General features: G+C 47.1%; 4 protein-coding genes across 9 annotated transcripts; 1 reads left to right on the top strand and 3 right to left on the bottom strand.

Moving 5' to 3' along the window:
* Positions 1-23,514: 23,514 nt before the first annotated feature.
* On the top strand, positions 23,515-73,241 carry LOC137167737 (rap1 GTPase-activating protein 1-like). 4 transcript variants are annotated; one of them, XM_067570016.1, is made up of 24 exons: positions 23,515-23,642; positions 31,219-31,312; positions 31,798-31,833; positions 39,134-39,181; positions 40,647-40,685; positions 40,790-40,981; positions 43,449-43,552; positions 44,528-44,606; positions 45,130-45,183; positions 45,278-45,361; positions 46,197-46,297; positions 47,248-47,377; positions 47,607-47,762; positions 50,037-50,108; positions 50,298-50,384; positions 52,053-52,187; positions 55,129-55,278; positions 60,639-60,742; positions 62,543-62,656; positions 63,022-63,148; positions 66,534-66,636; positions 70,358-70,443; positions 70,611-70,680; positions 72,500-73,241. In XM_067570016.1, exons 3-23 carry the CDS (start codon positions 31,816-31,818, stop codon positions 70,632-70,634), a joined length of 2,007 nt encoding a protein of 668 aa, XP_067426117.1. In that variant the 5' UTR covers positions 23,515-23,642; positions 31,219-31,312; positions 31,798-31,815; the 3' UTR covers positions 70,635-70,680; positions 72,500-73,241. The 4 variants fall into 4 exon arrangements, with proteins under 4 accessions (XP_067426117.1, XP_067426116.1, XP_067426119.1 ...); XM_067570015.1 differs by having other exon boundaries at positions 62,540-62,656; XM_067570018.1 differs by lacking the exon at positions 55,129-55,278 and having other exon boundaries at positions 62,540-62,656.
* A 677-nt stretch (positions 73,242-73,918) lies between these two features.
* On the bottom strand, positions 73,919-88,717 carry GSTK1 (glutathione S-transferase kappa 1). 3 transcript variants are annotated; one of them, XM_067570011.1, is made up of 8 exons: positions 88,258-88,706; positions 86,399-86,480; positions 85,382-85,510; positions 83,593-83,693; positions 83,108-83,143; positions 78,032-78,148; positions 77,398-77,491; positions 73,919-74,955 (listed from the first exon to the last, which is right to left on the bottom strand). In XM_067570011.1, the coding sequence occupies exons 1-8, from the start codon at positions 88,348-88,350 to the stop codon at positions 74,906-74,908; spliced, it is 702 nt and encodes a 233-aa protein (XP_067426112.1). In that variant the 5' UTR covers positions 88,351-88,706; the 3' UTR covers positions 73,919-74,905. The 3 variants fall into 3 exon arrangements, with proteins under 3 accessions (XP_067426112.1, XP_067426114.1, XP_067426113.1); XM_067570013.1 differs by lacking the exon at positions 88,258-88,706 and adding an exon at positions 87,318-87,758; XM_067570012.1 differs by lacking the exon at positions 73,919-74,955 and adding an exon at positions 74,962-76,945 and having other exon boundaries at positions 88,258-88,717.
* A 3,918-nt stretch (positions 88,718-92,635) lies between these two features.
* LOC137167743 (taste receptor type 2 member 7-like) lies at positions 92,636-93,719 on the bottom strand. The gene is given in 2 exon segments (XM_067570029.1): positions 92,636-93,617; positions 93,619-93,719. Coding segments are annotated over 2 exon segments (1,083 nt in total).
* Positions 93,720-109,600: 15,881 nt separating this feature from the next.
* Positions 109,601-110,539, bottom strand: LOC137167751 (olfactory receptor 2A12-like). The gene has a single exon (XM_067570035.1). It carries the CDS (start codon positions 110,537-110,539, stop codon positions 109,601-109,603), a length of 939 nt encoding a protein of 312 aa, XP_067426136.1.
* Positions 110,540-114,942: the final 4,403 nt, after the last annotated feature.

The raw sequence follows: 114,942 nt of genomic DNA, 5'->3' as shown, positions 1-114,942 counted from the left end.
ATCCCTTTCCTTCCCCTCTCTGGCCTGAGGAAGAGACACCACCAAAAGCTCTCCCTTCTCTTCCCCTGACTCCTTTCACACTCCCAGGGGAGCTCTTTATAGAAAATGCTGGTGAGCAGTAAATGTGGGAGGGTATCAAACCAGAGCCAGACCTTGCTAAACTAGCCTGGCCTCCTTTTCAAGAACTGAATCGAAGTTTCACTTCTGCATGGCCATCTACTTTCTCCTTTTGCTCTCCTCTCTTCTCTGCTCCTTCTCGCTCATCTTTTCTCCTCCCGTTTCTTTCCCTTGCTGCTCTGTCCTGGCTGAGCAGGAAGCTAGCTGGGGGAAAGGGCGGGGTGTGGAGTGTGGGTGTGCGTGTCTGCGTTTCTGGCCCACCTCCCTCTCCTTTCTCAGTGAGGGTTTATTCTCTCTTCCTGCCCTGCAGAAAGCACCCGATCCCTACCCAGGCCCAGCCCAGAAGCACATGACCCATACATAAAACTTTTATGAGCTCTATGAAAATGTAAGTTATGCGCTCTTCCTAGCCGGATTGGCTGCTGGGTCTCATATACTAGTTTATTCCCTCTTGGACTTTAAGAACAAAAGAGGAGAAGCAGACAATCAGGTTATTAAGTCCCAGAGGGCTGGAGTGGAGTTCCTGCTATTATGACATATCTGGCCATCAGGAGTACTGATAGTGGGAGGGCTTGCATTAAAATCCCCAAATCTACTGATCATCTGAACCCTTAGCGTGTGGGTAAAAATCACCGCAAGCTCTCAAACATGGAGTTTCCACATGAATGACTGCCAGAAACTGGCTGCTTCCAGGGTCTGTCAGTACTAGGAAGCTGTCCTATTGCTGACAATGATTGTTAACAATAATTTGCCTGTTGGACTTCCTTCAACTGGAGTTGAAAAAACCTTTTGGCTGGTAGATGGGGCCAAATCACTTTCAGCTCTTTTAGTCTTTGTGGACTGAGGCCTAATTATCCTCTGACGTACCCCTCTAGGAGCACTCCATTGAAGTAAATGGATTTACATCCATTGACAAAGCCCTGGCTGGGGTGATTTACTTGGGGCTGCATTAGTAGGAGCATTGCCAGCAGATTGCGGGAAGTGATTATTCCCCTCTTTTCAGCATTGGTGAGGCCGCATTTGGAGTATTGTGTCCAGTTTTGGGCCCCCCACTACAACAAGGATGTGGACAAGTTGGAGAGAGTCCAGCGGAGGGCAGCAAAAATGATGAGGGGGCTGGAGCACAAGACATATGAGGGGAGGCTGAGAGAACTAGGCTTGTTTAGTCTGCAGAAGAGAAGATTGTGAGAGGATTTGATAGCAGCCTTTAACTACCTGAAAGGGGGTTCCAGGGAGGATGGAGCTAGGCTGTTCTCAGCGGTAATAGATGACAGAACAAGGAGCAACGGTCTCAAGTTGCAGGGGGGGAGGTCTAGGTTGGATGTTAGGAAAAAGTTTGTCACTAGGAGGGTGGTGAAGCACTGGAATGGGTTATCTAGGGAGGTGGTGGAATCTCCATCTTTAGAGGTTTTTAAACTGCGGCTTGACAAAACCCTCGCTAGGATTATTTAGCTGAGGTTAGTCCTGCTTTGAACAGGGGGTTGGACTAGACGACCTCCTGAGGTCCCTTCCAACCCTACTCATCTATGATTGTATTATCAATGTAAAGAGGAGACAAGCGGGCTGTAGTGTCTAGCACACTTTTTGCAAGGCTTCCATCCACAATAGGAAAATGACGCTTTACGGACGACTCTTGCCAGCAAAGGGTTCCTCACCTCGCGCTGGAAACAATTCAACTGCTGGTTAAGATGGCACAAAACTGTTTCCATTGCTGTTACAGAACGCGTGATTGGATCTTGGTGGCACATGGCGTCGAGGGCTTGTTTACAACACAGAAATGATGCATTATTGACAATGGTTGTCAAGGACAGGTGCAGTGTTGAACACAGTTTAGCTGCAAGTATAGGCAAGGGTAAACGAAGTTGAACATTGTTTCGGAAACCATGTCAGCATAGGGGAATGTGCGCACTGTAAACAAGGCTTGGAGATGAAACTCTGTCTGTCTCCCCTGCTGCCTACGCTAGAGAAGTGAATCATTGCTAGTGGCCATTGCACCCACACTAGCTGTACCAGTTTGGGTGATGGACCATGGGAATTTTGCCCCTCATCTGCACAAATGCTCTTCTACAGCGTTGCAGTAATGCTGCTTGCTGGGTGCATATTCCCCCATTTCCTGGCACAACTCCCAGAAGTAGTGGATTCTAGGAGATTTTGAAAAGTCTTCTGGCATTCCCAGGAAGTTGGGAATTATGGGAGAAGAGGCCAGACTCCCATCCTTCCCTGTGAAACACCCCAAAGTCCTATAACTCCCGCGCTGCCAGTGATGGGAGGTTCATGGATATGTACATTGGGCAGCCAGGCAAATGCATGATATCAGGATTTCCAAAAACTCTGGACTTTTCAATAGTAGATGTGGTTGAACTGAACAACAGTGACATTAATGGTGTGTCCCTTCCCACTGTGATCCTGGGTGGCCCTGCATACTCACTAGTGTCACGCCCACGGCTCGTGAAGCCTTATCTTGACTATTCAAATCTGGAGAGAGAAAGATTCAGCTACACAGAGAAGGTCCAGGATAGTGTTTTATGGAGACTGAAGGTGAGATGGAAATGGCTGTGGTCCTGAGGGGACCGTTCAGCAGTTAAGGCTGCCATTATCATATCTACTTTCTGTACTGTGTGTTTTGATGTGCAAAGTACACAGACACTTATGTAAAAAACACTCTTTGTTATATACTGTAACACACTTGCAGGCTGGCTGTAGACACCATAAAAACCCTTTGGGCAACGGCAATGTTATTATCATAGGGTTGCTAAAAGCTCTTAGAAAGTGGTGGGTGTGAGAGCAACTCCTCGTTCCTGACAAATGTAACAAACAATTAAGTTCCTTTATGGAACCAGACAGCTGAAATAATAGGGACCTTCACCCAGAACAAGCCACATGCAAAGCTGGAGTAGAAGCTGAACTATACAGCCCAGCGGTGTTCCTCTGTGACCTGATAAACTCAGGGGCAGGGGATCGATTGATATGGAGTGCTGTGGCAATGTGTGTGAGAGAAAAGCAGAAAAAGAGAAACACCAGAGAAGCTGAGAGAGAAGCAGCAGAAAGCCAAAGATACAGCCAGAACAAGCACTTGGAATGTGGTCCTGAGCAAAAGCCTAGAGAGAGAGATTGGGCTAAGTACTGGTTAAAGTGGGGCGTGGTGCTGTGAGTAAATACACTGGTTCCTGCTACGTGCAGGGAAACAGCACTTTGTAAAGAAATTGGATTTCATCGAAGAAATATCTGAATCCAATTTTAATTTCTCCTCCTAATTGAAACAACCCCACTAGACCCCACATTTTGGCTAACCATTTGGGCCAAAAAGAATTAACAGTGGGATAAATATTTCTTCTTCCCTTTTTCTGGCAGTGAAGGTGAATGCCTGGGGAAAGATTTGGAGAGATCAGGAAGGCTAATGTGATGAATTATCTAGATTATTGAGGGCATGGTATTGGATACGAAGAGCTGACGCAAGCGCCAGTTGCTGTGTTAATGCTGTTGTTAACTATTTTTTAAAATAGTCATTATGCTGCTCCACTGGAATTCTCTTTAATTCCTTGTCCTTCTGCTGGTGTTGTTCCTGTCTTTCTAACAGGGTTTAATGCTTCTCCAAGGTGAACCTCATCCTACGTGTAATCCACTGGCCAGTGTGTGCTATATGTCGTGCTCTGAGCCCAATCCACAGGGGAAGTGAAGCTGTTACAGCTCTCCGTTTGAGAACCTGACTCTTTAATGCAAACTATTCCGCTTGCTATAAAGCTATACGTTATTTTTAGCTCTGGAGATCTCCAGTTCAGTCCTCAGTGTGTTGGTCAAGATGGTGACCCTCACCTGTGCTCCTCAAGGGGGTGTTTGCCTTCAGTTCCTATTCATGTCCATGTGCAGTTTCACGAGAAGGTCCTCACAATGATTAGGCCTGCCATGATCAAGGAACCAGCCTGCCTGGTCCTACTGGAAGGCCCGCCACCCGGGATAGACACTGTACGGAAACAGCAGAGTTATAACCAGAGCAATGGCCCATATGTTCCTGATATACCAAAACATGAGATAAAAGTAATGCTTTTGTTCATCCTTTAACTCCAGTCATTCTTTAGAGGCTAGCTCCTTCCAGAGCTGAAAATGGGGTGGACATACAATAGGCACCAATTAAAAAAGTAAGAGGTGGTGAGGGAATGTATTCAATAGCAGAACAGGCAGGCAATGAAAAAGCAGGAGGGTGGCATGCATGCGGTAGTCATCGCAAATGGGGTAGCAGGGAGTTACTTCTTAGAAGCAAACAGGACCTTAGAAAACATCTCTCAGTTAGGAATCTCAGCAAATGAAAGAAGGAAGCTGTCAGAGAGTTAGAAAGCTGGCTATGTTACCGTTAGTTGTTGGAGAAGAGGCTTTATTAGAGTTTTGGATAAGTGGAGGAAAATTTGCCCTGCCCAAAAATGTAATAGCAAGGTTGGCAGACTTGCTTTATTGAAGACTCCTGGATACTGCTATTGAAGATCAGGGCAAAATAAAGGCTAGAATTAATAGATATCTCTGCTAGATTGCTGTTTTTATCTCACTAGTCATGGCCTGTGTTACTTGCACATCAGTTTAATCTCTATCTGCTATATAGCATATTAATAGAATTACATAAATAGCTGGACTGAATCTGCTTAGGACTGACTTTCATGCATCCATGAGGAAGACAGATTGCAACGCAATTGTAAATACACAAGCTGAGCACGTTTCTGTAGCTGCTGGTGGATGGCACATGGACTCAGAGATACAAAGTAGTGCAGATATTTTGACCATAATAGCCAACACCTAATTTCTTGCAATAAAATGCTCCTATTCTTAACCTCTTTACATGATGATTTTGATGTGACGTTTGGCACGTTTCCCCGTTTGTCTGCCATTGAGTGTTTCTCCACAGGGCATGGCTCAGCCAGCTGCTGGGCACTGCGCTGGTCACGTCACCATGACTGGGAACAGCGGAGCACACAGCCAGACTGGGAAGTCCATGGAGATTCCAAGACCTGGGGAATTGAAAGGGGACAGGATAGGTGGGCAAGAAAAGACCTTGCAGGTGTTTAGTGCAGGGGCCATGGAGGGAGGGGCTGTTATGTGCCGGGGGAGACATGGACACTTCTACCCGATGTGAAGCTGTATCTACTCTTTCATTGACACTGGTGGCAGCGTGAAATCTGGAAATCTCCACCTCATCGCATACGCCTTCCCCCCACCAGCCTGTAAAATCAGTCTCCATTGATGCGTTTATAATAAAAAGCTACATTCTGCTTTCGAGGGCCTATCATCCCTCTGCGTAGGAAGTCTGCCCATTTTATGATGAACTGTAATAGTTCCTCAGGACTCTCTTCTGACCCAGACAGAAGTGCTGGGCGAGCAGCACAGCCCGAAAGTGCTTTGAGGCGTGGCCCTGGGGAAAGAAAACATGTTAAAGAGGATTCCTCCTCGTCCTGATACATTGGCTGGGCTGCATTATACACTGCTCAGCCTTCCTGCGATCTCCCTGGGCAACCTGGGGATGTAACCCTGACGACATACTAGGCATCTCCTGGGTGGCTCCTTGGCCCCTAGTTCTCCCAGTTGGAGGTGGGGAGGTGTTTTCTTTCCCCGGCCGGTGGCTCCCCAGGGCCACACCTCAAAGCACTTTAGGGCTGTGCTTCTCGCCCAGCACTTCTGTCTGGGTGTGAAGAGAGTCCTGAGGAGCTATTTAAGTTCATCAGAAAAGGGGCGGACTTCCTGCGCAGAGCTGGACTGCTTGTCCTTGGCCTTGCTGGATTGTACTTTAAGGACTTTACTGTTCTCACAGCGTGGCTTCTACCAAGCATGGCCCATTGCTCAGCCACCAAGTCACTAACCAGGACACTGCTAGTTACAATACTCAGGTGGGTCTGGATCTACTCCTCTTCTCAGGGGCCAGATGTCAGCTGGCCAGCGGGCAGCCTGTTCACAAGAAGGTCTTGACTGAGCCGTGCTGATAATGGCGGTCAAGAGCATGACTAAGAAGAAGTTGGGGTGGAAGTGCTGTTCTGGCAGAAGAAACTGCTCGTTGTGGCCGGAGATTGCAGCTGAATTCCATGGTGTGTGCAGAGCTAGTTGTACAGACACATGGCGTCCAGCCAGGCAGGTCCGTGTGCAGCGGAGTACAGAAATAAGAGCCGGCAGACCACCTCAGTAATGAGAGGCGCAGGGTGGAGCAGCATTTGCCCCGAGTGCTGTGCTATTGGCAATCTTTGTCCACATGGAAACTGACCCATCACAGAATAACATGGGGTCTAGCCTTGGTGGAACCAACTCTAATAGGTACACATGGAAACGGTAGAGACCCTTCAGTGTGTGGTCACCAAGTGTGGTAGAGGCCTAGCACTTTTCTCCAGTGTAGACAAGACTATCGCTTCTTTCTCTCTTGCTCATGGTGTCTCTGTCCGTCTGTCTGTCTTTAGGTTATTCTGTCGGTCTTTGGGTAGCAAACCACCTCTCCTCTATTTTCTCTCTCCCTCTCATTGTCCCCTGCCTCCTGCACAGGCTGCTATTAATTAACCTGGTCTTTGCAGCCAGCTCCCTTATCAAACCAGTCTGGAGGAGCTTGCTGTGCTCCCTAGGGCAGTGCTGCTGGGCTGTGTCATAGCTTAGATTCCACGACACCATTAGCCCCTATATAATTAGAAGGGTTAATGTCACCGGTGGCATGTAGAAAGAAATTCCAGAGAGCCAGAGCAACCAGGCTGGCCCTAGACCAAATGGCGCTTCAGACAAGATGCGTCTTTGGTGCCCCCCCCCCCCCCATTTGTGAAACTTTTTAATCCCTTCTTTTTAGTGCATTTGTAGCCCATTTCATGACTTTGATGCACGATTTCCATGCATGATTTATCCCTATCGTATAAGACGATAAATTTGCACGCTAGGATCTATAAATCTATATTTATTCATGCCATATATAAGCAAATAAAAAATTGGTTTCCTCTAAGCTTAGAGAAACTTTTTAATTTGAAGAATAACTGAAATGTACTAACATGAAGAAATTGAACTGGGCCCCAGCACTGGGTGGACCAGTATTAAACAGTGTTACAGAAGGTGACAGGCTGGGAATGTTAACTCTAGTCCTTTAGTTCAAAAGTCATCAAACATTCTGCGTTAAGCATGGCAAAAGACGTAACAGTATTTCTTTTATATTGTTGCTTAGATAGGGGTTCTCTAGATATCTCTGTGTATCCTTTCATGTCCTTTATTAGTCACCACTTACACTTTTCAAGTCGTAAAACACAAGTACCTTTTCACAATTACACAATAAAGCAAGGTTCACAATATCGCAGCTGGGCTCTCACTTCACTTCAGTTCATTCTTATATCTCACTGACTGACTGGCAACACCCTGCCCCTCATATACCCGCAGGGGCATGGCTGGCAACGTTCTAGGAGGTTCAAGGAAAATGTAGTTCTCAGAAAGTCTGGAAGATTCCATGAGACTCTACAAAGGCCCAGAACATTCTAAGAGGTCAGTGAAAAATGAATCCACATACGGCAGACTTGGCACATTTTACTTCAAACATTCTCTTTTCCCTGTTGTCGTTAACAAAAACAGCACCCCGATCCCGGCACCCCCCGAGCCCTACACGTCAGGCGGTCGCCTGGGTTGCCTGCTCCTAAATCTGGCCCTGAGAGCAACCACCATGCATGTCCAGAGGGCCTGGCTCCCTTCTTTCTGCTCTGTGGAAACCCTGGGCATTCTCTGCCCTGGGAACACAGTGCCCTTGGACCTGCTGCTCTCCACGCCTTTTCTCCTTCTGTCTGGCTGAGTCACCGGGAGGGAAGGTGACTTTGCATTTCCTTATCAGTTTATAATGCAGAGGATGGTTGTGCTTTGTGCATGTAAATCATGGGACAGCAGATGAGGAAGCAGACGTGGTACTGCCCCTCTAGGCTGCCCTGTGTGAATGGGGAGGGGCAGACTCCCAACTAAATTATGCTCCTCCTCAGCCCTTTAGAGAAATGTGTAGTTATGGGAACTTCAGTTGTGCTTGAGCTGCAGCCTGTCAGAGGCTGAATATTCACTTTTCTCCTGGGAGCTAGCAACCTCATCCCTGTCCTCTGACTCACCCCAGGTCCTGTCAGATATGTACACACACCAGAAAAACCTCTCAGCTCCCTGGTGCTGCCTGGCCCCTTTTTGGCAGGGCCAAAATCAGGCTATGGAGACAGAGCTATCCTCTGTGTTCCTGCTGTATCAGGGCTGAAGCACATTGGGAGGGGCTGTAGTGTTGCTCTGCACTGCTGCTGGTGGCGCCTCCCCTGTTTTGGGGGAAGGCAGAGAGTGCTTGGAGGGATGGAAGCACTGCATTACGAACAGAATTCCTGAAGCCTGCACATGCAGAGTTGCAACTTGCGTTTGAGGTGAGGAGTTGCTCCAGGGCTGCAAGTCTTCAAAGGAACTAATTAACCAAGACAAAAGGTTTCCAGGAATCCTCAATATTACCCACCCCAAGCATTCCAAATTCACCAGGCAGGCCCCCAAGATCATGAGAATGGCCCCCCAAATGTGAGATTGGACAAACATAATGAGTGCTGGGTTCTTTTTCTTTGCATTCTGATTTCCTAGCTTTTGGGTGCATTCAGGTCACATTTTCAAACTTTTCTCAACAACAAAGAAATCTAGACATTTTTTTCTTTTAATGAAAGCTGAGATTCTCCTGTAACTCCTGGACTCCGGGAACAGGGCTCTAAGGAAAAAAACAAACACAAAATATCACAAGGCTTGTGATACAATCCTGAGAGCTGGCAACATCCTGTTGGTGCTCGTAATGACCAGTCAGGGCCCAGTAGTGCCAGGAGGGGAAGGTGATATGCAGAGATATGGCTTTTAATGTACAGCCAGACATGAGCACATTGGAGAGGGACGTCCCCTCAAGGAAAAGTCCAGTAGAACTGAACATGGATGAAACCAACGCGATGCAACACACATTACTCTAAAATCCAACAGGATTTAAAAGAGAATGAGATCTTTTCATAGATCCTTAGATCCATAGCATCCATAAGATTTCTAGGGCACGAACAATCATTTTTAAGTTCTATAGGACTGTTCAGAAAAATCTATAAGAAGAGTCCCATTTTCTGTTAAATTCTACAGGACTTTTCCCTGAAACACTTGTTCCAGAATCCCAAAGATGAGAAGGAACTGCTGGGAAAATAACCCTTTGAGCAGGTATCCAGGATTCCAAGCTAATGACACGTTGGCAATCCAGACAAACTCTCTTGGTTTGACTTTTTATTATGTTTTAGCTGTCTGTGGTATTCTTCCCCCAGTAATCACAATAGCATCTAGGCCAGGGGCCAGCAACCTTCAGCAAGGGCCGTGCAAAATCTTCTGCCCTCCACCCCTCTTCCAGTGCCAGAGCAGCGGCGGGGTTTGTGTGTGTGTGTGTGTGTGTGTGTATTTGTGTCTCTGCAGGCCCATTCCCAGCGACAGTGGCAGCGACGGGAGGTGGGGTCTGCGGCACAGTTCCCAGCAGCAGAGGCAACGGCGGGGGAGAGGGGCCGTTCCTGGCAGGCGGGGATGGTCTGCGGCCTTGTTCCTGCAGGGGCCGCGCTGCTCCCGGCCAGGGGCGCTGCTCGGCCCATGGAGAAGGGGCAGGGCCACGTCGGCGGGGAAGGGGGCGCACGGTGCTGCTTGGGGCTGGGAACGGGGCGACTCTGGCCCGGGTGCCACTCAAAGTCGGCGCATGTGCCACCGTTGGCACCTGTGTGGCAGGTTGCCGGCCCCTGATCCAGGTCCCAGTTGAAAAGAGCATGTGCTACAACGGATTCTCAGCCAGCTTTTCTGACCAGAACAATGCTGTGCTTCTGAGGGCTGGTCTACACCACACAGTGTAGTCACAGGCAGTTTATGTCAGAGTCTACACTACAGCTTTCCTTCCACCAATGTAAGTGCCTTACTATACCGACATCATAACTCCACCTGCTTACGAGAGGAGACTCAAAGAGCTTGGCTTGTTTAGCCTAACCAAACGAAGGCTGAGGGGAGATGTGATTGCTGTCTATAAACACATCAGAGGGATAAATACCAGGGCGGGAGAGGAGTTATTTAAGTTCAGCACCAATGGGGACACAAGAACTCATGGATATAAACTGCCCAGCAGGAAGTTTAGACTTGAAATTAGATGCAGGTTTCTAACCACTGGAGGAGTGAAGTTCTAGAATAGCCTTCCAAGGGGAGCAGTGGGGGCAAAAAGCCTCGCTGGCTTCAAAACTGAGCTTGATAAATGTATGGAGGGCATGGTCTGATGGGACAGCCTATTTGGCAATTGACTGATCTTTGACTACTGGGGTAGATATGTCAATGGCCTGTGGAGGGATGTTAGATGGGTGGGTTCTGAGATATTACAGAGAATTCTTTCTTGGGTGAGTCTTGTCCACATGCTCAGGGTTTAACTGATCGCCATATTTGGGATCAGGAAGGAATTTTCCCCAGGGCAGATTGGCAAAGGCTCTGCGGTTTTTCACCTTCCTTTGTAGCATGGGGCACGGCTCACTTGCTGATGGATTCTCTGTACCTTAAAGTCTTTAAACCATTATTTGAGGACTTTAATAAGTCAGTCATAGGTCAGGGATTGCTTACAGCAGTGGGTGGGTGAGGTGCTGTGGCCTGCGTTGTGCAGGAGGTCAGACTAGATAATCATATTGGTCCCTTCTGACCTTAAAGTCTCTGAGCCTAGGAGTCCATGAGAGGCATACGGCTTATGTCCTTGTAGTTAGGGTGACTCTGTGTCCCTTACATGGGCTGTTGGCAGGAGCCATGAAATTGACAAGAAATTTGGGCAGCTAGAGCCCAGCTGCCCCACTCTCCCCTAGACGGCCTGGCCGGGAGCTGGGGAAAATGGTCCCTGCTCACAGCCAGGAGCTGGGGCAAAAAGCAAGGGCGGATTTGGACCCCGCTTCCCACTTCCCATTCCATGCCAGAAGCCATGAAATTGACAAGGCTGCCTGGCTCCCATGGGGAGTGGGCGGGGTGGGGGGGACGGAGGGCGAGAAGCTGGGGCAGCTGGACCATGCTTCTGGCTGAGAGTGGAGTCCTGAGGAGCCTGGGTGGCTGGAACACCGCTCCTGGCTGGGAGTGCAGGCAGGGATTTCCCTACACACACCCCCTCCCCAGAATTTCCCCAATACCCCGCCCGCAATGGGCAACCAGTTATATGCAGTGTTCCAAATGTAGCTGTTGGTTGGAAACCTGAACTGAAATTAAAACATCCATACATACTTAAAATACTTGTACCTGAAAAAGCATTGTAGGTTTCAAGAGTACGAACAGAGACCAGCTTCCTCACACTGCTGTTGTTTTTATGGCGTTGTCGGCGCATTCATTTCGGTGATGTTCGCAACCCAATCATTTCAAATGATGATTTGTAAGCAAGCTCCAGATGAGCTCTCCCCCGGGGTGGGAGAGGTTCCAGGAGGACCAGACTGTATTTACATGGACACATCTCCTCTGCCTAGGCATCCAGCAGAAAGAGCTGCATTGCCAAGTGATCCATTGGGGTTGGTGTAGGGTTACAAATCACTTTAGTATTGAATGTGAGGGTAAAACAATGTTGTTATCTACGTACAGTTCTGTATGAGGAAAGGGATCATTACAGTTCTGTATGAGGAAAGGGCAGCAGAACTGAATTTAGCCTGTCCTGATTTTCCAGCTGGGGAGTGGGGGGGGAGAGTCACCCTTAGTGCTTAAACTGAGCCCTGGCATGTCTAGGCTGGACAGTTCATAGCCCCGGCACCTCTGGGCTTACCACATTAGTTATGAAAGTAAACACTTGCTTGTGCCCCAGCTCCTCTTTCATTCTCAATTAAGCACTGGTCACCACTCCATGAACTGCACTCACTGAGCAGGGGGTTGGATGCTAGATCCCAGTGGAGAGAAACAGAGAGGGTGGGGGCAGATGTTTTGCTTGGTGATGTGGGCTCTGCCTAAGAGGTACAGGCACTATTTGACCTGCCCCTGTCCCACAGAGAGTCTTGTTTAAAGTGACCGCTAGAGCGGAGATCACTGATAATCAGAGCTCAGTGCTTAGACCTGCTGTGGGACAGGGTTTTGTTTCCCTGGAAGTGACTGCCCAGCCTGCACTAGCACAGAGAGCTGGGTGGAACCTCAAGAGTAGGGGTTCTTGAACTTTTTTTGCTGGGATGCCCTTTGAAAATATTTCAGGTTGTGACAACCCCCCCGCAGAAGTGATGACCCCCCCCCCCATGCCATGCCAGAATCATGTTTGCTTTTTTTGCAACAGCGTTACACTGTTGACTCATATTTAGCTTGTGATCCGCTATGACCCCCAGATCCCTTTCTGCAGCACTACTTCCTAGGCAGTCATTTCCCATTGTGTATGTGTGCGACTGATTGTTCCTTCCTAAGTGCAGCACTTTGCATTTGTCCTTATTGAATTGCATCCTATTTACTTCAGACCATTTCTCCAGTTTGTCCAGATCATTTTGAATTTTAATCCTATCCTCCAAAGCACTTACAACCCCTCCCAGATTGGTATCATCTGCAAACTTAATAAGTGTGCTCACTATGCCATTATCCAAATCATTGATGAAGATATTGAACAGGACTGGACCCAGAACTGATCCCTGCAGAACCCCACCTGTTATGCCCTTCCAGCACGACTGTGAACCATTGATAACCACTCTCTGGGAACGGTTTTCCAGCCGGTTTTGCACCCACCTTATAGTACAGGTTGTATTTCCCTAGTTTGTTTAAGAGAAGGCCATGTGGGGCAGTATAAAAAGCCTTACTAAAATCAAGATACACCACATCTATCACCTTCCCTCTATCCACTAGGCTGGTTACCCTGCCAAAGAAAGCTATCAGCTTGGTCTGACATGATTTGTTCTTGACAAATCCATGCTGACTGTTACTTATTACCTTATTATCTTCTAGATGTTTGCAAATGGATTGCTTAATTATTTGCTCCATTATCTTTCCGGGTACAGAAGTTAAGCTGACTGGTCTGTAATTCCCTGGGTTATCCTTATTCCTCTTTTCATAGATTAGCACTATATCTGCCCTTTTCCAGTCTTCTGGAATCTCTCCCGTCTTCCAAGACTTTTCAACGATAATCGCTAATGGCTCAGATACCTCCTCAGTCAGCTCATGTGGTATGTCTACATGAGGAGTACTGAAGTGGAGCAGCTGCAGCAGCTCAGCCACTTACTACAGCGATGGAAGGGGTTTGTCCATTGCTGTGGTAAATCCAAGAGGCCATAGGTGGGTCAGTGGAGAGTTTTTCCGTCAGCCGATCTGTATCTACGGGGAGGTTAGGTCAGTATAGCTATTTGGTACAGGGCATGAAATTTTTCACGGCTGAGCCAGGAGTGCCAGAACCTCCGGAGAAGTGGGGCTTACAGTTTGGAGGGGCAACGCAGTCCTCGGCCCCCCAAATGATGCCCCAGTTAAAAAGTGGGGGGTCCTGGCCCTGGTGCCCCTATTCTGGCACCTCTACTCTGAACAACGTGGTTAGGTTGACCTGGGTTTTAGGTACATGCAGTGTTGTTGTAGCAGTGTTGGTCCTCGGATGTCAGATAGACACGGTGGATGAGGTGAATATGTTTATTGGATCAGCTCCTGTTGGTGGGAGAGACGTGCTTTGGAGCGTACGCAGCGCTCTTCGTCAGGTCTGTGCAGAAGAACGCTGCGGAAGATGGAAGGCTTGTCTCTCTCGCCAACGGAAGCTGGTCCGGTAAAAGACATCGCCTCACCCAGCTGGTCTCTTTAAATGTTAGGTGCAGACGAGGCTTGAATAGGGTGACACTAGGCGGCACGGGCTGCCTTACCACCTTGTGAGCCCGAGAGAACCACCAGGGCTGTCTGTCTCCTGCAGCCCCAAAAGAGAATAGCTTCTGCATTCGTTACAGGAGTGTCCTCTTGTCTCTTCTCTGTTAGAGACAACAGACATCTCCTCTTACAGCTATACGAATCCCAAACTGTTTTACAAAATCTGGGTACAAGGGTCATCACCAACCTTTAAAATGCTGCAACCTCTGGGGTGGAACACCACAGCTATCAACAATTTACAGTAACTGTAAATAACAGTTTAAGACAGGGATTAAAAATGGATATTGCATGCAGGCGGTGGTGGAATTTAGGAATATCATTATCTGAGCTGGTATTTGGCCTAGATCTCTTTAGCTTGTGGGATCACACACCCTCCCTGTCCTGAGGTGCTATGGGCCACAATATATCAGCTGGAAATTGAAACTCCATATTTGGCAATGCTGGAAGTGAGAGAAACTGCTCAGCTGAGCTCTGATCCCGCATGAGAAATGTTACTGTGCACCTTGCACTTAAGCAAACTCCAAACAGGTTTGCAAAGTTTATTAATACCTCAAACAATTGAAATATAAACACTCACCCCCTCCTCCCCTGAGATGCTACATCAATGACTCCACTGCATATTGCTGGGCCTTCCTGGAGTCTTATCAGTAGCTGACAGGCTGATTTACCAGCTGGGTGCGCTGATTAATTAATTTGTTAATGATTGAACTATGGTTTGAAATTGTCGAGCACTGTGCTATTAGTGGTAGTGATCATTTATGGAGTGCTGTACACTTCACAAATATAGTGCAGGGTGAGGTGTATTCCTTGCCCTAGAGAGTTCACCGTCTACTTTTCAAAGCTAAAAAAGCTGCATTTTTTACTGTGGGGTAACTGACACATATCAGCTCTCCTGAGTAAAAGCTCAGTAAAGACCAGACACTCTCGTTTTACTGCGAGGTAAACTAGACAAGGTCAATCCAAACAGGGATACAGTGCTGCTGACCTTGGTGAGTTTACCTGGCGGTAAAACGGAAGTGCTTGGTCTTCACTTTGTTTTGATTTCAGGATAGTTACCTGAGGTAAAAAACACCCCTTCTGTCAGCAGCGAAGAGAAGGCCTGAGGCAGGTGAGACAAAGCAAGGAGCAGCCAGCAATTCAAGTCAGAGGGGGGCGTGGAGTGATTACTGATGAGGACAACAAGGTAGGAAAGATTCTTGGAAGAAGCACATTTTAAACACGACTGGATCCACTTGAAAAGTGAGTCAGTAAAAATGGCACCTTCTGGCCTCTTAGACCATCTCCATTCAGAATCAGAGTTGCTGGGTTTAGTGAGAACAGTAAGTTTTCCCTGCTTCTTACTCCTGGTTGTGTGCAGAGCCCGCACCGCTCAGAGAGAAGGAGCTGAAGCCTATTCCTTCCTGTGCATCATCACCCAAACTGATTTCTATGTTTCAAATGTGCAAATAAGACTCCAGAGGAGTCACTGGGGGCAGAGTTTGTCTTTATTATTGATCATGGGAAGAACCTAGCTTGAATCTCAGTTCCTTGGGGCAGTTTGCAGGGTTGGCACTTAGAAAGATGTTTTACCTACCTCCCTGTAAAGTGAACACCTTTGATGTGGTGTAATTGAGACCCAATAAACTGGGCGTCTCAGAATGCTCATTTTTACAATCACTTTCCAAAGCAGAACTGCACTTTTTTTAACACTGGCATTGTCTGACTTTGAGTGCTGTTAAATTTCAGCCTGAATATTCTCTCAATACTCTCTTTGTTCTATGGTTTGTAAAGCTCTTCACAGTGAAAGGTGATGTAGAAACAGATTAGGTGATATTTGTAGAAATAAGGAAATAGCTCTATCTCACTGGCTATTGTTTCCTCTCTGTGTTCATTACTCAGCTGACTGGGGGTTGGGCAGGACCACAATAACAGATATTTACTACTTCTACAGTTTCCCTCACCGTGGCAGGTGATACAGTTCCACACTTTTCTGGCCCTGACACACATTAAGTAGGAAGTAAACAGCTTGCTCTTCCTTAAGCCATTTGAGTTCGTTTTAGTTGCAGTTAAGAAATTATTGGATGTTCCCTAACCCAACCACATGGGTCATCATAGCATTGCTGATCCTCCCTATTTCCTTATTCATAGCAGTCTAGATATTGCTGGAGGCTCCCTATTCCAGCCATACAGTCACTTCCAGTCTAGGAACCCTTGGATATTCCCTATCCCATCCACAGAGTTCATTGCAATCTAGCAATTAGCTGTCCCAGCAGCCCAGTTCACTGCAGTCTAGTAACTGCTGAATGCTCCCTAGCCCAGCTGTTCTTTTCAGTCTAGTAAAAGCAGATGCTCCCTGTCATGGGTGTGTAAGTTTAGCGGAACAGGAGCTGCTCATGTGCCCTATGCTATTAAAAATAACATTTATAACTGAGCCTAGCTCTAGCAGTGGAAATACGTGCTTATTATTTATATTTTGGTGGAGCCCAGAGGTGCCAATCAGGATTGGGCCCCATAGTGCTAGGTGCTGTACAAACTCAAATAAGAGACAACCCTTTCCTTCAGTAGTTTACAGTCTAAATGGAGAAGACAAAGCCTCGGAGAAAAGGATTCAGCATATAAGCAGAACATACAACACACAAAAACCTTCCCAACTAACAGGTTTCATAGGAACTCAGCATCAGTGGATGGTTCGTGGTCTCTTTCTCGTGGTCCTTGGACTGGTGGACAGTCACGTAGTACTTAGTAAGATGCATTCTGTCTTGTCTGTATTGCAGTAAATAGTGGCAGCTGCCATATGTAGTGCCCTAATTACTGGATGCTCTGTATCCCTGAGATAGTCCTATTAGTATGCCGTGCAGTTGTAGCTGTGTCGGTTCCAGGATATTAGAGAGACAAATGGGGTGAGGTAATATCTTTTACTGGACCAAGTTCTGCTGGTGAGAGAGCTTGTCTCATCAACTGAAGTTGGTCCAATAAAAGATATTACTTCACCCATCTCGTCTCTCTAACAGCCTTATTAGTGCAGTAATTGATGGATGATCCCTATCTTTGCCTTTTGCCTCACTGCAATTGGCAGACAGTCCCTGACAGTATCTTGATGTGTAGTAAGTAAATGATAGACACTCTCTAGCTGATCTGTCCTATTGTAGCAATGGGTGGATATTTCCTAGCTGATAGAGTAATTGTGCATACTCTTTTGTGTGCTACTGTGGCTGGTCCATGCCTGATGCCCACCGGTCATGCATTTAACAGGATACCCCTCACTAGACGCTAGTGTTCCATGCCTGCAGTCTGATAAGCGGCAGTAGTAAGGCAAGTGCAGGGAGGAAAGATAGTGTGTGGTTGAGCACTAGCCTGGGGCACAGGAGATCTGGGTTGAATTTCCCGTGTGTCGTCAGGCAGTCCATGTATGTAAATGGGGATAATCATACCACCTCAGGTGACCAGCTGTCTTGATTTGATAGGGACGGTTCTGATATTTGGGGCTTTTTCTTAGATAGGAGCTATTATTCCATCCCGATTTTTCACACTTGCTGTCTGGTCACCCTCACCACCTCCTATGTCTTGTTTATTTAGAGAATAAGCTCTTCAGAGCGGGGACTGTCTCTTCTTTTGTGCCTCCCACGATGGGGCCCTGATCTCAGTCGGGAGCTGCGAGGCCCGACTGTAATAATAAATGCGTAAAATAATAATAATAGTAGTAAAAAACAGCAGACGTGTTTGGCTCACGCAGTCATGCGGCAGTGCAGGTGCGGTGACACACACTGAGAAATGCACACCTTGAACACGATGCCGTGTGTTGGACATCAGCCGAGCTTTGTGCCGGAGTTTGCATACACTGGCCTTTTATTTTCTCGGTCGTCCTGCTGCTTCTCGTGGTGCAGTCATTTGTGGATGATCCCTTCCTCTGTGTCCCACTCCCCCTCCCTCCAGCCAGCTCCTCTACTGCAGTGGATCGTGCTGTCCACACTAATAAGCCGCTGCTTCCTGGCTTAAAGGGCCAGCCTCACCTCTCTGGCTGCCCAAAGAGCCAGGGCGAGGAGAGTTCTGCCAGGGGAGGGGGGTGGTGGTGGTGACATCCCTCTCTGAGACCCAAGCGTGTCTCCAGGTGCTCCTGCCTCCACTGAGGGGCTGTCACCACAGACTCCCCAAGTCCCGGGGTTCCTTTTAGTCTCCCCCAGTGCTTTCCGAGTGAAACAACCTTCCTGACGCTCTGGCATCCCAGGATAGAGGGGGATTTGCTGGGGAAGTTTGTAGGGAGTCACTAGAGCCAGTTCCAATGTGTATGGATATGGAGACATTAATGGGGTTTTTTTTATGCCGAATCCACTCTCTGCCTGAAGCTCCCCCCTCCCAGAAGGAACTTCTCCTGATTCTCTCCTCCTTGCCGAAAATGGACCCAGCTCGTTTTCCTTTCTCACCATGAGCCCTTCTTGAAATCCCCCACCCCCAGTCTGCCTCCCACGCTGCCCAGCAGGCACTCCCACGTCCCTCTGTCTGCCCACAGACTTCTTGCCTGCTTGGAAATGGTCAGGCCGTTAGGACTTGAACTGGGCTCCCCACAGTCTGGGCGAGGGCCCGAACCGTCAGGCTCTTCCGAGAAGGGTGCTGGCGTGCCCTCATTTTCCACACAAATGTTTGAAAGGTCTCAACTTTTTCACAGGATGAGAAAACAGTTTCCCACCCAGCTCTACTGTCTCTGCCCAACTCGTAGGGTGACCCTGAGCGGGTTGATTAACCTCTCTGTGCCAGTTTTCCCATCTGTAGAATGGGGATAATGACAGTCACCAAGCTGTTTAAAATTTTTGAGATCTTCATCTGAAAGGTGCTAAGTGAGCATAACATATTATAACCTATACAGCACCAAGTGTGTGCTAGAGTCTGTATAGACAGATATGAAAACAAGGGTCCTGTCCTAATGAGTTCATAATCCAAACAGATGATACAAAGACTTAAAATAGATTTTATTACACAGGTTATGATTAATACAAGATATCAAATCATTCCCAGAGTGTATGCAGTATGGGCCTCATTTTCAGACTTGGGTGCGTAAAGTTAGGCCCCTACATCTGTATTTAGGCACATGATGGAGTTCAGCAGAGGAGCTACGGTCACGTATGTGGGTCCTGAGATGAGGCCAAAACCCGATTTCTGACCTGCAGCCCAGTCTGCAAGTACAACAAGTGAAGACAATTGCAGACGAATGCGTGCTGCTTTTAGTTTCACACCTCGCACAATTCTTGATTGCAGGAACCTGCGAGCTCTCAACATCTCCCAGCCGCTATCTGATTTTGTTATGGGCTAAGAGATCCCAGGTTTTGAGGTCATCACTGCAAGTTTGGAGGTTAACCATGAGAGTGTCTTTGTAAGGTTTTCTTGATCTGTCCTTAAAACAAGTTCCAGTCTGCAATTCTCCATAAAAGACAGACAGTGACTTATTCTACTCTCAGACATGCAGACCACACGACCATCCCATCTCAGCTGTGCTCTCACTATAAAAGCTTCGATGCCTGTGATGCTGTAGCACTCACGGAGCGAGGTGTTTGGAACCAAATCTTGTCATTTATTTCCCCATTTCCACTGGAGACATCAAAGGTGGAATTGGTCCAAGCACGTGGTGTTGATAAAGAGCACCCGCCTCAAAGGAGTAGAGAAGTGTGGTGATGATGATGGCGCGGTAAACATCAGTTTTTGTTTGCTGTCTGGCACCATGTTCATAAGTATGCTGAAGTTTTCCAAAGGCATCGCCGGCTGCATCAGAGCACTTCATAATGTCATTGTCAATCACTGTGTCTAGTGAAACGACACTGCCTAGGCAGCAACATTTGTCAAAACCCTCGAGTGGCACATCGTGCTGGACACAACTGGAGTAGTTGCAGTACTTTCTAGCCGAGGCTGGACCATGGCGCCTTCTAAATATCAATATTATGTAGCTACATGCTGATTTAGGCACCTAAAATCAGTACTTAGGGGCCTAGCACTAGTATTTAGTTACCGAAACACAGAGGGAGGTGATTAAGCATCCAAATCTGAAAATCATGTGTAGATTCAAATTCCAAATACATTTACATTCCCAATAACATATTTGAAAATTTAGCTCCTGTTTAATTAACTTCCTTGTCCAGATTACAATGGCTGGTGACATCCAAGTAGCACACAGGAAGTGCAGAACCAAGCCAGGGCCGAAGAGGAGAAAGTAATCTGCACCCAATGGGACACTGGAGCACACATTACTGCTTTTTTTGGAGCAAGGAGGAAACCAGGGACTAGATCGTGGCTCAGAGTCACAACTTGGTCCCTACTATGCTCCTGGGGCACCGCCACAATTATACATTTCCCCTTACTCAGTGTATGTGGCAAAGCCACAATTTAGCCCCAAGAATGCATCGAGAGTTGATGTCTCCCCTCTCCAAGAGTACAGGCAGCCCAGAATGCTCCAAGACAAATGAGCTGTGTCAGCAACAAGAGCATCTCACCTCAATAGCCATGAGGACCAGGTTGGGATCATATACCGTGGGATCATCATATGCATATAGTGGGTATGTTCTCTGTTTCTGAACACCCATACAGGATGCCAAACCTAGTGAAGGGATGGTTCTTGAGTAACTGCATCCCTGGCTTAGCGACACCTCTGACCTGGGTGAATCTGGAGCCACCCTTGAACACCTGTGCTTGCCTGAAAAAACCCTTACAGAGGACTCACCCCAAAATCATACCCAAACTTCACCCATCTGGAGCACAGGAGGCCCAGAACACGCAGAGCACATGGCCATGACCAAATCCAATCTTTAAAACCCCCTGGAAGCCCAGCTCCAACTTGTACCCTGAGCTGGGCGCTCAAACGGTGGCATGCATACTCACAAGCTTTTGAACAAATTGACATTAATGAGACAGAAGGGTCTGCTTGTCATAGTCTTCTTTCCGACTCTAACTTTGTTTTACATAGTCCATAAAGTGCACCTCTCCTCTAAAAGTGTCTCTCTATCGATGGCACCTCAGGGCTCCATGTTTATCATCTCTCAGCGATACTGGCACATGTGTGCTGAGTTTACAAGTTTGGAGATGCTATTTTTTCAATGTCAGTGCCACTGACTTATACTTGCCTAGGAAATATGCAGGAGATACCAAGCGGGGAGGGGCTGCAAGCACTTTGGGGGACAGGATTAGAATTCAAAATGTCCTTGACCAATTGGAAAATTGGTCTTAATCCAACAAGATGAAATTCAAAAAAGATAAATGGAAAGTACTTCACTTAGGAAACTAGAATCAAATGCACCACTATAAAATGGGAATAACTGACAAGGATCTGGGGGTTATAGTGCATCGTAAATTGAATATGAGTCAACAACATGATGCAGCAGTGAAAAAAGCTAATATCAGCGTGGAGCGTATTAACAGGAGTGTTGTGTGTAAGACACGGAGGGTAATTGTCTTGCTCTACTTGGCACTGGTGAGGCCTCAGATGGAGTACTGTGTCCAGTTCTGGGCACCACACTTTAGGAAAGCTGTGGACAAATTGGAGAGAGTCCGGAGGAAAACAATAGTAATGATAAAAGGTTTAGAAAACCTGACCTATGGGGAAAGGTTAAAATTACTGGCCCCATTTAGTCCTGAGAAAGGAAGAATGAGTGGGGATCTGATAACAGGCTTCAAATGTGCTAAGGGCTGTTATAAAAAGGACAGTGACCAATTGTTCTTCATGTCCACTGAAGGTAGGGCAGAAGTAATAGGCTTAATCTGTAGCAAGGGAGATTTACGTTAAAGATTAGGAAAATTTTCTAACTATAAAGGTCATTAAGCTCTGGAACGGGTTTCCAAGAGAGGTTGTGAAATATCCATCGTTGGAAGTTTTTAAGAACAGGTTGGACAAAGACCTGTCAGGGAAGGTCTAAGTTTACTTGGTCCCGCCTCTGTGCAGAGGCTGGACTTGACAATACCTTCAGGTCCCTTCCAGTCCTATATTTCTATGATTCTGGGCTTTGAGAATCAAGTTGGGCTCTCTGCTTCTTGCATATAATCAACACCAGGAATAACTGTTTTGCAGACTAACTGCTGCCTTCATTAGGTCTCTGAGAGCCTACATCTGAGCCGCAGATGTTCTGTGTCCTCCACTACAATGAGTGGTATCCCACCCAGCATAAACACGGAGTCAGCCCATCCCAGCTGAACACCCGATTTTCACTGCCTCGTTAATGTTCTTCAAAATGGCCTTTTTGAGCTGCATTTTCTCATGCTTTTATCATAGCCCAAAAGACAATTTGCACAAAAAGCTCAAATAAAATCACTTGATTTGGAATGTGAGAAATATGATATACGTTTTCCCACATCTTACCTCCTCTCTGATCTGCCTTCATCCATCTCAGCCCCCTGCTGCCGCCTTCCAGATTTGTGTCACTCACACCCCCAGTCTGTCATTTTCAGTGGGGTGGGTGGCGGGTGGTGGAGGGGGGCCGTGGTTTGTAAGGCGAGGGGTTTTGTTAACTGTCTGTATCCTGATCAACCCCTATTGGGTGAGCTTGAGCTCCTAGGTCCAGATCCTCAGCGGTATTTAGGTGCCTAACTCCCATGGGAATCAGTGGAAATTAGGCACCTAAATATCTTTGAGGGTCTGGGTCTTTGTGCCTTTCTAGACCAAGTTAAGTTACTCATTCTGTCTTTGATCAGACCCTGGTTGTGCCTCAAGGAGCCCCCACCCCTGCTTACACAGATACTGGAGAAGAGGTATAGGGCTTCAGCTCCCCCCAAATTATTCTCTTCTGGCTCATGTTGTTGGACCAAGCCACACCTTTTAATCAGAGCATAGTAACAAAGGACTATTTTAGGCTTCCCCTAGAAACGGAGGCACCTTCTGATCTATAGAGTGGGGTGTGAGATGAGATCTTGGCCAATCCAGATGACTTCAACAGGGGAAGGGTCAGGAGGGCTGGTTGGCTCATGGGAAGGGAATACCAAGCCTTTCCCCTCCATGGCAGAGTTACGATCCGGCCCTATGTTGCGGAGTGGGGGGGAATGGCTGGTTTAGAGGGGGGCGGTGAAATCAATGGGCACAGAGCTTTTCACCTATAGGGCACAAGTCCCATGGCAGCATTAACGGTAAGTAGTTAGTCTCTCTGTTCATTGGTCACCACGTGAAATGAGCCGGGTATTCAGTCAGTCTGGGTGACCAAATTCCCTGCAATCGACCCACATCAGACGGCGATTGAGTGGGCCACAGAGACAAGACCCCCCCACATGAAGTCCTCTTTCTCTTCTAACGGTCACCTCTGTCGTGGTGTTGGCAGGGGCAGCGTGGGAGGCTCGCGCTGCCCACGCTGTACCTACCTTGTGAAGGTCAGCTCCCCCCTAGGGTTGCCAGCTTTGGCTGGACGTATCCCTGGAGTTTCATCGCATGACATATCTTTAATCAAAGATGAACCTTTAATTCTTGGAGCGTCCCGGGCAATCCTGGAGGGTTGGCAACCCCGCAGGCTGCTGCCCTGCTGGGATGCACGCTCCCTGTCTGAGAGCAGAGCAGAAGGAGAATCTCTTCGGTTTGGAGTGTGCGGGTGCTGCTCTGCTCCGTCTGGCTGCAGGTGGGGGGCAGCGGAAGAGAAAGGGAGGGCCAGGCAGAGAGAGCGAGAGGAAGAGGACACTGCAACCTACTTGAATAATTGATAGTGCAGGGAGGGGGGAGGCGTATGCGGGAGCAGCTGGGCTCCCTGTGTCTCCATCCGCTCACCAGCCGGGGATGAGAGAGCCCATCTCAGGTAGGGGAGCTCAGCTGCTTTGCAATCTCTTCTTTCCTGCAATGCCAATTAGCCGTGTTTTGTGAGCCGGAGGGGAGGGCAGGGCAGGGGCTGACACTGCTACCCCCTCCCGCCGGCCCTGTGCAGGGAAGGGAGTTTCAGATCCATGCGGGGAGCTGGCTCTGGGTTATTTCATAAAGAAATTGTGCTGTAATGCAGTGCGCAGGGGAGAGGCAGGGATGGAGGGTGGGGGGAGGCCAGAGGCACAGAACGGGGGTGGGGGGGCAGGCTACATGGAGAGTGGGTGAGGCAGAGACATGGGCGGGGGAAGGGGCTTCAAGTGGGTTGTTTGAGGGATCTCACCCATATCCTGCCAACCTCCTGGCATCAGATCTTGAGCCCAGATGGCCCGTGGGAGGTGCCATCTGTGTGCACCTGGCACCGGACCTGGGGGCTGTGGGCGTCGGTGTGCGTGCCTGCGTTCGCGCGGACATGCTTGGGTGCACCGGTGGGTGCAGATGTGCTCTGATGTCTTACTGTGGGGAGGGGGCTGCACCTGGGAACCTGTCTGATGATTTATTAATGCTGCACAGTGTGAATAAGTACAGAGGGAGACGGTGTCTGTGCGGATTAATTGACAGTCTAAGGGGTTGCTGTGTTTGTGTGGCTGCCTGTGCCTGGGTGTTGCTGTGCAGGCATTTCCTTCTGCGAGCTAATGCCTCCTGTCAGATGCTCTTACAGGGACTGGATGAATAGACAGATGGAGCTGAGCTCCGTAAATTCACACCGTTCCAGTTCAAACCTAACCCTACCCAGGATGAATGACCTACCACACTGACCACTGCATCCTGAGACCTGCACGTGGACGCTGTTGAATGCAGGCACCCCTGCGGTCTGGTGGCATTGCTGTGTTTGGTGTGTTCCCACGGGCAGTCCTTGGCTGGAGTGCAAGTTGAGGGCAGCAGTTGTCGAGAGGGGCTGTGGATTAGCAGTGTGCTGAGGGGCAGCCAGTGCCAGCAAGGGAGTTGTGACTCGCCTGCCTGTTGAAGTGATGCTTGTTGGAGGAGGGAGGCTGTTTGTAACTAATCGGTGAGCTGAGGCCCTGGGGACGCTGAGCTGTGGAGGGAGCTGGTTTGCAGTTGTATATTGCAGTTGTATATTGTGTACTTGGGTCCTGTGGAGTTGTGATGTGGTGGAATGAAAGCCAGGCCTAACATACCTGGAGAACTAGTAACAATGGGGCTGTAATTCCCACTACCCTGAGAGACTTCTCCTCAGAGTACCAGACCCGTCTCCTTCACCGGTCCACATTTCATTTTCCCGGATGTTCCCTCTTTGTCCTAGTTTAGCTAATCTCCCCTTTCCCTTCCCCCACAATTCCCATCTTGTGAACACACAGTCCCTCTAATTCCCCAGCAATGCAGATGGAGCATGTTCTCCCCAGGAGCTGAAATTGGAGGGGGTGTTTGAATGTACAGGGGGCGGGGCAGTTGGAAAACAACTCGATAGGCAACACTGCTAACTAGTTGACCACTGAGGAGGGGAGAAGGGGGAGTTCAGATGCACACCTCCCCCCCCGCCCCATGTGTGTAGGGAAATCCAGAGACAGCGAGCGTAGCCGCAATCTGTTCTTGGTCCTAAAGCTTCCAGCCATCCTGTGCAGCTCCTCATTGTAGCAGGTGGTGCCTCAGGCTCGGCTCTGGTGCGCTGGGAAGGCACACTAGCTAGCTTTCACCCCTTGGTTTGTCCCCTCTTCTCCGTACGTTCCCAGCATTACGAAATGGAAGTTGCTTATGGGGGGACCGTGCTGGCCCTGGCCGAAGATGCACAGCCAGGGCACTCGCGGTTCCATTGGCCTTTCATCAACAGAACTTCCTGGAGGCACTAGAACAACATTCCCGCACTGATGCCCCCAACAGGGAGCGTTATACTACTCTCCCTCCTTTGCTGTCTTTCTGTTCCATCTGTATCTTGTATTTCTTGTTGTCTACAGCTGTGGTTTCCAGCCTGTGGTCCGTGGAGCCCTGGTGGTCCGTAGACGATGTCTAAGGGATCTGCGAAAGGTTGTCGCTACCACAGAACAGTGGCTTTCAACCTGTGGTCCACAGGTCTCTGGGAGTCTGCAGCCTATGCTGAAGATTTCCAAAGGGGTCTGCACCTCCATGCAAAATTTTGTAGGGGTCCACAAATAACAAAAGGTTGAAAACCCCTGATCTGTAGTACATGCAGACATACTCAGTCTGTCTCTCCTACCTTCTGGTTTTCTCTGCCCCTTTCTACCTCTCTGCTCCTTTCTTTTCTTCCCTGCTCCTCTTTCTGTCTCCATTTGTCTCCCTTTTCGTTCTCTCTCTCTGTCTGTCTGTCTCTCTTCTCACTCGTTGCCTTCTCTCTTTCTCTTTCTCCTCCAGTGATTAAAGTAGTTCAAGATCAGACAGGGAGCTCACCAGCTGGAGTGGCTGCTGTTGCAGATCTCGATGTTATGTGGTGATAGAGCATTACATCATCTTATGGCGAGGGGAAGAGATGGGGGGCAGAGAGGAAATGTATTTGAAAGGGCTCCAACTACCCAAGCAGCAGGGCCACAGATAGGTAAACACAGCTGTGTGTGTATGTCTGCAGTGGGGAGGCTAGCACCCCCTAGCCCAATCTCTGCCAGGCTGGAGAATCCGTATCGACGTGAAGGAAAGAAATGTGGAAAGGCCTTGGGGATTCGGTCCCCTCAAAGGTGTGAAATGCCCCAGGCAATAGCGCGCACATTGCAACAGCAAGACATTTCACAAGAGAGATTTCATGCCAAGTCTCTGCATTATGTGTTATTTACTGTCCGGGGGCGGGGGGGAGCTCGAAGGGGTTGGTATCGCCTTCCCCTTCCTGTGTAGGCAATGGAGGCGGTAGGGGATTGCTCCCCTCTCCCTGTAGGGTGTGGGAAGCTGGCTGGGGGACAGATCTGACTTTAAGGGGGGAAAGTAAATAGCAGATTCGTCTTCTTCCCCGGTCAGGTTCTGTTGCTACTTCACCCACTGGCAGAAAATAATGGAACCCCTGAAACTCCTCAGCCAATCATCAGCCCCCCTCACCCCCCCAACTCCCACCTGAGATTCCTCGGCCTGGTGCTGGGAGAGCCACGTCCCCATGGCGTGGAGAAGGCACTGTACCCCCGCCTGACGCTAACTTCTGCTCTCTCCCTGCCTCCTGTTTCTCCACCTCCCAGCGTCTCTTTGCCACTCTCTGCCGCTCTCTTGCTCACAGGGCGTCCCGCAGTGTCTCCCCGGGAGCTTCCTGCCCTTGTACGGCTCATGCCCGGCCCTGGCTGTGAGCAGCTCTTTTCCTTCTCTCAATTGAAGTGTGTCTCGGGAAAGAGAAACAGGTGGGGGTTGGGGCTTGAGGGGGGGCAGAGGAGGCAGCCCGTGCTCGCCGGAGCCGGGGAGCTGAGTCTGTGCCCTGCTGCACGCTGAGACGGGAGGAGAGGAAGCTCGTGAGCAGGCGAGCGAGGAGTAGAGAATGTTTTCTCGGAAGCGCAGTTTCACCTTCGGCGCCTGTGGAGGGTATGTACCTGTACCGGCCCGTGGCTCCCCCTCACGGGCCTTGCACGACGCAGCCTCGTCCTGCTGCAACCTGGGGCCAAGCTGTGGGAATGGGTTAAAACGGGAGGGAAACCTCCAGGGTAGTTCACATGTACACCTCCGCTCCATAACTCCAGCCTCATCTCCATCCTGCTGATCCTGGGACAATTTCCACTCCTTTCTCCAGGAGGGAGAGGACTTTCCCCGGCCTGTGTGGAGCGTGAGCTGGGCTGGGGGACTGGCGGATTGTTTCCTTTAGGATGAGCTCTCCTCCAAAGGCTGAGACTTCAGTTTCTTCCCTTCCCACCCCGCTCCCTCAGAAGGAGATGCATTTCTCCAGTCCTGATGATTCTGGAGAGGGCGATGGGTGTTTGAGGACAGGTGCGTTTTCCTCAGGACTTCTCCTTCCAGAGCAGAACGGTGTAACTCCTGGTGTGCTTGAAAATCAGCCCAGGGGAGCACCTAGGTGTGGACCAAATGACAGGGCTTGGAATGAGAGTTTAGCCTGTGGCCAGGTGACCCGACAGGCCTTCTCTCTCTCTCTTCCTGAGCCACAAGGAGGAGAGGCATTTAGAGGAAATCCTCGGCAAAGAAGGAGGACTAACATGGCCACCAGCTAGAGAGTTAGCCTTACCGGTGGCAGCTGCTCACTCTCACGGTCTCTGCCTCTGTCTTGCTCTCTCTCTCTTTGGAGTTCAGGGATCGGTCTGTGACGCAGTGTGGGGAATGCAAAGCTGCAGCTCCTACCTGCTCCGGTGGTGTGATTAGGACAGGGTCACAAGTACAACGAGTTGAATTGTCCGCACCAAACCCCCAAAGGGCAGGAGTGGCAGAAGTGGGCTCTGGAGAAACCCAGGACTGCAATAGGAGGGGCTGCTGCATGTCAAGACAAATGATTCTCAGCAAACGTTTCATCTGATCACTGGAGACCTATTTTCTGCAGACAGATTCTGACTCCGAAGAATTGGGTGATTCTTCTAAACATTTCAGGGATACGTTCTGTGAGCATACCTCCGCCCAAGGGTCACTTCCCATCTACAGCCCTAGCTATTCCATTCAGTTATCTGTACTTTGCTATTCGTGGTCATGTGATTCGTCCTTACGTCACATGGCATTGTTCTGCTCCTGGGTTGGACTGCTAACCCCATGAAGAGCTTTCAAGATAGCCACACGCACCCTTCACCCATGAGAATAGTTTCATGAGGATTTGGATACTTTCCCTTCCAGAGAGCAAGAAATCATGGCTAGGAATGTGTGGCCTCTGTCAAAGTGAATGTGCAGGTTTTATTTTCAGGATGGAGAAGCACTGGCAGAATATATGTGGAGATGGATAGCTGAGAGGCCTGTAAAGCATCTTCCATAGCATTTCAGGGCTGAGTGTGCAGGTTAGGATTGCCTAGCTACTTTTTGATTTAAAAGATAAACAGTGGATAGTGAGAATAATTCCCGGGCTGGGTTCCCTGTGGAGACCCCAGACTGTTTTTCTGTTTAAAGGTAATACAACTGTATGGTTAAGATACTCTTCTGCATAAAGAAATACTTTTAAAAAGTGGCATGAGCTTAAACAGTTCTCAGTAAGTTTTGGTATCGCATTAAATTTCCTCCCCTGACCCTCTGCTAGTCCCTTGTGGCTATTTCAGGTCAATGAAGTTCAAAATTTCTCTTTTCTCTTTCCCAGCCCCGTTTCCATTGTGGCTTTGATTGGCCTGTCTGTGACACTTTGTCCTTCCTTGACAGAAGAATGTGGACAAACACATATGCAGAGAAATGGGCCTTCCCTGTGGACCTGCTTTAAATTTGTTTAAAAAGTTTAAGAGCCATTTTTGTCATTTTCTGATTTATTTTTTAATTCTCCCTGCCCATCCACAATGTGTTTGTTACAGTTAGAGTGTTACCAACCCTGGCGGCAAATTTATAGTGAGGTAGGTAATTTTGCAGCAGGAGCTCTCACTAGAGGGTCCAGCCAAGACTGGGGCCACATTGTGCTAGGCATCGTCCATTCACACAGTAAGAGAGAGTCCCTGGCCCCGAGAGCTTGCAGCTGAGTGCAAAGCAGGGTGGTGAGTTTGTGATGTGGGAGCCGGAACTGGGACTCAGCCAGATTTATCTCATGGAGGGTTTAGATGGGAACAACTTTTAATCCCTGTTGAGCAGGGAAGTGTTCACATTGGTATCTGCAGGTGAAAGGCTCTATAGCACGTTACAAAGGACTGAAGCGTTCAGTCCCGCAAAAGCACTCACGTTGCACCTTTGAGAATGAGGCTTCTTTCTCGAAAGATGAGTTTATTAAATGAAATTCTGAGCTCCTTTGGAGTCATCTGCTCTCTGGACACACCGTGTAAATCTCCCACACTCTGCTGCCAGTCTCAGACCCACTCTGTTTGCCTGGACCTCTTCTTAAAGGAGCAGCTCCCATTAACGAAGTACAAATAACAAAAATTCAACCTCCCCCCCTGCCCTCGAATATTAACACAACATCCAAATTAAGTAATAAATACAGCGTTTTACATCTTGACACGCCAACAATTATTCCAGGCTCTGAGACTAACTTTTACACTGTTTTACTCCATATGGGGCATTAACAGGGTTTCAACCTTCAGGTGCACAACACAGATCTCCTCTACTTCAGCTGTAGGAGTAACTGACGGGGGACACATGCTGTTATCCTCCACATGGATCAGCCCACACAGTCAGACACCAAACACACACTGCCAGTGGGTCACACCGGTATTCGTGAGACACCAGTGGAACATGGGGCATCAGGATTCTTGGCCCTTAGAGCTGATTGTGGGCTGGTGGTTACAGAGAAATGTAACAACAAACACCACCCCGGTTTGGGTCGTCTGTGGGGTCTGAGCGGATGTTAAAGCATGAGCCATGTAGAGATCTCAGCTTGCAAGCAGCTGGAGAGTCCTAAACCTCGATGTGTGGTTTCACTGCTAGAGGGGGACACAGAGCCATAGTGTGTTAGCGTGAGTTATAGCAGGACTTACTTCTGCATGTCCCTTGTACGACAGAGTGGACAAGACCTGTCTGTGTTACATAGAGCTCCCGGCTCTGCCCGTAAATGGCCCTGTGCAGCCTCTGTCACCTGTGAAATAACAGTTCTCCTCCCCACCAGCTTTGGCCTTTCACAGGGGTTGTGAAGGGCACAGAAATACTAACAGCCTCCAGTAAGAGTGCTGGGGCCAAACCTTCGAGCTGCTGTCAGCTGGGTTTGCAGTGCGAAGCGTTGTTACGGTTGCCGTTTGCGTTTTCTCCCCCCAGATTGCATGGAGGCTGCAGCTGTTCACGTCATCACAAGACGGCCTGTAGCAGGGGCCAAAATCATGACACATTTGTGATATTTGGCCATGCTGCAGTCAGACGCCCCTCCTCTGCCATGCCCACCTCCTTAGCAGGGATACTTCTGACCCCTGCCTTTCTTCTGCAGGGTGGACAAGTTCTTTGCTTGCCCTGGCTCGGGCATATTCCCAGCCCTGGTCTGGCAGCAAGGCTGTAGCAAGTGGGTCTGTCTTTAGGTTCTGATTTCAGTGTCTCTAGGGGCTTTTAGCCCTTCAGATACTGAGCAGTCGTGAGGTGGCTGATTCCTGGGAATCTGACAGGTTGTAATAGTTCAGAGGCTGGTCCTCATGCCCCAACCCCCCGGTTGGAAGTCCTCCTCTGGTTCCCAGCGTTTGTTCCGTCTAGGAGCTGCCTCTCCTGTCGCTGCAATCCAGCCATTGGATCAGGGGCGTGGCGCAGGGAGGTGGTTTGGCCGAGCAGATACATCCACAGAGCTCGGGAAGGGCATGGTCAGGGAGCTGGTGCAGGTGAGCAGAGAGAGGGGACCAGTGGCAGGGAGTGGGGGTTGGGCACATCTGAGCGGGTTGCCACAGGTCAGTGAGCCGTGAGGAGTTCAGATGTCCTGCTGGGTGGCGAAGGAGGGATCAGCAGCTGTGTAGAGGGAGGCCAGGGCACTTTTTGGGAGGGACTGCATATGGGTATCGGCATCCTGAGTGCTACAAGGGTTAACGGGGATTGTCTCCCTTCAGGAGATCTGATGAGGTGGAGCACTGCATCACTGACATCCTAGACTCTCCCGCCCAGGAGCCCCAGACCGCACTTCCCCCTGCTGCTCACAATAAGGTAAGGAGCCGCATCCTCTCTGTCCAGAGCATCCGGGGACAGGGGAGAGAGGCAGGCAATGTGCACTAGAACAGCAGGCGTGTGTGTACTGCGGCACAGACGTGTGTTTCTCAGTGGGGTGCCCTGAAAACTGGTCCATCTTAACCAGTTTAACTTCCCATCTCTTGACAGAACAGAGCACGTTATGGCCCATTTGATGCAACTAATGGTCCATCTAGTCCAGAATCCTGGCTCGTCCGGTACCACATCAGGCTGCTATTCTGCCTTTAACTGTTCACGGTGAAAACAATGCACCTGGCCAGTTGTTCTGTACTGTGCCATCCATGTAGGGAGAGAGATTCCTTCCTGACTTCAGCAGATGAATAATTTCTGCCTTGAAGCATGAGGACCCTGGTGATCTTTGTCAGAGCTGGTGTTACTGCAGATGACATTTTCACTGGGAGAAATGTCAGCTCTCTTTCTGTGTCACCCTTTTCTCTTCACAGACTGTGGACTTGTTTGAAATGATTGAAAAAATGCAGGTGAGGAGCAGTTATTCCATCACAGTTTGGAATCCTGAATTTCTGGTAACCGGTCATTGTCAGATCCTGTTCCAGTCCTGTCCCTGTACCTCCATTGCTGCTTCACTTGTGCCCTTCAATCCTGACCAGCATGCTCTTCTCTCCCAGCCTTGGCCTCCATGCTCCCAACCCCCTCTGGCTCCCTGGTAGTGGGGCTTCACTGGCACCTCCCTCAGATTCAGGGGCTCAAACAGAATGAGGGGGGCACCCAAGGTCAATTAAGTGCAAAGACGTGTCCTTTAGAGAACATTAAAGGTGCAGAGTTCAGCCATCCAAGTCAGCAAATGCCAAAGTTAATGTGAAAGCGTAACTCTGCTCCTTTTGTGTTTTTAAGGCTGGTCATTGTCCTTCATTGGGATAGTCTCTCAGGGTAGCTGTGGTAGAAGGTTGTCTCTTGGGAAACGGCTTTACTTGATGGCAGTGAATAGTAATGACTGCTGCAGCACTAGCACCGATTTAGCTCGGGCCACATAGTTGACTGGTGCGTAACCAGTTGTTAATTACCGTGGGCCAGATCTTAAACGGAGGTAAGTCGGCATAGCTCTGTAGACTTTGCTGTCGCGCAGAAATAGGTTGTTCCGTGGCATGAGTGTGTCGTTAAAACAATGACATCCAGTTGTTCTCTATCCTTATGTAGCAATGTAATTACTGTGTGTTTCACATCTGAGCTGTCTCCAGAGTACCTGAATGTAGTGCTGATGCTATTTGCTCTGAGTATTCCAAGTACTCTCTTTAAAACATTGCTAAACTGCTTCTGAAAGGCTAGACTGATGCCAGGCCCACATGGCCATGCTCCCAGAGTCCAGCCCGCCAGCCCCCTGCACAGCTGTATAAGACTTGCCTGGATCCCAATGCTGGTGGCACAGGGCGAGCAGGGGTTGCACTTCCAGTACACTCCCTGCAAGTACGAGGAGCGGAAGGGACTGGGTGGCTCTGCTCCTACTATATATTATTATTATTTATTTGTGTTACAGCCTGGCAGCCCCAGTTGTAAACCACGGCCCCACTGTTCTGGGCGCTGTACAAACACAGACAAAAAAGATAGACCCTGCCCCAAAGAGCTTACAGTCTGAGTGCCTAGGCAGCAGAGCTGGCTTGGCCATAAAGGAGAAGATGTTGTACCCTGAAAACCAGCGTAATAAATAACTCCCTGCTGCAACAGAAGAGGGGAATTCAGGGAAGAATTGTGCTTCTCCTGCAACTGTCTGCCACCCCATACTCAGGGCTGTAACTAAAGATACATGCTGGCCCTTGGTGAGTGAGAAGTTGTGTGCAGTAGCTATATCTATACACCTCTGAGCTGTAAGGGGCAGATTCTACCACCTTTGTGCGTAATGAGTTGTATCTTACTCTGGGAGCAGTGTTACTGGGATTATTCGCAGAGTAAGGAATGAACTCAGTGTGAGTAAAAACGGCGAAATCTGACCTTCAGCTATCAGCACTGGAATGGAAAAGTACAAGTTAAATTGGAAACGAATTGTTCCATAAACTGACGTAATGTCTGTGGTGTTTCCAGGTGCAAAGTACTGAGCTGTATTAAGTAATAATAGTGTATTATTGATAGTGGCCGGGATCCAGAGAGGGACATAGACATTGTAACGCCAAGGGCTTGTCTACACTGAGCAGCACTGCAGCAGTGCAGCTGTAGCGCGTGGTGAAGACACTGCCTATGGTGATGGGAGAGCTTCTTCCGTCAGTGTAAGCACTCCACCTCCCCGAGAGGCGGTGGGAGAAGTCCTCCCATCAGCACAGAGCTGTCTATCGTGGGAGTTCAGCTGGCATAACTACGTGGTGCAGGGGTGTGGTTTGTCCACACCTTTTAGCACGGTGGTTCTACTAAGATAAGTTTGTGGTGTAGACCTGGGCTAAGCATCACAGTGTCTAACTCAGGCACTGGGGCCTGGTCTCCACTACAGAGTTTTGTCGACACGAGTTATGCCGGCGTACAGCCACTGCTGTAGTTACACCGCCGTTGCATGTCCTCGCCATGCTCCATGGGTCAGGGGAGTGCATTCAGACGAGCAGCTCTTGCACTGACGCGGGGCGCAGTGCACTGTGGGTAGCTACCCCCTGTGTAACGGCGCACAGGGGGCTTTGGGAAGGGTTTGCACTGCCTCGCGGGACAGGCACAGTGTCACGTGATGAAGGTTTCTGAATCCCCTCGTTCCGTGGGCAGCCTACTAGACTGACAGCCGCTTTTCAGCTGCCCTGTCAGCTGCCTGGCTCTGCACAGCACATCAGGAGTCTTTTCCCCTTTCCTGCCCTCCTGCCCCCCAGCACCAGCCCGCCCTGCCTGCCCGCCCTGGGAGAGCAGGATTGATTCCCGCGCAGTTCTCCCACAGCCTCATGTCCCCGCAGACCCAGGAGAAGAGCGATGAGCTGTCGGCCAGGCAGGAGCGGAGCCGGCATGCTCAGCTGGGCAGTAGCTGTGTGAGCTCTCCAGGCTGAGCAATCTCAGAACTTCCTGGGCTTTGGAAGGGGAAGAGCTGCATGTCGATGGCGCTGGAGTGCAGGGCCGCGCAGCGCAGCAGGTTCAAAACAGTGGGTGTGGTGGGCATTGTGGGGCAGCTCCTGGAGGCCAGTTATGGCCCACAGCATCTACACTGGTGCTTTGTCGTTCTAACTTTGCTGCAAAAAGCTCTGCACCTCTCATTGAGGTGGCTTTATTTTTTTGCCAGATCAGGGGAGTTTTGTGGATGCGGGGGAAGAGGAGGCGGAAAGCATTGCAGTACGCACACCAAAACGGACTTAGAAAATCTACCGTAGAAAATCATAGGACCAGCACTGATCCACAAAGCCTGAGCTGGGCCCCTGTACAGTGCATGGAAAGATGGGCGCCTCCGAATGCGCTCCACAAATGCCGGCATGCGAGGTGGGGAGCTGCCTAAACTAGCCAATGGGAGATGCCAATGAGAAGGGTGTGTCCTAAGCCCCACCCCTTTCATGGAGATAGGACCGCCTCCCTGCAGTCTGGATTTAGGTAGGAGGAGCCTAGCTTGATTGGCAGTGCACAACTGGGCCTGACTTGTGGGCTGGAGATGGAGGTGACTGCCACCCACCTTGTAACTTTTATCCCAGTGGTCAGAGCACTTGCCTCGGATGTGGGAGGCAGGTTCAATTCCCCCGTCAGCCAGAGGCTGGAGCGACGATTTGGAAATGGCACAGCACACTTCTGCAGAGGATTTTCTGCTAGCTACGGAAGGACAGGCTGTGGGGGAGTTGCAGGGCATATGCAGCTCTGTGTTGGAAGGCGGTGCAGAGCTCTTTCCGTGGCTCAAGCACATATGGTAAAGGGTGGAACTCCCCTCCGACCTGCCTCCTGATCTCTGCAGGCGGGGAGCGGCCCAGCACGTTGGTGGCTGTCTAAGGTGCTGCCCTTCCTCTGAAGGGGACGTCATCCACTCTTCTTAGACTTATGTGCCAGAGATTGTGTTTAACAACACAGAGACCTGGAGAGAATTTGCTGGCATATATAGTCACCTGGTTTTGCAGCTAAGTTAGTTTCTTTGTTGCATGTCATGAAGACTGCTGTGCATGAATCTGTAGCTAAATCAGCACTGCCCTTAACTGCCTCAGCCCCTGAATTGCACTCAGGAAGGGTATGCTGCTGCTTAGAGATGGTCAAAAAAATTTGGAAAAAAAGCTTTTTTTATAGAAAAATTACCTTTTTTAATTAAAATTTCTTGCAAACATTGTTTTCAAATTTTTTTGGAACATTTTCACTATTCTTTTTGTGATCTTTTGTTTATATTTTCAATTGACTATTTTTCACTTTGGTTTTTTTTCTTTTTTCTTTTCCTTTTTCCCCATTTGTTTTTTGAATATTGAGGTTTTCAAAACCATCCAAGAGATTCAGGGAGCACAAGTGAGGGACATAAGTACTATTTAAAATCCCACAGTGAATTTGTGTTAAAAATTAACAGGGAAAGAAAGCAAAACAAGAGAAGAAAAACTGGAAAAAAAACCAAAACAAAAAAAAAAAAAACCATAAGGAAAAAAAGAAAAATATTGGTGAAAAAACTGAAAAAAGAGGGAAAATGTGTTAATTTCAAACCCTTCAAAACAAAACTAATTTCAGCATTTTAATTTGTTTTCCAATTTTAAAAAACGTTTCAAGCAGCTCTGGTGTTGGTTGAAAAGGAAATTCATGGCTCTGATGGGTTGTTATTACACTATGCAGCACAGAGAAAAGGAAACTAGCAATAAAAAGTGTAAAGACCAGATTTTTTCTAGATGTAAATGGGTGCAGCTCCATGGAAATCAATGGAGCCACGTCCACGTACACCAGCACGTAACTTGAGCCCAGGTTTATCAAGATAAATTGGACTGGTTGGACGATTACATTAGTAGCAGTAAACAGGAATGAAAAATAATGATAAATTGTACCGAAGACTATACGAAATAGTATAGTACATGATCTTATATGAAAAATAGGATGTGATCGTGTACATAAAGCTTGTAATGTAATACGTGTGCAGGGGGGAAGACTCAGGGTGCATGTCCAACCTCAGCGTTAGCATTTCCTGATCGCTGAGTGCTTATACAGTCCTAATGTCATCTCACTGTCATTTCCTGGATGGAAATTAACTCGGCCACATCCATTCAATGTGCTCAGTTTACAGGTAGAATGATGTTTTTGTTTTAACGGAAAAGTCCCTCTGGGATCTGAGAACGAAAGTAGGCTTTTTTCATCTCAAACATCATCACTGGCAATAAAAGTTCTGCCAGCAAACCCTGCGTGACTCCACTGTCGTCAAAGCGTTTGCACAGGTGGCACCTGGTAGTCGATTCCATGGCTAATGCACAGATAGGAATAGAGTTATGCTGCGGATGCAGGGCTAACAGGAGTAAAAAGCAAATGCATCTTATTTCAGTCACTAAAATGAGCCGAGCCTTCCCTTCAAGAGCCTACATAATCCTGCCCTCCCTTCCCATCTGCCTTTGTCTCTGACGGTGTCACCTTCACCCCACTGCCAATTATGCCAACAACAGCATCCCATTTGTCTGCTTCTCCCACCACAATCTCCTTCCACACTGCTCCTTGTACATGAGCACACTCCTTGAGCTCGTCCGCAAAGTCAGCACCTTCTCTGTGGTCAAATCCTTCCTGAAGACCCATTTCTTTGATGTCTAGAAGAAATTAGCCAGCTAATAAGGGCTAGAGAGAAGGAAATCAGGGCTGCCCCAGAAACATCTGTGTTATCAAGTTGCGCCGTTATCACCTTCAGCACTTTGGTGCACCCTTTCCTTTGTCCTGTTTGCCTTTTTAAATGGTGAGCATGTGGGGGCAGGGTCTATGCCTTTCTATATGTCTTTACAGCACCAGAGCACCGTGGGTCCTACAAGAAATGATGTATATGTGTCTCTAGCTGACTCTTCGTATGCACAAGGGAGAGTTTTGGGAGGTGAGGGGTGGGAGGCATGGGGAGTGCTCATTGGGTAGGAATCCATTGCACTGTGCCCTGGGGTGGCAGGGCCACACCCAACCCAGAGAGGCAGCAGCATGCAGCCCATTTCGTCCTGGGAGCAGCAACAGCAGTCCTCTTCTCGCCTTTCCCCAACCCCTGAGAGAGAGGCAGGGGAGGCCAAGGGGGTTCCCAGTACTTCCCCCAGCTGCAGGGTGTATTGGCTTGGATGGATGGACTGAGACCGCTGTCTTGGGACCCCAGAGCAATGGGTGTTGATGAGAACACCCCCTTGTAGTGCCTGGTGCATTCCAGTGCACCTCTCTCAGAGCTATTGTTCCAGGCTCTCTGCAGACTCAGGCAGCCATGCCTACACCAGTTATACATAGGTCATGTTTTCTGGCTTTTCTTCCAAGCCATGAGAGCTAGAGACTTTTTTTGTTACAAATTAAAGCTGAGGTTCTGAGGCAGTTGCATGATCCAGGAGCTTGACCCCCAGGTATGCACCTATAGTACCTCTTCCTTCTTCCGGCCCTGCCTGGAGGCTGTGCAAAGAGCACCCTGCGCCAGTGGGGGCCAAAGAGAGCAGGATCTGCAGGAGCTAAAGGGGGGCTGCTATGTAGCAACTCAGCGCGTTAATGTGGGGGCAGCGATTGGGCAGGCAGCCGCAGAGATGCTGCTCCAGCATTGGCCCGGGAAAGAGCAGACTGGCCTCTTGCCATGAGGCATGAACTGGCAAATGTCCCATTGCCTCCTGGTCGATCCAGGTCGGGTTTTAAGGAACATTTAATGTGAAAGATGCTGGAGAAATGTCATTCATTAGCATTGCTGTCACGGATGCCTCCCTGGCACTACACGTGGCCATTCAATGCTACAGCAGCTTCCCCCTTTCCCCAACTCCCCGGGTTCTGTTTTATCGCACTCCTGAGAATTGTGTGAGCTTGATTTGATCTGATGCAGCTTCTTTATACAGCCAGCGAGGGGGAAACAGAGGTAGTTGGAGATACACCTCCATGTTGGGATGGTCTATTTCTGGCTCCCTGTGTGTGTGTGTCTGTGTGTGTGTGTGTGTGTGAGAGAGAGATTTAACTAACAGTTGTGTCCGTTATCTGTAGGACATGGATTCAATCCATGACCTGGGTGGGAGCAGGATGGACTGTCCATTTCTTGAGGAAAAGACAGTTCTTGTCCCAGTGGGTGGGCAAGGTTCCCTGGCCTGCGAGGTCAGACTGGATGATCACAATGGCCTTTTCTGGCCTTAAAGTCTCTGAGTGTCTGAGCCTCGAAATGCAAAGCAAATTTTGGCTGCTTCTCTCAGCCGAGAGAATCAGCATTTGGGGGCCCTTTCTTCACTGCTCTAAACTCGGAGGCCGTCTCTGCCTCAGAGAGGTGCCAGCCTGGCAGAGTCCTGTGGGAAAGAGGGAAGTAGGAAAGGAATGAAAGTTTTGAACTCCATTCTTTGGCTTTCTTTTCCCCCCGGCCCATTTGTCTGAAGTGGGAAGAAAGGCAGGTGGAGGGGTTTGGAGAGTTATAGGAGAGAGGAGCATGTCTCTATCTCTGACCAGCCGTGCTGTATTCTGTGGGATGGAAGATGGAGCCTTGTTAGTCTTTACCCCACATTTCTGGCCTTTTGGCAGGGAAGTGTCAACTTTTTCTCCCTCATATCATCCTTCCCTCCGCCTGCTCTCTTCCCTGTGACCTCCCCCCACAACGTCTCCTAAAGCAGTAGATTAGAGAGGGGGCCATGAAGGATCTTCTCAAATATGCAACCTGGGGGCCTGGGGTGTGAGGCAGTGGGGCAGGAAACGGATATGCTGCTATGTGGGGTTTCACTATCTCTGTCTCTGTGTTTCCAGGGGAGTCGTCTGGATGAGCAAAGATGTTCCCTCCCAGCTCCGCTCAAGGTCAGGTTAGGTCCTTGGTGCCTTATGTTTGATTGGGAATGGCAAACAAAGTGTTTCTCCTTGCAGCTTGCCCTGCTCTCTGGCTCCCTCAGCCTTCCCGAGGGGTGAGGAATCTAACATTTGTAGCTCAAGTGTTTGTGTTTTTATCAAGGTGCTGCGGATGCCCCACAATAGGGTAAAACAATACGATGGACGTACAATAAGCATTACTCTCTCAAAACCCGAGCAGATTCAGTCAGTCACTTTAGTGTTATTCCTAATGGCAGAGCTGTGGTCAGACATTTCCTTCTTGTTATTTTCGTTTGAGTTTTAATACCATTTATACTAGAAACGTGTGCAGAATCACATTCCCTTTAAGAAGCACCGTGAGTCCAGCACCTGTGGGGGCCTGGGATGGATGCCAGCTGGGCAGCCGAAAACCTGACCAGCTCCTCCTAAGAAGTCCTTGACTCTCACATAATTGGCTAGCAAAGAACCGGGTCCCATATTTTCAAATTCTCAGGTCTCTCCCTCTCTCTCTCTGCTCTGGTGCTGGAACCTAGTGAGCTAACAGGGACGCAAGGCCAGCGGGAAGTGTGCAGGATGGAGGGGTGTGTCAGCGCCAAGTGTGGTTACAGGGAGGGGGCGAGAAGGACGTGAAAGTGGCTCGACATAGGGCCCTCCCCCCATCCCCTTATAGGGCCTCAGCAGCCCCTGCAGTTGTGCATCGTCACCCTCCCTGTCAGCAAACCGAGCACACTGCACCGGGGCCCTGTCTGATGGCGTCGGAGGAAAGGCGGGAGAAAGCACAGTGTGCCTAGCACTGCGGGAACAGGCTTCTGGCAGGCACCTGCTGCACAGAGTCCCCGTGGTGTCAGCCTCATCCCTCGTCTGGTAGCAATGCTCTTCAGAGAACAGGAGCTGAGCTGCCCTGTCTGGGAGCTGGGTCACCTCTTCAGTCAGGGTGAAGGCGAGTAGAAAAGTCCTTCCTCACGGAGCCTCAGCTTTGACCAGCTCCCGGCTGGTTGAAGAGACACCTCTCCTGCTTCCAGCACGCAGGAGTGACACCACTTTCCTCTACCCTGTGTAAACACTGTCCTCCCCCCCAGGTGTCCCTGCGTGCTGTCCCCTTCTGCAGCGACATGGCACCGCCCCAACCCTCTTCTCAGAATGGGACAAGGGGCGAAGTCTGTCAGGCCATATGTGGCTGAATTTGCCACAATCCGGCTCACAGTTTGGTCACTCTGACCGGGCCCTACACAGCCGGGGCTAGGGAAGTGGAACCTGGCCCCCGGAGTTTATTTGCTGGAGTTGTTGTGTGTTAGACGGCTGCGTGCTGCGAAACGCACCCTAACCGAGGTACTCTGAGGAAGTCGGGGTGCATAGGGAGGCATGGGGGTGGAGGACACGCAGCCTGGCTCACCACGTGAAGATGGTGCTACAAAAGCTCTCCCACGTCTCTGCTAATGGTCCCTTGTGATTTCAGAGAGAAGAGGAGTATATCCCGTACCCCAGCATCCATGAGGTGAGTCCCAGCTGGCTGAGCACCGCTGCGTCTCTTCCTCCCCCTCAGGAACGTTGGTGGCCTCACAAAGTGCACAAATGTAATGCCTCTGTCTCTCTGGACAGGTGTTACGGAAAGGGTGGCCGTACCCCCTCATCATCCTACCCCAGTTCGGGGGCTACTGGATTGAAGGAACCTGCCACAGCCTCCCCAGCTTGACCCCAGGGCTGCCTGACCTGCCTTCCCCTTGCAGTGGTAAGGTGAAGCTGGAGTGTGACCCCACGGCCAAGCTGTACCGCAAGCACTTCTTAGGGAAGGTAAGGGCGACACCCAGGGCCTCCCATCCCATTCCGTAGCTGAACTGTATCCCAACGGCCACCTGAGGGATTTCGGGGTGACCCCACCTCCTCCCTTCATCCAGATCCCACGCCTCCCTAGTGCCACAAATAACGAAATAAGATGCATCCCACGACACTCAGCAATTAGCTACTTAGAGTCACAGGTGTGTCAGGGGTGCCCCTTTGTGTCTTGTGTTGTCCTGTGTGCTAGCAGAGAGAGAGGTCTCAGATCTGATGAGTATAAAGGGGATCCTTTGCTGAGACTTCCGGACACAGACAGACCTTGGGAGATGGAAGGGAAACAACTGCAATGAATCCTGGTGGCCGCCGTCCTCCGACACTCAACTTGACATGGGGGTTGAATGCAGGCCCGTCAGCACAGAATGCAAACTGCAGCAGTTGAGCTAAAGGATGAACTCTGGTAGCTGTGAGTACGTCACAGGCCGTTACAGTGAGTGAGCGAGAGCGATAATCACATGCACTAAGCCAATGCAGTACACACCTTGGAGGCCAAGTAGTCCTTGACCTCGCCATTTCCTGTTGAGAAGACATGGAAGCAGAGCCCAGCCTCCAGGTAAGGTTCAAAGGGTGGGCATTCGCTGTCCCACAGGCTCTTCTGGGGCCCTGGGTGGTCACCAGCCTGGATCTTGGGATCTCGCGCACCAAGCCACAACCAGTTGCCAACAAAACCACGATCTGTTCTGAGACCAGATGTCTAAACCAAGGCCTGGCAGGCCCAGTGTTGGCTCATCTTATTTCAACAGATCACCCATTGCAGTACAAGCCCACAGGCAGGGAAAAGGTGTTCTGTGAGCAGCTGTGGTGTGCGTCTGGTCTCCACTGCCGAAGAGGCCTCGTTGAGGGAGAAGTCAAATTAATCTGGTGTGTGAGAGCAGAGACGAGGCCAGCGTGAGAATGATGGTAATATACAGACCCCTCACCAGTTCTTGTCTGAACTAAAGGAGCGCTTGTTCTGAATCTGGCTCTGGAGACTGAAATTCGTTATCCTGGGTTTCTTTCAAAGTGCTGGGTTTGCCACCCTTAACCCCAGATCTGTCAGAGTAACCAGGACATTTTCCTGAGCCATCCGCACAGCCAGATACATGCCGGATCAGATCTTTGGCCAGCTGTCGACTACGCTGCTGTCTGGATTAGACCCTCACTCCCTCTGAGCAGCAGTTTTCTCCTCTTCTCAGGTGGGATGACTGGTCTGGTCTGGTACAGCAGAGATGCACAGACCCAATGAGTTTGCAGAATGTGCTAGTGGAGAGTACTGCATAACTGTAGCAACCCTCTGCAGTGCAGTACTTCTGAGCCCCTGTGCACCAAGCACTCCCTCCTTCTGCTCCGCCCAGGAGCTCTGCCTGGGTCACTGCTGAAACATGCCTTAGCGAACTGGGGTTCAGGAAACCTTCACTTGCTGCAAACGATCTGGCAGGCTACTGCCTTCCTGGAGCTGGTTACGGAGTAGACAGTAGTAAGCCATGTCCATCAGCACGTGATCACCCCCAGGGTCCGAGGCTCTTCCCAAGGAGGCTGCGATCCAGGAGATAGGTTCAGTTTGGTGGAAGGAGATCTCTCCCGCTGAAGTCAACAGAAGCTTCATCCACTGTGCCAGGGCTGAGCTTGGTCCATCATCTGGAGACGGCACCGGTACAATAGTAAAATACGTCCTATAGCTATGAAGAGAGAGCAAATGCCAGAGTGGGTATTATTTGTTCTACTGGCAGCTTTGACACCATCTGTGTGTAGATGGAGGCTGTGGAACAGCAGGGGACAAGCACGTGAAAATGCCTTCACTTGGGAAAGTGGCAGAAACTGTGCAAGGAAGGAGACTTTGGTCCTGTGGCTGGAATTGATGCTGCTCTTAACTGGCATGAGTATGGGACTGAGATGCATTAAACATGCAGAGAGAGGATAGGACCTGCACTGCCAGCAGCAAGCGTAAGGAGATGCTTACCTCCTTCACAACAAAGCCCTGCTCCCCAGCCGGATGCCGGGAGCACACTGTACTGCAAGCGCTTCCTGCACTGTGAGTGATTCTCGTATAAGCACCGGCTAACTGCATGTGACCATAACTCCTGTAGTGGATAGCACCAGCAGCACTGAGAGCTTGTAGCTCACTCACAGAGGAACTACTCCTTCAACTCAAAGTGATAGAAGCCTCTGCTTTTGAGGCTGTGCAGTTCTGTCCTCAGAGGGGACCTGGGGAGGTGGAGGCTGTGCTCCAGGAAGGTAAAGGGAGGGCTGTTGCATGTCCTGAATAGCTCTGTCCTGTTCTCAGCCCAGCCAGGGCAGTGTGTGAGCATGAGATGGTGAGGATGGTGGGAAAGGAACCCAATGGTGAAGGGGTGTTTTCTCAGGGGCTGTGGGAGATTGGCAACATCCTAGGTATTGTCTGGTGGGTATGCTGGGGTAATGAGCTTCTCTGACTTCCTGTTTTTAGGAGCATCAGAATTTTTACTCCAATGACACAACCTTGGGCTACCTGATCCTCTCTGTGAAGTATGAGCAGATCGAAAGGCAGGACAACCTGCGCCTGCTGCTGAGGTAAGAGCACCCAGCATGGACGCACACGTACCGTGCTCTGCCTCCCGTTTTACTGTGCCACAGATGTGGCTGTGGATTTTGTGACCTAAATGTTGTTGGCCCAGGGATGGTTGCAGGAAATCCTCTGACTGGGGAACCCCTTTTCCTTCTGGCTCACTTTTGAACGTTCATCTTTCTTTACTCCGAGCTGTTGCCCTGAGGAAGCTGAGGCCCGCAGGGCAACGAGGGGTAGGGAAGGGGTGAGGAAGAAGAGAATCTCTGGTGTTTCTGTCCCATTGTAGATGGGGAAGCCGAGTGAAAGGATAAGCAGAAACCTCATATAAAAAGAGGGAAATCTAAACGCCTCTGAGCTGTACCAGGGAATATTTCCATTGAGCACAGACACACACATGGGAAAGTGCTGGTGGCTGGTTGGAAGATACCCTGGTTCTATGCAGCACCCCTTCATAGTGGGGTGCTGGCATGCTAGCCAAAGCCAGAGGGAAGGGCGTGGTGATGTCTGACCTGTGGGGATGACCTCACGGATGGAGTATGAAGCTTTGTGTATGAAAGTGATGGGTTTGAAATCCATTCTTGCCCCAAAATATTCCCTGTTGTGTTGATGAAGCAGCACCTGGATTTCCTTAGCAATAGGCTTAAATGTCATTAGAGACCTTTTCTTGCTTTAAGGAGTGATGGCGATCCAGGCAACAGCCTAAGCACCTCTGTTTTCTCTCTGCTCAATTAATACCAAGCAGTGGGCTAGCAGGAGTCCTAAGCGGCCTCCATCTTTCAGTGACATTAGCACCAGGTACATAGACTCCAGCTTAGCACATGTACAAACCTTTTGGGAGATAATTAACCCTTTAGTTTCCAGGCCAGAATATTGTGCAAAGCACAGCTCCATTCCCTCCATCAGAAGAGACGTGGAGGTATGGCTGGAGCCAGAGAAGTTGTTTGCATTTCCCTGTGCTCTCTGTTTTTGGTGTGTGGCAGGACTCGAACTGGCACCAGACATGACCTGATCCCCATTTCCTGCCTGAATGAGTTCCCCAATGCGGTCCAGATGGCAAAGGTGAGATGGACTGAGTACATTTACTCTCACACGCTCACGGTATCTGCAAGCAGAGGCGTGAGTGCAGCATGTGCAGACAAATCTGAGCAGGCTTTGATCTGACTAGACCGGATAACGATAGCAGTGAAGCAACAGGCTGTCCAAGCCCACCTGGGACCCTGGCTACATATTTGAGCGGCTAACCTGTGCTGCTACCAATGCTACCACAACTTCACTGCCCTTCACTGAGCTAGTCCGATTGCAGCTAGCTCCGGTGTGTCTCCCCCGCTTCAGCTTCCTTTCTCACGTCTCTCTCTTCTCTTTTCCATTCTTCTTCTCCAGTCTTTTGGCCCTTTCTCACCTGCCTTTTCTCCTCACTTTGCCTTAGATTTTCTTACCCAGGGACTCCTGCCAGATGACCATAAAGCAATGCTCCCCTCGCCCTCCTGCCGGCAGCCAGCTAGGGCGCAGGAAGGGGAACCACCTCTCCCAGCAGTGGCCATGTTGATAATCCCCACACTCCTTTCTCTCTCTGTCTTGGCAGCTGCTGTGTGAAGACGTGAATGTTGACCGATTCTTCCCTGTCCTCTACCCCAAGGTATGGCTACCGTAGCTTCCCACCCGCTTGTCACGCTGATGACAGGGGCTGCTGGTGGGATGTGACTGAGACTTTATGCTTTCCATCTTCTCAGGCTTCACAGCTCATTGTTGCGTTTGATGAACACGTCATAAGCAATAACTTCAAATTTGGGGTCATCTACCAGAAAGCTGGGCAGGTGAGAACTCTCTGCACCCCACAACCAAGTACACATGAGGTCACATTTCTCAACCCCAGTCCTATAGGAGGCACCTTAAACCAACCTGGGGCCAGGGTTTTATTTTCATTCCCTGTCACTCTGAGTCTTGGGGGCTTTTCGCCCCTCATACCCCTGTCAGTGTGGCCCAACCTCCTGCCCTTTTCTGGATCCAAGGGATCATTCCCTGCAATTTCAGCCCTTGAGACTACAGTTTCTCTTTGCTGTTGATGAGCCCCAGTCCTGCCCTAGTGAGAACAGCCCCTAGTGATGCCAGGCACTGGTACTATCCGTCATCCTCTGTCCTATCTATCATCTCCTCCCCTTGCTTTAACACCAGTGCACCCCGACTGGGAGGCTGGGCCCCCTGCAGGCATGGGCGTTCTCTGTGATATTGGTTCTGGGGACCCGTTGGTGCTGTCAGTGCACCAGGACCCTTGAGATCTTCTTCCTTCTGGACCCAAGGAAGCATTTCCATCTCCTGCTCTCTGCGTCCTAGAGACTTCTCTCCCCGCACACTGTCCGCAGGGAGAGAACCCTCTGCTGGCCCCAGGGTGACATTCGCATTCTCCATATTCTCAGTGCTGGAGGACAGGCCCTGTTTTATCTGCAGGAAAAGGAGACAGTTTTCTACTGTGTGCAGGGAGATGGGGCTCTGCACCCCGCTGAGGTGGGAGGATGTAGACTCCATGTGTGAGAGGAGAAGGGAGCCTGCCCCATGTCAGTTTTCCTCTTTTCTTCCTCTCCAGATCTCGGGGAAGGTGGGGAGTGTGGGGAACAATCCCCTCTGCTTATCATCTCTCCTCTCCCCTTCCAGACCACAGAGGAAGAAGTCTTTGGAAACATTGAGGAGAGTCTGGGCTTCCTGGAGTTCCTGGATTTCCTTGGAGACAGGATCCAGCTGCAGAATTTCCATGGGTGAGTAGCAGACAGCCTGGGAATGACCGGTCAGTACAGCGTGGGGGCTGCAGCCAGACACAAGTAAGGTAGGCAGCACAGACTCGGGGAGCCCAAAGCAGAACCAGGTGTCTTCAGCTCCAAAAGTCACAAAGCAGGTCCACATCCTCCTTGTGGCTCTGGCTGTTAAATCCCCGCTGCAGACGCGACATTGTGGGTTGGGTTTTCGGAAGAACTCGGCTCCCATTTCGGCTATGCACAGCTCTAGCTGTGCCGGCTGAGGAGCAGTCCTGGAGCGACTTGGCCTGTCTTTCCCTCCGGGATCCTGCTCCAGTCCCATTCCCTGCTGGTGCTGTGCATTCCCAGGTCTCTGCCTCCCGCCTGGTTGGCCAGCTCTGGCTCTCTCCCATAGGCAGTGCTTGGGGTGGGTCTGATTACTGGGGGCTGTGCTGAAGGGTTGGGGATTTCTCATGGGAGCTTCTCGGGGCTCTTTCCTGGGATGTGTTTCTCCCAAAGTGAAGCTGTTGTGTGACTGACGGCAGCTGGGACTGGCCCATGAGGATCAACAGAGAATGACATTGACCATGTCCACACTGTCAATTCCCTGTGCTTTGAGGTGCCGGTGGGCTTTGGTAAGCCTTGGTCCTTGCCATCTGCTCCCGTGTGGCTTCCGTGATCTCCACATTTCACAGCTGGAGAAGGTGTTTCCCATGAGAGTGGCAGGGATGATGGCTCCTCCAAAGATGCCTGGTTTGGCGGAACAGACTCCCCCCTTGTTCTCGGTGGGCAGGGGATGGTGCCTCTTGGAATTATGTGCAGCTATAGTCCAGCTATTGCATTGGTTTTTGGGGTGCATGGCGCCCTTCAGCCATTGAGCTCTTAAACCTGTCTTTGATGAGCACCTTGACATACAAGCTAGTGTTACTGGTACCTACTTCCTTCCCCCCACCACGTGGGACCAATGCATGCAGGTTCCGAGGAGGCTTGGATGTCACAAGGGGTCAAACTGGCACTGAATCGGTCTATACCAGTTTCCGGGGCAAGGAGATCATGTTCCATGTGTCCACGAAGCTGCCCTTCACAGAGGGAGATGCCCAACAGGTACCGTAAGGGGAGGCACTGAGTGATTCAGCAGGATGGGGCTAGGGACAAGGTGGGCGTTGGCGCAGGCAGTGATTAGGGAGGGGGGGAGTGTTAGTGGCTGTGGATGGGTTTCCAGCCGGGGGTGTGACGTTAGGGTGCTATCTGGGGGTGTGGGTTGGAAGGGTCAGTGGCGGGGGAAGGAATCTCCCCTCTTCCTGGTTTCTCTCATTTCACTTGCTCCCTCCAGCTGCAGCGGAAGCGTCACATTGGGAACGACATTGTGGCCATCGTCTTCCAGGACGAAAACACGCCTTTTGTCCCCGACATGATAGCCTCTAATTTCCTGCATGCCTACGTGGTGGTGCAGCTCACTCGTGGTGCCATTGGGGAGACCCTCTACAAGGTAAATACTGCCCGCCGGCCCGGGTGTGGTCGGGGGTCCCCTGGGGGTAGTTCGTTCCAAACTCCTGTGATTTGCTTTGAGTGCAGACCCTTCCTCCAGCCTGTGGGGAGGCAGGAATTCACCCAGAAATCATTCTAACTGCTTTATCGGTAACAGTCACCATCAGCAGCATCACACCGTCCCAGGACCCCACCTCAGCTCCTGAGTCAGCAATCCGGGGCCTCCTTCGCTTGGACTCTGACTGATTCTTACACGCTGTGTAGTGGCCACATTCTCAGGCCGCTTCCTGCCCCTGCCCTGCAGGTCGAGCTCAGACTTGGCCTGCACAGGCCCTGCACAAGCAGCAGCAACCGTCGCATGTGCAGCAGTACGGTTCCTTCTCCAGTCTTCTGAATTTGGTGCTGTGCGACTGTTGCCCGGCCCCGGTGCTCAGTGCTCAGTGCTGCTGCCCACCGTTCAAGAAGGAGGTTGATGAATTGGAGCGGTCTCAGAGAAGAGCCTCGAGAATGGTCAAAGGATAGGAGAACCTGCCTGATAGTGATAGACTGAGCTCCTCCAGTCTAAACAGCATCACAGAGAGAGGGTTAAGGGGTGACTTGATCAAAGCCTATAAGGACCTACACATGGAACAGCAATTCAATCTGAGGGCTCTTTAGTCCAGCAGAGAGAGATCTAATAAGATCCAACAGCTGGAAGATGAAGCCAGACTAAAATTTGCACCTTACTTCCCTTATGAATTTAACAATGAGGGTAATAAACCAGTGGAAGAATTTACCAAGCATTGTGGTGGATTCTCCACCAATGACAGTTGTAGAAAAACGTCCAATCTTGGTTTTAAAAGATATGCACTGATCCCAACAGGGGTTAGTATGGGGAAGCTCGATGGCCTGTGTTATATGGGAGGTCAGATTAGATTATCATAGATGGCAGCGGTCTCTTCTATGAATCCCAGGAGAGTTGACAGCAGAAAGTCGGGAGAGGATTTCCTGCCAACTCTCTAGCCAATGAGGGCTCTGTGGGTGGACAGGCTGACTTCTCCTATTTTCTCACCCCCCACCAGCGAGGGCTTTGGGGGCAAGGGCAGCCTTCACAGCACCGCTGCTCATCTGTGGAGTGGGGCTCCCCACTTGCTCTCCCAGTTCATTTCAGGGACCACAGAAATTCACGGTGGGGCCTTACTGAGGAAGTGAAAGCTGGAGTGGCACCTGCTGTTGGATCCTCCTTGAACAGTCTGTGGTGGGATTGTTCTGGCCACTTTCCATCACTGGAGTTACAGATGGAGAAGAACTAAAATACCCCAGGCCATTGCCCAGCAGCCACGGCAGAATCATGCCCTACAGGCTACAGTCCATTTTCCAGTGGGCCTTTCACTACTTCTCCTGGGAGATTTTTCTGCACCATAATAGATTTCACTATGGACAGGTTTTTCTGTCAACACTTTCCCTATCTTAGATCCACATTTAGACACTGAAACTATGTGCTTAATGTTAGGCGATCATGTTTGAAAACTTTGGATCTTTGAATCTTTCCTCAGAGTCAGGGAATGTAACGCAGGGTTTTAACTAGCCCGGTCTCTTCTGAGAGATGGTTTTATGGATCTGGCAATTGTCTGGGGACGTGGGAGATTTGGCATTGAATGGTGTAACTACCTTGTAGCGCCCCTTCTGGGCGAGCCTGGCTCAGGGGGCCTTGCTCCGTTTCCCTGAAAACTCCCTAAAACTCTACACAGGTTTTTCTCTTCCAGTAATACCCTGGTTTATTGTTATCCAATCCAAATAAAGTTCTCAGAGTCCAAATTTCATCCGCTCCAGCCCACAGCGCCCCTCCTTGGAGCTGGAGTTGTAATTTAAACCAGATATAGAGCCTCAGCCAGCTTCTCCGCTGGCTGGCCTTTTTCTCCAGTCAGTCCTTTCACCCTCAGAAAATGGGGACAATGGTTCGGATAAGGGGTTGTTCAGAAGACTGATATTCATAAAATCGAGGTTCTTCTGTATTATAATGATGTATGTATTTAGACATACACTTGGGACTTAGCTGACATAGAACTGTCTGCTGACTACACTACAGACTACATGCTGTGGAGAAGTGTTGACTTTGATTTGTTTGACATGTACTGTCCATTAATTTTTGTATTATGGGACTGATTCCTTTCATCTGGCGTTTTCAGGGTCCATGCCTTCTGCTTCTGGTTTTATACAAGCTCATGGCTGTGAGAAGGTGTGATATTCCAGTTCTTCTTATGATGTTGAAGTGGTTTCTTCTGTATTGTTTCAGGTTTCAGTAACAGCTCGAGATGACGTCCCCTTCTTTGGACCCCCTCTCCCTAATCCAGCCATATTTAAAAAGGTTTGTGTCTCTGATGGGTCCTGTAGGAGAGAGATGCATGGATCAGGGGTATGGTTTACACACTCCTTCACCTCTAGATTGCTGTTTCCAGGATGGGACTGGATAACCCTGGGGGGTTAGAGAATGTATATCCAGAGCCTTTCTCACCTAGGTTATCAATTCCAATCTAGACTTTCTCTTTTCCCACAGGGTTCAGAGTTTCATGAATTCCTCTTGGCTAAACTAATCAATGCTGAGTACAGCTGCTACCGGGCTGAGAAGTTTGCCAAACTAGAGGTGAGTCTGTGTTATGTGAGTGTTCGTATTAATATTTAATAAATGCAAAAAAACTATTAGTGGCAGCTTAATGCTGCACAATTAATGAAGAATGTAGAAACACCTTAAAAAATTAAAGTCCCTGAAAAATAAAGTAAATTAAAATGCAGTGTTAACTCAGCCATGTGATGCTTCTTGTATGTTTTATTATATGTATCTATATTAAAATACACATTTAACCCCCCAAAACAAGAATAGAATATCTGGCATATGTGCAAAGTGGCTGCTACTAGAACTTTAGTGGTTACATTCCCTGACAATGTACAGTAAAAGTCTGAATGTTTCATTAACCGAGATCTTTGCATTTGATTCAGGGTCGATTGATTTAAATCAGCAGGCAGAAAATCTTGATTTAAATAATCGATTTTAATTTTGTTTTCCATTTATACTTTTTAGTTATTTTGCTAAAGAAAGATTTATTTGCACTGGTTGACAACCATTAAAACATGTTGATTTGCAACCATTTAGTTTTTACACTAAATTTGACACTTCTTTTTCCTAGCCAGGAGGATGCACTATATCTATACACATTTATTTAAGCAATTGTATTGCTTAACATGCTGTTATTCAGATTCTTAATGTTTTATATTTATTTATTATGTTAGAAGATAAGAAATGCATCATTCACTATTTACTAGATGATTATTTCTTTTCACTCGTGATTTTTGTCTAGCTGTATTTGGATAGACATTGGAGCACAGTTAAACTACTTACTAAATTAAAAAAGTAAGTTTTATCAAAACGTTTTTAATTTAAAATCAATTGAGTTATTAAACAAAGTGTTATCTGTAGTGAGTGTACTGAAATATTTTTTTCTGGTAACATGTCCTGAAAGATTTCAGAAATAGTAGGTCTCATCTTCACACCTAGTTTTTATTCATAGGTTGGAAGAGGAAAACAAGCGTTCCTGCTTTTTCGACTCCCAATCAGTTTCTTACCTTTGAATGAATTAATCATTGAACAGAACTAGTTGTATAAACTAAAATGAAGAAAATATTCTTGCTGTACTTGCAAAAGGCTATCAAAAGCTTGCAGCAGGGTGCTTAGCCAGTGTGTGTCTTCCACCAGTTCAGCTGTGTGACTTTCTTGAAGACTTTGGCAGCAAATATGTACTGATTAATATTATATTTTTAAATTTTAGTTTAAATTATTTCAATAGATTATAGTAAATGTAGACCTTTAACGTAGGCTGTCATACTTTAAAATTGGTTTATTTTTAATTAAAAACATGGATTTAATTTAAAGAAAAAAAAATCTGAGCTAAATGAAAAAACTGATTTATTTATTTTAAATCACCAGTTTTTATTCACCCTGGTTTCATTGCCTAGGCTCTCCTAAGGAGAACATGGAAAACAGAAGAAATGAAGAAAAAGTGCACCAGAAAAAATTGCTCAAGGCAGTACATTTGCTTTCAGAGTTTGGGGAGAATACGGAAGTTGGAGAAGGGCCCATATCTGAAAGAAATCACATTCTTCCTAATGCTAGAGAAAGCGGGATGTGTCAATCATATCTGCAACGCAGGAGGGGCCATTCCGTCTTTCTCTATCTGTGCTCTGTCTGTTCTTTCCTTCCTGGGTTGTTCTGTTCTGACCTTTCTCTCCCACTCTCTCTGTCTCCGCTCTGGTGCAGGAGCGGACCCGGAGTGCCCTCCTGGAGAGTCTTTTTGAGGAGCTGCAGCTTCGTAGCCGCAGCATGATGGGTCTGGCCTCTGGGGACGATGACAAGATGGAGAATGGGGGTGGTGGCTTCTTTGAAAATTTCAAGGTGAGAGGTCAAGGAGTGCTGCAGCCCCTTCACCCAACTCTTCTGGCTGAGCCGCTGCCACCCAGCTCAGTCGCAGTTCAGGATACATCAGCACTGCAAGAGAAATGCAGTTTCTCCCTCCCCTTCCAGGGGAGATGCAGCTTGGCACGGCACAGCATCCCATGCTGTTCCTAATGGGAGGCCTCTGGGTGGGAACCTGGCCCTGGCTGGCATCTAGTGGCAGGGAGGAGCAAAGTCCCTGGTGTGTAGAAAAGAGATCAGGAGCTTGCAGAAGGAAAGGGGGGCAGAGCCTTTCGTCCCCCAGCAGCACACTGGTTCTAGTCTAGCGCCAGGAGGGCAGCAGTAGTTGGGAGGGTCCCGTTGTACGGTTGTTTCTCACATAACTCTTGCTGTCATAGCTGGACACTTTGGAATACTGAGATACATCTTTGTCCCTCGGAAAGCAAGAGTCTCTTTTGTATGAAGTCTCAGTGGCCAATCTCCAGGAGTGTGGGTGATGTGAGGGAGGGAATGCCTGCAGCTGTGATACTCAGATCTCCATGGTTAAAAACATAGCAAATGAAACAACGAATTTCATAGAATCATAGAGTTGGAAGGGACCTCAGGAGGTATCTAGTCCAACCCCCTGCTCAGAGCAGGACCAACCTCAGCTAAATCATGCCAGCCAGGGCTTTGTCAAGCCGCATCTTAAAAACTTCCAAAGATGGAGATTCCACCACCTCCCTAGGTAACCCATTCCACTGCTTCACCATCCTCCTAGTGGAAAAAGGTTTTCCTAATGTCCAAACTAGACCTCCCACCCTGCAACTTGAGACCGTTGCTCCTTGTTCTGTCATCTGCAACCACTGAGAACAGCCTAGCCCCATCCTCCCTGGAACCCCCTTTCAGGTAGTTAAAGGCTGCTATCAAATCCCCCCTCATTCTTCTCTTCTGCAGACTAAACAAGCCTTGTTCCCTCAGCGTCTCCTCATAAGTCTTGTGCTCCAGCACCCTAATCATTTTCATTGCCCTCCACTGGACTCTCTCCAACTTGTCCACATCCTTGTTGTATTGGGGGGCCCAAAACTGGACACAATACTCCAAATGCGGCCTCACCAATGCTGAATAGAGGGGAATAATCACTTCCCTCCATCTGCTGGCAATGCTCCTACTAATGCAGCCCAATATGCTATTAGCCTTCTTGGCAACCAGGGCACACTGCTGACTCATATCCAGTTTCTTGTCCACTGTAACCCCAGGTCCTTTTCTGCAGAACTGCTGCCTAGCCCGTCGGTCCCCAGTCTATAGTTGTGCATAGGATTCTTCCATCCAAAGTGCAGGACTCTGGACTTGTCCTTGTTGAACCTCATCAGATTTCTTTTGGCCCAATCCTCCAGTTTGTTTAGGTCCTTCTGTATCCTATCCCTGCCCTCCAGGGTATCTACCACTCCCCACAGCTTAGTGTCATCTGCAAACTTGCTGAGGGTGCAATCTACCCCATCCTCCAGATCATTATGAAAATGTTGAACAAAACCAGCCCCAGCACTGGCTCCTGGGGCACTCCGCTTGTGACCGGTTGCCAGCTAGACATGGAGCCATTGATCACTACTCGTTGAGCCCTATGCTCTAGCCAGTTCACTATCCATTTTATAGTCCATTCATCCAACCCATATTTCTTGAAATTGCTGATAAGAATACTGTGGGAGACTGTATCAAAAGCTTTGCTAAAGTCAAGGTATATCACGTCCACTGCTTTCCCCACATCCACAGAGTCAGTCACCTCATCATAGAAAGCTACTGCTGTGGCTCTTTTGGATAATGCTAATTGCTAATTTGGCTCCTGAACCACTGAGAGCTGAGTATCTCTGGCGTAGGCATTCCCTCTCCCAGATCACCCTGACCCTGCACTCCTGGAGAATGTGTGTGTGTGTGTGTGTGTGTGTGTGTGTGTGTGTGTATACTGTGCATATATAATATACTATTCTCACAGCAAAATGACGGACCAAGTATTCTACAATTGGTTAATAACATAGTAAAAGCATCTTGATTGGTTAATTACTTAGATTGGTTAATAATTAAATGACACAGTGCTTTAATATCATGTACTTTAAAGAGCCACTTGCGGCTCCCACGCCTCAGTCTGAGTATCACTGGCCTACACAAATAGGAGGGAATGAACGTGCTGGTTCTCACTTCACGGCATGCCTCTCTCTTCCTTTCTTCTTGCACCATGTGTGTGGCATCTGCCTAGTGAGTCAGGCAGCTATATCCCCGATACCAACACCTCACTTGGCACTGTCACGTTCCTTGGTTGGCAGCCCTCATCAGAGTTGCTGGGGACAGCATGGACCAACTCCCCATTCATCTGTAGAGGAGGTTGGCACAGGCTAGGTAGGGTGTGTGTGTAGCTTACCATGCCACTGTCTTTGCTGCATCTGTTCTGTGGATAAATTCTGTGCTGAGATGGCCTTTCTATGGGGCTGGAGAAGAGGGAGGGGCCTGGGAAGTGGCTTTTTCAGAGTACCCTGGTTTCAGTGGGCAGCTTCTCTCTCGGGGCCATTGTGTCGGCCTGCGTGGGCCTGAGCCCTCCAACCTGGCGTGGGGATTTGGTCCCTTCTCTTGCGCTGGGTGTGACAGTGTGAGGTAATGCTGGCTTATTGGGAAAGTGGTAGTGTTGGTGGGGAATCTCTCTTTATCACCTACAGGAGGATGGGGAGACTGAGAACAGAGGGAACAAACCATCACTGGCCCTGGGGCCCATAGACAAGATGGGACCAAACAGGCCCTTCCCATGGGTAAATTTTGGGCTGCTGTGCTGTAGTGGGGAGGGAGGATATCTCTGGTGCTGGTGTCTGTCCCCCTCTCCCATCCCCTCCGTGGTGCTCTTCATACTGTCATTATATGTGTCTGTGTGTGTGTGTCCGTGTCTCTTTGTCTGTCTCCCTGTCTCCCTTCTGTCCAGCGGGTCATCCGAGGCCGCAGCCAGAGCCTGGATACCATGGGGATAGCCATGAGGAAACAACAGCCGCCGGCAACCCCGCCCAGCCGCCCGGCTACTGCTAGTCTTGCCCTCAACCAGAGTGTCGCCGAGGGCACCAAGGCTATTGCTGCGGTAAGGTACCATTGGGAGGGGCCTCTGGTCCTCCGTGATCCACCCACACATATTGTCCCTATCAGTCGGTCCCTCTGTGAATCTTTTCTGTTTGTATCACTCTGTTTACGTCTCTGACGGCCTGTTGCTTTGTGCATCTCTCACTTGTGCTGAGTCTGTGTCTCTATTTTGTCCTTGTTTATGTCTCTGGGTCCTGTTCATCCACACACTGGATCTGAGCTTGGTGCAGGGCTTGAGAGGAAGAGCAGGGGTGGCTTTACATTGCCCTTGTGCCTCCCTTATTCTAGACTAGCTGTCGGTCTTCAAGCTGCCCTAACTTCATAAAGACCACACACCTTGATTTCACCAAGGCAGTCCTGGTTTTTTATATGATGAGAACTGAGAACTTCAGGACCCTGAAAATGTTCCCGTGTTTCATTTCATCAATCAGATGTTCATTTTTTAATAACTACAAAGTGTTTGTTCCAGTCATATTGCTATGCTGAGTAGAATTCGCTTGCCAGGAACAACCGTCCGGTGGAACAAGCATTCAACAGTGTTTGAAGTGAGAGGAAAGTTAGATGAGTGCAGGCACTGCCAAAACCATTCTTTTACTTGCTGTGAATGTTAAGGATACTTGGTTGGTGTCACATGATAAAGTCGTTCAGAGCACTACGTTCCTGGGAGAAATGCTCTATTCTGAGAACTGTGCCTATGTCACTGTTGAGTCAGAAGCTGACAGAGGTAACACCTGCATGTATAAGAAAAAGTGCACCCATGTTTTCTGTATGAGTATTTCATGGACCTAGAAAATGTTGCCACAAAAGTGTCCTGGTTTCTGATTCTGAAAATCTGGTTACCCTAGCTAACCCATACCTGGCGGCCCAAGGCATCTGCACTAGGGGCTCCAGCAGGGCTGGTGTAGTGCCTAAAACACCAACTCTAGGTCAACCAGGGAGGTGCCTTTCCTTGGGGAATTGCCCAGGAGACAGATGTCGTAGCTTTACAGCTCCTTTATGCCTGTGCAAAGGAGCCACAGGGCAGTAATGAACTGGTCCCTCTTCCTCGCTCACTCTGAGTTTATGTCTCTCTTTGTTTCTTTGTCTCTCCTTTGAATCTAAGGCCTGGTCTACACTAGAGACTTTTGTCGACTAAAGTCAGCTTTTTGCGCCAAAACAGTGATGGTGTACACACTACAATCCCCCCACCCCCACTGACCCAACTCCCCTGATTTTGCGACAAACTAAAACCACCTCGAGAAGAGTAGAGCTTTTGTGCCAAACTTTTAGCGACAAAGTGTCAGTGTAGACACCGCGCTTGGTTATGTAAATGGTCTCCAGGAAGTGTCTCACAATGCCCATCCTGACTGCTCTGGTCATCAGTTTGAACTCCACTGCCCTGCAGACATCTGCTTCTCCCCCTTTAAAGTCCTGGGAATTTTTGAAATTCCACTTCCTGCTTGGATGGCGTGGAGAGCTCACATCTCATCTTCCCAGCTGACCATGGCACGGGGCTTGGAGCGCATTGGAGCGTCTGGATCTGATCAGCATTTGGGGAGAGGAGACTGTGCAGTCCCAGCTCCGCTCCAGCTGAAGGAACTTAAATAAGTACAGTCAAATTTCTCGTTTAATGGTGGAGAAGGACTATGAACGGGACACACTGCAGTGCTATGCAAAAACCAAGGAGCTGCGGCAGGGGTACCTAAAGGCTAGTGAGTCAAACCATTGCTCTGGTGCAGAGCCAAAGACCTGCTGCTTCTATAAGGAGCTGGAAGCCATCCTCAGTGGCAAACCCACCCCCATCGCCAAGAGACCACGGATACCTCCGCGGGCCCGTAGGCAGTGAACACCGGACTCAACCCCAATGAAAAAGTCATAGATGAGGAGGTTGAGTTGGAGGACGATGCGGAGCAGGGGACAGGGTTGTTTGCTGACATGGGGAGCCAGGACCTCTTCTCGACCTCGGAGGGCTTGAGCCAGCCCATCCCCACAGCTCTGGCATGCAGGATGCAGGAGAAAGGAGCTTGGGTAAGTGATTTTTTTGAGCTGATGCTGCTCGGTTACATGAGGTACAGCTGTCCTTTGCTTTTTTGCATTATACAGCTGGTTGAAAGGATAGAAATGTACGAGAGTAGCTGTGTTCGCATGTGCTTCCCATTCCCCTGTTAAGCTAGGCAGTGCTTTGAAAAAGTGTGTTAATGCACACTGTGATTTCATGGAAATCCTTCAGAGCGATCTCTCGGAAACTTTCCTGGAGGTACTCGCCAATCCTCTGCCAGAGATTTCCTGGCAGAGCTGCTTTGTTTCTTCCCGCATTGTAGGAAACTTTCCCACACCAATCAGCAGTCGTTTGTGGAGGGACCAATTCGGCACACAGGTGAGCAGCACAGGAACCCCCCTTCAAGCTGCTCACATGGAGTTGACGCACCCCAGCATCCCTGCTTACTCTCAGGAGTGAGATATCGGCTTCTATGGCCCCCACCTGTGGAAATTGTGGCACAATTTGAAATTTTGTCCCTATCTACCTGCGTCAATTCCCCATACCACCACACAGAACATTTTCCCCAGCTTGAGTGCCCCTCCCCCCACTGGCACAACTCACCATGCCCTGGGCGATCGTGGAGCTGTGCACTTGCCAGGGGACAGTGAGAAGGAGGTGTATTTTACAGCAATGTCTCAATGCTGTTGTTGCACTCACAATAATGCTGCTGCTCATTGTTTATTGTGCTTCTACAGAGGTGCCCTGGAGGGGAAACCCCTTCATACCTGCTGAGCGCCTGTGGCTGATAAGAAAATGACCATGGAGAAGCAAAAAGGACATGCTGCAAGAACTGCTCCAGTCCTCTGAGGTGGAAAAAAAAAGAAAAAAGGGCATGGAGACACACTGTCAGAAAATCAGAAAATTGATAGGCAGGAGAGGAGGGAAAACCAGGAGCGAGTGATAGCAGGTCACAAGCCCATGATAAAAGCCATGGAGGAGCAAAGAGAGCTTCTAAAGTCACTCATAATACTGCAGACTGAATTCATGCGTGCTCGCCTCCCCCTGCAGCCAATACAGAACTGCTTTCCTTGCCCTCCCCAAACTCCATCCACACATTCCTACCAAATTCCCATCCCGTCTCAGTACCTCATGCACTCCACCCCTTCAGACAGCTTCCAGAATAGTAGATGGACTTATACCCAGCTGTCATAGCTCACACTGCCCCTCACTTCTTTCTCCCCTCCAGCCCAGCTTTTTGCATGTGTTGTGATAATTGTTATTTAATAAAGATATTCTTTGTGAAGAATAAGCAGTGTTTATTTGTCTCTTGTATATGGTGGTTGCACCTTACACTGAGACACAGTGCAAGCTGGATAGGAGTTGTAGCATGGCTCAGTGCTGTTTACAAAGACACCTTATTGGTGCTCATTGTCAAAATAGTTCCTCAAGGTCTCCTGGTCTTACATGATTTGAATGCCCCTCCCCCCATGTTGTGCCCGTCTAATAGCCCTGACATCTGGTTGTTCATATTCAGCCACAAGGCAATCCGCCTCTGCGCTCCATCCAGGGGGGAGCTTTTCACCCTTAGCTTCACAGGTATTATGGAGCACACAGCAGGTGGCTATAACCATGGGAATATTTTCCTCATTTAGGTCTAACATGCCATAAAGGCATCACCAACGAGCCTTTAATCTGCCAAATGCACATTCAACGATCATTTGGCATCTGCTGTTATTGAAGCACTCCTTGCTGCTATCCAGGCTGCCCATATAAGGCTCCATGAGCCACAGCATTAGTGGGTAGGCTGGGTTTCCCAGGATTACTATGGGCATTTCAACATCCCCCACTGGAATCTTTTGGTCTGGAAAGAAAGTCCCTGCTTGCAGCTTTCTGTACAGGCCAGTGTTCCTGGATGATCTTAGATGCATGCATCATGCACCTTCCCTGACCAATCCGTACTGATGTCAGTGAAACGCCCACGGTGATACACAAGCACCATACCTTTCTAGTTATATACTCCGTTGCAAGATGGTCCAGGGCCAAAATTGGGATAAGCATGCCATCTATCACCGCACCACAGTTAGGGAATCCCATTGCTGAGAAGGCATCCACTGTTTCACACACATTTCCAAGACACACAGTCTTTCATCGCAGAATGTGATTAATGGCTCTGCACACTTGCAATAACACAGCTCCAGTGATGGATTTCCCGACTCCAAACTGATTAACGACTGACCGGTAGCAGTCTGGAGTTGCCAGCTTGCACGTGGAGATCGCCACGCACTTCTCCACCGAGAAGGCAGCACTCACTCGTGTGTCCTTGCACTGCAGAGCAGGGCCAAGCTCCGCACAGAGTTCCATGAAGGTGGCTTTGCACATTCGAAAGCTCTGCAGCCACTGCTCATCGTCTCAGACCTGTATAACGATGCGATCCCACCACTCCGCACTTACTTCACATGCCTCAGAGTGGCGGTGCATCGTGTGTAGATGCTCCTTGAATGTAAACAGTCATCTGGAGTTGTTTGTTTGCATGGCACACGGCAGGTCAGGTGCCTTGGATTTCAGTTCCAGTTGGGAGCTCATGATACACTGCGTGACCAACTGTGATGTGTGCAGAACACTGACAGAAACAGTGGAGAGCCGGGCAGGATCCATCCTTTCAGATAGAGATGGCAGGCGTTCAGGAAACCGGGGCCGTTGAAAAATGCCACGGAACCCAGTTGGAAACCACCGGATGGAAATCACTGCATCATGGGACATGAGCCCACACCCGTGCTGCTCTGCGATCCTCTCTGCCTTCCCACAACTCCTAGCGGCACATGGTGGCAAGTTACACAGTGAGATAGCTGCCCACAGTGCATTGCTCTCACTGTCGATGCTAGAGCACCGAGTGTGGGTGTGCTTTGGCAACACAATGAGTGCTGTGTGGGCAGGCACAAGCGTTGTAATTACAGTGCTTTTGATCACTGCTGTTTGTGCGTCGACAAAACGTTCTCGTGTGGACAAGGCCTGAGTTTATCCCTCGCTTCCTTTCTGTGTCTCTCTTTATGACATTGTAACTCTCTGCCTGAGACTCTGTTTCTCTTTCCTGTTCTCTTCCTCTGTCTCGCTGTATCTCATGCTGCTATCTGTTTTTCTTCCTCTCTGCCTTTCTCAGCATCTGTGTTAACCCCTCTCTCCCTCACCTCTCTTCCTCACTGACAGCTTGTAGGAGTTCTTCCCTCATGTTCTGGTTCCTTGGGTGGCTCTGGGCAGCCCTACTACACATCAGAGATGATGCAAGGAGAAGGTCTGGGATCCAGGCTGCAAATTCCCTCTCCCCCTCCTCCAGTTCTCCACTGCTTTGTCTCTCACGCTCTCCTCCTTCCTTCCAATCACTTCTTTGCTCTCCTTCTCTTTAGTCCTTTGCTCTCCCTGGGAGGAGCCCATCACGCACTCGAGGCAGCCGCTTCCACGGGCGACGCAGCAGTGCCATTGGTATTGAGAATATCCAGGAGGAGAAGAGGTAAGAGCTGTGGGAATTGGGTAGCGGTGGAGTGGGATGAAGGGTGCTGGGTCAGGGGAAGAGAGAGGAGAGATGGAAGGAGCTGAGACCAAGGGGAGATGGAGGATGGTGAAGGCTGGGGGAGGCAAGAAAAGGGGAGATGGAAAGGTGGGATCAAAGGAACTGGAATGGGAGCAGATCACAGGAGAAAATAGAGCTGGGACCCAGGGGCACTGAGAAGAGATAGGAAGGGAAAGAAGTAGGGGAAGAATAGATACGGGAAACAGGAAGAGAGGCAGGACCAGGGGAGGGGAGATGGGAGCAGGAATGTACTAGACAGGACCTTCATCAAAAAGAGTAGAGGAAGATCCAGGATTCCTGCCCCTCCTGTTCCATTCTCGCTGTGACAAAAACAGTCCCGCTGTGCTCCTGTGAGGGGAGAGTGGAGAAAAATATATTTTTCCATTTTTTTTCCAAGTAAATACATCTTGTGATTTTTAAAAGAGATAGTTGTGTGACTCGTTCTAAACACACTGTAACCAAAACAGCTCAGGTCTCAGAGCTGCAGACTGTCACAGCAGTAGTCCTCACTGAGGAGCAGTGCACAGCCTCATTCTAGGGCTTGATGTGGCTGAGTTACGAGCATTTGAAAATGGCGTCCTGAGCAGGAGAGGTTATTTTGGTAAGCTCTTTAATGCACCCCCAAAGGGGTGCTGTGTATCAAGGGCACAGGGTGAGCTAGATTCAAAGCCCAGTCTTGTGAACTGCTCTATACTCCACATGAACCTTCCCAATTGCTCATGAAACCCAGGAGCGTGTCCAAGGGCTCAGTAGAGAGGAGAAGAGAACCACCTTCGCCTAGCATGCAGACAGCCGCAGCTTCGCCGTGGGTAAAGACTGTGCCTGCCACGTCTCTTCCCATGTCACTCTTTCTCTTGCCCTTTCTTAAGAGAGACACCCACAGACTTATTACTTATTTTTTATTTCAAATTACGGGGGGGGAGGTTTGGAGAAAAATAGATTATACAGAGGCAGGTTCCCATTAACAATGTATCTAAAATAGAAACGGTCACAACACTGGCACTTTTTGTGGCTTATCTTTAACAACAATTTTGCATCTTGTATAAATACATTCCTGAAAAGGTGGGGAAAATGGGTCTGTGTCCTTATTTCCTTCTTTATGACACAGAAAAAGGGTATTGGATTTCTTTAGATTTCTTCTGCTTGTTTTCACCTTAGACATATCAGGAATGCTAAGCTTGCTTTTCCATGCATTGGCTGGTTGACTCTTTGAATGACTCAAGATGAAGACTGGGAGTTCTCTCAGCCCCTAATTGCAATGCTGATTAATGCACATGGAAAGCTTTCCTCACAAGTGTTTTAGTTAAACAGGTGTCAGCAAAAACAAGTTTTATACAGTCTGAAAGAAAAAACACTGCTGCTCCCAGTTAGTCGGGTATCACATCCTGGGTATGTTTGACACTATAAATATACTAGGTATGCAGTCAGCTGTAGTCTTCCAGGGTAGATAAGATCTGACTTTCTAGTTGGTGGGGGGAAAAAGTTGAGGAGAAATTTAAAAACTCAAACTCTTCAGGACTTTTATTTTTTATTGTAAAGAAGCATAAAAAAGCCCAGTCCTGATATGTTCTTTCTTTGCAGACTCTTTAAGAAGATTGCCCTGTTCTGAACTGCAACCTGCTCCCTGTGCCTGTGTGTCCCATAGAAATCTCTCTGTATCTCCCCTTGTAGGAAGCATTAGGTAGCATAGTGGTAACTCATGTCTCTGGGGTGTAGCTGGTTTTCCTTTCACCCCAGTAGGGATGTTGCTGACAGAATCCAGAAGGTGCTGGAGAGCCCAGGACCTTTCTTTGATCTGAAGTCTGATGGATCCTCCAGTCCCAGCTCCCCAGAGTTCCCAAACAGGAAGAGCAAGTGAGTTGAAAATGGCCTTTCTTTTCAGGAGACATGCTTGGTGCCCCTGGGGAAGGCCTCAGGGGCAGGTGTCTCACTTTTAGTCCCCTCACATAGATACCTTGCCTGCAAAGAATTAGATTAGAGCCAGGGAATGGGAGCTAGTTCTCCTGGGTTCTCTATTCCTGGCTCTGAGACTGACCACGCATGATTGACTTCTCCTGTCTGGATGATCCCCCCATTATGGATGATTACAATAAGTTGCCTCACAGGGGCTTGTAAGGCTTTGATAATGTCCACAAAGCACTGGCAGGGTCTTGGGTGGCTGGTACAAAATGAGATCTGTGTATTGCAATGATGGTGATGACTTTGGGCTTGGGTTTCAGAACCCACTCCAATCAAACGTCGGGATACTGCGTGATGCAGCCGCTCTCGCGCTCCTCATCCAATGTGAGCAGCTGTTGTAGTGGAGTGAGGGAAAACGAAACGTCCGAGGAAGAGGAGAATGAGACGGTGAGTGTAGAATTTGGTAGCCCTAATACATTTGTGAGCCTACCAGTGGGCAGGCGGATAAAAGTTTGAAAAGTATTGCAATAACCTATCACTATGAATGCTGATAGGAGGTGTGAAAGGGAGACAAACAGACGGAATTAGTCCAAACAAAACGAGGTAGTGGTATAACTCACGGACTCTGTTAAGATCATGCCTGGTAAATACGAAGTGTAGGACTGGAAGTCAATGAACCAAATTAGTGTGTCAGAAATTAGGCCTAATTGGTGGACAAAATAATCATAGAATAGAGTCATAGAAGTGTAGGGCTGGAAGGGACCTCAATAGATCTTCTAGTCCAGTCCCCTGCACTCAAGGCAGGACTAAATAATAACTAGACCATCCCTGACAGGTGTTTGTTTAACCTCGTCTTAAAAACCTCCACAACCTCCCTGGGCAATTTGGTCAGTGCTTAACTACCCGGACATTCAGGACGTTTTTCTTAATATCCAACTTAAACCTGCCTTGCTTAGAGTGACCATATTTCCCAAAGGGAAAACGGGACACTGCGTGGGGCTAGGCCTTCCCTCCACTGCCCTCCCCACATGGGGCTGGCCCGAGCCACTTGCCTGAGCCCTGCCTCCTTCCCCGCCCAAGCACTGTCTGCCCCATCATTGCTCACTCAAGCCCTGCCTGCCCCCCGTGTGAGGCTGGCCTCACTGTGGGTGGCCCTCTCACCCCCACACCCTGTTTGCTGCAAGTTAAGCCCATTGCTTCTTGTCTTTTCCTCAGTGGCTAAGGAGGAATACAACCATCTAGGTTGTATTTCCCTAGTTTGTTTATAAGAAGGTCATGTGAGACAGTATCAAAAGACTTACCAAAGTCAAGGTATTCCACAGCTTCTGCTTCCCCCCCATCTACAAGTCTTGTTACCCTGTCAAAAAAGGCTATGTGGTCAATATGACGTGATTTGTTCTTGACAAATCCATGCTGATGGTTACTTATCCACTTAGTTGATTGCTTGATTATTTGCTCCATTATCTTTCTGGGTACTGAAATTAAGCTGACTGGTCTGTAATTCCCTGGATTGTCCTTATTCCTCTTCTTATAGATTAGCACTATATTTGCCCTCTTCCAGTCCTCTAGAATTTCTCCCATCTTCCATGACTTTTCGAAGATAATCGCTAATGGCTCAGATCTCCTCAGTCAGCTCCTTGAGTATTCTTGTTTGCATTTCATCAGGCCCTGCTGATTTGAAGACATCTAACTTGTCTAAGTAATTTTTAACTTCTTATGTAAAATAGGAAAAGAACAACAGCCATAATGGGTCAGATTAATATGCTGTCTAACGACAGTGGCCAATGCCAGGTGTTTCAGAGGGAATGAACAGAACAGGCAAACATAGAGTGATCCATCCTCTGTTATCCACTCCCAGCTCTTGGCAAACAGAGTCTAGGGATTCAGAGGCTAGCCACAGATCCTACCTCATTTTCATTGGTGTTCATTATGTTAGACATTGAATTGTTACTAATCTTTTTGATGAAAATAAACAAAAAAGTCATTTAACATTTCTGCCATTTCCACGTTTTCTGCTATTGTCTCCCCACCCCCCACTGAGTAATGGGCCTACCTTGTCCTTGGCCTTCCTCCTGTTTCTAATTTATTTGTAGAATATTTAATGAGAGGATGGGTGATTCCACTTATCACTCCCTCTTGGGGCCTCCAGAAGACTTTGGAGAGAAAGTTAGCAGATGCTGGCTGAATGAAAGATGGGAGAACAGGAAGAAGCAAGCTTCACCACCATGGCTGCCATCCCATCGTCTCTTGAGATCCTGGGAATCACCATGATACTGCTGGGCTTTTGTCATCCTGATCCTGAGAGATGTCCTGATGAGACTAGGCCAGAGAGAGGGACCCAAGTGACATGGCCACTACCATCAGCTCCAGCCAAATGCCAACCACCACGTGGGATGGGAAACTTTATTTCTTACTGTTCCTGCCCCCGGTCTCCCCCGCCCCATACCCCACAGTGGCAACCTTTTCCTTTGCTACTTCATTTCTTTTCTTTCCTATCTCTCTCCTTCTGCCTTCTGTTTAGTAACAGTCTGGCTTAGCTAGCCAAGACTCCATTTTTTATTTTTTGCAACACTTTTGTAAGCCTGTGACCAGGAAGGCAGCAAAAAGCAATGTCTTAAATGGCCCAATGCTGGTACAAGTTTGCCAGGTCTTGGCGTGACTGATCAGAGATTGCAAGTGAGAGTCAGCACCAGAAACAGAAGCTGCATTTTCTATCTTTTTCCTTTTGTGTGTGTTCGTGTTGTTTTGTTTTCAGGAGAACTGGATCAGATTTCAGTCCCTCTCAGCTAACTTTTCTTTTCCACAGAAAAGACAGTTATTATCATCTTTAATACCATCTAAGACTGCCAGACATGGGGGTTTCCTTCTAAAAACTCTCTCCAGATAAAGGGAAAGGGAACAAAGAATGTTGTTAAAATGAAAGCCTTATGTAATACTTTACACTTCAGATACTTTGACTATTTTTCCTTCTTTCCTGTATCTCTAATAAAAGGTTAAAAGATTTGTAATGGTGTATTTGCCATGGTACTAAGCAGGCTGAGGTCTCTGTATACCAAACCTCAAACTTTGTTTAACATTGTTTAATGTTGACAGTGACAGGGTCATATTAACAGTTTTGACTTTTGGGGCCCATTTATTCCATCAAAATTAATAACAGTTCCCCTAGAGATTCCTCTTCTCTCACACTCAGGATCGCCCCATCCCAGTTATGTCCCCTGAGAGATTTGGCATTGGCGAGGCAGCATTTGGAGTATTGTGTCCAGTTTTGGGCCCCCCACTACAAAAAGGATGTGGACAAGTTGGAGAGAGTCCAGTGGAGGAGAACAAAAATGATTAGGGGGCTGGAGCACAAGACTTATGAGGGGAGGCTGAGGGAACTAGGCTTGTTTAGCCTGCAGAAGAGAAGATTGTGAGAGGATTTGATAGCAGCCTTTAACTACCTGAAAGGGGGTCCAGGGAGGATGGAGCTAGGCTGTTCTCAATGGTAGTAGATGATAGAACAAGGAGCAATGGTCTCAAGTTGCAGTGGGGGGAGGTCTAGGTTGGGTTTTTCACTAGGAGGGTGGTGAAGCACTGGAATGGGTTACGTGGTGGAATCTCCATCCTTAGAGGTTTTTAAGGTGCAGCTTGACAAAGCCCTGGCTGGGATGATTTAGCTGAGGTTAGTCCTACTTTGAGCAGGGGGCTGGACTAGATGACCTCCTGAAGTCCCTTCCAACTCTAATATTCTACGATTCCCCTTTCTTTAAATTCTCCTTTCTTTTGGGTACCTTGGGGTCTATCCATGTTTACAAAGTGCCTTGCTAAAATATCCCTTCTTTCCCCTCTCCAGGAGCTGATGTGCTCTCTTGAGGGTCCTCAGAAGCGGGATTCTCTGGTTCAGAGTGTGTGGCTGGATGACAGTGTGGGCACACCCAGTAGTGCCAGCTCATCAGGTAAACGTGCTCCTACCTTCCCTCTCTAGAAGCATGTGAGGGAGCAGAGGGGTAGAGACATGTTCCATTGTGACATCAGAACTTGTTCTCAATACCCAGAATGGGAGGCGTGCAGGGGGCAGAGATGACCTGTACCTGACAAAAGTGGGGTGGGGGCAGAGTGAGGGCAGTGGGGTGGCACTCAGGTCCTTGCTTTGAGCGGTCTGGTGTTACTGGGAGTAATGGGGAAGAGGAGATGGCGTGAGGTGTGTGGCAAGAGAACAGACTTATAGAGGGGCTGATGTTCCAGAACATGGAGGTGCAGGGGAACCTGAGAAATTAGAGCTATTAGTGAACTACAACTGCTCTGATTGTGAAGTAGGGCAGCAATTCAGCATGTAAACCTCTGGAACGCCATGGTGTCGGCTCATACTGGGGTGGTGTGAACCAGTTTTTGTGGGACTCAGTTCATGTAAAGTCCCCAGAGAATATTAACTCTGCCCTGTACTGATGCCATGCAACAACCATACAATTAAGGAAGCGACAGCAGGAAAATATCCCTCCCTGGAGGGGCGTAGAGGGGTCTGGCCCTAATGTTAATGCCGGGGTTGAATGAGGCGTCCAGTTCTCTGTGACAGAGGTGACAGAGCGCCACTGTTGTGTCTTAACCTGCAGGCAGTAGTGCATCATGGCGATGACTGATCTAGATCTGGATCCCAGACTCGCCCCAGTAGCAGAGCATTTCTTTCTGCCCGCATATTGGGGACTAGACGGGGTAGAACCAGGTGTTATGTTTGCTGCAGCAGTCGTTCATCCCTCCATGCAAGTCTGCGTAGGCGCTCAGCACCGATATCAACAGAGGTTGGCGCCAGTGACTCCCCAGCAGTAACAGGGGCCCGCCCTATAGGGCTACATGGGAGCTCAGCAATTAGGCCGATTCTATGTGCATAGTCACCGTAGGCGAGCATCCCTCCTTGCCAGCAGTACTGTTAATACTGGCAGTGGAACCAGGTCTCAGGGTCGCCATAGCAGCATCTCTCCTGGCAGGGTTATACTGCCGTATGACATGGTGTGACTTGTGGGGGAAGAGATTCAGACTTCCCGCCGCAGCAAAGCATCCCTTTCTGCCAGCCTCGACAGCCGTGGGAGGGATACAGCCAGAATCAGGGTCTGCACAGTCTGTGCCTGCAGGGCTACGGAGGAGCCCATTAAAAAAGTTCATCGTAGGGGTGGAAACAGGCCTCAGTTGTGTTCGTGGCTGCAGCGTTATAGAGCAAACTTTGCGTATAACGTTATTTGGGTTCCAGGACATGGACCCAAATAGGTCGTGGACCCGCCCACAGCTAAAATCCCCTCCCACAGCCTAAGGGGAGGAGCTACTGATCCCGGGACTCAACTGATGACAGGGGACAACGAATGAAAACACAGGAACGGGCGTGAAGGTCAAAGGGCTAAATGGAAGGATCCTGAGCAGAGAACCCCGGACAGCGCTCACTGCTCCTCAAAAGTGGCTAAGGAGCCAGTGGACACGGCCCAGAGGAACTCTGCTCGGATACGTGATCGGACGGAGGAGCGGAAATAGGCCCCACAGTCGCAGAGCACCTCCTCGGCCAACCTCCGCTCCCTGGTGTTGTAGATGGCCACCTTGGCCAAGGCGAGGAGGAGGTTGACGAGGAGGTCCCGTGAGTTTGTGGGGCCACGGATGGGGTGTGCGCAGATCAGAAGGTCTAGGGAGACGTGCAGCCAGAAACTCAGGAGCTGGTTCTGGAGAAGCCAGAACACGAGCTGCAACCTGGCGCACTCCGGATATATGTGCGCCAGGGTCTCCCTCACGCCGCAAAAGGGACAAGCATCGGGACAAAGGGTGAACCATGCCAGGTACACGCCCGTGCTCACGGTTCCATGAAGGAGCCACCAGCTGATATCTCCGGCAGGCCGTGGAACCAAGGTGGAATACAGACAGGCTCACCTCTTGCAGGATCCACCCGAGGTAGACCTGAGCAGCAGGCGGCAAGGCTGCTCCCGCCTCCTGGAGTACGCACCGGGCGATTCGAAGGGTAGAGAGCCCCATGCACTGAACCAGCGCCTGGGGATCCACCCACTCCCTCTGGGCATAGGCCAGGAGGTTTCCGATCTTGGTGATGCCTGGCAGGACCAACCTCTGGCGCACCGAGGGGGACTCTGCCACCTGCACACTGAGATGGGGATTGTGTAGCAGGGGCTGTGCGAGGAGATCCACCCCCTTGGCAGCCACCATGGAGCTGGTAGCCGAGACCAGCCTCCAGGTCCGGAGGAGGTCCTGGTACAAGACCGGCAGCTCGGAGAGGTCTCGCGGAAGACGCCTCGGGTGGAGATAAAAGAGCTGCCGGTCGTATCGGAGCCCTCGGAGGCGGCGGAGGAAGGCGTGTGCCAACTGGCTCCACGCTGGACTAGCTGTGCTATAAAGGAGTCTCTGCAGTGCCTACAGGCAGAAGATGTGGACCTGGCTGCGGATGCAGCACAGGCCCTACCCCCTTCCTCCAGGGAGAGACTCAGGACCCCTGCAGCGACCCAGTGCAGTCCTGGCCAAAAGAACTCCAGAATGAGCTTCTGGAGGTAGGCCAGGAAACTCAGGGTAGGGACCAGGGTGTTGAGCTGGTGTCAGAGCATGTACAGGACCAGCTGGAACAATTTACCAAGGGCTGTGGCAGATTCTCCATCACTGGCAATTTTTAAATCAAGACTGGATTTCTTAAATAAAAGATATGCTGTAGGAATTATTTTCCTGTGTGATGCTGGGCAAGTCACTTAAATCAAACTTTTCACAGGTGGTCACTAACTGTGTGTTCCGCATTTGCTAGGTGCCAGTGTGAGCTCTTGGGATCTGATTTGCAGAAGTGCTGAGCACTCTCAGCTGCAACTAAAGTCTATGAGAGCTGTTCTTTGAACATGTGAACTGCTGTATAATGCTACGTGTCTCAAATTGGGCAGCCAGAATTAGTGTACATTTCTGACTGTTCTCTTTGTGCTTCAGTTCCCAGTCTCTAAATTGGGGTAATGCCACCCCATAATCTCACAGAGGTATTGTGAAATTAAATTGTTTAAAGTCTGTGAAGCACTCAGGTACTGTAATGAAGAGCACCATAGACAAGCCCATGAGGAAATGAAGAATTCAGAACAGGGCTTGAATAGTATGCAGTAAATAAGCCCTGGGGGCACACAGAGAACGATATGGAGGAAACAAAACATTAACTGAGCACTTGCCATCCTGTGCACTGAAAAAGGCAAGGGCCCTGTGGAAAAAATAGCACGTAATTAAATAATTATGCATGTGCACAATGAGCCTGAACTAAAACTATACAGGCAGCCTTAATTCCGGCAATTCCTCACTGTGGCGTTCTTGACTTTACAACCTTAAGAATGTTCTTTTAACATAGTTTCCTGTGTGTAATAGTAGCTAGAGACACGGGGATGATGGGGTTGAAATGATGGGCCGGAAGTATGTACAGTTGGGATGGTTGGAGACAGTGCCTTATTTATAATGAAAAAGGTGCCGGGGCTCAAGCCATTTTTTTATTTTCATAACTGATGTCACATGCGGGCGAGTTTCGCAAACAAGGCAAGAGGCTGTCGGGCTCAGACAGATGGTGATGAGGACTGAGTGATTATGGATCACAGATTGGGATGACAGGAAGAGAGAGGCTGAACTGCTTTTCCTGTTCCTGGGAGAGCCCATTTTCCTGTGTGCTTGCTTCTCTTCTAGTAACCAGACTGCTCCCCTCCGGCAGTGCTGCAGGCTCGGTGGAGAAGGGGAAAAGCAGCAAGGCGGATGCGCAGCGTTACAGCCCGGTATGTGCCAGGCCTCCACGTGCTTCCATCTTCACCAGCCCCCGATGGTGATGGGGCGGAGAGAAGACGGGTTTGGTGCAGGGGGCTTTGTATGCTCAGGAGTCCAGGGTGCAAGGGGAAGATGCTGCAGGGGAAGGTTAAAGAACTGCCATTTCCTTGTTCTACAGGCCTCCATTTTGTGCTGTGTGTGATGTCATCGCTGGAGGGGTGTCGCGGTGCATGCTGGGTAATGCACAGGTAACAGACACCTTAGGAGCCTTTGTGCCCCTGGGTGGAGGGTTGGAGGCAGGTGGTTGAACTGTGAAAGATGAAACGGGGCCTTTGCTCCATTCCCCCCCCTCCCCAAGGCAGAGTCACAGTGAAGCAACATCGATCTATGACCTGCTCCCTACCCTTGTGGTTCCCACCCCTTCCATGGCCAAGTCCGCCCCGACTCATCTTCCCTGGCGACTTCTTTGCACCCCACTCAACATCACCGCCTTCCCCAGCCACCTCTCCCTGCCTCAACGTACTTTGCCCCCCCTTAGCACTGCCCCCGGCTCCTCATACACTCCCTCTGCTCCCTTTCCTCCAAATGCTCTTCAAGCCTCCCACTTTGCCCAGACATCTCCCTTCCCAGGGTTTTCTTATTTTGCTGCACCATCTTTTGCTCACCGGCTGGTTTTGTGTCTGTCTCCATGTCTGTCTGTCTGCTGCTGGCTTTGTCTGTCTGTCTGTCTGTTGGTGGCTTTTTCAGATAGGCGTAATGTGACTATTAGCTACTAGACAAAGTTATAATGGCAGGGCTGGAGGGAACTCTGAGTAGCAGGGTTCCAAGATGCACTGGGAGCAGTTTCTCTGATTTTGTTCATGTCTGGGTGACTCATTTATCCAGGTGACAAACTTCCCTCGCTCTGGCCTGCCAGCAAAGCAGCAGAGTGCCCCATGGGTGATGTGGGTGTTATGTGACACACTCCCCACAGGGACTGCAGACTTAGCAAAATGACGATGGGGGCAAGGGGGGAACACCCACAGGGAAGGAGGTACCCTATGCACTTAGAGCAAGTAGCTGATTTTCCAGTTGGCTGGCCATTCTGAAAAGTCAGGGGAAAAAATTGTTTCTGGCTGAACAAACCATTGAATCTGGTTTTCAAGTTTTTTTAAATGTTTTTCAATTTTTAAAAATAAAGTTGAAATACATTCCAACAAAAATTCATTTTGAATTGAAACATCTAAATGTTTCATTTTGAAAATGTCTAAATGAAACATTTCTTAAGAGTGTGAAATCTTTAGGGCAGGGACCATCTCTTTGCTCTGTCTCTGTACAGCGCCTAGCACAATGGGATGCTGGACTAGGACTAGGGCTCCGAGGCACTGCAATAATACAAATACATAATAAACCTTTTATTTATGGGTTTTTTTACCAAGAGCATTCAGCGAATTTGGCTACTACGTGAGATGTTTTGGTTGATCCAAATATGCATTTTTCAGCCAAAACAAAAAGTTCAGTTGACGAATTTGGCCAGCTCTCCACGCATAACCTTAAATGGCCAGTGGGTAATTCTGCTACTGCCCTATAGCTACCACTGGTTCTAACAACATTGGGTGCTGAAAATCCTCATCCTCAAACCACAGGACTTCAGCTGGAGTTGTTGAGGGCATTTTGCATCTCTCTCAGGAGGTGCTTAGCACCTTGCACGGCTGGGCCAGTGTCTTTTCGGCAGTAGCGATTCTGTGGCTCATGCTGGAGATGTTTTAGTTAGGCCTGCACTGAAACCACCACGTGCACCATAAATTCTTTGTGGCTCTCTCTAGCTCCTAGACGGACTAACAAGCTGTGTTGCCTCCTGTCACCCTAGAGGATCTCCTTAAATCCTGAACTGCTGACTGCACCACAGGGGTTTCTCATGAATAATATCTTCTCTAGTGTGCGGAGGGGTGGTCAGGCTGAGGAGTAGAAAGAACAAGTGAGGCCAGATGGTCCCGTCAGAAGCAGTGGCAGCTATAAGATTGCGTGAGGGGAACTTGCTTTTACTGACTGTGTGTCTGGCTGTCTCTCTCTCCCTCCCTGCCTCAGGATTTGCTGCTGAAGTGAAGGGCCTGGCTACTCCTTGCCTTAGAGGTGTAGAGGCGACGAAGCTGGATTCCCAGGAGTGCTGGCCCTTCTGCTTCTTCCAGTGATGGTTGTGTCAAAAGCAACCAGAAAACCAACCATGAAACCAAATGTGGCATTAATTCATCCAAGTATATCATTTCACTTCAGCCAGGAACAAGCTATTCCTCCGGGGGGATTTCCATCCACCAGTGAAGGGGAGAGAGTGAAAAGGGAGCATTTTCGTTTTGTTTCTATTCCTGGTATAAAACTTTCCCCATTGAGTCAATGGACCATGAGCTCTAAGGCAGGGAAATCCAGTTCAAGACTGCTGCCATATGAATTGACATGGGATTTGCCATTGAGCTCCACGGTCATTATTGTAACCCTGGCATTGAAGAGATGCACAGGCACTGAAGCCATTGAGGGCTATGCCTGTCCCCTTCAAATGTGTACATGAAGGTCTCCCGTGTCTCTCATCACACTGCAAAGTTAGCGTAAGAAACACTGTGCAGTTGGGAGCTGTTCTTTTTACAGTTCCTGATGGGTTCCCCAGCCTTATCCTTGGGGATTTCATTTTCCCTCTGTCTGTGTCTTCTCCCTTTTCGCTCTCTCTGTACCCTGGAGCAGCAGGATGTGTAAATGTGAATCTCTGACCCTCGCTCCATGCTTGTAGTGTCTGTGTGGTGTCCTGGGCTTGCAATAAAAGGAGATTGTGACTAACCCACCATGGCCTCTGTGCACCTGTTGCTGGGAGCTCTGACACCTTCATGCTAGAGTCCTCTAGAAATTCCAGAGCACAGATCTCATGATACGACGACGGTTCAGTTCGGAGTATGTTTTCTTGTTGTTATCAGGGTTTTTGTTTTTGTTTTTTTTTTTTGGGGGGGGGGGGGGGAATGGGGGGAGGAAGAGAGAAGGGAACTCTCTCCACTCATGGGAAGTGACTTCTCATGGTGCTCGTTCCCAGTTCCAAAGCATCAGTCCTTCCCCCATCCTGGAATGTGTCTCCCCCACTGCACAGGAGGGAGAAACATCAGTCACTCAGGCTGTTGCGGCCCTTAGCCAACCCACATTCATGCCCTGGAGAGTTGTCTCCTAGCCCAACCATGCTCAGCCAAGGAGGTGGTGACTCCTAGAGGTGACAGACTTAACATGACTCCCTGCAGGGTGGCTAGGGAGATGTCTCACCCAGCCAAGACACTAGCACAGCTCTAACCTCAGCACAAAGGATTACACCTCCAAGCAGAGCCCCACCCCTGCTGGGGGTGACTGTGTTACCTGGGAAAGTGACAGAACAATCATGTCAGCCCCGGATCTCTCCCCTCTTCTCTCTCTCTCTCACACACACAACATGGGACAACAGGCAGCTTTGTGGTTTTTGTTTACATCAGTTATTGGGAAACTGTGGAGGCAGAATTCCAAGTTAAATGGCTAAATCATCTGATCTGACATGGCAGAGACAGGCTGCTGCGCGGCTTGGTCGTTCTGATGTAGCGACCTAGATGTTGCTGTATTTGGTTTTTATTTTGTGAGGCTCCTACCAAGCCATTGCATGGGCACTTAACTCAGGGCTGAGGATGCCACAGGGATCTAGCTCAAAGTCACTTTTCACAGGAGAATTGCACTTTGGGGGGATAATCAGCCAGTGTCCCCCCCAAAACATCCAGGTTAACAATCAGATGAAATTTATTTCAAGTGAGGGAATCGGATAATATGAGAGAGTGAGAAATACACGTATATGACAACCACCCCCGAGGCATTCAGAATACATGGCAACGTGGCAATGGACTGGAATTACAGTCTGAGTGGGAAGGCACTGGCGCTGACAGGACTCATAGACCCTGCTCTGAGCTCTCAGCCTGAGAATGATTTCCTGCAGTGAGATCAGGGGAGTTTGCATGTATAACTTCCAGGTCTAGCTCCCTCAGCTGTTCCCACTGATCACCAAATACTTCTGGCTTTGTCAGATTGAGACAAAAACTGGACAGGTATTCACACGTCCTGGGGTGAAACCAACTGAGTTGTTCTCAGTAGCCCGTCTGCAGGACTACCAGTAAGACAAGATTCTCTTGCCATTATCAGCCAGCCAGAACTCTGCCACTGCCCATCACCCTGTATTAAGACTTGTCACCAAAGTGCCATCACATCACCATCCTTGCCTGTTTGTAGGGTGAGAAAAGTGAAGTTCAGTCTCAGGCTGTCAAGGGGCTCCACCTCAGTAGAACTGGAGTCCCGATTATTCTCCTTACAGAGAATGCCAGGGGAACACCGCTGCTTCTCTCCCACTCTCTCTGGGACCCTACATACTATGACTCTGGGATGACATTACTGCTTCATTGACTGAAATCTGATTCATTTTCTGGTTGGTTCATATGGCACGGGGATTTCTCACAGCCTGGGTTTTGAAGCAGCAGGAACTGGTCCCAGCCATTTCTCTCCTGTAAGACAAACCACCATAAAATTAAATCCTGATACAGGGAGGGGGTTGCAGGCTAAGGCTGCCCTTCCTCCTCATGGAATGGGTAATTGTGCTGAAGTGGGAATGTAATTAACAGGACACAGAGCTTCTCCTATCTAGGTTACTGGACCCAGCTAGCTGAAACGTACTGCCCAGCACCAAAGATTAGTTTGAATTTTAAAACCTGCCCACAGATCTGGGGATAAGGATGGGATACAGAGCCCGTAATCAACCCTGGCGTCCTTCAGCCAGTTTCCTCACCATGCTACATAGAAAAGGAATCACAACTCCTTTCCCATGACTGATACGCCACTCCCCCAAACACGGCCACATCTGAGGTTGAAATTCAGTTTCCTAGTTTAAGGCTCACCCTACAGTGGGCAACACTGATTTTAACAGTCACCACAACCTATTCCAGTTCTCTTCATTAAAATAAAAAAGTTATTTTAGAACAAGAAATAAAAAGCAAATCAAACTATCAATTAAGCAGAACATACACCCAGCTCGACTGCTCTGGAAATGCAACTAGAACACCTCCTAGCTCAGTTATGTATGATTATGGAATCATGGTAATAGCTGGTTACAACTCAGCCTCCACTGTAATTCTGAATTTGTTCTCTTCCTCCTTGCTAAAACCCATAAATACGTTTTAGGCTGATTTCCTTTGACTAGGGTTGATCTGGGACTGAAGTATATTTTTCTGTCAGATTTGAAAAGAATTGGACAAGGGATTCCTCAGCTATTGCACTCTAAAAAAACAGGTTCTCACATGAGTTCAAATTTTTTTTTTTTTGCCACTTTATACCAAAAATAAAAACAAACTTGATTTGACTTAGCTCGTTGCAATTTGCTGTCCAGATCCCAAGATTAATTTTCAAAATTCGGCATTAACCAGCTACAGAAGTGTGAGAATGGCACGTCTTACTCGACAGTCTGAAAACAGGACATCAGGTGACTGCGGGAGGCTTCAACTTACTTTATATTGTTTAAAAGGTCTAGATCTTCAGCTTGGGTAAACGTGTACAGCTGCACTGACGTCAGAGCTGCACCATTTATAGCGGCTGAGCAACTGGGCCTCAGTTTCCAGCCATTCTCCCAGCAGAGACAAGCTCAATGTGTAACCTCATCACTAGGGAGGGGCTGGCATGGGGAAAAGGAGCATTTGCAACCAAAGCGGAGTTAATCAGACAAGTGTACTTTCTTTTCCAGAAAAAACAACGAGAGTCCCGTAGCACTTTAAAGACTAACACATTTAATTTCTGCAGACATACGCTGCAGAAGTGGGTTACAGCCCACGAAAGCTTATGTCTGCTGAAATTAAATGTGTTAGTCTTTAAAGTGCTACAGGACTCTCCTTGTTTTTGCTGTATACAGACTAACACGGCTACCCCTCTGGAACTTTTCTTTTCCCGAGGTAACTTAGGAGGCTGTTAAACATCTACAGTACTAATGTTAAACATTGTCAAATCAGCTGATCTGGACGATTTGCAACCAAGAGCATTACAAGAGTTTATCCAGGCACTCTTTGTCCACTGATGTTAATTTTTAATAACTCTAGGAAAACTACAAAAGGGACAGAAGTGGAAAAAAGCCACTGTCAGGCTAAACAGGGTGTAATGGGTAAACAGGGTGTAACGGGTAAATAGGTTGACTTGGGTAATTAAGGGCTAGTTAGCCTAACATCAAGCCCAGGCAAAAATAATGGACTATCTTGTCAAATGAATTGTGTACAATTCTTTGAGAAGATTTCAAGTCTGGTAGCTAGAGGTAAATGCGGGGAGACCTGCACTTAGGCAACACGCCCGGTATTCTGATTCAAACATGAGTGCTCCTCAAAATCGATATGGCTCAGCGGACTCAAAGCTGGGTAACTGCAAGGTTTCAACATGTAGTTACTAACTGAGAGTTATCAAGTACTTGGTGCTTCCCCTGGTCTTGATCCAATGCTATTCAATACTTTTATCAACGACCTAGAAGAAAATGTAAAATAATTGATGATAAAATGTGCAGAGGATACAAAGAGATAGTTCTCCCTTCCCCTGGCCCAAGAGGAAAGGAGATGCTGATTCTTTGGTATGTCTACACTGCAGTTAGACACCCATGGTGGGCCTGTGCCGGCTGACTAGGGCTCACGGGATCCGGCTAAGGGGCTGTTTAACTCTGGTGTAGACATTCAGGCTGCAGCCGAGCTCTGGGGCCTCCCCCCTTGCCGGTTCCTAGAGCCTGGGCTCCAGTCCGAGCCCGGAAGTCTACACTCTAATTAAACAGCCCCTTAGACTGAGTCACCTGGCAGGGGCCAGCCGTGGGTTTTTAATTGCAGTGTGGATGTATCCTCAGCACGTGAATTTGTCTGTCACATTACACATCCTGTTAGAGCAGATAGAGAATTATAACAGAGGAAAACGCGACTAGAAATACTCACCTATGAAATTGCCCAGCAGCTCTAAACGATCAGAGCCAAAGAAGAGGTGAGATTCGCCATTAACATGGGCCACCACTGCTGGCATTCCAAATGCCTAATGCCACCATGGGAACAAAACCAGGGAGAGTCACAAAGAGAAAGAGACAAATAAGCACAAGACCAGTTCTCCTACAAACAGTAACGGTGGTATCACCGTTCCTGCTCCCTTGCACTCTCACTTCCTTTTGCCCTTTCCCTTCCTTTCTTCTTTCTCTAGCTCACACCAGGTTCCATGCACCAAGCCTGTATTGTGCAAAGGCCCGGTCATTGCATCGGACTGTGAGAAAAGGATAAGAGTCAAACCAGTGCTTCATGCATGGTAGTGGAAAGCAATGACCCCAGGCACTAGCTCTGGTCTCCCCTTGGAATGGGCCAGGAATCAAACCTGGGTTTCCCAAAAGATAGTGCAGGAAACGAACATTGAGGGTATTGAGCTGGCTTGCAGATGTGTGTTTAAAACACAAAGACGTCTGAGAGCAATGGGATCCTTGCATATCCTGATCTACCCTTTCATCCTGTCCGCCCCGCCCCGGAGTATCAGTGCTGGGAAAGGAACACACAGATATAACCCCATGTGGCAACGGGAGCGTCTCACCCCATATTCGAGTGCCTCCTCTGTGGTCTCCTTCAGGCGACTCTTCACCTCAGGAGTTGAGATCATTGCCAGTAGCTTCTGGGCCAGCTCTGAGGGTAGCCCCGCCTCCTTCGCAGCCTGAGAACAGAAGATAAGAACAGCAATATCTTCATGCTAGTTATGTAATAATTATATGCATAGGCACGGCCATACTGGGTCAGACCAATGGTCCATCTAACCCAGGATCCTGTCTTCCGACATGATCAATGCCAGGTGCTTCAGAGGGAATGAACAGAGCAGGTGATAAAGTGCTCCATCCCGTCAGCCACTCACAGCCTCTGGCAAACAGCAATCCTTGCCCATCCTGGCTAATGGCTATTGGACTTATCCTCCATGAACTTATCTAGTGTTTTGGGGTTTTTTTAAACTCTGTTATAGTCTTGGTCTTTACAACATCCTCTGGCAAGGAGTTCCACGGGTTGACTGTGTTGTGTGAAGAAATGCTTTCCTTTGTTCATTTTAAACCTTTTGCCTATTAATTTCATTTGGTGACTCCTAGTTTTTGTTATGAGAAGAAGTAAATAACACTTCCTTATTTATTTTCTCTATACTAGTCATGATTTTATAAACCTGTGTCATATCCCTCCTTAGTCATCTCTTTTCCAAGCTGAAAAGTCCCAGTTTTATTAATCTCTCCTCATATGGAAGCTTTTTCATACCCCTAATCATTTTAGTTGCCCTTTTCTGTACCTTTTCCAACTCCAATATATTGTTTTTGAGATGGGGCGATCAGATCTGCATGCAGTATTCAAGATGTGGGCGTACCATGGATTTATAAAAAGGCAATACGATATTTTCTTTCTTATCTATCCCTTTCATAATGATTCCAACATTGTTAGCTTTTTTCTCTACCGCTGCACATTGAGTGGTTGTTTTCAGAGAACTATCCACGACTCCAAGATCTCTTTCTTGAGTGGTAACAGTTAATTTAGACCCCATTATTTTATATGTATAGTTGGGATTATGTTTTCCAATGTGCATTAAGTTGCATTTATCAAGAATGAATTTCATCTGACATTTTGTTGCCTAGTCACCTCGTTTTGTGAGATCCCTTTGTAACTCTTCACAGTCTGCTCTGGACTTAACTATCTTGTTTTGTGTAATCTGCAAATTTTGCCACTTCATTGTTTACCCCTTTTTTCAGATCATTTATGAATATGTTGAACAGCACTGGTTCTAGTCCAGACCTCTGGTGGACACCACTATTTACTTCTCTCCATTCTGAAAACTGACCATTTATTCCTACCCTTTGTTTCCTATCTTTTAATCAGTTACTGATCCAGGGGAGGATCTTCTCTCTTATCCCATGGCTGCTTACATTGCTTAAGAACCTTTGGTGAGGGACCTTGTCAAATGCTTTTTGAAAATCTTAGTACACTATATCCCCTGGATCACTTTCTCCATATGCCTGTTGACCACCTCAAAGAATTCTAGTAGATTGGTGAGGCATGATTTCCCTTTACAAAAACCATGTTGACTCTTCCCCAACAAATCGTATTCATCTGTTGTCTGATAATTCTGTTTTTTACTATAGTTTCAACCAATTTGCCTGGTACTGAAGTTAGGCCTCTGGTGCCTTTTTCAAAAATGGGCATCACATTAGCTATCCTCCAGTCATCTGGTACAGAAGCTGATTTAAACAATAGGTTACATACCACAGTTAGTACTTCTGCAATGTCACATTTCAGTTCAGAACTCTAGGGTGGATACCATCAGGTCCTGCTGACTTATTCCTGTTTAATTTATCAATTTCTTCCAAAACGTCTTCTAATGACACCTCAATCTGGGACAGTTCCTCAGATCTGTCACCTAAAAAGAATGGCCCAGGTTTGGGAATCTCTCTCACATCCTCAGCCATGAAGACGGATGCAAAGAATTCATTTAGTTTCTCCGCAATAGCTTTATTTTCCTTGAGTGCTCCTTTAGCATCTCGATCATTCAGTGGCCCCCCTGGTTGTTTAGCAGGCTTCCTGCTTCTGTTGTACTTACATTTTTTGCTGTTACTTTTTGAGTCTTTGGCTAGCTGTTCTTCAAATTCTTTTTTGGCCTTCCTGATTATGTGTTTACATTTCACTTGCCAGAGTTTATGCTTCTTTCTATTTTCCTCAATAGGATTTAATTCCCACTTTTTAAAGGATGCCTTTTTGCCTCCAACTGCTTCTTTTACTTTGTTGATTAGCCATGGTGGCAGTTTTTTGGTCCTCTTATTATGTTTTCAGATTTGGGATATACCTTTAAATTAAGCCTCTATTATGGTGTCTCTAAAAAGTTTCCATGCAGCTTGCAGGGATTTCACTTTTGGCACCATACCTTTTAATTTCTGTTTAACTAACTTCTTCATTTTTGTGTAGTTCCCCTTTCCGAAATTAAACGCTACCATGGTGGGCTGTGCTTTGGTGTTTCCTCCCACAGGGATGTTAAATTTTATTATGTTATGGTCACTATTACCAAGTGGTTCAGTTATATTCACCTCTTGGACCAGATCCTGTGCGCCACTTAAGACTTAATCAAGAATTGCCTCTCCTCTTGTGGGTTCCAGAACAAACAGCTCCAAGAAGCAGTCATTTAAGGTGCCAAGAAACTTAATTTCTGCATCCTCTCCTGAGATGACATGTACCCAGTCAATATGGGGATAGTTGAAATCCCCCATTATTACTGAGTTTTTTATTTTTATAGCCTCTCTTATCTCTCTGAGAATTTCACAGCCACTATCACCATCCTGGTCAGGTGGTCAGTAGTATATCCCTACTGCTATATTCGTATTATTTAAGCATGGAATTACTACCCATAAAGATTTTATGGCACAGTTTGGTTCATTTAAGATTTTTATTTCTTTTGACTCTATGCTTTCTTTCACATACAGTGCCATTCCCCCACCAGTACGACCTATTCTGTCCTTCCGATATATCTTGTACCCTGGTATTATTGTATCCCATTGACTAGCCTCATTCCACCAAGTCTCTGTGATGCCTGTTATATCAATATCCTCATTTAATATGAGTCACTCAAGTTCACCCACCTTAGTATTTAGACTTCTAGCATTTGTATGTAAGCACTTAAAAAAAGTGTCACTTTTTAGCTGCTTGAAGGTCTGTTGTCAAAAGGTAACCAATACTCCTCCTAGGACATGTCCCTAGCAAGACAGTTTGGTTTGCTTTCTCCCATGGCTGGTTACACCCACCCATTCTGAGTGACTTCTGAACGTGAAGCTGAAGGGATATCACCTCCAAGGCTCAAAATATGCAGCTCTTGTTAGGTGGGCTTTCAATTAGCTAGCAAAAGGGGGGAAAGGGAGCTTTTGCTTAGTTCAAATGAGATATTTTCAACACATGAACTAAGACAGAGGAAATGTTGTGGAAAAGAAGATGAAGAGTATTAATGTATTAAAGTGTCTGAACAGAACTGGAAGGAGCCTGACAAACACAGCAAGAAAGGAACTGGGAGTGAAACTACATGACAGAGAGGCCAAACTCAATAGGCCTAACTGGAAGTTGGTGGGTGATTTTCAGAACTGGAATGTTGGTACAGAAGGACCGTGCTTGTTCTCTTCTTTGGAGATAAAAAGGATCTTTATCACTTGTTCTGTCAGCGAACTTCTCAACCTTCAAACCTGCCACTGTGTGACACCAACAAACAAAATGTGAGACACAGGGCCCAAATGTGGGACATCTGTATCTTACTGTGTAACACCATCATGTACAGATTATAAAAATCTTTACTATAGTATCATTTAAAAGAGATTTTATCTCCCTGTGTGAATGAAAGAGCCCCATTTTTTAAACAAAAAACTCGAAAAATAAAATTCTCTCACATGTAACCATAAAGTCCTCAAAATGGGCCATCAGCAGAGTTGAACCTGGACATTCAGGCCTTGTCTGCACAAGAAAGCTGCACCAGTTGAATGTTAATTGGTTTGTAAACAAATCAGTTTGTAGAATTGGTGCAACTCCCCCCCGTGGACACTTATTTCATTCAGAGGGTTGCTTTTTTCAGTTTAGCTTAAACCGGTTTGCAATCAATTTACGTGAAACTGAAAAAACCTGCTCTCAAACCACAATAAAAGTGTCTAAACAGGGGTTTGTTCTAGTTTAGCAACATGAGTTTAAATTCACACCTTATGTTGAACTGGAACAACATTCTCATGTAGATAAAGCCTCAGTTCAACAGCACACACCTTTACCACTTGAGCTACTGGAGTAACTGCTAACTACTACGTGGACCAGCCACTAGGAGAGGCCTTGACACAGCTCTTCTCAGTGGGCTCAACTTAGTAGTAGTGCCAGTAATAGTATTTGTAAAATGAAGGTGTGGGCTAAGACTTGGCTACCATCTAGGGCTAAAATCTGAGATCTTGTTTGGGATCATCAAATTGGAACTGTGGCCTTGATTTGGCCTGAAACACAAACCCCAAAACTAACCCTGGTTCAAATCTGAACACTGCCTTCTGCTTCTCTCTGCATTATAGCCAGAGATCTAACAAGCAGAAGAAGCAGGATGCAGAGAGTGGAAGTGAGGAAAAGAAGAAAGGACACCACTTCAAAGCAACTTAGAAGAAAGGCATATCTGCTGGGTGGAGCCTGGTTACCACACCACCACTGCCCCCTCCACAATCTGCCTTCGGAATCAAATTTTAACTCGAGTTAAAAGCCTTTTATAGAAGCAATCCTGTCCCCTTCTCTGAGTGCATGCTTACACTTGCTCCTGGCTTTATTACTGTTAATTACAATACAATTAATAGTGTAATCCTGCTAGGGAAGGCACCCTGGCCAAAATATCCACTCTAGGCCTGGCAAGAAAATGCACCAAAGTTACTTGCGAAATTACCCCACATTTCCACAAATTTAGGAGGTTGGCATCATGGACATGGGAGTCACATTTCCCCTACGGGAATTTCCTGATAACTCCAAGTATTCCGTTAACAAATCCAGAGCCAGTAAGAATTATTTAAGGTGTCTCCATAGACGGTAACCCTAAGATCCCCATCCAATAAATCACAACAAATGGATGTAGACGCAACAGTGATAGGCAGAAACTTACTGCCAGTATACTCTCTGGTTGGGTGATATCTTCATCCTGGTGAGAAGAGGAGGAAGAAACCAAATGGTTAAATGTTTATGAACAAGATACTGAATCTACAAAGAAAATTTCTCATCACAGTGACCCTGTCTTTCTGCAGGGATGGAGTCAGAAATGCTCAGCTGAGGACTGGGATCCCATTGGAAAATTTCCCATAGGAAAGAGGAAAAGATCCCATTCACCCAAACTGGAACTGGATTATGTGGCCTCTGGAGTTAACTACTTATGCAGCATCCATACACAGAGAGGAACAGGGGAAGCTGAAATGGACTTGGAATGCAGTGCTTTCCTTGGATTGGACCCTGACCCACAAACATCTTATATCCCCTGTTGTGAGATTTCAGCCCTTCTGCTCACACTGCATGTTTGAGTGAGGGCAGAGAAGGGGAAAGAGGGCAGAGAAAAATGGGGAAAGGAGTTGGATGGGGAATATGTAGAGTGCTTACCCGGGACCAGATACGCATCCAGAGCTCTCTGGACACAGGCTCCAGGAATTGTGGCTGTGTCATATCCACGGCGGTGATAAAGCGCATGGCAGAAAGGCTGCCTGGTTTGGTATAAAAGACAGAAAGACACTCAGAGACCCAGGAACAGCATCAGACAATGAAGTCTGGACTAATATCACACCAGGACAAGGCTTTCAGTTTGGCACGGCCCCTGGGAATGTCCTCAGGGAGCAGAGGTCATTACTGAAACTCTTGCCAATGCTCGTAAGAAGACTATTTCTGTATGGGACTGCCTTGAGACTGTCCCAGAGAGATAGCCCTCTGCCTGCTGCAGATTTGAGTAGCTATCTAGGAGAGGGACTTAGCTGGGATTCACCTATGGGAATGGCTTACCGAACACAGTCTGCACTGGTCTCAGATGGAGAATGGACTCTGATACCAGTTATGGCCAAAAGCATCACAGGCCAATTTTTCAAGAGTTGCTTCTAGTTCTGGGGCCTCCAGCATTGGCAGCCAAACTAGAGACAGCTCGGACCTGACATACAGAGGTGCTGAACAGCCACAATTCCACGGATTGTAACCAGAGTTGTGAGTGGTCAGCTCCTTGGGCAATTCAGGCACTAGCTCCCTCCTGTATGGACAGCACATGGCAGATTTAAAGTTCTTTACGTGCTAAGAAGCTGCAGCATTCAAATCTTGAATACCAGTTATGTTCATGGATGTCTAATGTACAGGGGCACCAGTTCTTGGGGGCTTAACCCTCTCTATTCGAGCAGGTCAAACTATTCATTGCCAGTAATACTTGTTTTGAATTCAGCCCTATTTCTGTTGAGTGACTTATTCAAGAGCCCATCCTGATTCCCACTGATCTAGGCATTATTTCTAAATAATCAATACACTTCTAAGAAGAATTGACAGCCTACGGAGGGCTGTTGTAAACTGTTCACTTCAGTCAATTGTTATTCGTTTCTGGTGATGTGTGGTTGGTCCCCTAAGTCACATAGAATTGCTTCTGCTCTCTGCTTTGATGATGGACATTTTTTTAAAGCAGCAATGTAATAAACAACCAAGAACACACTTTCTTGTATGAATTTTTGACCGAATAATTTTTTTGCTACTATTTGAGATTTTCAGCATTTGTGAATATTTTCATGAATTTCTGGCAGTTGTCTGAACACAGTCACAAATAATATGACCCTAGGAATGGGACCGATCTGAATCCAGTGCTTTTATTTGCAAAACTATTTACCAGTTTTAAACACAGATCTGTGCCTCGTAATTCAGTGATGAAAAATATTACAGTGCCAAAGCTGATGGGCTCATCTCCTATAGTACCCAGGGCCGTTTTAAGACCTTCGTAGGCCCTAGGCACACTTGCCTTCGTAGGCCCCCCGACTGAAATAACTAATTCGATTTTAAGCTATTAATAAATAGTTTTTTAAATAAAAATAAAAAATTATATATAAAAGCTTTTTTCATAGGCACTGTGCCTATTGTGCCTAACGGATAATACGGCCCTGACAGTACCCTGAGCTGTTCCCCACCCCAGCTCTGCAGCTCAGTCATGATCTGCAGCAATTCCTATGCTATCCCACTTTCAACCTGTTTCTGAGTAGGAATTTCCAGCTCACGTTAAACTATGCACTGACAGTCACACAACTCACAAATGGGGGAAGAAGCTGAGAACGTTTAAACTCTTTTCCCCCCATTCAGTGTCATATAAGATTTGGACCCAGATCTCTTGAAGGTGAAAGGTCAACTCACTCTCCAAACAGCCTCCTTTACTTACCTTTTTTGATAATACTCCCCATGAAATCCTGGGGGATCTGTATTGGGACCTGGTAATACTCTGCCATCCTCTTAATATCCTTCATCATGTATTGCCCACGTTTGGGATTCATCGCTGGGGGCTGGTTACCTTACAGAAAAAGGTGATATTACAAGAGGAAAATTCCAGTTATAAGAAGCTAGGCCTGGTCTACACACAAATTTAAACTAGTCTAACTAAAAGTGTAATGTTTATATTGATTTAGTAAAACAGTTGCAACTCTGTGTGAGGACACTCTTCTATCAGTTTAAACCTGGCTTACTTCAGTTTCATTTGCATCAGTAAATTTGCAGGCACTAAACTGACATAACCAGTATTAAACCAATATAAGAATGTCCATAAGGAGGTTTGCACCAGTTCAGCTTAATCCATTTTTAATCTAAACAACTGAACCTTTTGGGTACAGATAAACTCAAAGTGCTGTTCATCATAAAGCATTTCGGTAAGGAGGGTGAGAATCATTATTCCCACTTTAAAAGTAAGAAACGGAGGCAGAGCAAGGTGAAATGATATGGGATTTCAGGCAAATCAAGTCTCCAACAGAGCCAGAAACAGAACTTGTGACTCCCACGTCAGTGATTCCAACCCCCTAAATCTGGGAAAGGAATTGTTTTCTAGCAGAGTAGTTCCAGAGCAGCATCTCCCCAGCAGAACCAACACTCACAGCCGGGAGTTTGCAATGGTATAGAACTGGATGGCCTATACTGGGCCATCAAAAAGGGGCTGGATTTCCAGACTTAGACCTCTGAGTGGAATGACAGGGCTCCAGCAGTGCCTGGCTAATGACAGCAGGGATCTCAATGATCTAGAATATTCCCCACAGCATCCATTTTGGGATCTGCGGTGAGCTTTCTAACAGCAGTGCCCTGTCAGAGCACGGCCACGAGTGCTGGATGGAATCTCCACAGTCTCACAGCCATGCTCTGCTGGGGGTTCCACATATTCTCTACTGGGGGTCCGGAGCAGAGGAACACCTACCAGTCGTGTTCATTATGGCTCCAAGGAAAGCGGGACGAAAACGCAGCTCAATGCTCCAGTTGTGCCGGTACCGGCAAAGCACCTGGAATGGGAAAAATAATAATGGATAAACAAGGTCTAATGCCTTCAGTGAGGGCCTTGGGCCCAGTGCCTGACACAAGCCATTACAAATCAATCCTGGGATTAGCAGGGCAGCTCAGATCTTCTTCATGCCAGTGACTCTGTGGGGAATGTTTGTAAATTCCCACATAGGACCAGGGATTAAAATACCAAGCAGCCCTGAGCCCCTGTGAAATGCACTCCAACCATACCCCTGGAGATAAACTCACCACGCACCCAGATTGCTCTCTGGAGCAGGAAGAAAAATAAACGATACATCAGATTCATTTATAGAGCGCTGCAAATCTGCAGATAACCACTTTTGTGTTTGCGGATTGGATGTGGATACAAGTTTTGTATTGGCGCAGGGCTCTATTCATTTATTTCTTTTAAATCGGGAAAATAATAGCATCTCCCCTTTCTTTAAGAGGGGGTGGGGGGTCATGAGTAGAATGCGATCTATTTCCTCCAGGCCTGTCTCACAGAATTCCTCTGTCTACTGCTGCTCTAATCTATTTCATCCAGGACCAGATTATGATAGAGATGCCATAGGACCCAGCTGTGGAGTCATGTGATAAAATGAGAGAATCAGTTTTCATTTAAAAACAAGGGTACTATGATGCCCCGGGTGTGTCGCAGTGGGGACTGAACCCAGGATAGCTGGATCTATTGCTCAAGACACAACTATTGGTTCAAAATTTAGAACAGATTTATAAACTTCTCTGTGGTCCAGCCACTAGAGAGAAAGAGAGCAACACTAAGTGTGGGTTAAAAATGTTTCTGTTTCTCATATACACAAATGTAATGCAATTATAACCACCTGCAGAAAGCTTGACGTAGTAGCTCCAAAAGGTGTGAGCTGCCCCTGCATCTTAAATGTGAAACTTGCTGCCACATCTAAGAGAGATGGGGCCCTGGGATAAAGCTGGGGCCATGGCTTGAGGGGCAGGACCATAAAGGACCACTTGTGAAGTCCATCCGAGGCCTCAGATTGCCTTAATTTGGCCTTGATTTTCATGTCATTGTCCTGGTAGCAAAGCATGTGTCTCCCAAAGCACCATCAAAAAAAATCCTGAGATTTTGGAAACAACACTGTGGGTTTGAGAAATCCCTGAGGTTAGGCAGGTATGATGTTAACATAAAGTCACCCTTATATGTCTTGTATAAGTACAGCTGGTTGAGATTTTTCATTTGAAACACTTTGACAAAAATGATCATTTTTAAAAAATGGAAGTTATTGCAAAGTTTTTTTTTTTTTTTTGCAATTTTCAGTTTTTCTTTCTCCTCTTTCCTCCTTCCTTTCTCTCCCTCTTTCATTGGCAAAATGGAAACAGGAAAATATTGAGAGAAATGGGGGAAAAAAAACAAACTAAAAAAAGTTTGTTTACAAGATTTTCAAGCAAACACCGCCCCCACCAGGTTCCTCTTCAAAATGTGCGGAATTAAAATTGTTGCACTTTTTCTTCCCCCACCCCGAAAAATTATTGTTCTTCTCCAACTAGCTTCAGCTGAAAAGTCAGGCCAGGCTCCCCGTTGTCCCAAAACTACAGATTCCCCCGGGGCGGACTCTGGTGCAAAGGCCTGCGTAGGTAAGATTAAGATCGGACTCAGAGCCAGGCCTGTGTTGAACATTGATCTTCTCTGAAATGTCACCAGCCGCTCCCGAGAGGCCTGAACTCTGCTCCTCCCCCGCTAACCCCACGGCCGGGGCCGGCCTGCCTCCCTCTGTCCGTCCGTCGGTCGGTCGGTCCGTGCCTCACCTCGAAGCCCAGCCAGGAGTACGGGGACACCACGTCGTAGAACAGCTCCACCAGCTTCTTCCCGCCGCCCAAGCCCCCCGCGGCTGCTGCCATTGCACGGCCCGGCCCGGCTCCGCGGGGCGCCGCTGGGCTGCTCGGCGCTGCGCCGCGATCGTTCTGGGTCCGGCTCCGCTGGCGGCGGGTGCGCGGCGCGGCAGGTCTCGGGCTCCGGCTCAGAGCCGCGGGCGCGCCCGGAGTGACACCAACCGAGCCAGCCGCTGGCTGCGGCGGGGATCTGCTGAGACCTGGCGGCAGCGCTTCCCCGCCCCCGGGCTGGGCGGGATCCCTCCTGCTCCTCCTGCTGCTCCTCCTCCCGCCCGTGCACCGCTCCCGGCTCGCAGCTACGGACCCAGAATGTCTCAGCACGGCCCCTCGGATCGCCCTTGAGATATTATTGTCCCTTCTGTACAGATGGGGAAACCAAAGCCAAGAGAATGTAAATAAGGTCACGCAGGACCGTAAGCGGGAGTCCAAGGAACTGAACATGAACATGAACCGTCTGCATACCGGGCATATTCTTCTCATAGCTCAGCCACGTTCCAGGTAAAGCCGGCCAACCGATCTCATGACAGAGTTTTCTTGTGTAGACCACCGGAGACCCAACTGATAGAGGCTAAACAAGCTAACTTAACCACTTGGGTCAACCCACTTTATAGTCACCTCAAGAGAAATCAATAGCTGCCGCCTGTTCAACTCCGCTATTATATCATTTAATTCCAAATATATACAATACATAATTCAGTGAGTGAACTGCCTTTACTGAGGAATAAACCATGGGCCAACTAGCAAGGTGGTGCAGGAGCATAAGGGGGCACAAGCCTCTGAGTCACAATCTCCGTCTCAGGCTGTGGAACAATATGCTGCCCCTTTATGGACTCGTAGTGAAATCGCATTTGAGCCCCATGTCTCTCATATGAGTCAAGAAATGGTATGTGCTTTGAGGTCTGTTCATAGGTAGAACTGATTATTTTCACCACAGAATGACTTTGCAATTTCTTCCTCTGCTTTGGACCACAAACACATTTTTACATGAACATTTTAAAATTAGGTTTTAATATGACTTTAAAATAACCATGCAATTATGTCATTCTCAAGGAAAGCAATTAAGTAAATAAAAGCACTGTTAGCTCATATTGGAGTTTTTCCCATGCCAAGTCAGCTTCTTATTGGGTCACGTGTTGTTGGTCTGAGAAATTCTGCATAAAAATAGTAGCATTTGCCACTGTTCAGAAAGCATCGTTGATTTATACTTCTCAATATATTAATGTGAATTTTTTTCCTCCTCAGAAAATGTCTCATTTGGATAGTTATGTCTGCTCAGAACTTGCTAATTGCTGTCGACAATTAAATAAGCATTTGCAGTTAGAAACCTCACTATTTGCAATATGCGAAGGATTCACTGTTGTAAGTATAAGTTGTACAAGAAATATTACAAATACAGACTGTGACAAGATCACCCACCCCACCTCCTGCCGGGTGCAGCCTGGAAGCTGTGGAACCACTGTGCCCCCATAACTATCCTGCTTGGGCTGGGTCCCAGCAATGCCTTGCTGGTGACAAACGGCCAGCTCCTCTGGACCTTGTTATCATTCAACACGACAGCAGGTGGAGCCACACACCCAACTGAGTTACAGGAATGCTTTTTAGTCACTCATGAACCGACAATCAAGGCACCAGCCAACTCCCCACAGCTTTTCAGAATTATACCATCTTGCTCTTCGCAGAAATCTGGTCAAAGTAAACTCATCAATTAGTCCACCCCCCTCAATGTGGGGAGGATATACACCAGCTTTGTTACTGAGCTGAGGTTTCTCAAACACTTCAATTCAAGACACACTGTTTTAGGTAAAAATATAAAACAGATTTATTAACTACAGAAAGATAGATTTAAAGTGATTATAAGTGGTAGGCATAAAAGATCAGAGACAGTTACCAAAGAAATAAACATAACTTTGCAGTCTATGTTGTTATACACTAAACAGAATTTGAATCGGTAATATCTCACCCTGACTGATGATACAAGTAGGTTACAGATTCTTGTTACACAGGTTGCATCTGCTTTGCAGCTTCGGTTCCCCTTCCCCATTCAAAGTCCTTTGTCTTTCATATGTTCCTTCAGATATTGAGTTGTGGGGGAATGAAGACAAATGTTGGTGTCAGTGTCACGCTGGCTGGATCAGGGGGGCCCTTGAGGTGTATTCAGGAGCTCTGATTTCTCCCTTCTACACCAGTCTTGCTTTGGGGGCATCACGCTGGCTGGATTGGGGGAGGGGAGCATTTATGATATTGTTTGACATCAGTATGTCAAAATCGTAATAATTCATGTAAGATATGCCATCTCAGGTACTGTTAGAAAGGCTATAATGTGCTAAGTAAGTTGATAATGTTTATGTTCATGTGTTATATGTGTAATGGAAGTTATGGATATGGTTGATATATCTGTATTTCAAATTGTGCTGTTTGGGACACACCCCAGACAGGATGGCTGCAGAACAATAGCCTGCTTAATGGCCCATTAAGACATTCCCAGGTGCAAGTGGCCCAGGTGGAGAAGCCAGGGATATACCTGATGGGTCACCAGGACTTGCCCATGTGACTCTGGACTCCATTTTGGTTCCTGTAAAATTCCACAAGCAGCATGGCAGGGACCAGAGGATATATAAGGCAGAAGTCTTGGAATCCATTTTGTCTTCAATCCTGCTCAGCTTCCAGTCACCTATCTACTTTTGGACCAAGTCATCTGCAACTGAAGCTGTGAAACAAAGGACTGAGGCCCATCCAGGTACTGGATGTACACCAGAGGGACTATACAAGCCTGCAAACTCCACAATTCTCCTAGAAACCTGATATACATGGACTTTCAAATCATTTGTATGTATCTGATTGCTTTAATCCTTTAACATTTCTCTTATTGTTTGTTCCTTTCTTTTTATAATAAACCTTTAGTTTTAGTTACTAAAGGATTGGCTGGCAGCCTGGTATTTTGGGTAAGATCCACACTTCTATTGATCTGGTGCTGTGGCTGACCCTTTGGGATCAGGGGGAACCTTTTTAGTAAAGAGCAGAGAGTTTAAATAACTGGTCTCTCTTTATTGGACCTTGTGGCAGATTGGGAGCCCGAGTCTGAGATGCAGTAAAGGGGGCTGTGTGTATTTGTATTTTGGGCTTCTTGATAATCAGTGTGGGAAATCAGAAGCACTGTTTGTAGCTGTTTGGGACGTCTGACTTCAGTGTCACCCACCAGCGCTGGGAGAATCTGCTCTCCTTTTACAGCCTGCCCTGCCCTTGGCATTTTCAGGTGGCTGCCCTAGGCACAGAAGGGTCACAGTCAGTCCCCTTCTTTCCTAGCTTCTTCCAGCTTGGGAAAGATCTGTGCATGTGACGTGGGGGACTGCCCCCCATTGGTCAAGCAATCTCCGTTGTGTACCTGTTTCCTCTGTGAAGTCTTTAGGGATGTTCATTGGGAGAGCAGATTCCCCTTAATGGGCCATCAGCATGTCTGGCTACTCCATTGTTGTACCTGAAAAGCTGGTTTGGGTGTTCTCTACCTTCCAACATATTTCAGTAGCACATACAGAGCAAAACTTCATAACTTCACATACAATGGCAGCACATATAATCCAACATGATATTAATGTTTAGCAGACCAAGACTTTTAAAATGATACCTCATAAGGCATACATTGTACAAAACATATCATAATTATATGACATTGATGAATATGGGGTCTTGCTTTCAGACATACAGCGTCACACAGAGTTAACTTTATTTATTCATCTCAGGTTAAACTGGAAAGTATTCAGATTGTTCAGGTAGCTGTGTGAGCAGCTGGTCAGCTTTTAACTCATTTATGCTGCTTTGTCCATGACTCATGACTTTGTCTATGATTCTGTTTTACAATTACACAAGCAATTGTACTTGATTTCAAGCAACAGTATTTCACAAATATTTAATGGAAAAGGATATTCTCTCTCAATATTCTCTATTTACTGGGGCATATAGAAGTAAGACCCTAATAAAAAAGTATTAATTATTAGTAAAGATTTAAATCACATTGCCTATATACTTGGTTTGTGCCAAACAAAAAGTAAGACACAGAGATTACAACTGAATACAACCAAACTGAAACACAGGCCAAACATTCAGATAAGGGAGGTGTAGAAGACTAATATAGGAATAGTTCATGGAATGAGTAGTTCTTAAATAAGGATCTGCAGGAGAAGCAAGGGAAGAGCCTGTCAAAAGTCTTTTCCATGAAGGGCTGGGAGTGAAACTGCAATTCAGCAAATAACTTATATGAGGAACAGCATGGAGAAAAATCGGGGTGTTGTAATAGCGTTTATGAAGTCTCTTTTCTTAGCTGGCATTTGATTTGATGCAGAATTTTCACTGACACCTTTTTCAGTTTTGGATTGGTCAGAACCAAAACAATGGGGTGTGCAGAAGGATATGCAGAAAGAAGAACTTCATAAAGTAAACGTGCAGGGTTTTGAAATGTGATTGTGTTTGTGAAAATGACTATTACAGCCACAAAATATATAATGAAGAGGATAAAGAAGGAGATGAGAGATTTCATGGCATTGATATGGGCCTCCATACTGGGGTCTTTGAAACCAGTAACGTTGTTTTTCATTTTCTTGGTGTGTTTCCACAGAGAGGTGAGCAACAGGATGGATGAAACCAAGAATATGATTAAAGGGATGGTAGACACAAAGATTTGCATAGGTACAAAGAAGAGATATGGGATATCCTTAGCATTATTCAAGGTTGTGTTTCCTTCTGGGCTTTTTGTTGAGTTGCAGAAATCAGCCCCAACATCACTCCAGACTAATGGGATGGTAGTGACCAAGGACGCCACCAGGGACCCCAGGATCAGCCTTGGCACCAGCCAACCAATTCTAAGCTTCAGCCAGAGAAAGAGGGGTTGAGTGAAGTTGACAATCTTTACAGAGTAGAAGACGCTTAGCCAGGTAGCACACCAGACACTGACCATGTTTAGATAACTCCACAGGACACCAAATACTTTGTGTTTGCAACCTAGTGCAGAAGTCCTTGGAAAAATAACATAGGTGAAGTTGCTCAGCATTACAACCCATTGTAGGAGAAATCTGGAGATGCTCAGGAATGTCAGAATGAGCTCACAGGAGGCCAGCTTTCTGCTTTTGATCCAGTCAATCCAAATCACAACTATCGTAAATCCATTTCCCAGACTCGCAACAAGGGACTCAAGTCCTAAAAGGGTCAGCGAGATGAGAGCAAGTGTAGTAGGCATTTTTCTGTTTGTTGTTTTCAAAGCCTGCACTGATTGTTCTGTTCTTGGAGACCCTGCAAAAAGGAAATTGTTACTCCTGTGCTAGTCTCCTGGGATAATGGTACCGACCCTGTTGGTTGAAGCCTTTTCTAAGGGTAGGAACTGCATTCATGAGGATGCAAATCTCAAAAAGGATTCTGTTACTGATGGCCTCATCTACTGCCTCTATTTATACATTTCTTTCCAGAGTGCTGGGCATTTCTGTGAAAATCTTCATTTCCTTCTTCATTCCTTTCATTTCTTTCTCTCTCACTTCTTCATTTTAATTGTTTGACTTCTAAGTTATCTCACTGGATAAGTCCTACCGTGAAAAATTTAATGTAACCCACAGACCCAGCTCTTCTGTGTTCCTCCTTCTGAGCAGGTTAAGAGTAACTCCTATGGCTGTCAGTCAGCGTGGATAGCATGAGAGCTGGATGGAGTGAAGTGCTGCTGATTGTGTGGTGTCAGTTTATGTCAATTCTAGTGCTGTGACAGGGACCACTCGCCTCTTGAGCATCTCATAGTTCCTGCATGTGGTACTGCAGACCTATCCTGTGCTTTGCATCGCCTGTAGGTTGCCAAGATCTCTTGGCAGGTCTTCAATGGCTCAGCTCTCTGGCCAAGACATCAAGATCAAAATAAACCCCTTCTGAGATAGCTGAAGTCCTACAAATGTGTCTGTCTGCCTCACCAGGGACTTCAGCCCCAGCTCTGGGCCCTTTAAGTTCAGCCCTTTACTTGGGCTTGCAAATGAGCCTTGTGCCCTTCTCAGGGTTTTTGACACTTTGCTGTTGGCCACGGGGGGAACACAGGCCCTTCCACTACTCCGGGTCCCACCCCAGGGATCCTGTAAACAGCAGCGATGTACTGATCCTTCATTTAGTCGCTGTGACTTTCCAGATTATATGACAGGGGAAATCAAATAGAAAGCAACTGGACAGCCAACATGAAGAAAGCGCTATCTTAATCTTAGAGCTGAAAGGCTTCTGACAGGGTGGACTAGAGTTTCTTTCAAACTACACTAAAATTCTTCTTGATTTGAGACTGCAGTTTTATTTTTTTAAAAGCATATTAAATAAATATATAACAAGTGTACGGCTCACATTAAAATAAACAAAAATGAAGAAGAGCTCTGTGTGGCTCAAAAGCTTGTCTCTCTCATCAACAGAAGTTGGTCCAATAAAGGATATTACCTCACCCACCTTGTCTCTCTGATGTCCTGAGACTGACATGGCTACAACTGCACTGCATACAAAAATGTTAGTAGGTAGAACACAGAACAACATGTCAATGTGAGGATGATGCCCTGCTTTATTGGAGTAAGCCTTACCTACTGCATTTTCAGAAGTTCAAAAATCCAGGAGCTTTAAATGAGGCAAGAACAATGAAGGGAGAACACAAAGTCAGTGTTCACATCTCAGAACTGGAGCTATAGAAACTCTTTAATACTCCTCCATTAGACAAACAAGAGAAAGAGTTCATAGAATAGAATTATTTATTTTTTATCCTTTCTAGAGGCAAAAATATGTTTAAAATGATTATATTACCATCTTCTTTATCTACGTTTCCTGTCATTCCAGGTAATTAATTTATATATATTATTAAAAAAAAGGTGACTTTACATGTCTAGGCACTCTAACTGGCAGCCACAGACCACATTTGTTCCTTGGGATGTATTTAATCTGGCTGTAATCCTTTGATTTTGTTGTGTATTATGGTACATGTGTGATGTACGAGAGTGGAGTTACGGTTTTGCCCTCCAGTGTGCATGTGATTCATTTTATGTGTATATTGTGTGATATGCTCGTTTTGGAGGGCACAGATTTTAGTAGTGGTGGGGCACGGTCAAATGTTTAATTTATATCCCACACATACGCGCTGAATCATCTGTTTTGAGAATACAATCTGATGGTGCTCCGGTGTCTTCAATGGGAATGGAGAATATTCCTCCAGCTGATTCCAGCTCTGTTAATTTTTTGTCAATAATGCATGTAACATATGACACACTTTACATTATTTTGATTGGTCTCTCCCCCAAGGCCACCTCTTTGCCTCCACAGCTTTTAAATGACCCATCCCTGAGGCATAAAAACCTCCTTGAAACAGAGAGGAAATACCCTCCACCCCAGCAGACACCAGCTTTAGTCTTCTCTGGGGCCAGAAAGTCCGTAATACTGTTCATCAGTCTCATCTCAACAGATGAGACTCTTTGTCTTCACAAACTAGTAAAGCTGGGCTTGCAGTTCTGTTTTTGTATTGTACCATAATTATTCCTGCCCCCTGTAGCTGTTGTCATTCTCCAGTGAATTCAGTCCATACAACTCCCATGATACTTACCCAGTGACCTGGAAATGTTTTTGAAAAAGGTGTTTTGGTAAAACAGAGAATGCTGATTCTGTGTCCCACTTTACCTGTGTCAGAACCCCATCAGCCTGTAATATAATCCAAAAAGGTTGCATATAGGAATTTCCTTACTTCAAGATGAACAAGCCAGGCTTGAGCAAGGGCAATTTAGCCTCTCCGATTGCAGATCTTCTTCATCATAACTACCTGGTTGCAAATATGGTCTCCTCTCTCTTCTTCTGTAGCTCTTTCCTATGGTGAAGGAAGGTGCCTAAGCAGAAATTCTGCTACACGTAGTCTGTTTGGTGCAACATATATTTGAGTAAGGCATCACCAATTCCTACAGGCCCAAAACAGAGGCAAATAAAAATGGCAGGAATCTGAATCATGTGATCTGATATGTAACAAACTGATGTCCTTTTGTTATGTCCTCCCATCTCTGTCTTACTTATTGGTTGTTGCTCTTGTGACCATCCATCTTCTCTGGCCCTGACATGTCTTGACAAATCCTGACATGTAAACCTCCTCTTCACAGAAATTGTTTTGGTTCTGAAATAGATGATTCTGTTTATCACCTATAATTAGCAAACAGTTGATACAGTGTATGTAAAACCAGTCATTTGTTTGCAGTCACTGCAGAGCATTCTAAATAGGAAAATGCAAAGATATATGCATGAAATAGAAAGTCAGTAACAGAACCCTTCCCTAATTTGCAGTTCAATGCACCTCTGTCTTTGGTGATTAACTATTGGAAGAGCAAATAAAGCTGTCCTTGGTTTTTTCCTCTTCCTTCTCATGTACTTGCAAAATGCTTTCTTGTTACCCATTATGTCCCTAGCTAATTTAATTTCATTTTGTACTTTGGCCTTTTTAATTCTGTACCTACAAGTGTGGGCTGTATTTTAATATTCATTCTTCATAATAGGACCTAGATTCTACTTTGTGTGTGACTCTCTTTCTTTTGAGTTTCAGGGAGCTGAAGATCTTCTGCTAAGCCAGGGTGGTCTGTGTTCTGCTGCCTGGTGTGCGGCACCACTGAGAGTGCCAAATTCAGGACAGACTGTAAGAATCATAGAATCATAGAATATTAGAGTTGGAAGGGACCTCAGGAGGTCATCTAGTCCAACCCCCTGCTCAAAGCAGGACTAACCTCAGCTATATCATCCCAACCAGGGCTTTGTCAAGCCTCAGCTTAAAAACCTGTAAGGATGGAGATTCCACCACCTCCCTAGGTAACCCATTCCAATGCTTCACCACCCTCCTAGTAAAAAACTTTTTCCTAATGTCCAACCTAGACCTCCCCCTGCAACTTGAGACCGTTGCTCCTTGTTCTGTCATCTGCCACCACCGAGAACAGCCTAGCCCCATCCTCCCTGGAACCCCCTTTCAGGTAGTTAAAAGCCGCTATCAAATCCCCCCTCACTCTTCTCTTTTGCAGACTAAACAAGCCCAGTTCCCTCAGCCTCTCCTCATAAGTCCTGTGCTCCAGCCCCCTAATCATTTTGGTTGCCCTCCGCTGCACTCTCTCCAAATTGTCCACATCTTTTTTGTAGTGGGGGGCCCAAAACTGGACACAATATTCTAAATGCGGCCTCACCAATGCCGAATAGAGGGGAATAATCACTTCCCGTGACCTGCTGGCAATGCCCCTCCTAATGCAGCCCAATATTCCATTAGCCTTCTTGACAACCAGGGCACACTGCTGACTCATATCCAGCTTTTTATTCACCGTTACCCCCAGGTCCTTTTCTGCAGAGCTGCTGCCCAGCTCGTCGGTCCCCAGTCTATAGCTGTGCATGGGATTCTTCCTTCCTAAGTGGAGGACTCTGCACTTGTCCTTGTTGAACCTCATTAGATTTCTTTTGGCCCAATCCTCCAATTTGTTTAGGTCACTCTATATCCTATCCCTACCTTGCAGGGTATCTACCACTCCCCCCAGCTTAGTGTCGTCCGCAAACTTGCTGAGGGTGCAATCTACCCCATCCTCCAGATCATTAATAAAGATGTTGAACAAAACCGGCCCCAGGACCGACCCCTGGGGAACTCCGCTTGTGACCGGTTGCCAGCTAGACATGGAGCCATTGATCACTACTTGTTGAGCCCTATGCTCTAGCCAGTTCACTATCCATTTTATAGTCCATTCATCCAACCCATACTTCTTTAACTTGCTGATAAGAATACTGTGAGAAACCGTATCAAAAGCTTTGCTAAAGTCAAGGTATATCACATCCACCGCCTTCCCCACATCCACAGAGCCAGTCACCTCATCATAGAAAGCAATCAGGTTGGTCAGGCATGACTTTCCCTTGGTGAATCCGTGTTGACTGTTCCTGATCACCTTCCTCTCTTCCAAGTGCCTTAAAATGGATTCCTTAAGGACCTGCTCCATGATCTTTCCAGGGATTGAGGTGAGGCTGACCGGTCTGTAGTTCCCCGGATCCTCTTTCCTCCCTTTTTTGAAGATGGGCACTATATATGCTTTTTTCCAGTCCTCAGGGACCTCCCCCTGTTGCCACGAGCTTTCAAAGATAATAGCCAATGGCTCTGAAATCACCTCAGCCAACTCCCTCAGCACCCTCGGGTGGATTGCATCCGGCCCCATGGACTTGTGTATGTCCAATCCTTCTAAATAGTCTTGAACCTGTTCCTTCAGCACTGCGGGATGTTTGCCTCCTTCCCATTCTGTGCCACCCAGTACAGCAGTCTGGGAGCTGATCTTGTCTGTGAAGACAGAGGCAAAAAAGGCATTGAGTACCTCAGCTTTCTCCACATCCTCCGTCACTAGGTCGCCTCCCTCTTTCTTTAAGGGGCCTACACTTTCCCAAATCTTCCTCTTGTTGGCAACATGCCTGTAGAAACCCTTTTTGTTCCCCTTCACGTCCCTTGCTAGCTGCAACTCCAATTGTGCTTTGGCCTTCCTCATTTCATTCCTGCACGTTCGAGCAGTGTTTATATAATCCTCCCTAGTCATCTGACCAAGCTTCCACTTCTTGTAAGCTTCTTTTTTGCGTTTAAGTTCGCCAAAGACTTCTTTGTTAAGCCAAGCTGGACGCCTACCATATTTGCTATTCTTTCTGCACATCGGGATGGTTTGCTCTTGTGCCCTCAATAAGGTCTCCTTAAAATACAGCCAGCTCTCTTGGGTTCCTTTCCCCCTCATATTAGCCTCCCAGGGAATCCTGCCCATCAGTTCCCTGAGGGAATCAAAGTCCGCTTTTCTGAAGTCCATGGTCCGTATCCTGCTGTTCCCCTTTCTTCCTTTCATCAGGATCCTGAACTCGACCATCTCATGGTCACTGCTGCCTAGGTTGCCACCCACTTCTACTTCCCCTACCAAATCTTCCCTGTTTGTGAGCAGCAGGTCAAGAGAAGCACGGCCCCTAGTTGGTTGCTCCAGCACTTGCACCAGGAAATTGTCAGCGACACTCTCCAAAAACTTCCTGGATTGTTTGTGCTCTGCTGTATTGCTCTTCCAGCAGATGTCAGGGTGATTGAAGTCTCCCATGAGAATCAGGCCCTGTGAACTGGAAACTTTCCCCAGTTGAGTAAAGAAAGCCTCATCTACCTCATCCTCCCGGTCTGGTGGTCTGTAACAGACACCCACCACGACATCACACTTATTGTTCTTGCTTCTAAGCTTAACCCAGAGACACTCAACTGACTTATCTCCAGTTTCATACTGGAGCTCAGAGCAGTCATAGTGCTCTCTTACATACAGTGCAACTCCTCCCCCTTTTCGCCCCTGCCTGTCCTTCCTGAACAGTTTATACCCATCCATGACAGCGCTCCAATCGTGAGAGTTATTCCACCAAGTCTCAGTTATTCCAATCATGTCGTAGTTTCTTGACTGTGCCAGGACTTCCAGTTCCTCTTGCTTGTTTCCCAGGCTTCTTGCATTTGTGTACAGGCACTTGAGATAAGTAGCCGACTGGCCTACTTCCACAGTATGAATCGGGAGGCCTCCCCTGCTGCCCCCTCCTCCTTCTGCTTCCATGCGGTGTCCCTCTTCCACACTAACCTTCGGGCTTAGGTCCCCGTCCCCCGTCAAAACTAGTTTAAAGCCCTCCTCACTAGGTTAGCCAGCCTGTCTGCGAAGATACTCTTCCCTGTCTTTGTTAGATGAATCCCGTCTCTTCCTAGTAGTCCTTCTTCCTGAAACAACATCCCATGATCGAAGAATCCAAAGCCCTCTCTTCGACACCACCTGTGTAACCACGCATTTACTTCCACAATGCGACGGTCCCTACCTGGGCCTTTTCCCTGAACAGGGAGGATGGATGAGAACACCACTTGCGCTTCAAACTCCTTTATCTCTTTTCCCAGAGCCACATAGAAGTGGGGCAAACACACCCCAAAACTGGTGGTTTATTTTATCATTAGAATTCACCAAGCCAGTGACAAAAGTGGGCTCCTGTATCACTATACTAGTTCGCAGAGAGCCACACCACAGTCCCCTAGGCACTCCAGCCCCTGGTTATCACCCAGACAACTGGTTTTTTTGATGAGAGGTTACTGAAAACCAGATTCACCACATATAAATGTCTTCCATCCCAAAGCATCAGCCACTTCTCTGGGTCAATATATAACTCAGATCTTACCCAAAAAACACGTTCGTAGCCAGCCCTTTAGTAACTAACAACTAAAGGTTTAATAATATAAAAAGAAAGAAAAGAAGAGAGTTATCAAAGGGTTAAAAGAATTATTTACATTACAAATGATTTTCAGAGTTTGCAAATCAGGATCATAGCAGTGATGTTAAATCTGCTAGTTTTGTAATAAGTCTCTCTTGTTCACCCAATAGATTGGAGGTCATCAATCTTTTGTTCAAAGCTCTTTGTTAGAAATTATGTCCAGAAGTGGGCAGCAGGATTGAAGACCAAGCAGTGATATCATATAACTTAGTTCACGTGCATAGAAAGTTACTGGTCAATATGGGGTCCAAGATCACGTGAGCATGGAAATCTACTGGTAAAAGCTGTTGTCTTAGGTCACATACCCTTGTCACAGGTCCTTACATGCTTTGCTGAATCATAGGGGCAGCCGTTGGCTCCACGCTTTCTGAGTCGTCTCCAGGAAGTGCTCACTGAAGAGCTGATTCCTCTTAATGGCCCATCACCACATGGATGGCCCATCAACCAGTGATGGCTAGTCTGAATGTAAATTTTTCTGGTGGGAGTCACCAAGGAACAGAACGTGTTTGAGATAAAAATACATAGCCAAAATTCATAACTTCAGCTACAAAGAGGACACATGCATAAAATCAGGATGATCATGTATAGCAGATTACCGTTTTTCCATTGATCCCTTATATGACTTACTTTGTATCAGATTTCATGCAAATGTGCAACCGTGGTGATATATTACAGATTGTAACTAGTGTATACCTGGTTATCATTATTTTTTATACAGCATCACATGGTCTTTTGCCATACTTCCTATCTTTCCTATACATTGGTGTAATTTGATCATGTGCCCTTAATAATGTCTCTTTAAAAAAACTGCCAACTCTCCTGAACCCTTTTCCCCCTTAGACTTGCTTCCCTCAGCCTCTCCTCATAAGTCTTGTGCTCCAGCCCCCTAATCATTTTTGTTGCCCTTCGCTGGACTCTCTCCAACTTGTCCACATCCTTTCTGTCGTGGGGGGCCCAAAACTGGACACAATACTCCAAATCAGCCTCACCAATGCCAAATAGAGAGGAATAATCACTTCCCTCAATCTGCTGGCAATGCTCCTACTAATGCAGCCCAATATGCTATTAGCCTTCTTGGCAACCAGGGCACACTGCTGACTCATATGCAGCTTCTTATCCACTGTAACCCTCAGGTCCTTTTCTGCAGAACTGCTGCCTAGCCGGTCAGTCGGTCCCCAGTCTGTAGCTGTGCATGGGATTCTTCCATCCTAAGTGCAGGACTCTGCACTTGTCCTTGTGGAACCTCATCTTTTGGCCCAATCCTCTAATTTGTCTAGGTCACTATGTATCCTATCTCTGCCCTTTTGGTTCCTACTGCTACAATGCTGATTCCTCCTGAAACCTGCTACCCACGAGGCAGGCCATTTATCCTGTTTTAAAGCAGACAGTCCTGCTTCTATAAGATTTGTCCCCCATCCGGTACTGAGACAAAACCAGTTGTGGTTTTGTCCAGTACCGGACTAGGGATGCCGTTTTGAAGAATGCACCTCTACACCCCTGCCAGTGTGATCTCTCATGCACCATGCGTGTGAGGTCATGCCAGTGACGGTGGGGCAGCGTGCTTTTCAAAATGGCATCCCCTGCGTGGCATGATCTTGCATACACCATGTGAGGTCATGCTGGTAGGGATGATTCGCTCTTCTAAAGAGCATCCCCTATGTGGTGTGATCTTGCATGCATCTTGTGTGGTCATGCTGGTGATGGTGGAGCAGCACAGTCTTCAAAATGGCATCCCCTGCGTGGCATGACCTTGCATGAACCATACATTTGCGAGGCTGTGTACCAGAATGTTCAGTATTCTGGGAATGGGTGAGTGGCCATTCTACTACTTACCCTCTGTTCTTATCAGGGTTAACTGTGCCTAAGCTAAAACTGAATATGCCACCTCTCTGCCACCCACTTCCTTACTCACCGGAAGAAGCTATTGAGGAGTACCTCGGTTTTTATCCCATATTTCATAGCATGCTAGTCTTGATTTAAAGACCTTAACTGATGAAGAATCCACCATGCCTCTTGCCAAGTTGTTGTAAGGGTCAGTTTTCTTCTCTGTTAAAAATGTGCACCTTATTTTCGGTCTAAATTGTCTAACTTCAGCTTCTGAATTGGCTCTAGTTATACTTTTGTCTGCTAGACTGAGAGCACTGTACAATCAGAAATGTCTTCCCGTGTAGGTACTTATGTGTTTCTAACGAGAGGCACAATTTAATGTGGCCATTACATGCTGATCATTTCATATGTGGTCAGTTTCTTGACTTTTTCCAGTGCAGTTCACAAACTAATCAGTAGAATTCATGACTATGATAAAACCTATTTGCTATAATCCTAGCAATGGACTCAGTTACTAAAATCACTACAAGGAAAAAAGGCTGGAAATGTTTCCCTTATCACCACCAACTCCTACCATATTTCTGGAGTTTCAGAGGAAATTTCACCAGCACAATTCATATAGAAAATTCAGCGGAAGATGTATTTATTCTATTAGTAGTTAATCAAGTGTGGAGCTGCATTAACGAGGGAAGGGTTCTGTTACTTTTTTCCATTACATGCACATATCTTTGCATTTACCATCTGGAGTGATCTATCGGTGAATGCAAACAAATGATTGATTTTACATACACAATAACAACCATTCGCTAATTACAGGATGTGACCAGAATTTATTGCAGAGCTGAAACAATTTCTATGAAGAGAGGACTACATGATACCATCCCATTTGGTAAACAAATTGGGCTTTAGAACCTGTATGATCTATTATAAATTACCAAAGCCCTGGGCAACATTAGCTTTAAAACACTAATAACCATAAGATTCCGGGTTATCATACTGCCAACTACTTGCAACTCCAATGAGTCCAACTCCAATCATTTTCACGGGCCAAGTGATTTCCTTAAATGTGCTAGATTAAATTTAAAATTGTCGTTTTGTATGGCATCCCTCATATTTCAAGGACATGACCATGTCACCATCACCCTCAAGGATGGAGCAGTTTCACACAATTCATATTTTCAAGCTTTTCTTTGCAACCAAGAAGGCAAGATGCCATTTTTGTGTGTCTAAAATAAATAAATAAAGAAAAACTTACGTTTTGACACCACATGACCTTAATCCAACCCTATCTATGGTTTATCTGCACCTCACTGAGCGGAAGCTGTGACACTAGGCCCGAAAAAGCCAAGCAACGTTACAAATTGCATGGCCCAAATCTGACCTTTAAAGATATATTATAGGAAAATACAACGGTAGTGAGGGTCACTCCTTATAAGTAGAACATAGCTTTGGTATGCAAGTGTGTTGTTGGTAGTTATTTACATTAGAGGTTAGCAATGTAGATAAACTGCTCTCCTGTCTATCACTGGTCTATGGATTAAGAATTCAAAAGGAACATATGAACATTTAGATAGAACTTTGACTGTAACAATACTATTGTTTGTATTTCTCTTTGAAGTTTAGGTAGTAAATAGTTGTAAATGGTTGTAAATGGCCGATTACCTTGTGCTAATGTAACTGGTTATTGGTGTGCACAGGACATAGGAGATGATACTTCACAGTCCCAAGTAATCATCTATTAATTGTTCAAGCAGACACCTGCTGTCAAGAAAATATCAGTCAGCCAGCATGGCTCTATAAAAGACTCGAGTGGACTGATCTTTTTTATCTCATATCTGTCCAACCTCGTCAGGGAAGGTTTGGATCGCAAGATTGAGATCCGAGCACCAGCCTGGAATCACCCTGCTAATTCTCATGGGAGAATTTGAACAAACTTTGCACACATGGACTATTTAGTCTTCATTTCTCTGGACTTGATTTCTAACAAAGAAGCTCTAAACAAGGACTGACGACCTCCAAGCTATTTGCTTAATTTCAGAGACTTTGCCATTTAAAAACTTTGCAATTCAGTTATCATCTCTATTTTGAAACTGACCTAAGAGCTTTATTTTCATCTGTGTGTGTATATCGACCTTTTAACCATTACTCTTTCCTTTTTTTAAATAAATGTTAGTTTAGTTAATAAACATTGGCTTCAAGCGTGTGTTTGGGTAAGATCTGAACTATTCATTGACCTGTTTGGTAATGTGTCTGATCCTTTGGAATTGGTAGAACTTTTTTACATGTGATGGATTAAGATTTTCAATAATCCTCATCATATTTGACTTGGCTGTCTGGATGCTAGCCAATGGGTTGGATAGTTTTAAGGGAACTGTATTTTGTCTTCTGAATGACCAGTGAGGTCATCAGAACTTGTTTGCTGCTGGCTTGGTATATCTAATGGAAGAAAACCCACCATTATGCAGGGCTTTGCCTGCCCCACTCTTTGAAGTTTGCCCCGTTTAAGCGATCTCAGCAGGGCTCCCCTGGACCCCAATGTTACAGAAGCTCAGCAGAGCAGGCACTGTCACACCGTGAACATCTGTGCAATCTATCATGGGCAGCATCCTGTCTTTGTGTGTCAAGTAGGTGGAGTTTGGTTTCTGGATGGAATTTAAAATAGTAACACAACATCCTCCTCTCCCGCTACATTTCTATCTAGGAATATTTATGATGTGAATCTTTGAGCCTGGTCTAGCTCCAATTGACTGGTTTTATAGCTCTTTAACTCCCCTGGCATCAGTGGAGTTACTCCGACTTCACACTAATGAGAGAAGAATTGGCTTCACTGTGTCTCTTCTTCTAAATTCATCTCTCAGACAGGGATACTAAGATTAGCATAAATTGCCATCATTCAATGAGCATCATTCATTCCATTCAGAGGCCAGAAGACACTTCTACTGATATGCTGGAGTTACTCTTATCTAGTTGAGAGAAAGTGGGGAATAGTGTCCATGGAGTGCATTGCATTTTTCAAAGTTAGCTCCCAATAAATTTTTTCTGGTAACCTACCCTAGGGATCATATAATTCAGATAAATATTGGGGGATGGAAGGAAGGCAAAGATGGAGAGAAAGGTGGAAGGGTGAAGAAAAAATAGCTTCTCAAAATAGCACAGCACTGCAGATGGAGACAGTAAATACATTCAAAGTATATGAGAGCATTAGTAATAGACTCTTCTGAGATTTGCATCCCTATGAATGGAGTAGGTCCTATATTTAGAAAAAGCTTAAACTAATCTTAGTATCAAAGGCAGAATACCAGTCAAGAACTCAGTTCTCTTCCATCAGTCACAGAGAATATGTCAGTATTCCAGGTCTTCATATTTCCCCCAAGATATAAGAATATCTGGGTGGGTCTGGGAAGCAACTCCAGATATACATTACTTTAAATATCTATAGGGCATTAATAAGCTTGTATAAGAAAGGCTGTACAGTAGAACCTCAGAGTTACGAACACCTCGGGAATGGAGGTTGTTCATAACTCTGAAATGTTCCTAACTCTGAACTGAACTGTTATGGTGGTTCTTTCAGAAGTTTACAACTGAACATTGACTTAATACAGCTTTGAAACTTTACTATGCAGAAAAAAATGCTGCTTTCCCTTAATTTTTTTAGTAGTTTGTTTAACGCAGTGCTGTACTATATTTGCTTTTTGTGTGGGGGTGTCTCTGCTGCTGCCTGATGGCATACTTCCAGTTCCAAATGAGATGTGTGGTTGACCGGTCAGTTTGTGACTCTGGTGTTCGAACTCTGAGGTTCTACTGTAGTATCAAATCACTGCCGCTTCCTGATATTTGTTTGAGCACAGGGAAGGGTGGAATGTGGTGAGGCTGCCAGAATACACCTGGCAGGTCTGGCATTAGTGATTATCAAATAAACAGTATTATTGTCCAGCATCCTGGAGTCTGATCTTGCTCTCACTGTGGTGAGTGGAAGTTCTGCCATTTACTTTGATTAAAGTGGAGCAGGCAGGGAGGTTGGGGAAGCTCCTTCACTGGAGGTTTACAAAAGAAGGCTGGATAGCCATTTGCCTTGGATAGTTTAGATACAACAAATCCTGTATCTTGGCAGGGGTTAGACTAGATGACTCTGGCGGTCCCTTCTAACCCTGTGATTCTATGACTCTAGGCCATAGACTGAAGAAGCTGGAAATGACACTTGTGACATGCATTCTGATACTTTCCCCTGCATCTCTGAAGTGCTCCATGATAATTTTCTCTCAGTGACACCAGATCAAATACTCTCAGTTTACAGATTTAAAAAGAAAAGATCCTTTTACTGCCTTTGATGCAAACTCCACATGTGATTTGAGAATCAGGCTGGTGTACTTCTCATATATCAACACAGATAAAGCTTTTTTCTGACCAAATTCTTCTCAGTGTCACTTGTGCAACCTCAATGCCTTCACATTGGCCCCAGATGACACCTGTGCAATTTCATTTGCTTTATTTGGTTTGCAAAATGTAATTCATTGGAACTCAGAAACCAGTTCTGTTGTTGCATAAGAAGGAATAGAATCCAGTTCCCTTTCTCTGAGCTCTGCAGGGTAAGTGGAAATAAAAAGCAATGAAAACTCATTTTAGTCACTGAAATCCAACAATCTGAATATGTGCAGAGAGCAGATGTGACGAGTAAGAACGTGCCATTATTTGTTATTCATCAGCCTTGAAATGCTTGCAATGTGTTGCAAAGTTCATGAATACTCAAAGCTTCAGGAGTTAGGATTTGTTTGAATTTTCATAATGGAAATATGTTATTCGTTATTTCCCTCTTTACAATATTTCAGCCATCAGAGAAACAATGCTATTTGACTTTGGCGTCCAACTACCAAAACAAACAGCAATCAATCAATAAGAACAGTTGCAAACATCTGATAAGTTGAAAATTATTTGTGCAAACTATTTGGTGAATATTTCAGAGCAACGAACACATTTGATGGAAATCTGCATGGATTCACTAACCAAAAACGGGCTTGAATTCTTTGTAATGGATAATTCAAACAGCTCTAGCTGGGATGGAGACCAGCAGCCTTGAATTCAGCCTGGATAAAAAGAATATGAAATTGTTTAATTTGGCGTTCGTAACAAATATAGAGAACTCTACAGCCTCACCCTTGAAGGAGAAGTGAGTCAGATTTCTAGTGTACATCTTAGATAGGGAACTGTGATTTCACCTTTGAGTTACTTGAATATTTTGTTTGAAAAGTTAATTTGTGAGAACAGAAAAGGAATTGCCAGATTCTCTCCTTCAGGCATCCAGGAAAGAGGAGACCGATGAAAGAAGCCCAGAATGGGAGGCAAAGAAGGGACAAGAATAGTCTTCCAGGCAGAGGAGGAGGAATGGGAGAAAACAGTACATTATTTGAAGCTACCAAGCACTTGCAGAGGAAAGACTTACTGTTACTGTGCACCAGGATGCGGTATCGGTATTTGAAGTGGTAAAATGGCAGGAAGGTGGCATTCTCTCTTACAGGCAAGCGTTGCAATGATGCCGGCACTACGAGACATTGGAGAATTCTGCTCTGTGATTACTCCCACTTTGTTCACTCAGCATGTGGCTCTCCAGCTCTTCCTAACTCAGTAGCACCATTATAGGGTCTCTTAATGTCCCACTTGTTACGAATAGGAGATGAAGCATTGTCCTGTTATTCAGGCCCAAACCTAGATCTTGGAAGATGTAGGGTCTATTTTCTGCACCACCACAGACCTCTTGTGTGAACTTTTGCACATCACTTATGCTCTGAGTTTCTTGTTTGAAAAAATGAAGATAACAATAATATCCCACAGGAGTGCTGTGAGGATAAATCCATTAAGAATTGTGAGGTGCTCAGTTACTGTGGCAATAAGGGACAGATAAATACCTTATATAGATTATTTTGTTAATGGTCTAACGTTTAACTTTCTCAATAACCACAAGTTATGTTACCCCTCTTACTTTATTTACTAAGAGTGCATGAAAAATTTGCCAGCTTACAAAAGCAGATTTGCATGACTCCTTTCTTAAAGATGAAAATATGTTAAAACCAGAAAGCTTCATAGCTATGCGTTTTGTCAAGTCAAGCTCCCCAACCGGACACAAAAGCAGACACAAGGGAACACAGGAGAAGAGGCAAAGGAAAACATTTGATGTTCCTTTTCTGGGCTGCTGATAGACACATGATTGGGTTGTCAGCCTCAGGCTGGAGTTGTAGCTATTTTCTTAAGTAAGCAGAGTCCTTTGTCTGGGTTGGAAGACTAAATGGGAGGGAAGATCCTGCTGGAGGATGAACTTTACCCCCTCTCGCCCTTTACCAGGAATCAGCAGAAAGAACGTCAGATGTGGGAGCGGAAACCAAATTCTAGACCAGTTAAGATACATTGGGAAAACCTAAGAACCATCAATGCCAAAGGTAATGATAACGACACCCGTTAGACTCAGAGATTTGGAGAGCAAAGTAAATAAGAAAAGCAAAGAACAGATACAGATAAAACAAAAAAGCAAAGACCCTTTTCCATCCTTTAACCTCATGCTCCCCCCTTTTTTCTTTCTCATCATTATACTTCCCAGTCCATGAAATTATCAGGCTGTTCATAGTAATCTTTCCAGAGGTATCTGGTAGATTTTCCAAGCCAAACAAACTTAATTCACATACAAGGAAGCCTTGAGTAAAGCACATTCTCAAAAACATATCAGCAAGAGTCCAGTTCTCAAAACAAAGTTCCAGAATGCATGGGTTGAAAATGCTTAAAATATTTTTTTAGGCCTTTCCTTAAATTTCAGGTAATAGTGTCCATTTAACAGGACTTAAATCTGTATCCGCTCTGCCACAGACTTCCTGTCTGACCTTGGTCATAGCACTTAATTTCTCTGTGCCTCTGTTCCTCACCTGTAAAATGGGGGTAATAATACTTCCTTTTTCCCACCCTTGTCTGTCTCGTCTACTTTGATTATGAGCTCTTTGAGGCAGGGACTTCCACCTATGATGTGTTTGTACTGGGCCTAGCAGAATCGGGCCCTGATCTTGGGTAAGGCCTCTCGCTTATTAATTATTGTTATTAATAATAATAAATGAATAATGTTGCAGGAAAATCACACAGGTTGATCTTACCATCATGGCAACCTTTCATTAAATTACATCTCTTGAGAGACCCTGCTCTTCTGAAGCACTTTCACCAAGGCCCCTTTCACCTCCTTGTTCCTCAGACTGTATATCATGGGGTTAAACATGGGGGTGATGACACTATAGAACAGAGAGATCATTTTGTCCTGAGCTGCTGAGTGGCTAGACCCGGGTCTCATGTACATGAACATGGCACTGCCGTAGAACAGCACCACCACGGCCAGGTGGGAGGAACAGGTGGAGAAAGCTTTGCGCTGTTTGTCAGCTGAGCGGATCCTCAAGATGGCCGCCAGAATGCGGATGTACGAGAAGGAGATGAAAGAGATGGGAGTGAGCAGGGTGAAGAGGCAGCCTGCCAGGGTCACCGTTTCGACAAGTCGGGTGTCAGCGCAGGCCAGTTTCAGAACGGCTGGCATTTCACAGAAGAAGTGGTGTATCAGGCTGGGGCCACAGAAGGGCAATTTCCAGGTCAGCACAGTGTGGACCACTGGCAATATGAGGCCACACGTCCAGGAAGCCACAGCTAATTTGATGCACACTCCCCTGTTCATGAGCAGGGTGTAATGCAGTGGGCGGCATATTGCCACATACCGATCATACGCCATCTCTGCCAGGAGCATACATTCAGTGGTAGCCAAGACCAAGAAGAGATACATCTGGGCAGCGCAGCTGGCCAATGAGATGGTTTTTCTCGGTCTCAGGAAGTTGGCCAGCATTTGAGGAACAGTGCTGGATGTATAGCAGATGTCCACACAGGAGAGCTGGCTCAGGAAGAAATACATGGGGGTGTGGAGTCGAGAATCCATCCAGATTAGCACCAGTATGATCCCGTTCCCTGCCAGAGTAATGGTGTAGATGACGGAGAACAGCCAGAAGAGGAAGAACCGCATCTTCGGGTCACTGGAGAGACCCAGCAGAAGGAATTCTGTCACTGACGTTTGGTTCCCCATCTCTGCTCTACGTTCTCTGCAAAGATAGAAACACAACGTGAAATGTACATTCCCAGAGTGGCACACGTACTCCGTGAGGAGTGATCGTCTGGGTACAAGCAGCACTGACTGCCCCCGGAGGTGCTGCCAGACTGAACATGGCAATTGCCACACACCGGATTTTAGTGTTTTCCTATTCAGTTGAGACTATTTGTCCCTTTGACAGGTCAAAATAAATATAAAAACCAGCACTTTGCATCTTCAAAGTGCTTTATTAACACAATAATAATAATACCAGCTAGCTCTTATATAGTGCTGTTCATCCATAGATCTCAAAGCACTTTACAAAGCAGGAAAGTATCATCATCCCTATTTTACAGATGGGGAAACTGAGGCACAGCCTGATGAGCTGACTTGCCCAAGGTCACCAGCAGGCCAGTGGCAGAGCCAGGAACAGAATCCTGTCTCCTGAGGCCCAGTACAGGGCTCTGTCTGTTAGGCCACAACGTTACCTAATGAAACTTTGCAAGCAACCCCGTGAGGTAGGTAAATTTCTTTGCTATCCTCACTTTAAAGACCGGAAAGCTGAGACACACAAAAGTGCAGGCAACTAGCTAAAACCCTACAGTGATTTGGTGATGATCAGGTGGTATCATATCTTACCGGCATTTAACCTTTTTTGAGGGCAATATCATAGCAACCACTGGCGTCAGCGAATGCTGACACTATCATGTGGCAAAAGTATTGTGTTTGGTTACCTCAATCCAGGTTAGGAGATTGGGGTTAGAAAATACTTGTTTCTTACCAGCACTGCTGCATATCACCCCCCTTTTACACGAACAGTAGGTTATATCTGTTGATTGATTTATTATTACGTGTAACATGCACTCAGACTATGCTGTGGGCATGTGTACAAAAATTTTCCTAGAAAAATACATTTTAGAATTCCAGACTGGATGATTATCAATAACAATTTCCCCAGTGTTCCACTTCCCCCTCAACAGGATAGACCTTTGCTTACACCTTCTCAGTGGGTAGAGTTTTGCAAGAATAACCCTGTCCCAAATTCAATTGGCACGTCACTAGAACACAGAGAATTGATTTACTAGCTATGTGTTGTATTGGTTAACATTTGATAAATGTGACAATATGCTTGAAGCGGTACAAACCATAAAATGCAGACAGCCCATACTCTAAAAGCTTATGATCTGAGCAAGTGAATCACTTGCATTTACTATCTGAGTAAGGACTTGCTGTCTCAACTACTTACTTTCCCCCAAATTATATGCAATTTGTTTATTTATTTATCCAGGAAGCTTTAAACACATGTTTCATTTATGCAAATAAACTGGTGGGTTTAAGCCCTCCCATATGAATACAATTATAAACTTTCCTATCCTTACGAATTATGCCTCCCAGTCTCTATTGGATGCAAGGACACACGAGAGATAAAAGCAAAATTCAACTGTATTATAGACATGATCTTCTTCAAATGTTCCTATACAAAGAGTTCCCTCTTGAGTATGTCCTTTCTCATACTTAGCAGATTAACATGTTTTTACAGTACCGAAACAACTGGCAGGAGACTTTAGGAGATACCTTTGGGGTTGGGATATATTAGTTTTTGAGCTGCATGCATAGCTGCCTTGTGCACAAAGTTTTTCATAGACTCATAGACATTAAGGCCAGAAGGGACCAATATGATCATCTAGGCTGACCTCCTGCACAACGCAGGTCACAGAACCTCACCCACCCATTCCTGTAATAGACCCACAACCTATGGCTGAGTTACTGAAGTTCTCAAATCATGATTTAAACACTGCAAGTTACAGAGAATCCACCATTTACTGTAGTTTAAACCAGCAAGTGACCTGTGACCCCTGCTGCAGAAGAAGGCAAAACATGCCAGGGTCTTTGCCAATCTGACCTAGGGGGAAAACTCCTTCCTGACCCCAAACATGGCCATCAGTTAGACCCTGAGCACGTGGGCGAGACCCACCTGCAAGACACCTGAGAAAGAATTCTCTGAAGTAACTCAGAGCCTTTCCCCTCTTGTGACCAATCTTTGGCTGCTAGAGATATTTGGTAATAGCAGTCATGCCTGGGCTGTATGCCACCGTAGGTAATCTCATTATACCCTTAGGTATGTACCAGTTAGTTTTTTGCCCCCTTACTTGTCTTGTAAGGCTGTTCCAGAACCTCACTCCTCTGATGATAGAAACCTTGATCTAATTTCAAACCCAAATTTGTTGATGGCCAGTTTATACCCATTTGTTCTTGTGCCAGCATTGGCCCTTAATTTGGATAACTCCTCTCCCTTCCTGGTGCTTATCCCTCTGATGGCCTTCCAGGGAAATACAACATAGCCTCACCAAGTATCTTAAAGCCTTGGCTCAAGAAAATACTTCAACTCATGCTTACCTTTTAAGAGTATGCTTAAATTCCATTGACATGGCTTAATGTGAAGCGCATGCTTTAGCACCCAGTCTGAATATGGACGCTTTTCTGAAGGAGGGTTTAAATGTCTATTCTATTCTATGCTATTCTATTCTATTCAGGTTTTTATACCACACTCATCACTGTAAGCACCTTCCAGTCATGTACTGAGCATCATGACTAACTTCGGTATGTTACTGATTGCTAATAATTTCATACCAAACTCTGCAGGTAAACTGGCTCACCTGCATGTCAACCTGCTCCTGGTATCCAAATATGTTTATTGCTCCAAATAGCAGCTTAATTTCCAACAACCATTGTAATTGTCATGGTTACAGAGCTAGATGCACCTCCATACCCTTTCTGGTTTCTCTGGGTGCACCCTCTCCGACAGGAGCAAAGCATTAGAGAAGAAGATCTGTAAAACAACAAACAGCCTACATACATATCTATCTTAGCTAGAGTCCGACCATCCCATGATGGTGACCTACGTGGGAATAGCTTGAGTCTCATTTCCCTGTCCCCTCCCTTGCTCTTTCTCGAGAGTCCTTTTTCAATCCTGCTACCTTCTTTGTTCTTCTGTGCTTTCAGTGTCCTGGCCATTCCTGGCCAAAACCAGTTTTGTAGATTGGCTGAACCTGGAGGCAGAACCATCCAAGCTAACAGTTCTGGCATTGTCCCTTAACGTTCTTCTCCTTCCTGTCTATATTCCAGACAGACCCCATCGAGTTAAACCAATACACTCATACAGTAAGCACCATCCCAGTAGTCAGACCCTTTTACAGTATTCGTACATTTACAAAGTAGCTCTTCATCCATAACAGTACCGACGGAGTGATGGTACCACTGTGTCACTTGCTGTTTACATCATCATTTATCTGTATAATCTTAGATATATTTTGTGTACCTAACTCCTAACTTCATTAATGTAACTTCTATTATGAAATATAAATAAATGACTGAAAAGAAATTCAATACCTGACATTTTCATGAACAAAACAGTGATGCAAATTTGAAGGGATGACATCCCCTTTGGAAAATTAGCCTATTTATGATACGGAATTTCTGAATTTGGAGACAACTCTTCGGAGAGAAAAACTTGGAAAATAATCAGCAAATGTCAGTGGAGAGACTCTACTTTGAAATAGTGGGAGGGCAATACACCTTGGACAGACGTTGAACACAAATTATATTCAGACGGCCAGACAAGGATAGAATGTTGAAACAATATAGCGAGACCATACAGAAATGATATTTTTATTTGTTTAGCTTTCAAATTATTGTAGGCATAAAATAATGTTCATGAAATGTTCATGAAAATGAACTCATTTTTTGCCACTGTTACCACCACCATCATCTTTTCTGTCACCCAAGTCTGTATCACTGGAGTTTTCTTTGACGCTGCCCTATCTCATGTTGCACATGTTCAGGCTATGTCCAAATCTTTCATTTTTTTCCTCCATAAAATTCCTGAGATCTGTTTTTTTTGCTTGCTGTCCTTACAGCCAAACTCCTAACCTGATTTTCCTCATCTCCTTTCTTGATAACAGTATCTGCCACCAGATCTGTCCACCTGACACCCATATCTCTTCTCTCCAGTCCTTTCAGGTGAGACAGACAGAAGTCCAGAGCACAAGTCCCACTGACAGCCAAGGTGAGTTGTGTTCCTAATTGCTTAAGCACTTTTGAAACCTCATCCTATGAATATAATTGCTAAGATATCTTTCTTGCCAATTGTTCTGATCACATCATCTTCTGTGTTGAATCCTTCCACTGGCTTCCCGTGTTTCACTGAATCATATTCAAGTATCTTGTCTTTACCATTAGAGCCCTTCACAGACCTACTCTTCCCTATCAGTCCACTCTTGTATTTCCCTGGCTTCTTTGTCTGCCGGCAATGCCAACATTTTCTGCCCATTTCTCAGCATCTCACAGAAATGTCTCCACACCTGCCATACTGCTCCTTCAGCAAGATGTGTCCTCCCTGA

The sequence above is a fragment of the Emydura macquarii genome, unplaced genomic scaffold (genome assembly GCF_026122565.2).
Source record: "Emydura macquarii macquarii isolate MOO-44397 ecotype Brisbane River unplaced genomic scaffold, CSIRO-AGI_Emac_v2 contig_2979, whole genome shotgun sequence".
NCBI classification, from domain to species: Eukaryota; Metazoa; Chordata; order Testudines; family Chelidae; genus Emydura; species Emydura macquarii.
This window is presented reverse-complemented; position numbering and strand designations above follow the sequence as displayed.

Bases quoted from the DNA above. Each gene is read 5' to 3' on its own strand.
- LOC137167737 (XM_067570015.1), top strand. The intron at 40,686-40,789 runs GTGAGTCCCAGC...CTCTCTGGACAG, and splicing joins CGTACCCCAGCATCCATGAG to GTGTTACGGAAAGGGTGGCC. The intron at 62,657-63,021 runs GTGAGTTGAAAA...CTTGGGTTTCAG, and splicing joins TTCCCAAACAGGAAGAGCAA to AACCCACTCCAATCAAACGT.
- GSTK1 (XM_067570013.1), bottom strand. From the start codon at position 87,539: ATGCTTTGCTACCAGGACAATGACATGAAAATCAAGGCCAAATTAAGG. The intron at 86,481-87,317 runs GTGGTTATAATT...TTCCCATTCCAG, and splicing joins CTACGTCAAGCTTTCTGCAG to GTGCTTTGCCGGTACCGGCA. The intron at 78,149-83,107 runs GTAAGTTTCTGC...TTCTGTTCTCAG, and splicing joins AACCAGAGAGTATACTGGCA to GCTGCGAAGGAGGCGGGGCT.
- LOC137167751 (XM_067570035.1), bottom strand. From the start codon at position 110,539: ATGGGGAACCAAACGTCAGTGACAGAATTCCTTCTGCTGGGTCTCTCC.